This window comes from Eumetopias jubatus, unplaced genomic scaffold (genome assembly GCF_037043125.1).
Source record: "Eumetopias jubatus isolate StellerSeaLion01/CBP00866 unplaced genomic scaffold, mEumJub1_p1.0 scaffold_9, whole genome shotgun sequence".
Classification (NCBI taxonomy): Eukaryota; Metazoa; Chordata; class Mammalia; order Carnivora; family Otariidae; genus Eumetopias; species Eumetopias jubatus.
The window spans coordinates 72,017,716-72,161,894 of NW_028274815.1; the positions used below are offsets into that span (position 1 = coordinate 72,017,716).

At 37.9% G+C, this 144,179-nt stretch overlaps 2 protein-coding genes across 4 annotated transcripts; one reads left to right on the forward strand and one right to left on the reverse strand.

Annotated features, from left to right (window-relative positions):
- Positions 1–3,562: 3,562 nt before the first annotated feature.
- FOXN2 (forkhead box N2) lies at positions 3,563–67,120 on the reverse strand. Of its 3 annotated transcripts, none has more exons than XM_028103896.2 (6): positions 67,039–67,120; positions 33,916–34,466; positions 21,252–21,376; positions 18,796–18,860; positions 10,410–10,478; positions 3,563–7,943 (listed from the first exon to the last, which is right to left on the reverse strand). In XM_028103896.2, the coding sequence occupies exons 2-6, from the start codon at positions 34,450–34,452 to the stop codon at positions 7,420–7,422; spliced, it is 1,320 nt and encodes a 439-aa protein (XP_027959697.1). In that variant the 5' UTR covers positions 34,453–34,466; positions 67,039–67,120; the 3' UTR covers positions 3,563–7,419. The 3 variants fall into 3 exon arrangements, with proteins under 3 accessions (XP_027959697.1, XP_027959696.1, XP_027959698.1); XM_028103895.2 differs by lacking the exon at positions 67,039–67,120 and adding an exon at positions 66,715–66,874; XM_028103897.2 differs by lacking the exon at positions 67,039–67,120 and adding an exon at positions 55,757–55,917.
- LOC114209715 (U6 snRNA-associated Sm-like protein LSm3) lies at positions 34,823–35,277 on the forward strand (the record flags this gene model as incomplete). Its single annotated transcript, XM_088026627.1, has 1 exon — positions 34,823–35,277. A coding segment is annotated over one exon (312 nt), but the record flags the coding sequence as incomplete, so codon positions are not given.
- Positions 67,121–144,179: the final 77,059 nt, after the last annotated feature.

The window sequence follows — 144,179 nt, forward strand, 5'->3', positions numbered from 1 at the left end:
TGTTGGCTGTAAATAAAGGTCGTTTCTTCCTTGCTCCACCTATTCGTGTCTCCTCCCTCTGAAATCCCTGGCAACCACTGATCTTTTTACTGTCTCCATAATTTTGCTTTTTTACAGGATGTCATAGAGTTGGAATCACAGTATGTAGCTTTTTCAGATTGGCTTCTTTCACTTAGCAATATGCATTTAATATTCTTCCATGTCTTTTTGTGGCTTGATAGCTCATTTCTTTTTGTTGTTGTTGTTTGTTTCTAGTTGTGTTAAGTACAACCAATTGTGCAACAAATCTCTAGAACTCTTTCATCTTGCAAAACTCATACCCCATGCTCGTTAAAAAACAACTCCCCATTTCCCTCTTCCGAAAACCTCGACAACCACCCTTTCACTTTGTATCAATTAAATGACTCCAGGTACTTCACTAGAGTGGAATCATACAGTGTGTATCTTTTTGTGACTTGTTTATTTCACTTAACATAGTACCCTCAAGGTTCTTCTGTGTTATAACACGTGTCAAAATTTCCTTCTTTTTTAAGGCTGAATAATATTTCATTGTATATATAATACCACATTTTGTTTAGCCATTCATCCATCAATGGACACCTGAGTTGCTTCCATTTTTGCTATTGTGAATAATGCTGTGATGAACATGGGTATACAAATACTACTTTGAGACCTTGCTTTTACTTCTTTGGGGTATATGCCTAGAATTCCTGGATCATATATATTTTTTATTTCTTTAGGAACTCCCATATACTTTCCATAGGAGCTGTACCATTTAACATTTCCACCAACAGTGTACAAGGGTACTGGCTCTTTCACATCCTTGCCAACACTTGTTACTTTGTTTTTAGTTTTTTAAATACTAACCATCCTAATGTGATGTGATGTGGTATCTCATTCTGGTTTTGATTTACATTTTACCTAATAATTAGTGATGTTTAGTATCTTTTCACATGCTTGTTGTCCATTTGTATATCTTCGTTGGAGAGATGTTAATAGCTCATTTCTTTTTATGGCTGAATAATATTCCATTGTATGGATATTACTATAGTTTATATAGATATATGGATATATACTAGAGTTTGTTTACCCATTCACATATTGAAGGACATCTTGGTTGCTTCTAAGTTTTTAATAATTATGAATAAAATTTTTTTAAAAAAGATTTATTTACTTATTTGAGAGAGAGAAAGAAGACATGAGAGTTGGGGGAGAGGCAGAGGTAGAGACCGAGAGAGAGAAGCAGACTCCTTGCCAAGAATGGATCCTGATGTGGGGCTTGATCTCACGACCCTGAGATCATGACCTGTGCTGAAATCAAGTTGGATGCTTAACCAACTAAACTACCCAGGCGCCCCATGAATAAAGCTTCTATAAGAGTTGTGTGCAGGGGGGCGCCTGGGTGGCTCAGTTGGTTAAGCATCTGCCTTCAACTCAGGTCATGGTCCCAGGGTTCTGGGATCAAGCCCCATGTTGGGCTCCCAGCTCAGCGGGGGGCCTGCTTCTCCCTCTCCCCACTGCTTGTGCACTCTCTCTTTCGCTCTCTCTCAAATAAATAAATAAAATCTTAAAAAAAAAAAAAAGAATTGTGTGCAGGTTTTTGTGTGGACATATTTTCAACTCATTTGGGGAAATGCCACAGAGCATAACTGCTGGATAATACAGTAAGAATATGTTTATTTTGTAGGAAGCCACCAACCTTTCTTCCAAAGTGGCAGTATCTTGCATTCCCAGAAAAAATGCTCAGTTTACCAAGGGTGTGGAATTTTTTCTCAATTCCTTTCCTGATATACAAGATCATCATATAAATTTAGTTACACTGCAGAGTACTTTATGTGGCTGCAGTCTCCATTTAAGAATTCTCAACCACTGGGGTGCCTGTATGGCTCAGTCGGTTAAGCGTTGTACTCTTGGTTTTGGCTCAGGTCACGATCTCGGGGTTGTGGGATAGAGTCTCGCACTGAGCTGCTTTCAGCGTGGAGTGGGCTTTTTTCTCCCTCTACCCAGCTCCCCCACCCTGCACTCCCTCTCTCTCAAATTAATAAAATCTAAAAAAAAAAAAAAAACCTTAAAAAAAAAAAAAGAATCCTCAGCCATTAGGGGCGCCTGGGTGGCTCAGTTGGTTGACCTGACCAACTCTTGGTTTCACCTCAGGACCATAGTCTTGGGGTCCTAGGATCAAGCCCTGCCCGAGCCCTGCATGGAGCACCATGCCCCTCCCCCACCTCCTAAAATAAAAAAAAATCTTAAAAAAAAAAAAACCTCTTGGGTTCTAAAATCTCCCCTAAGTTAATATCCTCTACAATGTCTCCTTTCTGTCCAATTGCTAGTTTCTGCTTTTATTAAATTTTCCCCACAAGATTGATTTATAAGTATTTACTTGAACCAAAATCTCAAAGTTGAGGAAAATCTCTAATGGAAGTAAATCCATTTATACAAAAATTTTGTGTAAGAATCACTTTTAGTTAAAAAGGCATTGTTTATCCACTACATTATGAGGTAAATAAGGCTTCCTAACTTGCCTTGAGTTCAGTGAAAAATGCCTCTTCCAAGAATGCACTTGTAAACAAACTTTTGGAACACAAACTATCAAACACATGTGTAGCACTGGCTATTTCAATTTGCAGTTGACAGCTTCTAACAGTTCTCTATTTAAAGTTTCATGAAACATAGTAACACTAAGATTAATAATTGTTTTCCTTCTTAAAGATTTTCAACAGTTTAACATCTACATTTCTGAGCTTTATTTCCGGTTAAAAAAAAACAACTAGCAAATTAGCATGTCCCGAAATTCTTGAGGGAAAGACTAAATGTTTTAACCCATATTTTAGTAAGTTATTTCTCTAAAAATGGTATATATTTCTTCCCCCTTCAGAACTAGTATGAGCTAGATGAATGCAATAGTGAGAATAAAACTCTTAAGGAATAAATACATGAGTCCCAAATGCCTATGTTTGGTAAAATTTTTTCTATCAAAAAGGTACTTTGGAAGGAGTTAGGCCTTAGAGAACGTGGTAGTTTAAATCAATATGGCTGTCTCATTTGACTCATTTTAAATAAACAACTCTACATAACTAATACCATTTAAATTACTAGCACAGAATTTCAAAGGGAAGTGGGGGGTGGGGGATTAAAATTAAGATACTGGTTGTAGATTATTTCATTTTATAATGGATGCCCCAATTTTTAAACACATGGTATTACTGGGAATTGTTGAAGAAACAACTACTATATTTAGAAATAATCTTAATTTCATAATCTGCTCAATTTTTCTTATATTTCAAAATATCTTACATATGCACAGGAAAAGAAGTTCATCTTCAGGAAGAGAATAATGGAATTAACACTATTTTAGCTTTCAAAATGATTAAAATGGCTTGTAAAAACCAGGAAAAACAATACTTAAGAAAGACTTTTAAGAATTCTGAAATTGAAACTTTATTTTTCATTTGTATGACTTCAACTTTGTAACACCAAAATGGAAAGGGCGTGTGTATGTATAAGTATGAGCCACTTACATCTACACTACCCACCTCAAAAGGACAGAGAAAGTACACCAATGTTATAAAACAAGGTTTATTCTGCAATACTTTATCATAATGAATTGCATCTCTTTGGTAAAAATAAACTTTATAAACATTTTAATAATCAGAGATTAGATACAAAAACTAAATATCTGTTAGGTTGCTTTTAATATGAACAAAGACTGGCAACTGAGAAGTGGTTCACTTGTGACTGGTCATCTACTGGCAGTTATAACTCAAACTCAAGGCAATTTTTATGCTACATTAGAAAAGAGGATAAGGAAACCAGTTTAATAACTCAAATTTCTTGAATCAGAAAGCATTCTTACACTTTCATTTGAAAATAAATAGTTACAGTGAATTGGCAATTATACATTTTTATACACTATATGATGGCAACATAATACTTTAAAATGAAGCACTTAGTTTAATAAGAAATGTACAACAATGGCACTGGCAGTTAGATGCAGAAATAAATGTGCTTTAAGAAAAAATGGCAGGTATAACATTAAAATACTCTACTTTGTCTTTCAATAAATATTTTGAGTACATCATTAATATAGTGAAGTAAACTTTGTTTAAATCAAAGTTTACACATTTCAAACTAACAAAAAAAAAAACTGTAAAGTATATGTAAACCAGAAAGCCTTTAATTAAATGTGTGGTCTTCACAAATGGTTGTTAAGTTACTGTAGTATTTAAGACAAATCTTTACAGCTTTGTGAATTATTCACATCTGTTGATTAAATTGCTAGGAAAGGCCTCCTCGTCTACAAAGACACACACATTCCCTCAACACTTTCTCTACCTTTGAATTCGTGCTTACATATATTTAACTGACCACCTAATACGAACCTTTTACATAATGCCTCAGAAAGTAGCAAAAGAAAAAAAATATATATTCTAAGCCTTACTATATACAGGGGAATCTAAGTTAAGAGAAGTCATGCTGGCTATAGGGAAAGAAGGAAAGGCTCAAAGGTGGAAAAAAGGAGGCAATCCACCAATAATTAGATTTTCCATGAATACAAGTATGTTTTCTTTCTCTGAATTTGAAAGGTAAAATAAAATATTAATGAATTTAGTAATATATTGCACAAATAAACTTCAAAAATCTATATTCAAGAAACACTGATTCTATTTGGGATGGGAAAGATGAAGATTAATTGTGCTGAGTCAAAACTTCACTAGAAATCTACTATAAACTAGAATCGGTTGTAACAATTTATATTGATGTAAGGCAAATTATGTTAGCTTAAATCACAGTCTTAAAATATGCTGGAACATATATAACCTCTCTGGGATTGCCAAGCTGTTTCTATTACAGTGTAATTTATTAATATATTATTAGAAATACAATTTCCAGTCCATAGGACTTGAAACGACTTTCCTTAATTGGGTGGTTATTAGCCATGTTTTTATCTCAACACACCTGAGGAATGGGATCATAGTATCTATGAAAGTAATAATGGGGGAATCATAATTAAAAAGGTACTTCCCCTTAAAAATAACTGCCTCGGTAAATCAGCAAATGGAAAAAGTGATGCACTAAGTTCTGTATATTAAGTGTAAAATACCATATGACTTCTTCCCATTAGCTTTTAGTATGAAAGCGTTGTCTTTGCTAGTGATGCATTTAAACTTTTAAATTCGAAGAGGGAGAGAATATTAAGTTTAAAGAATTATTGTTATTTATATTAAGCCAAAATAATTTTGAAGATCCCTCTTAAAGGGGGAACAACTCTCCCCCTCTTTATCTTAAATCATCCTCCTCTGCTTATGAAGAGTAATTATCTAATGGACAGGAACCAGAGAGAACATCTGGGGTACAGAATTTCAGTAGAACAAAATAAACTGGAACCAGGTCACTGAAACACACTGGTACTAAGGTCTATCCAGAGGGCCACCATAAACAGCTTTAAGATATTGTTACTGAAATGATTTTTATAATCTGTGTACTACTTACACTGTGGTATAAGCATTTTTTGGTGTGTTATAGTCACTGTCTATGTAAAAGGTGTTAACTTGGATTAGCCATTTTCTGTAGTAGATATGACAAAAATGAAGAAAAAAACAACCCCAAATACCTCATCCTGCATACTTAAAAACTATTTTTCATTATCAACAAATTTAAAAATTACTGTATTTCAACAGCACCGATTCTATTAATGTGGCTATCCAAGTTCAATTACAATTAACATGGAAACAGGACAGATAATATTAATGTTGTTATCCCTGGCTCTGGCTTAAAGTTTTGCCAATTGAAAAAGATGTTTTCATTATGCTTCTCATTTGACAGTTTTGCCCAAATAAAATTTACAAGTTAAAATAAAAATACCTCTTTAAAAAAAAATCCAAGAAAATGCTTTAGTCATAGAAACAGCTGAAAGTAACCAACCAAAATCACGAGCCTATGTATGTATGTATGTACATGTATACAGAAATTATCAGAGAAATGAAAACAAGGTCATTGTTATAAAACAGAATGCACCATGAGATAAGACTGAATTTTGGAAAGTTGCTTCCACCACCGTAAAAAAATATATATAATGAGTAAGTTTGGTTTTATTAGTATCCTGTGTTCTTTCTAAATTAATATAGTCAAACTATAAAAATGATATGGAAAAATGTCTCATAAAGCAGATTTGTTCAAATACTTAAAAAAAAAGGTGCCTTGTCAATGCACCTTTGGAACAGCAATATAAAATCTTTTAGCATGGAATAAATGGCACATACGTTATTATATTGCCTCCCCCAAAGGGTGTACTGTATAAGATTTAATTTTATATGAATTTTGAAACTCATGAAGGTACTTGGTTTCTACAGTTTTGTTAAATCCTCTTAAATTTAATTAGGAATACAAACTTAATTCATACAAACCTTGGACAGAAGGTTTTTCCTAAATGATCTATCTTTATTTAAGAGGACATAAGTAATAAGTATTCAAAATGTTTATATTAGGTTACACTCCATTCCTACTACAAAATTCCCAGAATGTAGTCCATTTAACAAGTGAAAGATTCTCTTATTGCAAAAAGTGTGTCAAAATGAGTGTTAACTCCATAACATACTTTATGGCTATTTTTGGGTTATTTTTACTCAACAAAGACAGCTAGTGGCTAAAATGGTTGCAAAGCACTTTGGGAATGAACAAAAGGCCCCAATAAATGTTATGCAACATCTGGGAAGTAAAAAAAAATTCAAAGATAATATTATAATAGGAATTGGAGTGTTCTTATTTGAAATTTTACCACAAAACTGCCTTTTCTAAATTTCAAAACTCTTTGCTATACTTCCTGCCTATGTAGCCAAAAGGAGCTTTCTAGACATCTAGGACCTTTTCCAATTTATATTCAACTTTGTCCATGCTTCAACAAAAGATAATTAAAAACTAAAATTAAGACAAAATAAAAAAATCCAAATCTCATTCTACTGGATTGCATGAGTCCAGAGAGAAGTATGTGAGAAAGACATCAGCAACATTTTTAGCTGGATCAGCAACTACAGTTAATTACAAATGATTGGAAAAGAAAATGAAAAAAAGTTACAGAGTTGCCAATTCTTACACTTTAACACATTAACAGAATAAAAGATTTTTCCTACAAGTTTTAAGACAGGCTGTGGATTTTCTTATATAAAAATTTCCAAATCTTAGAGACACTTATCACAAAAATTATGCTTTTAGGACTTGGCAGCATAACTATGGTTGGGCATGATCCTAACAGCAATCATTTAATAAAAATCAAAACAGACATGTTGTGAAATAAACAAGTAATTAGCACCCCTCCCCCACCCTAAAACAAAAGAAGTCCATTATGGCTTTGATATCCCTGGTAAAGAATTAAGTAGAAGAGTATTGCCACACTTTAAAATAATTTCACACTAATAAGTATTTCTATTTTTTCCGCTGCCTTTGATTTTGTGTCTTTGCAGTACTTATTAGGGAACCCAGACATGTTCGGATTCCAGCAAGGTGGAGCAGAGATCCAGCCGCCTCTTTGAGCTCCTCATCAATTTCTTGACATAACTGTTTGCGCATCTTTTTGCCTGGCTGCCCTTTTTCAGAGGCATCTGCACAAGCCTGTGATGCATAGCCACTGTCTCCAAGAGGATCATCTTCATAATCAACATCTGTATCTTCTTCACTGTGAAATCCTTCGCTGCCATCACTTCCCACATGGCTACTCTTTGGGATAAATTCATATGCCTCATCCACAGAGGACAGAGAAGACACACTAGACCTGGACGCACAGCGCTGTGCGGCCATGCTGCTTGCACTGTAATTGTGGTCTTCTTTTGGATCAATGCTCGTGGCCAAAGAATCACTCTCTTGCAATCGCACACTACTGGGATGATTAAATGCATTGCTGTAACTCCTCTTTTTTTGCATTGCTGTTTTAAGAGGAAGAGGCTTCTCACCTGTGGAAAAGAAAACTTCCATCAATAGGTCAAATGCATCTGATTGCAAGAAAAGGCCATTTAAACTACTGTATCACTACTGAGTAGTGCTTTAGGGTTAGTAATGTTCTGTAGGTTTTTGTTCACTTGTTTCTTTTTTTACTTAGACCACATATCATCCTGTAGGTATTAACTTGAAATATTTTAAAATCACTTCATGATATGTCTTGACCTTTCCATGAAAAATGTAATTGTTTTGAGCTGTTCGTACAGAATGCCTCAATGGGAATGTGCCACTGTTGAGCTAACCATTTTCTTATTGATATTTAGGTTTTTCCAATTTTTCACTACTGTGAATAATATTGCAATGAAAATCATTCTAGACGCCTCTTCTTACACATATGCAAATATTCTTCTAGAATACCAAGAAACAGAATTATTAAGTAAAAGAATATATACATTTCAAATTATAATTTTTTTTAACTGAAGTATAGTTTATATACAATCTTATATTAGTTTTAGGAGTACAACATAGTGATTTGATAATTCTATATACATTATGTAATGCTCACCTTGTGTAGTCACCATATAAAGTTATTACAATATTATTGACTATATTCCCTATGCTGTACTTTTTAACTCCCTGTGATTTATTTTTTAACTGGAAATTTGTAACCTCTTAATTGCCTGCACTTATTTCACTCACCCCCCACCCTCCTTCCCCCTGGCAACCACCAGTTTGTTCTCTGTATTTGTAAGTCTGTTTGTTTGTTTTTTTAAGATTTTACTTATTTATTTGACAGAGAGAGCACACGTGTGCCATGTGCACAAACGGGGAGCGGCAGGCAGAGGGAGAAGCAGGCCCTAGGACTCTGGGATCATGACCTGAGCCAAAGGCAGATGCTTAACTGACTGAGCCACCCAGGTGTCTGTTTTTGTTTTTTTTTTTCCTAAGATTTTTATTTATTTGACAGAGAGAGAACAAGTGAGGAGAGGGGCAGATGGGGAGGGAGAGGGACAAGCACACTCCACACTGAACATGGAGCCTCATCTCAGGGCTCCATCTCACGACCCTGAGATCATGACCTGAGCCAAAATCAAGAGCCAGGCACTTAACAGACTGAGCCATCCAGGCATCCATTTGTTTTTGGTTTGTTCATTTGTTTTGCTTTTTAGATTCCATATGAGTGAAATCATACAGAATTTGTCTTTCTCTGGCTTATTTCACTTAGCATAAAACTCTCTAGGTCCATTTATGTTGTCAAGAATGTCAAGATTTCATTCTTTTTTTATGGCGGAGTAATATTCCATTGTGTATATATATCACATCTTCATCCACTCATCTACTGATGGACAGAGGTTGTTTGCTTCCACATCTTGGCTATGCAAATAATGCTGCAATAAACACAGGGGTGCATGTATCTTTTCGAATTAAGTGTCTTTCTTTTCCTCAGGTAAATATCCAGAGGTAGAATTACAGGATGGTATGGTATGGTACTTCTATTTTTAGTTTATTGAGGAACCTCCATACTGTTTTTCATAGTGGCTGCACCAATTCGCATTCCCACCAACAGCAGGTTCCCTTTTCTCTACATTCTCATCAACACTTGTCATTTCTTGTCTTTCTGATACTAGACATTCTGACTGGCATGAGATCTCACTGAGGTTTTGCTTTGCATTTGTAGCTGGTATTTTCAAATTGTGTTCCAAAATGGTTGTACTAATTTACATCTTACAGTGTATGACAATATCCAGTTCCCACAATTAACACCTAATATTATCAATCATTTTAATTTTTCATAATCTCATGGACAAAAAAAGGTAGTATCTCAATATTGTTTCATTTTGCATTTCCGTCTTCTAGAGAAGTTGCCTATCTTTTCAAATGTGTATTGTCCACTTTATTTCCTTCCCTGAGACCCACTAATTCATATATTTTCTTGGCTTTTCTGAACATTTTTCTTATTTCTTACTTGTAGCGTCCTTTTATATACATATACTCAATATTAGCCATTTGTTATATACATAGTAAAAAAATGTTCTCCTTGTGTGACTTTTCTTACATATATTTTTTGTTGTCAGAACTACAAAATGTTGATGTTTAATTAAATTTACCTATGTTTTCTTTTATGGATTTTGCAGTTTGTATCTGAAGGGTTTTCCAATTCCAAGGTTATAAATATACTTTCCTGTATTTTCTTATTTATGGCTTTCATTTTTACTTTTAAATTCTCAACCTTAATTTCTATACATGCTATTATTTCTTTGTTTCTTGGTCCATGTAAAGTATCTATCACAGTATTAACTTCAATCTCATAACTGCTCACATATATTAATGGAAATATAATAAAATAGAAACTAAGTAATTCAAAAGAAAACACAGAAAAAACAATTTTGCCTATAATATTTAAATATTTTGCATTCTAAATTACATTTCATAAAGCACTCACAAAAATGTATTTTAGGAAGAATGGGATGATTGCTTACATTCTAAAATGCCTTGTTCTATAGAAGTATTTAAAAGCATCATTGCAGTGGCAGCATCAATATCAGATTCTGAAAAAGGAAAAGAGTAACAATATTAATGTTCTTTATAAAAGAGAGGCTATTATAAGTATTTGCAAAGGTAACCAACGTTAAGAGTTGGTGTATATTCTTTTACTTAAATACATACACACACACATTAAACAAAATGAGACACATTATTCTGCAATCTGTTTTGGTTCACTTAAAATTATGAACAGTTTTGTAGATAGTATCGAATAAAGGAGAATTGAGAAGTACTGTAGATAATAAAATTTCTTATGATTTTCTTAATATCTAGCTTACTTTACTGTAAGAAGACAGTATGTTATTCATAAAGCATACAAAATATGTGTTCATCAACTGTGTATATCACTAAGGCTTCCAGTTAACAGTAGACTATTAGTAGTTAAGTTTTTGGGGAATCAAGTTATACATGGATATTTTTTAACTGCATAGGGGAAGGAAGCAGGGGTCAGCACCCCTAACCCTGGCATTGTTCAGGGGTCAACTGTAATTAACTAAAAATGTACACTAAGGCATTACTACTTTTTAGCATTTTTACCTTAAAAAAAAAGATTTATTTATCTGAGAGAGAATGAGAGAGACAGAAAGAGAGAGGGAGATAGCGCAAGCAGGGAGAGGGCCAGAGGGAGCAAATATTGAAGCGGACTCCCATGACCCATGAAATCAGGACCTGAGCCAAAACCAAGAGTTGGACACCCAACCAACTGAGCCACTCAGGCGCCCCTACCCTAGGCATTTAAAAAGTATCTTTATCTGTGCATATCTGCAGTTATGAAGTACTTCATTAATTACATACTAGTTACAGGAGTTAAAAATATGTGTATTTGGTCAGTCTAGATCATGTGAATTTACAGATGCTAAATAAATAATAATTGCTGGCACAAAAGTATTAGTAATGTTTTTAATCATAATTATATATGAGCCCACAAGTACTATAGCCTTCATAGGAGGTCAAACATAATTATGGATATTCCAGAAGGAAAATGAGCTTCAAAAGGATGGTAAAATCAGCAGGTTCTACTCCAGATAAAGTCATTATGCTCTCATATCTACTTTTCTGCTAGAAGTTCTTCTCCATCTTGGTGATCTATTATTCTGAATAACTGTAATTAAATAAAAGTAATATGGTATAATCTAATGTGAAGGAAAAGTTAGAAAATATTTAGAAATTTTAGGGGTGCCTGGGTGGCTCGGTTGTTAAGCATCTGCCTTCGGCTCAGGTCATGATCCCAGGGTCCTGGGATCGAGCCCCGCTTCGGGCTCCCTGCTCAGCGGGAAGCCTGCTTCTCCCTCTCCCATTCCCCCTGCTTGTGTTCCCTCTTTCGCTGTGTCTCTCTCTGTCAAATAAATAAAATCTTAAAAAAAAAAAAAGAAAAAAATATTTAGAAATTTTAGATTACAAAGGATGTTTAAAATAAGATTCAGATATGAAACTTCCCATTTCTATCTCAAAGCTAGAAAATTATTACCCTGTTTCCCATTTTATTTGTAATACCTAATTATAAAGTTATTTTAGATAATAAGGCCATAAGGATATTGACTTGTTTTCTCCCCAACTTGACCATAAACTCTGTGAAGACAGAAAAAGTTACTGACTTTACCAAACAGACGTAAGTAAATCAGAAGATGGTTGTTATGAAAGAGCATATCATACTACAACTCTTTCCCCTTCAATAAACTGTGACCTTGTGAAACAAGAGTCTCTATGAATGCCTTCCCAATTAAGATAGGAACCGGTCTCATCCCCTATGTTCCACAATGCCTGGAACAATAGTAGGTCCTAAATAAATGTGTCAATAATAAAGTATATGATCTCTTTGCCCTCCTTTCCTTAGATCAAGCTAATTATCACCAAATTACTAACGTTGGGTATCAATGGGCTTGGCATGTTCTGAGTATTTTTTTTTAAAGATTTTATTTATTTATTCATGAAAGACAGAGAGAGAGAGAGAGAGAGAGAGAGAGAGAGAGGCTGAGGGAGAAGCAGGCTCCCAAGGAGCAGGGAGCCCAACGTGGGACTCGATCCCAGGACCCCGGGATCATGACCTGAGCCGAAGGCAGACGCTTAACCATCTGAGCCACCCAGGCGCCCTGAGTATTATTAATTCATCTAATCCTCACAACTTTATGATGTGGGTACTATTAGTATTTCCATCTTAACAATGAAAAAAACAGACACAGACAGGTCTCTGGGGGGCGGGGTGGAACTTGAACTTCTCAGTAGTCTACTTCCAGAACCTAGGCCTTCTATTTGTACTCTATCAATCATCAATCATTAATACTCACTAAGTACCCATGACTAAAGTAGGAAATTCTGCAGGATTTACAGAATATACTGTAAATTCTCTATTCTGTTATTCACTCAATAAAATGAGTACCCTGTTATGAGCCAGACATCATTCCAGGCTGTGGGAATATAGCAAAAAACAAAACAGGAAAACCCCTACCCTCTCAGAACACAAAGGAATAATTAAAACACAGTATGTCACAAGGTGACAAACATGAGGGAGAGAAACTAAGTGTAAAGGGGGATAGAGAGTGTTGGGAAGGGTGACTGCACTTTAAATACAGAGGTTAGAGAAGGCTTCAAGAAGAAGCAAGCGTTGAGCAAAGATTCAGGGAGATGAGAAAAAGAAGATATCCGAAGGAAAAGTATTTCAAGGCAGAAAGAACAGTAAGTAAAAAGAGTATGAATCAGTGTTTCTCATGTCATAGCCAAGAAAAGATCTCTCCAGTTCTAGTCTTTTAGAATGAGACCTGACTATAATTTGATAGAGTTCAGTATTCTAACATGTCTTTGAAGAAGAAAAGGTTCAGACTCTAGCCCATATTGTATCTCTGTGTGAACTGGAAAAAAGCAAGTCAGCCTCCAGGTGAATGCTTCCCTGTACGAAGGCACACAGCTTGAAGACTGGAGCGTGGGCTGAATTTCAGACCCCACTCACTGCCTCAGCCAAGTGGCCCTGTGCAGGACAAATCTTGCATGGCATTATGCAAAAGCCCTGACAGACAGTTTCCTGTTCCATAAAATAATTTTTCTTTTAATAAAAGAAGGTCTACCTTGTTTCCAATTTCATTAAAAAAAAAAAAGGAGGTGATGGTGAGGGAGAATCTAACACTGAAAGCATAATGAGGAAAAACTTTCAGAAAATTTATAATCTTATAAATGAAGTACCTATACAATCTTATCAAAAAAGTTAGTGTATCTCTAGCTTAACTTCCTATAGTAAACTTTCATTAGAATTCAAGGAGTCATATTTCTTAAAAACAATACCTAAAACTAAAGAAAATTGGTGAGGCTTACCCTGACAACATAAGAAAGATGCATGGACACTTCTCTTCTTAGTTTCCAAATATTTAAAATGATAAAATTAGATACTATTTTTGTAACAGTAGAAGGGCAGGAAAAGTATACCTTAAACACATTTATTTCTTGTATAGATTTATTATAACCAAATTGATTTGAATTCTCCCACATGAAGTTAACTTTATGAAACCGAAAACCTCCCTGCAAAAGAATTTTATCTATATGTAATTTGTTTGGTTTCAAATATTTTAGGTATGCTTCCCATGATGCCTTGCCAATTAGCTCTAGAAAAATGTCTAACTGCAAGAGAAATGATCCCACTCAGTAATCAAGAATACCTGATTACCAATGATTTGACCAAGGTACAATCTTGAACTTCTTAGAACAAATACAACAGAAACTCTGTGTAGACTTTACAAACAATTTTTATTTAGAGTACCCAATCTGTTTTAGTATTAAAATTAAACTGAAGACTTACTTGTTTATTGTCACAACTGAAGACACTTCATGTTATTTTTTCACTGATAATACTTTAGCTCTTTAAAACGTAGCTGTGTTTTTAAAAACATACTATTAGCTAGGTAACCACTATATCCAGTTCATAAAGAATAAAAATTTTGTTCTTTTATAAAGTCTTTCGTATATATTTTCTCTGACACTATTTAGTTTAAGCAAATAATTCACTTCTAGTTGAAAGTCATTTGTCATTAAGAGTCATGAGATCCACCCAAATAGTGATTAAAAAAACCCACTTAGTTCAGTCATATTATTTCTCTTTTTTTCCTTCATAGTTCTGACTGGAGTTCAAAACATGCTACTGATTTAATAATTGATTCAAATAAATTTCTGTCATAAGTGTTAATTTGTATGTCCTGGTTTATATTTCCTTAGCCTTGATGCTGGGAAATCACTAACAATAATTGAGAAAAAAATTCTAAGACACTAGGTTCAGCTATGTGAAACTGAGAGTTATGACACAAACTGACACATTTGTTATCTGATTCTCAATCCATTTGCTTAAGGAATGATATGAGAACCATAGAGGTATAATTTAAATTGTTATAAGCTCAGTAATAACTATAAGGACTTATTACATCTATCAAAGCTAACATACACATTTACAGAGTATCCAAACACAGAAGCTGTCTCTTGTGATTCTCTAATAGAGGAGAGCAATTTTGATAAACTGCCAATACTTTAAGCTGCTTGGACCACTGGTTTAGTTTCATTTCTATTAAGATACAAATTATGCTAATTTGGAATCTTAAATTTGAACCTAGATTTGCACTTAGCCCCTAACATCATCATTAACTGTCCTAAAGTTTATATTTGCTTGTAGTATACTAGTGCTTCAGTATAAATACTGTAATTCAGTAACTAGAATGTGAGTTCCATTTTTGTCATTTTGTTCACTGATGTATCCTTGTGCCTAGCACACAAGTATGTTCAATAAATATTTCTTAAGCAGATGAATTTATTCTAAATCTATACCAAACCAAAATATTGACGAAAAAGATTTTGTTTTGCTATCTCAGTATGAGATTCCTGTGCCTCCTGCCCTCTGTTATACAATACTGTAACATATATATTGGCACAGAAAGTTAAGTCATTGTAAGGTGAGCAAGAGAGACAACTACAGTTTAAAACTGCTGCACCTACTTTGGGTGATAGTGACTATTTCTGGAATTTCTCCGCCTAAATAAGGTCTCCTATTGCTCTTATTGTGTTTGAAGGTAGCTCTATTATAATGATTAGTAAAGATGATTCTATGAAGTGATAGATGAATCTAATACTGGATTCTAATACTGGAACTCAATGACACCTAAGTGACCTTAATAAAACACAGAACTGACAATGTTGCCTCATTCTTTAAAGCCCTTCAGCAGCTCCCTCAATGCCTCATACCTAGCAGGAGTGCAGGTTCTGAAGTCAGAGTTTCTGAGTTCCTTGTATGCCTTTTACTAGTGATGTGGCCATGAGAAAGTTACTTAATCTCTCCAAATTTCAGTTTCCTTATTAGGTAAGAATACCTCAAAGAGTTGTAAGTATTAAATGAGATAATGCACTTACAGCACCGTAGTAAGGAACTCAATGCTAATGTTATAATTATAGGAGTTCAAACTCATTACACTAAATAAGTTCTCCTTGATTTGGCTAATGCTCGCTTAAACTTCTTCATTTGGCTTGCCCATACTAAATGATCACATCTACAGCTACTGGACCAAGGCTGCCGAATCCTCTTCTATAATCCTAGGCTTCAGCCATACTCATTGGCCTGCAGTTCCTAGCAGATACCCTCCAACAAGGTCAAGTATTTCTCCAACTTCTGAGGTCCAGCTCAAGCACCACTTTCTTTTCTAAGGGGACTTTTCTGATCTACCTCTAAGCTTACTTTGCCACTTACTTCCTTTTTCCCCAATGTACTCTGCATAATCTTCTCAACCTTCTTCAATTAAACTGTACAGTTTTTGAGAGCAGGTCCTGGATCTCTTTCATCTCTGCATATCCCAAAGCACCCATACATGACTTGGCACTATGTGGGAATTCAACAATTACTTGTAGAATAAACAGTTGAATGTTTAGTCCATTTAGTGCTGTGTTTTTTTCAAACTTTTCTCTAGAAATAATATCGAGAGAAGAAAAAGCAAATTTCCTCATAAGTCAATCAACAGGCCCTAAAGCAACCTGATTTAAATATAAATTTTCTTAGGTTTTTGTGTGGTCTTATGTTTTCCTCTAAAACTCATAAGAACTGTATATTCTATTCCAAGACAGGCCTGCATTTATTTTAACCTGGAACTCCAAAGCCCCTTGCCATCAAGCCTAAGACTCACCAGTACAGAGATGGAGGGAAGTAAGCTATTAGCAGCACTGGAGAGATGATGCACCATATGTCTACGTCATTAGACGAAGGAGAAGTGCTAAGCTCTAGTTATGAAAAACTGCGGCTAAAACTAGCAGGAGAGGGGCGCCTGGGTGGCTGAGTCAGTTAAGCATCTGCCTTTGGCTCAGATCTTGATCCTGGAGTCCCAGGATCAAGCCCCATGTCATGCTCCCTGCTCTGCAGGGGGTTGGCTTCTCCCTCTCCCTCTGCCCTACCCCCTGCAGCTTGCTCACTCTCTCTCAAATAAATAAATAAAATCTTTAAAAAAAAGTAAAACTAGCAGGAGAAGATTGTACAAGTGTCTGCTCCCCAAAAGAAGCAGCAGAATTAGGATAGAATGGAGTAAGAGCAAGAAGAGATTCTAAATAAACCCAGAATTCACAAGGAAAATGTTCTCAAAATCTGTGTATGAGCTGAGCCTGAAAGACTAAAGGTCAGAACTTATTGGGATAATAACAATATGCAGTTTCTGCAATGCCTAAATGCAAAGAGAAACCACATCTATCCATGTAGGAAGGAGAAAATGGATACTTGCATTACGTTAAGCCAGAACATTATCTGAACATACCCTCAATCCACTTAACTTCTTTGCAGAATTCTCTTCAGCTTTTTCACACCCTTTCCCTCCCTCATTTTTACAGACCATCATCACACTGCTTCCTAGCCTTGGCTTAGTGTAGTTTCAAAGAGCCAAAATGTGTCTGATACACAGAAAAGACTTCTGGTCTGCAGATTTCTGTTTTTAAAAGTCACAGAAATGTTTCTAAGCCTGAAAGCAACAATGCTAGAAAACCTTATGTTAATACATCACTAATTTATAATATTAACTATGAGTAGGGGGCAAAAACTACTAATTCAGAATTTTTATGTACTTTAGAAAAGTCATCTACAGAATTCTGAAAGTCATAACTTGCTGTCTTCTTAAAGTTCTTTACACTAAACCTATAAAAGAAATATTCTAAACTATATTCTAATCCAAACTTTCTCTGAAGAGGGCCAATAAGTATTTTAGGTTTTGCCAGAGAAGAGGCATAACTAAGGATACAATACAGAGATCTCTGTTGCAACTACCTAACTCTGTTCTTATAGTGAATTTTCACATGCCTTGAAATATTATTTTTATTATTTTTCAACTATTTATAAATATAAACTCACGGGCCACATAAAAACACATGGCAGGCCAGATATGGCCCAAGGCCTAGTTTGCCAATCTCTATTCTAGTCTAAGACTTGAAAAGTGAACTCTGTACTGACAGTATTACTAAGAAATATTTTCCTATTTTCAAGGAGAAATACACATAAAAGGAAATGAAAAAAAGGGATATACAACAATATACACAGTATGAGCCTAACATTTGGAGAAAAACTGTGTGTGTGTGTGTATGCATGCAGACACATCTACTCATGTGTAAGGTGTAAAAAGAACCAAAGTAATTAAAACAAAATGTTGACGATAATAAAGAATAAGTTTTAGGTTTTTTTTTTATTTAAATTCAAGTTAGTTAACATACAGTGTATCATTAATTTCAGGTTAGAATTTAGTGATTCATCACTTACATTTAACACCCAGTGCTCATCATATCAAGTGCACTCCTTAATATCCATCACTCCATTTCCCCAACCCCCACCTAACCTCCCCTCCAGCAACCCTCAGTTTGTTCTCTATAGCTAGGAGTCATTTAGGGCTTGTCTCGCTCTCTTTATCCTATTTTATTTTTCCATCCCTTCCCCTATGTTCATCAGTTTTGTTTCTTTTCTTTTTTCTTTTTTAAAGATTTTATATATTTATTTGACAGAGAGATAGAGAGAGAGCACAAGTAGGCAGAGAGGCAGCCAGAGGGATAGGGAGAAGCAGACTCTCCACTGAGCAGGGAGCCCGATGTGGGGCTTGATGCCAGGACCCTGGGATCATGACCTGAGCCAAAGGCAGCCGCTTAACCGACTGAGCCACCCAGGCGCCCCATCAGTTTTGTTTCTTAAAATTTAGTTTCTTTTTATAAATGTTTTTATTTTCCGAATCTTCTACAATGAACATGTAATACTTCTATAATTAGAAAAAAATTAAATAAACAAAAAATCCTGATATTTGACCTGAGCTGTTATGATTTAAAATAATGTTCTTACACACATACCTTTGAGGGTTCGCACCTGGTTTTGCTTGAGTACAGAGCTTAAGAAATGAGGTGATAAAGAGCCACTGAAAAATAAAGGTAAGATAAATATGCTTATAAAAACCTTCATTTCACTTTTTATAGAACTTAGTCACAAATACAACTAATTTATACAATAAAAAACACAAACTATTTTTACCTTGTTTTCTTTGCTAATACTATTCAGTTTAGAAGAGTCTGCCAAAGCAGAAAGAGCATTAGATCCAAGATTAAATCACAACTATTTGGACGTTCTTAGGCAAAATAATTAATTTCTTAGTTTCTTCATCTGTAAAATAGGAATAATTAAACCTCCCACATAGGGCTGCTGTGATGAATAATAATAATGCATTTAAAATGCCTGTAACAATAGACAATACATAATAGTTACTATTTGGTTTTGTATTGGATGCTTAAGTTTGATATGATATTCATATAGGTGTTACCACAGAAATGAAAGCGTTTATTGAAACAAATGTGTGAAGAGAACTATATGGTAATGATGCAAAACAGATAAGTTCCTGATTTTATTAAGAAATATTAATATCAAATTAAACTTGCTACAGTCATAAAGAGATTAGGAGTCCTGGCTTTTTTTTTTTTTTTAAAGATCTTATTTTTAAGCAATCTCTACACCCAGCATGGGGCCTGAATTTACAACCCCAAGATCAAGAGTTACATGCTCTTTTGACTGAGCCAGCCAGCATCCCAGTTTTGGCTTTTTTTTTTTAATTCCAAATATTAAATCATTTTTGGGACACACTACTTCTGTTCTTTGGAATTTGTGATACCATAAAAAAATCTGTTTTGCTAACTAAATTGTAAGTCTATTTCTCATTCATAGTTTTACATATATTTCATTTTTTTTCTCAACTTACCAATTATGATATGAAAAGGCTACACAAAGATCTATTAGATGGGACCATCATTTGCCAAACAATGAAAAAGAGAAAATGTTTCTAAAAATATTAAGGTAATGTTTTAAAGTGAAAAATTATCTTTATGCTGTCATTTATCTGTTTTTAAACCACAAAATCATTTTTATTTAACATATGATAAAGCTAAAAGATAAAAATCATGAAAATGCAACCCATCAAAGGCACAGTGAAGTGCATATTTGATGGTATACAACAGTGTCAATTCTCTCATTTAATCTTGAATTTAAAAAAAGCATAGCTAAATAAAACACATAAATGACCATAAACAGAACTTACCATTAGTTTCTAAATTGTTTTTTTTTTAAACTAGGATACCTCATAAGCACCAACATTAACTGATAAAGAAGATACCAAGTCCCAAACAATGAGGATATAAACTCTGATAACTTTTCTAGGTTTCATTTCATAAAGATAAACCACTCAATCGTTCTTGTGACAATAATCCTTCCAATCTTCTAGTAAACAAGCTTAAAATCTCAGTGAGAAGATATATATTACTAATTTCAACTTTAGCCTTACTAATATTTTATTGTATTTCAGCTACAACCACTCCACTTAAAGTTATTTAATAATAATTTAAGAAATTAAACATTGTATGGAAATATTGATAATTGTTGCAGCTGAAGAAGTTCATTATAGTTTTCTCCCTCCTTTTGTGTATGTTTGAAATTCTCCATCTAGCATTTTATTAAAAAGCTTTTTAAAATTTTCCAAAAAACAAATTAGCCATGATAAGGCTACCCTCAAAAGTATCTCAACAAAATCTGGCATTTTCAATTCAAACAAATGTACACAATAGAATTAAAAAAAAAATTCTGAAGGCTTCTTTAGGAAATGCAAACAAAATCAGATTTGAGGTGTCATATTCAGCTTCGACTTAAAATGGGAAAGCTGTAAGATCCATAAGAGTCACTGAGTTTGAAGACAAGAGCCAAGGAAATACATTACAATTATATTTACCAGCAGAAACAAAATAAAAAAGTCAAAGCATTATTTTGTCAGACATTTTAAAACTTGAGACTGTGAACATAATTTTCAAATATTAAATGTGTTGTGAAAGAAAACCAAACTTAAAATAGAAAAAGATACAACAAATACATCCATAAAAATGTTATAATGACAAACTGTTAAGCATCTTATTTTAAAAAGCTTAAATATACTTTTAATTTCCCATGTCTTTAGTCTGCATTAGTATTGCAGGCAATTAAAATAATTTAAACTTTTTGTACCTGAAATCATTATTATAACTTTCTGTAGGGTTTACTTACACTCAAGAGTGACTGTATTTTACAGAATTTATGTTCTCACCTATCAAATATCCTGTTTCCTAATAACACAAGTTAGACTATAAGTAAAAATGCCTTAGGCTAATGTCTTATCCATAAGTTATTCTCTAGGCAATTAAAAAAAACCCCGAAACCTTACAACTTTGTTAGGTTTTTCCATGTCATACAATGAAATCTTATGTCACCACTGACACTTATATGGAAGATCCTGTACCTTTGTGGAGATGCAGGAGGGGTGTAAAATGTTAATGCTGAGGGAAAAGGTTGCTTCTTCAGTGCCTGCATAAGGTTGGGTTTATACTCTGGATCAACACACCATAAGGAACCTTTTCCATTAACCTAAAATAAAATACACAAGAATTATTAATGTGCAAATTTAAGACATACACAATCAGTACCTGAATGTTTTCACTAAATGTGTGTGGGGGGAAAAAAATCCTACAGTATGCTTTTGAGTACAATGCAAAGGTTGAATTAAGCTTGCTGTAAGTGCATTGTATGGTCAAAAGCCCTGGAGGCAGGCTGCCTGGGTTCTTAGCTCCAGCTCTGCCATTTACCTGTTGTGTGATCTTAGGAAAAATAACCAACTTCTATCTCTCCAGGCCATTACTTCTTCATTTGGAAGGTAGGGATGATAACACTACCTATTTCATAGGGCTGTTATGTGGATTAAATTATGCATAAAGTACTCTGCATGTTGCCCGGCACACAGGGCCACAGGACATGACAATCACTTCATAGTCTGTGAGAATGGTACAATCCCAAGATGTACAGTGAACAGCATGGTGGGCTGTACAATGTGGTCCTCCACATGGTAAGATTTAACAAATATAAGCCATTATTGTTACTATTATAGAAAAACCAGAAAGAAAAGGAAAAATTAAGCTTTCTGTGCAGCATCATTTCCCCAAAAGTGATAAGCAATATGAGATCAGGTGATACAGCAAAAAATTTTTATTTTTTAATGGCATTAACAGTAATGCTTAAGTTCTCATTTAAAGTAAGTTTAAATTTAAAAAGCAAATGATTTCAGGGACTCCTGGGTGGTACAGTCAGTTAAGCAACCAACTCTTGATTTTAGCTTGGGTGTGATCTCAGGGTTGTGGATTGAGTCCAGCACTGGGCTCCACACTCAGCGCAGGTCTGCTTGAGATTCTCTCCCTTTCCCTCTGCCCCTCCCTGTGCTCACGTACGTGCTCTCTCTCTATATGAATAAGCAGAGTCTTTAAAAAAAAAAAAACAAAAGCAAATGGTTTCCTGAAAAGCATAGCAAAAGTTTCAAAGAGTGGTAAATCAACAACTGAGGTATGAAAAAGACTCCTGTAAAAGATAACAGAGAGGACGGAAGAATCAGCCCTTCCCTCAAGATGATTAAGTTACAACATTTGAGTGACTTTTAGATAACATGGCAATGAGCACAAACCCAGATTCCATTGAAATAATCAATAGAATCTAAAAATTATGGAATTTTTATGATTACTGGAAACCAGAGAAACCATTAACAAAAGTGCCTGCTAAGTTTCAAATGGGAGGTACCTGAAAGAAGGGCTTGTGTGATCCACAGTTCCCTCAATATGAAGGAACAGCTCAGAGGAAGGTAAGTGGACAAGATATATGAAAAACGTCACTAATATTATCTAACATGCAGGGAAGAAGGCCAGGCTATGAGATAATTCCTTCAAACAGGTTTGAAAAATGCTGTACATTTTACTTCCCTTTCTTAGAAGGTCACACTACATACCAGCAGGTTAAGGGATCTAAATAGTCTTGCTATCATTATACTTGTTTTATATGGTTTCCTAAAGTTACCTGACACAGAACCTCCTTCTCCCAGGTAGTATTTGAGGAATTTAGTGTTCTGTGGAACACTTATGAGAAAAACTGATGTAATTAATTCTTGTAGAATATAATTTCCAAATATTAATGGAAATAACTACATTGATCAGGCCAGGAGGAAAAATAAATTCCCTCTTAAAGTTCACAATTTTAAGACTGCAGTACAAAAAAAAAATATTAACAATCCCAACAACAAAATTCTGACCACTTGGAAATTTATAATACTCTTAGATTAAAAAGATATCCAAACCACAATTACAGACTATCTAGTAAATAAAGGGTATAAACACAGTTATATGAAAACTAAGAGAACGTGGCCAAAGGCAAATTTATATCCACTTTCATTCATTTTTTTAAAAAGATTTTATTTATTTATTTGACAGAGAGAGAGAGAGAGAGAGAGAGAGAGAGCATGAGCACAAGCAGGGGGAGCAGGAGAGGGAGAAACAGGCTCCCCGCTGAGCAGGGAGCCCTATGCGGGCTCCATCCCGGGACCCTGGGATCATGACTTGAGTTGAAGGCAGCCGTTTAACCAACTGAGCCACCCAGGTGCCCCTCATTCATTTTTTTAAAAAGACTATTTATTTGAGAGAGCGTATATGCACATGAGGTGGAGGGACAGAGGGCAAGAGAACCTCAAGCAGACTCCACACTGGGCATGGAGCCCTACTCTTAGCTCAATCTTACGACCCTGAGACCTTGACCTGAGACGAAACCAAGAATCAGACACTTAACCAACTGAGCCACCCAGGTGCCCCTATCCACTTTCATTCCTTTTTTTTTTTTTTAAGATTTTTATTTATTTTTTGACAGAGAGAGAGACAGCGAGAGAGGGAACACAAGCAGGGGGAGTGGGAGAGGGAGAAGCAGGCTTCCCTGCTGAGCAAGGAGCCCAATGTGGGGCTTGATCCCAGGACGCTGGGATCATGACCTCAGCCGAAGGAAGACCCTGAACGACTGAGCCACCCAGGTGCCCTATCCTCTTTCATTCTTAAACAACAATTGAAATATCTGAAATAAGCTTTTATCATATCTGGAGAAGGGGGGGGAGAGAAAATTACATGTTATATAATATAAATATATTATATGAAAATTGATAAATTGTTAAACTAGAAATCAGGGAAAGAATGGAACTGATAAATCAAGAGAGTATTCTAAAAAACCGTCAATATGCTACACACCCTAGTTGAGGTAGTCAAAGGAAATAACTGAAGAACTTTAGAAGCTGTGATTGTTTATCTATCACCTGCTAACTCTTCCTTCAGGATAAATCTCTTCTACTTCCTTAGCTGAACATCCCTAACTGCACATCTTGAACAGAAGCTGGACTACAAGTATATCCTTACACATGTACCACATCCATAGTCTACATACAGAACTCCATAGCCATGCAAGAAGGAGATATACAAATTCAATCTCATCTCACTTCCCCAGAGCTAAACACTACTTGTACAGTGGTTAAGAGTGTGAACCTTGGAGCCATTTTGTCTCCTTGGGAATCCTGACTCTGTCACTTAAGAGCTGTGTAATCTTCAGAAAAATGTGTATGTTTCCTGTATATTAGTATGCTCAAAATAGAACTATATAAAAAATAGTACCTACTTCACTTTAAGAATTACTGAATTAAAAGAGTTAATTCACATAAAGTGCTTAGAACACTGACAGACAATAAGCACTCAACAAACATTGGCTACTGCTGTTGATATATGTTCATTTTCTTTGTAGTTTCAAAAATTGTTCCTGTTTCCTCCAGTCTAATAGCACGCAAATTTGTTTTTCTGTTTCTATTACACCAGATATTGGCATTACATTAACAAATATTTTTGAAGATTTTTTTCTTTTTCTCTAGAAATACTGAAAACCGACTATAAGGTATAACCTTCCCCCTCTCCCACCACGTGATGTACAAAACTTCCTCAGAACTCATAAGATTAGTGAGATTCAAACTGGTAATTTTTGTTTTTATATTACACCTTTTCTATTTAAAAAACCCTTTCTTAAAATCTGAATTACACTTCACAATTACATTAAGAATTACTTGGACAACAATAAAATTTATGTGTGTTCTATTCCCCTGGTTCCTTTTTGTTTATATAAAATCCTCTATGATGGGGCGCCTGGGTGGCTCAATTGTTAAGCGTCTGCCTTCGACTCAGGTCATGATCGAGCCCTGCATTGGGCTCCCGGCTCTGCTGGAAGCCTGCTTCTCCCTCTCCCATTCCCCCTGCTTGCGTTCCCTCTCGCTGTGTGTGTGTGTCTCTCTGTCAAACAAATAAAATCTTAAAAAATAAATAAATAAATAAATAAAATCCTACATGATGTAAGCTATTATGATTGCTTAAGATTTAACGTGATGAATTCCAGAATGCTACCATTTCCCAAACTCTTTTTCAAGGTAATATTATTCTATTACTGAGGCTCTTTTATCTTCTGAACATCATGTCATAATTATTACAGCAGAATGGTATAATGTAAGAACAGTTCCACAGGTATAAAAACTGAGGTCCTAATCATTGCTTATGTTATTGCACAAATCATTTAATCTGTTAAGAGTCAGTGTTCTTATTCATATTTTATTCATAAAATTAAAAAAAAAACAGTCCACTTCACTGAGTTGTGATTAGATTCAAATAAGATAATTCAGGGGCACCTGGGTGGCTCAGTCATTAAGTGTCTGCCTTCGGCTCAGGTCATGATTCCAGGGTCCTGGGATCGAGCCCTGCGTCAGGCTTCTTGCTCAGCAGGGAGCCTGCTTCTCCCTCTCCCTGCTGCTCCCCCTGCTTGTGTGCTCTCTCTCTCTCTCTCTGTCAAATAAATAAATAAAATCTTTAAACAAAAAAAAAGGTAATTTATGTGTAAGTGATATAGAGCTGCAAAATAAATGAATACTTATTTCTGGGGGTTATTCTAAAATTGGCATAAAGTTAGTTTTTTTTTTTTTAAGATTTTATTTATTTATTTGACAGAGAGAGCGATCGAGAGAGAGAACACGAGCACGGAGAGAGGCAGAAGGAGAGAGAGAAGCAGACTCCCTATTGAACAGGCAGCCTGATGCAGGGCTCGATCCTGGGACCAATATTATGAACCTGAGCTGAAATCAAGCGTTGGCTGCTGAACCGACTGAGCCACCCAGGTGCCCCAAGTTTATATGGTTTAATAACAGCATATTCCTACTCCTTTACCTCTAAGAGTGAATCCTGAAAAAAATCAACCATAAGAACAAAATCAATTAATTCTGAGTAAGAGATAAAAGGTAATAAAGAACAAGGAATTAACTAAATTTAAAGGGAAAATAGACCTTGTTTTAGAAAAAGTATGCTATCAATGTAAGCAGTTTTTAACATCCTAGCAACCTAAATGTATAGGAAAAGAAAACCATAGCTGTCATATCATACTGTAATATAGAAAGAAACATATTATACTATTAGGTGAAACTTTTTTCTGGCCTTCAGTAACAAAATATCACATGAACTATATACCAAGTAAGTATCTGAAATTTTGATTTGTTTTTCAAAGGAAGTCAAATTTTACAAATGTATTTTTGGATGAAATTACTTAAATTAGATGTTTTCAGTCAGTTGGCCCAAGGGATAAATGTGTTTTTTAACGAAAGGGAAATAAAACTTTAAAACATTAGTGCCCACAACATCCTTTGCCCAACCCACTTCAGTTTCATACAGAAAAGATATGTATGAATTATTTTTCATATATTGATTAAGAATTATTTTAACGATTCTAGCCATGTTCTATCTTGGTATTCCCGAGATTACACACTCTTAGAAACTGGTTCAACAGTCTACTTTTTAAAATTCTATCGTGTGAATTACAAATTGTTTTGACCATAGCAGAATTGATATTTCCTTGAAATAGTAAATTGGAAGAACTGGTACTGAAAACCTGCCGTTCAGGACAGTTAAGTATTATCTTGAGTAAGGTCTCCAAATAACAGTCTGGTTATGTTACCATGGCAGCATTTCCTTTCACTGGGTCTGTTCACAAACTATCAGTAACAAGAGATAAAATTATATATTTGCTAACATTATGTTTTAGAGTCTTCAGCAAAGAGGAATTTATTTTAAACTAACTCTCACTTAAAAACCTTGCCCCTTTGTTATTGTGCTTAGATGACAGAACACAAATAATAAAGAGTTTCAGACGTTAAATATTGTTTTAAACTAAATTTGCCTATAACAAAATAAACCTGTGCAATGGAAACAGGAAATATGCACTCTCTCATTTATTTTGCATTTTGGAACTATAAGGCTTCTGGACTTAACTTGGTAGAGAACCACGGAAGGTTTTGAAGAAATAAGGAATATACTAAGAAATGAACTTTAAAAAGATCTTAATGTTGGGGCACCTGGGTGGCTCAGTCGTTAAGCGTCTGCCTTCGGGTCGGGTCATGATCCCGGGGTCCTGGGATCGAGCCCCGCATTAGGCTCCCTGCTCGGCGGGAAGCCTGCTTCTCCCTCTCCCACTCTCTCTGCTTGTGTTCCCTCTCTCACTGTGTCTCCCTCTCTCTCTGTCAAGTAAATAAATAAAATCTTAAAAAAAATAAAAAGAATACCTGAACATCATAACCAGTAAGGCAAATTAAAAAAAAAAAAAAGATCTTAATGTTAGTTATAAAGAATAGTTTGGGAGAAAAGGCAATGTTCACTATTCCTGAGATGTTTTTATGTACTTGCCCTGTACATTTTAATGGTTTCCTCCCCTGATTATCTTTTCTATGGTTTTTTAGAATGACTGAATTAAAAAGAATTTACTAATCAAAAAGGGCATTCATAAGTCCTGTTTATAGTTTAAAGCATGAACTTTTACAGTGGTTGGCATGACTTCTTTTCCTGGGATTTAGCTATTGCAGCGAGTCATCACTATGCAAACGTAAAGACTAAAACTGTACTAAACCAGGCAAAATTTCTAATTTTGTGTTTCCCAGCTCAAGTCAGTGTCTTAGTTTGGCTTTATAAAAATTTAGAGAAGTAGATACAAGACCTGGATGTTTAAATATTTAAAACATGAAACCCAAACCAAAACAAACCAAAAAAAGACCATGTCTAACTTTTATAATTTTTGGGGCACCTGGGTGGCTCAGTTGTTAAGTGTCTGCCTTCAGCTCAGGTCATGATCCCAGGGTCCTGGGATCGAGCCCCGCATCGGGCTCCCTGCTCTGCGGGAAGCCTGCTTCTCCCTTTCCCACTCCCCCTGCTTGTGTTCCCTCTCTTGCTGTGTCTCTCTCTGTCAAATAAATAAATAAAATCTTAAAAAAAAAAACATAATTTTAAAATACCGAGGCAGATAAATACCAAGCTAAAATTTTTAGACCTATCTATTGAGAGTATTAACTATGGTATGGATGATAGGGGGGAAAATCTAATCAGAAGCTATCCAGATGGCTGGGTATCATTATCACTTTGTAGTTTGACCCAGACCTTGCCATCTTGCCATTTTTTTGAGATTATCATCTAGAGATAAGAGATATTCATCAGAAAAGTGCTGGCAAAGCTGCCAAATTCAATTCCAACATTTATTGGATGTAAGTATAACTTACTTGCCTTCTGTAGATTACAAGAGAAGTACTGTTATTCTGAAACACTGATTCCAGAAGTATTTCATAAATTAAAAAAAAAAAAATCCACAAGCAACCCCAATCCTACCTGAATGTATCACTTTCTGTCCAAACTTCAGACATTTAAGCAGAGTGGCTATTGATTTTTGTGAAGACCATCACCTGCCAGTTTCTTTCCTCCTACCCTGACCTGTTGTAATAGCTTACTAATTTTTATCCCAATATATTACAATTTCTATATTTATCCTCATATTTTTTATTATCTCATAAGATGATTTCTTTCTCTTTATCACACTCTTCCCAGACTCTGGACTGTATGCTTTCTTGTTCGCTAGCTCTCACTTCCTTAACCTCTTTCTTTCTCTGAGCATTCAAAAATGCTCAGGTTAATTATGGAAATAACGCACACATTTAAAAATTAAGGATAAAAACAAATCCCTTTTGATCACTACCACAAATCCAACTATACTGGACATATTATTCTGCAATTTTTATTACAAACAATACCACAGTGGATATATATCTCCTTGTATGCAAGTATGAATCTTACTCTAGGGGAGAAATCAGAATCTAATCCACTAGATCAAAAGATATGTACATTTCTAATTTTAATAATTGTAGCCAAGTTGCCCTCAAAAATGGTTGTACTAATTTACATTCCTATTAGTGGTATGAAAATATTGGTATTATTTCCCCTATCCTTATCTAAATTGGTATTATCAAACATTTAAAATTTTTGCATTCTAATGGGGTACAACTATTTCTGTGGGTTCTTTTAGTTTGTATGTCCCTGATTACTAGTGAGGATAAACATCTCTGCATGCTTATTGGCTATTTGTATTTCCTCCTCTGTTAACTGCCTGTTCATATTCTTATCCATTTTTTAATTAGTTTTCTTTTTCTTATTGAATTAGATTAATTCTTTACACACAGTGGTGTACTGCTCATTATAAACATCTCCTATCAACTTCACATTTAATGACAGAATGCTGGTAGTTTGAAATTGGCCATGATGGAAATATTTATACCTTGAGAATTTACAAAAGCTATATCCCCATCCCAACACAATCCCCACCCCACATATACCAGCACACAATATTTTGAATTCTCATCTGTTGGCTGCTAGTTGTCTCAATCATTTCTTCTTAACCAATCATTTAAGATTTCTGCAACATTTGATACTGTTGCTCATTCACACTTAAATTTACCATCCTTTGCTTCCACTATAATATACTTTTCCTAGATTTTTCTACTGAAAATCAGTGCTGATGACTTCCAAATTTAGAGCTTTAATCCCACATTACCACTACTCCTGTACCATATTTCTAAGTACCTAACAGACAGTTCTCCTTTTATGTCCCACCATAAGCATAAACACAATAGGTCTTAAACTAGAAAATAATTAAGTGATATAATTCAAAATAAAATCCAACAATACATGTTGGAAAGAACATATCCAACATTCCTAAAACTTTCAGTCATCTGAAAGGAAAGTTTGAGGCTGGGGGAATCTGCTTCCAAGATGGCTTATTCACACAACTGTTGATAGAAGGCCACATTTCTTTGATACATAGGCCTCTCCATAAGGCTGCTTAAATGTCCTTATGATATGGCATCTGGCTTCCCCTACAGCTAGTTATCCAAGAGCCCAAGATGGAAGCTATAGTACCTTTTATGACCTAACCTCAAAAGGCATGATCCATCATTTCCACAATATCCTCTTGGTTACACAGGTCAGTCCTATTCATTACTGAAGGGAACTCTACAAGGGCAAGAATAGTGGAAGGTAGGGCTCATTTGGGGGCCTCTTGGAGGCTGTCTATGACAGAGACTGATCCTTTGAAATTATTGAGTTTTTTTTAATGGCCTAACACATAGTTGGTCTTCATAAATATTCCATGTGTAGTAGACAATGTGTTAGACAGCAATATGTTACAAAAGATAACTAATACAACCTCCTTAAGTTAGCTGTAAGATGATGATAGATGATGATATATCCTAATGTCTTGCTACTCATGGACTAATGGCACCAGGATCAATGGGGAGCCTGTTAGAAAAGAAAGCCTCAATCTCCACCATAGATTTGCTGAATCAGAATCTGCACTTTAACAAGATCCCCAGATATCAGTGAATACACTTAAGTTTGAACGGCACTATCTTAGAAAAATCCTTCAGTCACTTAAAAACATAATTACTTGCTCTTAATTTTTATTCAAAACAAGAATAAGAGAGTTCTTCTACCATTTGGGAGTAGAGGAAGCCATCAGAGAACACAGTTACCAGCCTAACAAGAAAAAAACCAAATAATCCACAAAATCATAATTTTTTATGAGCTCATCTGAGAGCTAAGGCCACAAGACAACTGAAAGAACTGAATTCTAAAGTGTGACAGGGACTTGTTAGGAGAGATGGAACATATGAACTGTTTTACCTTTGGGAGAGCACAGAAAAAGTGGCAGTCATAAAATAAGGTTAAAAAAAAAAAGACTCAAATTTTAACGAATTGTTAAAAGCAGGGGCACCTGGGTGGCTCAGTTAGTTAAGCGTCTGCCTTCAGCCCAGGGTCCTGGGATAGAGCCCAGAGTCAGGCTCCCTGCTCAGTGGGGAGCCTGCTTCTCCCTCTCCTTCCTGCTCGTGCTCTATCTCTGTCACTGTCTTTCACTCTCAAATAAATAAATAAAATGTTTAAACAACAACAAATTCTTAAAAGCCAAGTGTGAGCTAGCAAGATAATTTAAAATCCTTGGCATTTCCAGACAGAGGGTCTGAATCTACTAGCCAGCATTTTTCTACAGGCCTCCATCCAGTGCTCCACAGAACGACTTTAGACAGAGCAGGAGACCTAAGACAGACACCCTTGGAGATGGTGATGGATGTGCAGAACATACTAAGGCTTAAGGCTGGAACAAGGATATCAGGCAAAGCTCATCCATATTCCAGGCTTTAAAATGACCATAAGATGAGATCAGGTGTCATTGTGGGACAGTCACACAACCTGCGTACATGCTGGACAAAGCTCCGCTATGAAGCAAAAGCTGTCTGCCACTGAAAGACACCCTCCTCACTCCAGTCCTAGGTAAAGGATGGCTACTGCTGGAGAAAAATACAACACTCAACTATCCTCACACTTTACTAACACTAAGCAATGGCCATGTGTCATTAGGTAATAGGCAGGAAATCTGCTCATGACCAGATGATACAAAGCAGAGATCTGCTGCCCCTGAGAAAGGAAATGGTAACTTACTTGTACCCAGGACCTCCCACTGATGCTAGGCAGAATTTATCTATCTTGAAGGGAATAAGCAGGAAATTGGCCTGAGCTCTGGAGCAGTGCTGTCCAATAGGACTTTCTACAATGACAGAAATATCATATATCTGTACTGTCCAATATGCCAACCACTAGCCACATGTAGATAACTGGCTACTGATTACAGCTCTAGACTCCACTCTGAGTAGATGGAAGAGACTGTCTGCTCCATGGGAAGGTAAGGAAAGTCCTACTTTTGAGACAAAGGCATACAAAGTCTGCTTAATACTAAAACTAGAGCAGAAGAATCAAGAAACTCCTGCTCCCATCCCAAGAGCTTCATAGTAAGTAAAAAGCAATTGCTATGCGAGGGGCAAGAGTGCAGAGAGAAATATCTAACTCCCTTCCTGCCTCCAAATATATCACAAGTTGAAAGATAAAGGTAAAGCAGAAATGCTAAGAAAAATCATCTGACACTCCAGGACTCACATTAAGCACAAAGTAATAGCAGTCCATCTCTGTATGAATTTGAAGCCTGTGGTACTCAGAAGGTAATTATGACAAGCACAAAACCTAAACCTAGCCCAATTATTTCCTGGATTGACCAATACCTGTTTCACGCTAACAATCTGACAAAAGTAGAGGCATGTTTCTCTTACAAACAATGTTTGACATTTAATCCAAAATTAAGAAACACACACAAAAACAGGAGATAAAACAGTCAACAAAATCAGACACAAAGATGGACCAGAACATATACTGTATCTATAATTAATATGTTTATGGATCTGGTGGGAAATTTCAGGAAAAAGATGGAAACTACTTTTAAAAAGGCAAATGAAGGGCAACCCTCTTGAGTTCCCTCCCTCTTTGGGAGCTTTGTACTATCACTTTACTACTGCTCAATAAACCTTGCTTTGCTGCCAAAAAAAAAGGAGGGCGGGCAAATGAAAATGCGAGAAATGATAAATATGCAGAAGTCCTTTATCAGATTTATCGACAGAATGAACACAACAGAGGGAAGACTAAACCTATAAAAGATTGAAAGAAATGATCCAAACTGAAACAAAGAGAGAAAAGAGTAGAAACTAGGGAAGAGCAACTAAGAGGTGAGACAATAGCAAATGGTCTAACATATTTTTACTTGGAGTACCAGAAGCGGGAAGTGAGCCACAGAAATATTTGAAGAGATAATGAACAAAACTTTTCTAAATTTAATAAATGACAACAAATCACAGATCCAAGAACCTCTGAAAAACCAAAACAGAATAAAAATAAAGAAAAACACACCTAGGTGCACCACAGTCAACTGCTTAAAAGTAGTGATATAAAGAGAAAAGTCATGGAAGTCAGACAGGAAAAAGAGAAAAAAAAAAGAAAGAAAGAAAAGAAACATTACAGAGGAATAAAGATAAGAATGGCAGCAGACTTCTTATCAGACATTATATAAGCCAGAACACAAGAGAGAAACATCTTTAAAATCCTTCAAGAAAAAAAAAACCTTCTTAACCTCCACAAAAAGATTCTTATAAATTCATTGCCAGAATTGAACTATAAGAAATGTTAAATAAACTTATCCAAAAAAAAAGGAATTGATCCTGATAAGCATCATGATTAGTCAACTTTATCTGTGAAAAGCCATAATAAGTAGCGTAATAGTATAATGGTGATAAATTAAAGATATATACTCAAAAGTATAATAGCAACCTTCACCACCACCAGCAGCCCCCAAAAAGAGAACAGCTGATAAGCCAATAGTAGAGATAAAACTGAATCATAAAAAAGTACTCAATCCTTAAAAAGACAGGAGAAGTGGGAGAAAAGAATAGAGCAAATAGAAAATAGCATGATGATAGATTTATAGCCAACCATATCAATTAATGTAAATGGTCTACATTCCAATTATAAGACTGAGACTGTCATACTGAGTAAATAAGTAACACATATTGATACAGTGACAGAACACTACAGAAACTAAGAATAGAAAATTAGAATATTAGAAAACTAATTTATGTCCTATAGTAGACTGAAATTATTAGATTTATATCAATATTTAAGAAATTTAAAAACATCTCAATGAAAGCAAATGATGAATATAATTAAGCTAAAACTGAAGTAATTATGAGTTGACTACTTTTTGTCTTCCTTTAGTTTCCCCATATTTTAAGGTCTTGATGTTAATTCTCCCCCACCTCCCCAAATACAGCAATGTTCATAAACACTGACCTTGCCATGGCTTCTTTCCACTTTCTGAAAACATTTATTCAGGGACAGATTATGTCGAACAGAATTCTTCCAGCCTGTTGGTGCAGTAGCAAAATATGGGAAGCGGTCCAAAATCCAGCTATAAATTTCTTTGACAGGCAAACATTTATTTGGAGAGTGTTCAATAGCCATGTAAATGAGAAGACTAAAGGAATATGGGGGCTTTGCAGTTGCTGATTTTTTTTCTGGGTTCTGATAGCAAGATGGTCCTAAGGATGGCACATCATCTCCCTCTATGTCATACAATGGACTAACAATTGGAAGACCCTCACTTCCAAGGCTGAAGTGTGTTAGAAGATTAGTACTTTCATGAAGCCAGTTCAAGTTTGTGAGTTCATCATCTGCTGACTCACTGTCCACTAGAGTGGCCTTTGGCCTGGCAGCATCAACAGCTTCAGGCAAGCTTCCCATTTTGTAAATCTGGCTTAATCCTGCAACCTTTTCAGCTCCTGGAGTTTCAGCTCTCTTTTCTGGAGTCATTCCAATTACTGGACCCATTTACACTTACAGTTCTGCAATAAAGAAAACAACTGTCAATCAATATAATACTTAAGATTCGTAAGCTCATGGAAAAAGAAAATACATATTTAAATATCACCAAATCAGAAATTTTGCAATTATCCCACATAATATTTAAGCACAATATTTGTACAACAAAGACATTAAAGGTTACAAAACAAGGAAGAGAACTTATTTCATATTACTTGAAATGGCTGTAAATAAAATACAGAATTATAACACCATATGTATGAGTGATTTAATAAAAGTAAATAAATATATTTTGAATACTTAATAAAGTCCTGAGCCTACAGTTACAGCCTAATAAGTAATGGTTATTATTAAAAATGAGCAGACTTTCGGGGTTTGAAACCTGGCGGACGACGTGGACCAGCAACAAACTACCAACACTGTAGAAGAGCCCCTGGATCTCATCAGGCTCAGCCTGGATGAGCGAATTTATGTGAAAATGAGAAATGACAGAGAGCTTCGAGGCAGATTACATGCTTATGATCAGCATTTAAATATGATATTGGGAGATGTGGAAGAAACTGTGACTACTATAGAAATTGATGAGGAAACATACGAAGAGATATATAAATCAACAAAACGGAATATTCCAATGCTTTTTGTCCGGGGAGATGGTGTTGTACTAGTTGCCCCTCCTTTAAGAGTTGGCTGAAACAAAGAATTTATCATGTATGGAATATAGGAGCTTTTGTATGATTGCCTCTTTAAATGTAGAAGACATTCAAAAGAGAAACCTGCGTAAATTTTGATATTAAGAAATGACCAAGGATTCTTCCACTCCTGAAACGAGTTGATTTGCGGATAACTAAAAAATTCTTAAGCTAAAGGGCATTTTAATTTTTTTCCAACCCTTTCAATAAATGTGATCACCAAGATGCAGGGAAAAAAAAAAAAAGTGAGCAGACTTTCTTTGAATTATAAGACTTTATAATCCATGCATTTTAAGGACCTATGACCTTTCTTAGTAGAGAAAATAACCAAATTTAAATTTAATAAGTTTAAATTCAAATAAATATTTATTTAATAATTAAATTTAAATTCAACATTAAGCCAAATTTAAAATATTGCTTAAACAATAACTCTAAACAAACCCTTTCCTCAAATCTGAAATATTTACTATAGAGATAAATAATCTCTAACATTTTTATAGATTATACTAAATAACATTTCTTATTCACTAAATTCATTATCAGCAAAATTATTATTTACTGTAAATTTATTCTTATTACATGCAATATTTTAACTGAATTCTATATCATCTCATCAAGTACTGACACTGAAAGGCTGGCATTCTCTAAGTAAAATTTGAATTATCACTGTATTTTCAAGGAGAGTGGGAAAAAAAGCTATTTCTAAACTATCCATTTTTATTTCTATTTTCTCAAATGTCTTTTGTTTTACTTTTGAAACATACTTCAATGCAAAAAACTTATCATGGGAAAATAACTGACCAAAGAGAAAAGTGATATAAGTAATGTACTATATTAAATTCATTTGTAGTGGTTCATAAAAGTACCTCATTCATGAATTCAGTGAAAAACTTTGTCTTCCATTATCCTATTCAATCTACTTATGCTTATATAACTGAAATAAGAGAAGTACCCCTACAGTTTTATTTTACTTAGAACAAAGTTGGCAGTTTACTCCAAGAACTATGAAAACCAGTCAATATTACATGTAGAACAGTCTATCTGGATTCTGGTAGCTATTAATAGATGTAGTCTCAAAGCACTTAATTATCAACAGCATCAGCTAATATTTTTGGGACTAGGCATTGTGCTAAACACCACAAACTATATCTCAATTAACTATCAATTAAACCCTATAAAGTAAGCCTATTATTAACCCAGTTTTACAAATGAGGAAAATGACTCAGAGGTTAAGCATCCTGTTTTAGTTTACCTGGTTAGTAATGGGAAACAACAGAATTTAAACCTGGGCATACTGACTTCAGAACTACAACTCTAACTACTACATTATTCTGGTAAGATAAGAAGGCAAACTCATCACCAGTGAATACCAATGACCCAAATCCCATCTATTTTAAATCTTACTACCGTTCTCTCCATATCCAGTTACTATCTTTCTTACTTAGATCTGTATCTATAACTTGACATACCAAGACATTTTAAAAGAAGATCAAACTGAAAAAATTTGGTTTATATTTCAATCAATTATGAAAACCACATATTCATAAACATATGCACATGTGTGCATGCATATGTGCACGTAATATATTTCAGAGATGACACCCTGTCCTATGTGGCTGACCATATTCACTTTACCACCAAAGTTTCTTTACCCATAGAGAATTTCAAAAATGCGATCAATGAGAATTCACTGGTGGAAGAATATCTTGCTTCCTTTAAAAAAACAAAACACTCTTAGCAGTCAGTGTTCAAAGACAGGAATGACTCATTTCCAGTGTTCTGCTTCTGCCTCTCACCTATTATCTCCATTTATCTTCAATCATATAGAAATCAGAGAGTATCAAATATCAGTAGCTGACACTTACTGAAATTTTACTATATTATAGATACTATGCTATGGGCTTGAAAATCTCTACTTACTCCGCACTGCTACTTAGTTCTGTGTATGTTCCTTTCTTCATAGCCATGAATTCCATAATGTGTAAGTTTTTTACTTTTGTATTCCTAATGAATCTTAACAAAATGTTGGGCATGAGTTGGCATTCAAATTATAATAATTTCAAACTGAAATGAACTTACAATCAACATATATGTTTACTCTGTACCAAGTGCTGTGTCACCTGCCTTTAAGAATTATTGTATTTTAAGGGCGCCTCGGTGGCTCAGCCGAACGTCTGCCTTCGGCTCAGGTCATGATCCCAGGTCCTGGGATTGAGCCCCGCATCAGGCTCCCTGCTCGGTGGGGAGCCGGCTTCTCCCTCTCCCACTCCCCCTGCTTGTGTTCCCTCTCTCGCTGTGTCTCTCTGTCAAATAAATAAAATCTTAAAAAAAAAAAAATTATTTTATTTTAAAAGAAAATCCATGCTAGAAAACATTCTAACTGGTAACAATCAGAAAACTGAAATTCATTGTTATTAATAAGGAAATGGAAGCAAAGTAAGCCATTTGCCTAAAGTTCTAAAATTAATAGAGCCAAAATTATAAACCAGACTGAGTTCAATATTCAATTCTTTGTCCACTGGAGTATACTCAATCTCTTAAGTAACTTATATTTTTAGCAATACTAATTAAGACACATTGTTGACAGGTATGAGAATAACATATAGTCTCAAGAACTAATTCAGATGGTTACAAATATATGTTATTCCTCTGAATTAGAAGTTTAGAATAAAATCCCATTACTTTAATATGTAAAGCAATATTACGGCAGCATATATGCCAAAGATTACACAAAATGTAAAGCCAAGCAAAGTTAAAAAATCAAGTACTGACACTGAAAGGCTGACATTCTCTCAGGAAGCTTTGAACTGTGACTGTATTTTCAAGGAGAGGAAAAGAGCTGTTTCTAAACTATCCTTTTAGTATACTTTAGGATACCATCCACTTAGAATACTAAGTCCACCACAATAAACAGGCAAATGTATCTTTTCTCACAAATGAAGTAAGTATATAAATAGCAAACATATATTAGAAAATATCCAACTTCACTGATAATCAAAGAAACACAAAGCAAAACACAAATGTGATATTAAATATGACAATGTATGTGGCACAGTGCCTGGTATGCAGTAAGCATAAATATTAGTAATAAAAAAATCTACTTTTGCCCAAGTTAACAATGCTTTAAAAAAATATTATATTTAATACCTGATTTTGGGCAAGGAGCTAGTGCCATTTTGGAATGCTAACTGGCAATATGCACCAAGAATCATTAAAAATGTCATATTCTTTGACCCAATAATTCATAGGTCAATGGAACAGAATTGAGAACCCAGAAATAAACCCACACGTATATGGTCAATTAATCTACAACAAAGGAGACAAGAACATACAAATGGGGAAAGAGAGCTTCTTCGAAAAATGGTGCCGGGAAAACTGGACAGCTACATTCATTAAGAATGAAACTGTACCACCTTTTTTTTTTTTAAGATTTTATTTATTTATTTGACAGAGAGATAGTGAGAGCAGGAACACAAGCAGGGGGAGTGGGAGAGGGAGAAGCAGGCTTCCCAGAGAGCAGGGAGCCTGATGCGGGGCTCTCGATCCCAGGACCCTGGGATCATGACCCGAGCCAAAGGCAGATGCTTAATGACTGAACTACCCAGGCGCCTCAAAACTGTACCACTTTCTTAAACCATTCACAAAAATAAACTAAAATAGATTAAAGACCTAAATATAAGACCTAAAACCAGAAAACTCCTAAAAGAAAAGTCAGTAATCTCTCAGACATCAACTATAGCAATATTTTTCTGGATCTGTCTTCTTAGGCAAGGGAAACAAAAGCAAAAATAAACAATGGGACTATATCAAACTAAAAAGTTTCTGCAGAGCAAAGGAAACCATAAACAAGATAAAAAGTTTTCTCCACTGAATGGGAGAAAATTTTTGCAAATGATATATACATTAAGGGGTTAAATATCCAAAATATATAAAGAACTCATACAACACCACCAAAACCCCCCAAATAATCCAATTAAAAATGGGCAGAGGACCTGAATAGACATTTTTCCAAAGACATACAGATGGACAACAGACCCATAAAAAGATGCCCAACATCACAAACCATGAGGGAAATGCAAATCAGAACCAGAATGAGATATCACCTTATACCAGCCAGAATGGCTAGTATCAGAAAGATAAGAAATAGCAAGTATTGGTGAGGACATGGAGAAAAGAGAACTCTCATGAACTACTGGTGAGATATGAATTGGTACAGCCACTGTGGAAAACAGTACAGAGGTTCCTTGAAAAATTAAAAATAGAAGTACCATAGGATCTTATAATTCAACTTCTGAGTATTTACCCAAAGAAAACAAAAACACTAATACAGAAAGATAATAGCATCCCTATATTTACTGCAGCATTACTTATAATAGCCAAGGTATAGACATAACTTAAGTGTCCACTGTTAGATGAATGGATAAATAAGATATGGTATATACAAGTAATGGAATATTACTCAGCCATAAAAAGGAATGAAATCTTGCCACTTATGACAACATGGATGGACCCAGAGGATATTATGCTAAGTGAAATAAGTCAGACACAGAAAGACAAAAACCATATGATTTCACTTACATATGGAATCTAAAAAACAAAACAAAACAAACAATATCAATAAAGAGAGAAACAGACTCATAAATATGGAGAACTGGTGGTTACTAAAAGGAAGAGTATGGAGGGATGGGTGAAATGGGTGAAAGGGATTAAGAAATACAAACTTCCAGTTATAAAATAAGCAAGTCATGGGGATGAAAAGTATAGAACAGGGAATATAGTCAGTAATATTATAATATACTGGGGTGCCTGGGTGGCTCAGTCAGTTAAGCATCTGTTGATTTCGGCTCAGGTCATGATTTTGGAGGGTCTGCACTCAGTGGAGAGTCCACTTCAGGATTCTCTCCCCTCTAAAATAAATAAATAAATCTTAAAAAAATAATATTGTAATGTACTTATTGTAATGAGGATTTTTAATGTATTTAATTGTTGAATCACTATGTCACTTCAGTGAAATAATCCTACATAGGAAAAACAGATCCTCTTTCTTCCTCGTCTTTTATACACACACACACACACACACACACACACACACACACACACTCATCCAAGAATTATTAAAGACAATAGAAAAGTATAAACAACTTCTACATTTTATTATAGAGAAACAGCTAAACTGAAGTGCATCTATTCAATCTTTTAGTCATTAAAAATGATTCTCTTGAAGACTATGAAGTAAACAAAAAAGCTTATTAAAAATTGGTGAAAAAGTAAAAATATATAAAACACTGGTTTATATTAGCAACTCGATAATTTTTTTCTTTGTTCTCTTTACCAGTTTTTCTTTAATGTTTTTATTATTTTTATGGTAAAAAATTAAAATACACTCAAGGGGGAAAAAGTTGTGCTGGATTATTTTTTAGTATTTCCACTTCACAAAGAATCAGATCACAAAAAGGTCATGGACTTATCAAAGACCTCAAGTCAAAAACAGAAGCCACCTCAGGGGAAAAAAAAAAAGCCAAAACAAAAGAAAAAAAAAAAAACCCAAACAGAAGTCACCTCTTAAATTCAGTACAGCCTATTCTGCAACCAAGCTCTTCTGTAGCACAAATTAGCTCACTGGTAAATAGGGGAAAGATTTTAGTACAATGTGAAAATCACATTGGTTTGTAAGTGATTTTTACCAGCCTGTTTTTGCAATATTAAGTAATAAAGCTGAACCCAAAATAGGCCAACAGTGGAAAGCTGCGAGCTGCTGAAAATACAGTATTGTACACAATTCTCATTCAACCCATGTTCTTCCTCTTGGCACAGCTTGGCCACATGCATTTTCTTGGAAGTGTTAATGAGCTCTTCTCTCCAAATCTTTATGCCTTTTACCCTGGCCTCCATAACCCTGTAGCTTCAACCCTTCCATCAGGCTATTTTCATCTTTTTTTTTTTAAATCCTAAATTGTTTAGTATTTATTTGTAACAAATTTAATATATCTTTAAACTATTCTAATAGTCTTACATTAAAATTTATTTTTGTTGGTGTTCTGGGTACAAAGCTTCATACTTTTAGGTGAGTTGACCCATCAGCTAGCACAATATTTTAGTGTTTTCAGAAATATATAGTATAGAAAAGAAAGATCTGTATATTTCATACCAAAAAATTTTTTTAAAAGCTTTTACTTTTGTTTGGAAAATTCTAGTTTCACACACACACAAAAATCTAGTTTTATGAGAAACCGTTTCTTAAAATGAACTGAAACCACTCAGTAAGAGGTCATTAATAATGTGCAAGGAAGTTGGCTTCATAAAGCAGAACAAGTAAAGAAATAAAAGGAAATCTGGGCTAGTGATGTAACATTTCCTTTTATTAATCTTTTAAAAACAACACTTCAATAATTGTTACATGCATAATTGTTACACACGTATTATTGTTACACATAATAAATGTCACTCAAAATAAGCATAGGGTCAAGAGATTATGATGTGGGGTTTGAAAACTGTACTCTAATTTCTTAGGAGCGTAACTAGCATAACCCAAGTAATGAATACATCCACTAATAAAACAACTCCTAAAACCAAGATAATGCTACAAAAAAGTAGGTAAATGTACAAGACAATTTTGCAAAGTACACATTTGTGTTAAGACTCCAAGTCTTCTACATTTAAGGAAAAAAACTGAATTTCCTCAGACAAGAATAATTTAAAAGTAGAGAGTTCCAACAAGCCCAGTATAATCACTCTGCAACCCCTACCTAGAGATTCACTGTGTAAGGCCATGGCAGCATTTTGAGAGAGGGCTCAGGATTAAAATGTATCACTTTTTCACATTTGTGCAGCCCGTGCATCTCTCAAAGATATCTCACAGAGATTTGCGTATTTCCACACTATATTCAATATCACAGTGATATTCTATTCTAGGACAAGAAAAATTAAATTCCGTATTGGAATTCTTGGATCATTTCTCAAAAGGTCAGAGGAGAGCACTTTTGCTTAGGTCAGTATTAACAATGGTCTGAGAGGAAATGCTTAACAGAGCTCAGAGAAGGTAAACTAAGGTACAGAATTTTCAAATATTACCCTTTAGAGGTATTATAAGAGCTATTATTGATAGCTCTTTTGCCCAAAATAACTAAGAAACCTCCTAAACACAAAATGATGGTTATTACCACAGATTTTTTTGACTAATTTTATTTGTGCATTTTTTAATTGACTGTATCAAAGACTAGGCAAACAAAAACATTTTTTCTTTATAGTTTTACCATGTTAGGACCCCTAAACACTTTTTTAGCCCTCTATGTTTTATAAACATCATATAAAATTGAACTGCACTGAAACTTGCTTTTCCCCCCACCAAATTCATTAACATGATTGCAGCAATAATTCACTTTTACAGATGACTAGTATTCTACTCTATGATTATATACCAAAATTTATTATACTCTTGAGGACAATTATATATGTTTGAGGCTATTACAAGTAGCATTGTTATGGATATCCTTGTTCCCATCTCCTGGAATATAACTGCCAAGAACTTTATTGGGGTACACAACTAAAAGCAGAATATATTGGGTAGAATCACAGAGTATTCTTCTCTTCCACTTTAACTGGTCATGACAAACTGCTACCAGGAATATATGTGTATTCTCTCTACTCCATGTACTCATCAAAAAAATTTTTTTGCCAACCTGACGACTATGAAATTTCATCTCCTTGTGTTTTAATTTGCATTTCTGATTAGTAATGGGGGTTGAATATGCAGGTATCCTCCACTTTTCGAGGTCTCATTACATTACTTTGCTTCTACAAAAGACTTATAAATTATGAGTACCTGTCAAAGAGGATTTTCACTTTTAGGAAAAAGCACAAAGTGAAAATAACATTCAGGGTCTGTTCTGAAGTGTGCATTATGGAGACTGTATGAACCTTGAGCAGGGAGAGTGGCAGTGCCAAGCTCCTTCCCCAGGGGATCTATACTCAGCACCTCAACATCAAGCTGCCATAGCTTTGAACTGTACCTGTGAGATTCTGGGCTTTATCTTGATTTATTTTGTGCATTCCTTGGTAAGATGTGTCCTAAGGTATCAGAAAAGCCTATGAGAGGTTATTTTTTGGCTTTGGGAATGTTTCCATATAAATTAATGGTAACTCCTCCTTCACTTTACACAGTTGGGCTTCCTAAGGTTTTGCAGGAACACTCTACTTTGGGATACCAGGAGAAACCTGTATACAAGAAGTATCTTCTACTAATTGTCTATTTAAGTCATTTGTATTGTTTACTAATCCTTATACGTGATGCAAATATCTTTCCCTAGTAGGTGGTTTGTCTTTTTAGCCTTTCTATTAGTTGCCTATGAATGGAAAAGTTCTTAACTTTAATATGATGGAATTTATTAACCCTTTCCTTTATGGTTACTGTAGTTTGTTTCTCATGTAAAAATTCCTTCCTAGGGTGCCTGGGTGGCTCAGTTGGTTAAGCATCCCACTTGATTTCAGCTCAGGTCATGATCTCAGGGTCCTGGGATCGAGTTCTGCGTGGGCCTCCTCAATCAGCGGGGAAGTCTGCCCGGGGATTCTCTCTCTCCCTCTGCCCCCCTGCCCAGCTCCTGCTCCCTGTCTCTATGTCTAAAATAAAATAAATCTAAAAAATATGTATTTTTTATCCTTTCTGTTGTGGGAAACAATCTGCTATTGGCCGTTGGCATCCCTGAACATTCTTGCTGGATACGCCAAGAATGAAAAGCCTTTACTTGGGCCATTACTCAGGGTTGTGTTTGCTACAAGCAAACTTGAAGGATGACCTAATATCTCCCAAAGAGCAGTTTGAGCTCCATGAACATTTCTTCTTTCATTCATGAGTTATTTAAAAGAATGTTTCTTAACTGCCATGTGATTTTTTTTTTTTCTAACTAATTTCTAACTTAAATGGTCCATAGGCTGCTAATCCTTTGAAATGTGTTAAAACTTATTTGGTCCCAGTATGTGGTTGATTTTCATGATTCAGCTGATGTTTCCAGTGACTGGATGAAATAGATGTCCACTAAATTAAGCTTGTTAATTACACTGTTTAAATTTTCTATATTTGTACCAATTTGGGGGGGTGCTGTTTACTTTATTAAATACTGAGGCAGATATATTACAATCTCCCATTATGCTGGTGAAATCAGTCAATTTTTTCTGGTAGTTCTGTTAATTTTTGCTTCTTTTTTTGTGGTTATGGTTATTAGTTACATACAAATTTAAAGCTTCTATTATTCCTGGCAAAAATGAAACATCTACCATTATGTATCAATTCTTTTTCTCTAGTAATTCTACTAGTTTTAACATCTATTTCAAATGATATGCCAGCTTTCTTTGCACTAATATTTGCCTGGTATATTTTTTTTCCATCACTTTACTTTCAACATGTTTTCCTTTTGTTTCCTTCTAGTCTTGGCTTTAAACCCCATAGAGCTGAACATTTTAAATATAAGGTATAGATATATTTACTTCTAATACCTTATTTGGTGTTCTACTCCATATTTCTATTTTTTGCCTTCTTTAGGATTTTTTTTCCCTGATTCCATTTTTTTATCATTTATTAGTTTGGAAGTTATATATTTATTTCTATTACTAAAAATCTTAAAATTTTTATCATGCGTTCTTATCAAAATCCAAAGTTACCTTTAATCTAAGTAATAAAAAGATCTTTTCAATACTAGCTCCAATCACCTCCTCCTGGTTTATAAGATAATGGGTATTTAGTAAAGAACTATAATAACTGGCACCTTAGTTCTAGCTTTTATTATTCATAGTTAATATTAATAAGTAATATTGTTATAGTTAATTTTTATTAATTTACCCATATACTTACCACTCTGATTATTCCTTCTTGAATCTCATACTTGCTATGACCATTTTCTTTCTACATAAAACACAGTCTGCTTTTGAACTTTCAGATTTTATTTACCTGAGCATGTCTATTTTACCCTTTGTTTAGGAAAGACATTTTTGCTAGCTATAGAATTCTAGGTTGAACTAGAGTAGGTCATAGCTGTTAGATTCATTTCCACTGAGTATATCATTTCATGGTCTTCTACTTCCATTATTGTTATTGAAACCTGATATTCCTCTAAAGGTGTTCTGTTTTCTCCTAAAATTTTCCCCTTTATTAACCTATTTTATATTTTCCATTTTCTTGTCTGTGTTGCATTCTGGATTTCTTCAGATGTCTATCTTTCATTGTATCAATTTTTCTTCAGTGGGGTCTATTTACTTTTATCTATCTTTTGAATTTTAATTTCAATTACTATATATTATTTCTAGAACCTCTGATTCTTTACAAAATGTTTGCTCTTTTCCTCATTTTAAGTTGTCACTGAACATATTAAATGTACAAATTTTATATTTTACATCTGATAATTTCAAGATGTGAACTACTGGCAAGTCTGATTCTGCTGATTCTATTATGCCTTGTTTCCTTAGTTTGTAAATTTTTATTATAAGCTACTCATTTTCTTTTTTTTTAAGATTTTATTTATTTGACAGAGTGAGAGTGCAAGCACAAGTAGGGGGAGGGGCAGGGGAAGAAGCTGACTCCCTGCAGATCAGGGAGCCTGATGTGAGACATGACCTGAGCCAAGGACAGACGCTTAACCAACTGAGCCACCCAGGCGCCCCTAAGCTATTCATTTTCATTAGAACATTACTAAAACCAACTCCTTGATGATGATTTGTGTTGCTTCTGTCAGGTCCCCAGGAGTAGTAACAATGAAGGATCATTTTAAATTCTTAGCTTGAGGTTTAGTGTGAATTCAGGGAAACCTGTGTGAGGGCTAGTTTGTGGTTAATAAATTTTCAGTAGTGATTTTATTTTTCCTGTTAGCAGCAATATTCTTATAACTTTCTTTGTCCTCTGTAAGGACATGAAGGGTAAGAATATCTAGTTTACTCTTATGTCTAGAAGTTATAGCCCTTTAGGGCTCCACAGTAATGGGGAAGACTTATTTCCTCCTAGGTATTTTATCTTGGCTGGGTCTGGGCTTTGCTTCCTTATCCTGAGCCCCACAAGGCTAAGAAAACAGAAACTCAACTGATTTGATAACTACCCTCAAGGCAATAGCCAGCTTCAGTACTCAGCTTACTGCACTGGGTTCTCTCTGGGTTTCCAATTAGTGTTCGGTCTAACTATTCTTTATTTTGTGCCAGAGCACTGATGCATTTTATCAAGTATTTTAGGTTGTTTTCGGCAGAAAGGCTGGTCCAGGTATTTCTTTTGTCATGCTGCTGGAAACAGATGTTTATATTAGTACCTGATGGCACTATCATAACCTATGTTATCCTGTATCTGAAACCACTAGTTTCTTAAGTTTCTTCTGCTTCAACACACTTGAGGAATTTAACTCACTCCTCTACCAGTAAGAGTTGCTCATTATAACAGTGATTCCCAACTAGAAGTAGGTAGAGGACATTTCCCTGGAGGTGGAAGGTGGTGATCCAAAACTGTGCACATTTTTTAAAAAAGAGGTGGTTCTTCTCATTCCTTTTAAAAATCATATTCATTAAAGACAGGAAAGCTATTTTAATCCCTTTAACTATGATTCAGGCTTGTCATTATAAACACACTTGTAAAGAATATTTATACGGGTTATGCAAGTATATAGGACTATTTGCCACTTTATTAGTGTTTCTCAAATCAGGATGTCCCATGGATATACTCTGGCGGCCAAGAGTTTTGCAAATTTTCATTCTGTTGCCTTTATTTCAGTAACGGTATAAAAATGTATCTTACTATTTTCAAAGAGAAAAATGAAAGACTTATTAAAAAAATTACTTCAGGAACTAAAGTCAATGATTCTTAAAATGGGATTTATAATTTTTTTTCTTTAAAAGGGATCCATGTATCATGATCTCAGGGTCCTGGGATGGAGCCCCACGTCAGGATCTCTACTCGGCAGTGAGTTTGCTTCTCCCTCTCTGTCTGTGATCTCTCTTGCTCTCTCTCTCAAATAAATAAATCTTTATAAATAAATAAATAAATAAATAAATGAGATCCATGTATTATTCAAGTTGAGAAATATTGCTCCACGCTAAAAGGCTTCACCTTGCTATGCTTGAGTTACTGGATTAATCTTCTTAGTTCATTATATCCTAGTTTTCATTTGTACTGCACTCACTCTACCTGATTACACAGGTGTGTGATCCCTTATCTAAAATCCTTGAGAGCAGATATATTTGAGAATTCAGAATATTTTAGAATTTAGAAAGGAACTACAATGCAAAGATGATACGTTGTACGATGTGTCGGTGAGGTTTGAGGCAGTACCCCATAATAAACACGTCAGTATTTCTGTAGCAAAATGTAGATTCACACTAAGAGAGTAAATAAAGACCATCAATTGTCTTACATCAGTTCAGATCATGTTTTGCTACTAAATATGCTAAGAGAAAATTTTGGTTTTCAGAGCATTTTGGATTTCTAAATTATTAACATAGTATTATATTACCATTATCTGCTATAGACGAGAAAGCCAAAAAATTTTTATTAGAATTTCATATAAGATCACAGTAACATCGGGGCACCTGGGTGGCTCCGTCGTTAAGCGTCTGCCTTCAGCTCAGGTCATGGTCCCAGGGTCCTGGGATTGAACCCCACATCGGGCTCCCTGCTCAGCCAGGAGCCTGCTTCTCCCTCTCCCACTCCCCCTGCTTGTGTTCCCTCTCTCTCTGTGTCTCTGTCAAATAAATAAATAAAATCTTAAAACTTTGTAATTTCCCCCCCCAAATATTTAGAGTCCCTTTTTTGTCCATTTGTGGTTTAATAGTTGAGGATACAGAATAGGTAACTTCCTGATAAACAGGAAATATATATTATGAATTCTAAAATGTCAGAAGTACCTAAATGTATATAGAAATTTAAAATAAATCTCAAAGCTAATGTATTAGCTATATTGGATTATGATTACAGTATCACTACACCTTGCAATGTGGAGAAAAGGTAGAGAAAGAGAAGTTTAACATATATACTATTCAGAACAACCTCTCTTGGTCGTTTTCAAAGAAACAAACAAAAAACAAAACAAAAAACAAAAAACAAAAAAACCCAACCCTTTTACTCCTACTACCTTCATGGCTCTATTGCCATAATTGTATACTATTTTACCATAGAATCTAACAACTATGGCACAACTGCAAAATGAAAGGAATTAATACATGTCATACTAGGAGATACTTAACAGAAACTTGAGAGGACAGTGTATCTGAAGTTAAAATTGTGAAGGATAAGCAATTTCATATGATAAAAAATAGTAAAATCTAAATCACAATTCTTGATATTATAATCACATCTGGTGGCAGTAAAGCAGAGAGTTAAGAGCATGAGCTGTGAAAAGATATTGCCTGGGTTCAAATCCCAGCTCAGCCACTCAATAGGCTATAAGACCTAATTTAGTATTATTATAGCCTGACTTTCATAAACTGTTAATACAAATTAACATGAGAATATAAAGCAGTTAGAAAAGTGGTAGAGAGTAAGTGCACAATGAATACTAGCTACAGAAATGATAATTATTATTAGTTGTTAATTTTTAAATCATTATTAGTTTCCTTCCTAAAGTAGATTTATAAATGGTACATCTTTCAAATACAAAAATTAGGGTACAAAATCGGTAACAATACTTTATGTTTTGAAGTTTGGGAATTAAAAAAAAGAATCCTAACATTAAGGATGGGTCTCCTTTATGACCAATGACACTGGCAAGGCAGCCACCTGAAATTAGGACTTCTCAGAAGAGTGCTGCAATAACAATTTCATCATTTTCTCTATAATGCGACTTTCACTTCCTCATTCTATGTTTCCATGCACTTTATATGTTGTTATATCAGTATTTTACCAATCATGCTACATGACAGAACTCTTCTTCTAATCTTTCTAGTTTAAATAAGAGAAATCAAACCACATAAACCTTTAGAACTTTTTTTTAGTATTTTGTTATTAATGCCTCTAAAAACTCTTAAGTTCCTTTATTAACAGCTCTGCCTGATGCTAACATTCTCATAAACACACACAAAAATAATTTATAAAAAATGAATACACTACCTCTGAAGTAAAAAAAAAGTGTTGAGTTTTCACTAGTAATGACATTCTTAATGACAAAAAGAAAAAATATCTACATATATAGTACATTCATTTGTATCCAACTAATTCAGAATCTACTATCCTGTTACAGAATTTTTATGAAGTTAAAATATTCAAGATAATAATCTCCTCTTTGAAGATACTACTTATTGTTTTGTGATTTCAGCATATCTACAGTACTTTAAAAATATGGGTTCATAAAAAAATGGGTAAATGAATATAAAACTTACTTAAAACCCCCAAATCACGGGGTGCCTGGGTGGCTCAGTCGTTAAGTGTCTGCCATCAGCTCAGGTCATGATCCCAGGATCCTGGGATCGAGCCCCACATGGGGCTCCCTGCTCAGCGGGGAAGCCTGCTTCTCCCCCTCCCATTCCCCCTGCTTATGTTCCTTCTCTCGCTTTGTCTCTCCTTGTCAAATAAATAAAATCTTAAAAAAAAAAAAGCAGGCTCTCAGTCCAGCAATTCTCATGAATATGACTTTTTTAGTGTATACTTTATTAATATAAATCCATAGCAAATAAGGAATAATTGCAATTAACTCAGTTCTATTAATGATGTGTTTAATACTCCTAAAAAGTGCTTTTCAGTATCACTGAATCCCCTGATGTTACATTTTTCAATTTTAGTTAAGTTTTTAATCTTACCTATATTACAGTTCTTCAAGCCTAAATCTAAGATACTATTTGTAAAATAATTTATTTCACAAAAAATTTATTTTTAATCCATTATATTACCTAGGAATTCTCATTAAAAATTTTTAAAAAGCACCAAAAAATACGCAGATCAAAATAAGACAGTCTTGATATCCCAAAGCAAATTATTCCAATTTTTTTCTTTCACCTCCCCCCGCTAATCATTGAGTATTTCTTTTCCTAGCATATTTCCTAGATTAATTCAACAGCATAAGATTCTAATAAGCTCAACATAAAATATTTTAGCAGTTTTTAATTACTAATTATTTTCAAAATCTTAAGAGTTCTTCTTTAAAAAAAAAAAAAGGAAAACCCCAAAAAGGTAATGAGGAAAATCAATTTTGCTGTTAAAAGCTTTTTTACTACACTAGAGTGAAAAGGAACCATGCCATCTGCTATGTTTTACTAGAACTGGGAAGAAGATGAAACCAACACTTGAGCAATTGTACAGAGAAACCCCGACGACTTGCTGTCAGTCCTATGCTTAAAGCAAGAAATGATTAACCTTGAACAATATGGCAGCCTCTAACCTACAGGTAAAGTTCTCACCATTTTCACTCTTCTAGTCTAGCTTTCTACTTAATATGTCTCATTATAAATATTTTAAAACATGTAAATTCATGAAGCATGTGGCAAATGAATATTATTTTTTGTTATATTTAATTAAATGTATTTACAATTTCTAATTCTTTTTATGTGGCTTAAGACATTTGGAAACTTTATTTTTATTAATTTTCCTTCTTCCCTCCTACCAGTAACTTAATGTCATAGGTAAATCAAATATTCCTGCAAATGTAAAAGAACAACCAAAGAGTAGGCCCCATATTAGATTTGTGGCTTTCCCATCCAATCACTTTAAAGTAACTAATATAAAAAACTAGACTTGGGCTAAGACAACCCTAGCAAAGGTAAACAGTCTTTCACTTAGTTCAGGTCACTAAACAATGTTTGCCATAGAAAAAAGAAATCTACTACAGAGACATGGCATAGTAGAGAATTCTAAAATGTTTGTGATTTTATTAGCACAGCCTGGCAATTATCTCAATTCATTACCATAATTTAAGCTTTCTCTGATGAAGATAAATACATAAAAGAAATTTCCACTCAATTTCCCTCACCTCCATTCTCTGTGGGACTGAACTATTTTCATTGATTAATTATAATAAAATAACTTTTCTCAACCCTGGAAGCCACAGCATTATATTTCCAGGATTTATTCAACGGTATAAGAAGCTTATTATAAGTTCATTATAAAATATTTTAGCAGTTTACAGATACTAATTTTTTTAAATCCTAAGAGTTCTTCATTTTAAAAAAAAGGAAAACAATTTTATTCCTGTTAATTTACCACACTGAGAGCAAAAACAAAGTGTGACATTTATTGAGCACATACTATTTTGCAAGGCACTGTGTAACAAACCTAACACATACTAGAATTCTTATGATATTCCACTGACTCAAAATACCTGATAACGTTGGTAACCCTCAGGCAAGAAAAAATTTAGACATATAAAAGGAATGAACTCAATCTTTTCTACTGAATAACAATAAAATCTTCATTTTAAGAGTCTCTATTATAAATAATGTCCACCCCATAAAATCCAAGATTGAGATTAGTGGGTAGAGTCAAATACCAAATGTACTGCAAAAAGACGTGTGTTTGATTATAATGCTACATGATGTCATGTATCCAGGACAACTGAAGCATTATGGTCTCTTAGGGATAAAACTGCCTCTTGGTCATAGATTTAGGTGACACAGCATGTGATCCATTGTCTCTACACAAAAAATATGTGCAGCTGCATTTTCCAGTCAAGAAAGGGCGGGAAAAGGCGGGGGCTGGGGGGTGATGCAGAATACAAAAGGGTCAAAGATTTGTCTCATAGGGAAACTGTTTTTCAAATAGGGGTAAAAAAAGAAATTGAGTGAAGGAAAAGACCTTTCTCCAACTCATGCTAAAAGCGTAAAACACTAAAATCTGGGGGAACAAATTCTGTTGTAACCTTCCACTGAATCCATTTTTCTCCTCCCCTAACTTGCCCAGGTACACAGTGTAAACCACGATTTAAATGCCATTTCTATCTAAATAGTTTTGTGCTACTTGTACACAGTATATAGACTTCCCCTACACATTGTTGCAGCATTTTTCTCTTTAAAAAAGTGTTTCAGTTGTTCATCAGTTTCTTGAGGAAGTTAAAATGAAGCAATAGCTTTATAAGCAAAAAAATGAAACACATTTGCTTCTAACCAGTCAACAAACCTGGTATTTTCTGTTTAAGGACCAAATGCTTTTCTGCAAAATGAATGCTAGCAAATAACCCCACCTTTCACACACAGAAATACTGATTTAAAAAAACAGTACTACAAAAGATATAAATGCAGTGAAAACTGTTTTCTCTGATAAGGAAAATGGCTAGTTCTAATAAATGTTTAAAAAAAAGTTGATGACAAAATAACTTGAAAACTTCTATTACCATCTAAAACATAGCACTAATTTACTTTACCTGTTACTAAATATGATAGGGAAAAGAAGCACTACTAGCTCTTAGAAGTAAATCTAGCTTAGAAAACCCATCTTTTCTCAACCTTTGGGGCTGCAATCAATGTGGTGTACAAAGGAAAACATGTTAAAGGCTGGAAAACACTGACAACACAGAAAAAAAAAATCACTAATGGAGGGAAATATCCATGCCATCTAGAATTAGAAGTAATATCACCATGCCACAACCCATACAGTTAACCAACCAGAGCTTTGGTTCTTTGACAGTCCTATACCAACCACACCAGAAAAGCAATGTTGAAAGGAAAAAAGTTACAGAAACTTGAAAGTCAACAGATCTAATATCCTAAAGTACACAGGTAAATTTGGTTGGCATTTGAATACAAACAGGAAGTATTCTTTGTCATCAAAATTTATTTATGTAGAAATTATTTTTAATGCTTTGAAATAAGCCATGCAGTAAATCTCCTACAGCCAATTAAATTGTTCCACTGAAAATAAGCATCTTTTAAAAGAATATTCAAGATCAGGAATACATTTAATAAAGGCAGAAAACGATTCTTATCTTACTAATAGCTTTCTATACCAAATTTGGAAAGCAAAAGTAAAACTTAGGACTCTGTGTCAGTTGATTTAATATATAGATTTTACATGTAATTCTAAAAACAACACAAAAGTATGATTAATTAAAAGTATGACTAAAAGTAAGTACATTTTAAATAAGACTCAACTAACCCTCTATGTATAATTAGTGAAGTAAAATACATTTATGTGAAAAATTATTAAAGATATTTATGTTATTAAATAGACGATCTCCAGGGCATTGTAGAAAGTAACACTTAGGGGCACCTGGGTGGCTCAGATGGTTAAGCGTCTGCCTTCGGCTCAGGTCATGATCCCAGGGTCCTGGGATTGAGCCCCACATGGGGCTCCTGGCTCAGCAGGGAGTCTGCTTCTCCCTCTCCCTCTCCCCCTCCCCCTGCTCATGCTCTCTCTCTCTATCTCTGTGTCTCAAATGAATAAAAATCTTTAATAAAAAAAAGTAACATTTAACCTAATAAGCTAAGTTTCTAAATAAACTTACTCAGAATATAACCTAAATCCTAAACAGCCAAATCAACTGTAGCTATGTGTAGCTAAGAGGTCTAGTTGTCACTACCAGTAGATAGGATCAGCCACCAAATGGATGTTAGTTCCATTTGATAATACAGAGAATACTGATAGCAAAATGGCTGCTTTTCTTCTTGGAGGTAGATCAACGTTTGTGGTGGTGGTGATGGTGTGTATGGGTGTATATTTGTGTGTTTTGTTCTGATCTGTTGAATCTGGCTTGTGAGATATTCAAATAGAGTGGGTGTTTGGGATATATGTGATCTAAAGTTCAGAAGACATGTGTGGTCTGGGGATAGATTTTGGAGAAATAGTTAAATATGAAACCTGGCCATTTTTCTCCATTTTCACAGTTACAACAATAGTCCAGATCAATACCATTTCTCATCTAGACAGCTATAATAGTAGTCTACATAAATGGTACCCCTTATAATTGTGTTTTGCACAAACATACACAGAGGCTCGGACAATACCTTTTTAATTAGTCTCCCTGCATCTATGCCTGATCTTCTTTTATTCTCTACAATATAATCTTATAAATGCAAATCTGACAAGGTCCTTTTCTTTCTTAATCCATCAAGAGGACCCTGAGGTCCTTTACATGGTACATGAGACCTGGCATGACTTAGCCCCTGTCTGACTTCTCTGGCCACATCTTTTGCCACTCTTTCCCCACTTTAGATGTCTGAATAGGCCATGCTTTCTCCGCCCCCAGGGACTTTACCTTACTTCCTTTGCCCGACACACTCTTGATTTTACCCAGCTCTGGCTGCTATTTATCATTCACATCGCAGCTTTTAAAATTTTAAGGGAAATGTTCTCTACATCCCAGACTAGACACGGCCCTAAATTCTGTCCTTCCATAATATCCTATACTTTTTGATAACATTTATCATACCTGAGAAGGCTTAAGACATCTTTCCTGACTGAAAGCTGCACAATGGCAGAGCTTGTTGTCTGTTTTGTTCACTGCTCAAATAATTGTCTGTCACATCTTGGTTCTAGCTCTGCTACCACATAACTTGGACATCTATAAAATGAGATGGTTGGATTTTCATTCTATACTAATCTAAATGCCATCAAAAACTGAAATTCAAATATTACCAACTTTCCTGTAGATTTATACATGGTAAAACCTATATATCCTACCCATATGTATATTTCCTATGTGTGTGTATAAATCATGTACACATGATTTATGTAAATGAGAGGGCTAGTGCTTTCTTATATAAAAAATTCACTGAATGCTTATTGATACCAGGAATTAAGTGCCTTACCAGTATTAACTCTTTTAAAAATCTTCACAACAACTCTACCAGGCAGTTGCTATTTTTAGTGTCCATTTTATATATGGAAGGAGATACAGAGAGATTGAATGGTATGTTCATTATCACAAACTCTAAAGTGGCACAAATGGGATACAAGCTCAGGGAGTATGGCTCCAGAGCCCACACTCTTCACTACTACACTAGTTGCCACCCTGCTTAGATTGCTCCATAGTACAAAAGACTGAAAAAAGTACGTGCTATCATAAATATATCTGACTCAATATCTATATCTGACTCAATATCTATATCCTCAAGCTAATCCTCCTCTACTTGAAGTTAGTCCAAACTAGACTAATTCTGTACAGATACTTCTTGTGCATTTCTCTATTTATATTCTTGCTCCTGCTATTCTAACATCTGGATTACCTTCCCTATGACCATTCAGCCAAAACCCTAATGACAACTCCTCCATGCAATTACCACTTGAACTTCTTTTAGAGATGTTTATCTCTCCTACTATGTTCCCACTGCATTTATATGTCCTTTTCTTTTTACCGTGGTTATTTGTGTCAATAGCTCAAAGCAAACAATAGAAATGAAACCACTTTATAAACATTAAGGTTCTATACCTTAAAAAAAGACTTACTCCAGAATAAAAACAAAAACAAAAAAAACCTAGAAAACAATGGACACAACAACCCTAAGCAGAGTACTTAAGCAAGTAGTATTTGGAAAATAGTATCAGAAAACTTTTTAAGAATTATTTTAATTACATTTGAACAATATGCTATTTGGAAGTAGTAGTTAAAGGAAGTCTACAGTAAAACCATTTGTATGAAGCACTATTAATGGAAAAGTTTACAAAAACAAAGAGAAAATGAGTTTTTTAAAGGTAATGATACACCATTAGTAAACCTCTATTATAACTAAAAAATTCATCTTACCTAATCCTACTCCTTGGGGAAAGCTGGTTCCTACTTTCTGTGTTCCCACACTGCTCTTGAATCTGTGTCTAGAAGGGTTATGTATCACACTGCAATTATTTACTTACATGCATCTATTTCCTAACATATAAGCGTTTTCTATTTGTTATATAAGTATCTTTACCTTGATCAAATTATTTAAATCTTTGTTTTTCTAAACAAGAGACTATCCCATTAAGTTTTCTGATTGTTTCATATTTCTAAATTACTATCTTATATAAAGGAAAATCAACAAGTCCTCTAAGCTAACCAATTCTTTCTCCATAATTTAAGAATAGCCCTAGGTGTAAATAATGTAGGTTAGCTTTTAGATATTGGAAAGAGCTAAAGCATTAAATGTCAAAGCGCTAACACTTGCATATTTGCAAATGAAAGATAATCCCATGACCCCTTCAAAATTTCCCCAAGGATCTTTAATAGACTTTTAAATGCTCTCTCAACTAAGAATAAATAATCAGGGCAGAACAACAGGTTCAGAGTGCTGTGACATATAAAATCAATGAATAGAATAGCATTAAGTGCCAATAATATTAGAAGAAATAAGTTTTTTTTGCCAAGATTAGGGGGGGAGATATATAATCACTCCCCAAATTAAAATTATCAGGAAGAGGATTATGGAAAATGACAGCTGTGGTAGCAGCAAATTTTTGATTCCTTGTGAATCTTTACATAAAACAGAGCAATTGGAGAGCAAACCCAAAAACCCATGGGTAACTTTTACAACAAAACCATTTGACAGTCTCACCATATTTGACAGTCTCACCACAAACTCCATAATACAAAGGACGGAAACAAACCACCAACAGCCCCAACCTTTTTCCCCCACTCCTCCTCCAACCTGTTTTCTATTGGTGTCTAAGTGAGAGAAAGCAGGGGGGAAGCAATGAGGTGTATAAAGAATTTGAGAACAGAAGTACAAAATAGCCAAAAGGTATTCAGTAGAAAGCAGTGAGAGACAATTTGTGAGAGGCTAAAATTACTCCTGTAGTAAGTGCAAGCAGTTCACAATAAGGAATATAGGCCTGGAGCAGTCTGGTCTCCTTAGGTCGCTTGAAACTGGCACTTGGGGCTGTCTTCCAAGACAGAGGCTACACTTAAGAGAAGGTGCTGGGAATGAAAATAAAATTGAGCAGGTTATAGACAAACAAGATACAGGAAAGAGAAGGTCCAAATAGAAGTATCAGAGTAGAATAGAGCCAGGAAATCTCAGAAAGCCATCTACCATTTTTTTAATGATGCACAAAAACAACAAAAGAGAAATCTGTGAAGTTAGAAGAGCTATCTGAACTAAGCCTCCTCCTAGAAGTTCAAGAAAACTATTTTCATATAAAGAAACAAGTCAAAGTATTGAGGTTGAATATCATACAAAGTTACAATAAAAAAAAAAAGAAACGGGGTGCCTGGGTGGCTCAGTCGGTTAAGGCTCTGCTTTCAGCTCAGGTCATGATCCCGGGGTCCTGGGATGGAGTCCCACAGCGGGCTCCCTGCTCAGCAGGGAGTCTGCTTCTCCCTCTCCCTCTGCCTGCCGCTCCCCCTGCTTGTGCACTCTCTGTCAAATAAGTTAATAAAAAATCTTTAAAAAAAAAAAAAAGAAAAAAGAAACAGGAAGATAGTCAAACTCATAGAAGCAAGGGAGAGGGGGAAATAGAAGTTGTTCAATGGGTATAAAGTTTCCATTATGCTAGATGAGTAAGTTCTAGAGATCTGCTGCACAACACAGTGCCTACAGTTAACAATATTGTATTGTACACTTAAAACATTTTTTAACAGGGTAGGTCTCACGTCAAGTGTACTTATCCCCCCACTAATAAATTTAAAAAAAGGGGGAGTGGGATACAATAACATCCTATAGACGATTAAAGCATGCCAGAAAGGGATGCTCACAGAAGAGATAAAAATGAGCTTCTATTTCAAAATGAACTTAAAAAAATTACACAAGACATGAAAGAAAAACATATATCAAAACAAAAACTCAGAAATAAAGTGACAGAGTTCAGGAAAGAATCTGAAACAAAAGGGAAAAAAATTATTTCAGAAATGAAGACTTAAAAAATAGAAGAAAAAATAAACATTTAAGATAAAGCTTTAAGAAAAACAGAAGGTGAAAAGAAAACAAAAAGAAATGAGGAAGGAAGGGTGCAACCTTAAGTCTAGTGTCTGGGGATATATACTTGGTAATAAAACAAAAAAGAAAATCAAGTTACGTTTCTCACATGTAACACATACTTTAAAAAAAGTATCTGACATTGACTGATTCTTAGAATAAACTGCAACTACTTAAAATGCATAAAAGATTTTTTAAGATACTCTAAAACTGCCAAGAAAACTCATCTTTGTGACAAATATGGTGGTCTTCAAAATAAATATAATTAAATTCAACAAACATTTATCCAGGATATATTATGTATGAGTTATTTCCACTTCAGTTGAAGAAATAAGTAATACCTATAATAGAAAGCTATATATAGTGCATGCTTTGAGGAAGGTACAAGGTACTGCAGGTACCGAAGAAAAAAAAGGGCATTTCACCTGCCTTACTGCATTAAAATTCTAACCTTCTCATATTCCTCCAATCTATCCTCCCCAGTAATGGCAGAATGATCTTTCAAACACCAAAATCCCCTTTTAAAAACTCTTCACAAAGTACAGTACACAGGCAATTCAAATGCCTTACAAGGACAAGGTAGGCCATAAATGAGTGAAGCTGGTCTGGTGTAAGAAATAGAGAATGATGGAAACTGTCAAAGAGAAGGCAGCTCCTTATTATTAAGCTTTAGCCAACTACTGCCATGTAGGAACATGAAACCAATGTTGCTACAATGTTCAATTTTTCCAGAGATGACAGAACTCTAGTCATTTCATGTGAAATGTACCCATATTTACATGTTGGCAAATAATGCAAAATTTGAAGAAAAAAAATACAACCCAAACAAAAAACAGCTGTAGGCAAAATTTGTGAACTCTGCCTTCAGAAATGGGGTGTGACATTAATATTCCTATAGGTGGCCCCAGAGTGTCCGCAAAACTGCAAAAACGACTGTCTTCCTAATTCAAAGGAAAAGTGAACTTTCTCTCTTATAAAATTTCTCTTAAAATATTAGCACCTGCTACCATTAGCCTGCCAGCAATGGCTAAAAGATGCCAAAACACAAGAAAAAGTAAAAGAGGAACATTTATTTGAAAGTCATCTCAAAATTGCTTAACCAGTTTTTGGTTGTGATTGTTTTTATCAAGTTATATTCATGGGTACCATTTTATACTATATACGTGTTATATGGTCAAAATTTCTATTGCTATAACTGTTTCTAGATTATATGATACAATCAAATATATACCGGTATTTGTTCTTTAACAAAAGAACACCATGAAACTCCAGAAGACCATGGGCCTAATAAAATCTAAAATCTTTGGTACGGTAGCCTATGAACTCCTGGAAAAATCTGGCTCCTGTTTGCCACTATTTCATAACACTTTAAGTTTCCGTAATATACTGTGCTCTTTTACTCCTTCAGGCTTTTAGATGCATTTAAGGCTCTCTACCCTATTTGTTAGAACTACTTAAAGTCATCTTCCAGTCCTCCTCGAATTATTTGCTTTTTCCATCATGCTTCCTTAGCATTCTATATAGAACCCTATTACGGAACTTACTTGCTATTTATGACATTCTTATAGAGATCCATGATATACATTTGTAACTGAAACAAAATGAAACTACACTTTTACACTTAACACATACAATACACTGAAATTTTCTATTCGATTTTTTTTTAAGAAATGCTGATTACAGTTTACTACATTGGTTCTATCATCCACTTAAGAAATACTGCACTAGACTATAAATCCTTGCAGGCAGAACTCCATATATTAATTTTTATGCTCTAGTACAGACCATTTAGTAAGCAAATGTTTAAATAAATGAATAAATATAGCAGCATCCTGTACCAGAAAAGTCAAAGAGCAAGGCTTTGAGATCAAGCAGACCAATCAGCCAACAAGCTTACACAATCTGAGAAATGACTCAACCTCCTTGAGTCCCAAAGAGTTAACACCACTTAACTCATTATAATAATAAAGTAGTAGCACTGCTAGATGAGGCATTCTACTTCTTCCTGGAACAGATCAAGATGTGTCTCATCCTGGCAAATATCCCCTTTATAAAGGCTTCAGGTCACAGTACATAGATTATGCATTTTTTCAAAGATTTATTTATTTATCTTAGAGAGAGAGAGAAAGAAGGGGGAGGGAGGCAGAGGGAGAGAACCTTCAAGCAGACACCCCATGGAGCATGGGGCCCATATGGCTAGATCTCAGGACACATGAGATCATGACCTAAGCTAAAATCATGAGCCTGAAATTCAACCAACTGAGCCAGCCAGGCACCCCAGAATATGCATTTTTAAAGTCTGACAGACTTGGGGCGCCTGAGTGGCTCAGTTGTTAAGCATCTGCCTTTGGCTCAGGTCATGGTCCCAGGGTCCTGGGATCCAGCCCCGCATCAGGCTCCCTGCTCTGCAGGAAGCCTGCTTCTCCCTCTCCCACTCCCCCTGCTTGTGTTCCCTCTCTTGCTGTGTCTCTCTCTGTCAAATAAATAAATAAAATCTTAAAAAAAAAAAGTCTGACAGACTTGAATTCAAATACCCAGCACTGCATTTACATAATTTCTCATTATCTTTTTCTTTATCAATAAGAAAAATATACTTCCTGTAGGGTTGTTATGAGGAATTAATATATACTCTATATACTATATACTACGTGTCTAGTGTAATTCCATGTCAGACTACAGTAGGTGCTCAATAAAAGCTATCAATTGCTGCTATGATTATTAATAAATGTTCAATAACTATTTAAGAGGTAGCATTCAAACTGAACTTTTAAGGATGGAGGAGCTGGACAAAGACAAGGGGCAAACAAAAGGAACAGGAAAATCTTAATTTACAAGAAATCACTTCTTTTTCTGTATTTCCTCTTTTAAGGTAAACAAACCACAAGGATATATAAGTTTATCAATTTTCTCAATTCTCTACCTCCAAGGTTATGAATAAAACTCAAAAGTATTATATTAGCTCTGTGTCAAAATTCTAACTTAAATATTAAATTATGCTCAGTGGGCTGTACAATATAGTGTGAAGGATATAATGTATTAAAAACATTTTAGAAAGAACTTCAGTAAGAGTTCAAAGTAAGAGCACTTTGTAGTTAACTAGGAAAAAATTAACTTAAATCCTCATTCAATCGGCCTTTAATCAAATTTTATTGTCCAATAAAACCAGCAGTTTTATTGATAATATTCTCAATAACATTCCCAATATTAGAATGGCATTCCTCTTCCATTAAGTATACAGTGACTTCCCTCCAAAAGTTTATCACTTTCAAAACTTTAACTGTTATTTTCTTCAACTTCATTTTCTTTTCTAATCACAGTCTCTCATAAGAAGAGTGCAGGGTCTTTTCCCAGTGTTTTCCCCCCAACATACCTTTCAAACCACTTCTAAGTGGAAAACACCAAATACCTATGAAAATACAATCAAGAAACCAAGAATTTTCTTATATAACCTGCAAACTTTATAAGTTATGAGAATAATTAATGGTAATTAAACTATCCAATTCCTGTATTTAACAGGAATATATCTATTTGGGGAGAATCAAAGTAATTTTCCATTATCTGTGTTGGTACAAAAAGGCAGTTATTTTTATGGTACATATATTTAACCTTTATGATAAGCATATCTTCTAAGTGACTACCTAAGTAAAGAGATTTATTTAGCCTTTTAGGCCTTATAGTAATGCCACGTTTATAAATGATAGTGAAATCAACACCTATGTAAGAGAGGGGATAAATTCTATTTTATGTTTTATATCAGGCAGACTACAGAAAAGTAGAAATGACATCTCTTACTCACCACTATATTCTTAGCACTGAAATACAGTAGTGCTCAAAAAATATCTATCCAAGTTTAAATGTTTATTTATGGAAAAGAAAATGAGGTTGAGGGAAGTAAAAAATAAGTATGAATCAAAATTAGGTTAAGACCTTAAGCATGGGATATGCTTAACAACTTGCTTCTAAAAGAGTAAAACATGGAAGGGTGGGGGGTGAAACATGGCAAACAAAGACCTTCAAGAGTGATCAAGATTATCATCAATTTTGTCATATTGTTAGGATGTACCCTTGGAGTAAAGTGATGAGAATGGCACTTCATGTCTGTTGTCTTCCTCCCTAAAACCCATGACCCCAGTCTAATCTGGGAAACATTAGATAAATCTCAACTGAGGGACATTTTCTAAAATTTCTGACTAGTACTCCCCAAAACTGTCACAGTCATAAAAACAAGAAAAGTCTCAGAATTTGGAATTCTGGAACAGAAAAAGGACACTAGGGAAAAACTAGTGAAATCTGAATAAAGCATGTAGTTTAGTGATTAGAAATGTGGCAATAGTTTCCTTAGTTATGACAAATGTACCATAGTAATATAAGAAGTTAACAATGAAAATGAAATGTCTCTGAGTAAGGTATACTCACGTGTACTATCTTGCAACTTTTCTGTAAATGTAAAACTAATCTAAAGAAATTTATTTAAATAAAAACAGTCTGAGTAAGGGAAATAAGGAATGAATCAAAATCCCTTGGAAGCAAATGATGATAAACATTCTTTTGGTTCCTTTACGTTTGGTGATAAGACAAAGCATTCTACTATAATGGAAATAAAGTTATTAATAAAACACTACTGTAGGCATTGTATAAGTCTATAGTATTAGTTATAAAGTTACATATGACCAAATCAAATGCCCTCTGAATTTTAGTTTCCCAAAGTATCATTCTTAGTCCTCAACATTTCATTTCCTAACAATTCATAACATTAGCTGTCACTTCTGTATTGAATGGACTATCCCACATCTCTAATCTTTAGTCACTTAAAGGTCATATTCCCCTTGCTATTTCCCAGTCACCTTACACTCAACTAACCAAACTCACCGTCTTCTTGATAATGCTCTTCTTCCAAACCTCCCTCTCAAAGTTATTCATTTTTTCTTCAATTGATCTTTTTCCTATGCCTCTCCATGCCCACAGTTAATAATTAGTAGTACACACTGCTATCAAATGAACCTTCCTCAAATAAGGATTTTATCATATTCCCAGGCTCAAATGCCATTTTTTTTTACTAAACCATATTTACATTCAGAAATGATGCTTTTAAGGCCATCCATAATTGCTTATGCTTTTGTACCCTTCACTTGTAAAGATCCTTCCATCCATCTCTCTACCTCATACCATGTCCTGCCTTTCCTTTATTCAGTATCACATATACACAAGAAAGTTTCTTCTGGGTGGTCCAAGACTTTATAATCTCCTTGGAGTGATAAAACCTAAAAAGATGACAAACAAAGAACACAGGAATTTGTCTCATTCAAAGCTGTATCCTCAGCACCAATAACAGTGCCTGCCACATGGGAAGTGCTCAAAAAGTATTTATTAAGTGAAACAAGGCAGTACATAAAGCACAGCCGAAAGAATTATATGCTATCTGAGAAGGTAAAGAATTTTCAGTTGGAGAGGTGAAGGCAGGTATTTCTGTGATTCTAAGGCCCTCAGGGCAGCCAAGACTCAAGCTTAAATATTTCTTCAGTTGTTAAGAGGATGTGTGCAAGTGCATTTCCAACAGAAAAAAGTTACACCAGCATAGGTAAGAAGTAAAATTGTTAAACAACACTGAAGTAGTCAATAAAGAACAGTTCCTGAAGGTGAGTGGAAGATAAGATGGGAGAAGACTGGGACCAAAGTTTGAAGAGTCCTGAGAAGAAATTTGGTATTCATGCTTGACATAAAGGGTGATACAATTCATGCTCGACATAAAACTGATACAATTTCCAGGAAGATTAATCTAAGGGGAGTAACATGATTAGACTTTAGAAAGCAAGAGCCTTATTTCTTGAAGAAGCCTCCCTATCTAACCAAAACCCTTTAGGTTCCTTCTCCTTTTAAGCCTTACAGTACTTGCCTGCATTATACAATTTAACTCCTAACTACATCCTGTCACAATATAAATTCTTATTTTCATGGGTGTTAATCAAGTCTCTTCAACCAAAGAACAGGGATCACATCATAGACCTCAGCTTCTTATCTAAGAAATCAGCAAAGCATTGGGCCCTTGAAACTTTATTTCTGGAGGACTTTTTGCATTTGTGCAAAACCCAGTTACCAAAATGACAACAATCTAAAAGCAACACACAACACATATTGTGAGTAGCTAAGCTACCATAAGAACAAGAGTAAGTCCTGTCTGGATGGCACTTTTTAAGGTTTCATTCGATAGTCGGACCCCATAACTAATAATGTTGTTATCAGCATATGTTTTCAGTGCTTCCTGATTTGTATAAGTATTTCATCACCTCGTTTACTTTCTTTCTCAACTAAGCATTGCTTTTGGTGGTCAGCACATATACTAATTTCTCAATCACATTATCTTTTCTGCACTGAAGCCTCTTCAATCTTTTTATCTATTAACTTCATTGATTGAGAACTACTGTTATGGCATAATTAAATTCTAATAAATGGTGCTGCTGTAACTTCTCTACATTAATTCTTTTACACATTCTAAATGCTTCCTGTGGTTTAGCACCCTTCAAGTAAAACTGATTCAAATAAAATGACGTTACAGAAATAATTCAAATCCACCAAAGCATTTACAAAATGAAACATCATGCATTAGTATCCAGGGATTACACCTAAATTCTAAAATTTGCCAAACTCGGGCGCCTGGGTGGCTCAGTTGGTTAAGCGACTGCCTTCGGCTCAGGTCATGATCCTGGAGTCCCAGGATCGAGTCCCACATCAGGCTCCCTGCTCAGCAGGGAGTCTGCTTCTCCCTCTGACCCTCTTCCCTCTCGGGCTCTCTAGCTCTCATTCTTTCTCTAATAAATAAATAAAATTTTAAAATAAAATTTGCCAAACTCTCCAAAAGTTTGGATTTTTAAATCTTCAACCCTTGACCCTTTACTTCATATATTGTCAAAATTAAATTTCATTCCTTAAAATAAAATCTGTTCATGTTAACATTCATATTAACCATTAAAACTTTCCCAAAAAGAGCTTAAGAAAGTGCACACACACAAATCAAACGAGTGTTTATTTCATCCCTAAACAAGTATTTTCATCCATAATGTATTTTTTCAGGTCAGAATTTTTATGTAAGAAGAAAACACTAAGACTTTTATAAAAGTAAAAAACAAAAACAAACAAAAAACAACAAAAAAAACACTCCAGAACATGATTATTTCTTACTGCATTAGAACCTCTCACTAATGCTTTTGAAATACAAACGACTTTTTTCCAGAGTTGGGGAACTCCATAATATACTACTCTATTCCCCCACCACTCCTTAACGTACCTAACACTGCTGAGATTTTAGAGATGAATCATCAGAACAGCAGAGGAAGGCAAAACGTCAATATAAACCTTACAAGGACTGCAAGGTAACAGAGATAAGTCTTACAATTCGGATGAAACAGAGAGAGATATGAACTGTTCAGCTTTTTCCACTTCCTGATCTCTGAAAACACCAAAATGTGGATGCGAGGCTACAGCACCATTACAAAGCCCCTGGTACCAGTGAAGCCTCAGACCTAGTGGCGCTAGGGCACTCTATTACACTCAACCGGCCACGTGGCTGTCACAATCAGAAGGAAGACAGGAGAAACAGCACCAACTAACCTGGAAACAAATAACCTCTCACTTCCCTCCACCTCGGAGTTGGGGTAGAAAAAAAGACTGTGCTGTTTCTTTGCACGCTAAGACTGTTTTTCTCTTAAGGTGAAAACGAAGTACAGGGGCTGCTTTAAAGAGACAGAAATCAGGTCCAAGAAGATCCTGAGAGTGCACCCCACTGAATTCGCTACGCTCACTCCCGCGAGCTGAGGTGGGAACAGAGGCACTTTGCAAAGGGGTAAAAGAAGTGGAGTTGAGTAAGAGTGGAGGATGGAGGGCTACGCACAGGGGCCGGGTTTCCCCCGACTCCCACCGTCCTCCCGGGTTTCAGACTCGCTGCTGCTGCGGTGGGGCGAACCCAGCAGGCGGAGGGCCTCGCATGCGCCCTCACGACCTCTCACCCTCCTAGACACAAGACAGAAGGGCAGAAGTAACCACGGGCCCAAGAGAGGCGACGAACAGGAAGTGTCCATACTGCAGCGCAGAAAAACCCTAACTCGCACCCCACCAAGACAGCCACCCGGCGAGGCCCCCAGGGCGCCCGCTGGAGGAGGGGCCAGAGGGTGCCGGGGTCGGCCACCCCCACATCCGGACCCACCCCTGTCCCCCGGCATCGCCTGGCAGCCCCGCGGCTTGAAGTTCACTCCAGGCAGCCTTCGGTGCCTCCCCGGGCACTCCTTGGCGGGGCCCAGCCAGGCCGCCTGGGGCCGGACCAGGACTCCACACCCGGCACGTCTCGCTCCACTTCCAGGCGGGGGAGGGAGCGCTACACACACACACCCGAGGGGCTTGGGGCACTTCCTCTAACTGCAGATTCGCCCTGAGTCGAGCCCTAAGCGTCCTCCGGGCCACCCCCGAGCCTTAGCCGGAGAGCCGGCACCCCTCGCCGCGGATTACGCCGCGCGGCACCCGCTCTGGGGCAGTCATTACCTCTCACGAAAAACTCCTAACTCCTCACGGGACCACGCTCCCCTTAGTTCGACACCCCGCGGGAGCCCACTCAGGACCCAAGAAGCGCGCAGAGGAGACCCCAGTGCCGGCACCAATTCCTCACAGGACAAAAATGTCCGGGCGCGTCACGGGACAGCCGCCTCCGCGCCCCACGCCGGCCGCACGCGCTGCCTCCGCTCCCGGGACCTGCGCCGCGGGCCAGGGCGGAGAGCGCGGCCGCCCGGCGGCGCCGGCCCAGGAGGGCGCCACTCCGCACGGGACTCACCGTCGGCTCGGCCGCCTCAGCGGGGAGGCGAGGGACGGGCAGGGGAAGACACAATATGGCAGAGCACCACAGCTGCTCCCGGCGGCTTCCAGCAGCCGCCTCGGGGAAGACGCGGCAAAGAGCAGGCAGCGGCAGCTGCGGTGGCGGCCGCGGCAGCACCACATCCCCCTCTCGCTCGCTTCCTCCCCCTCCCTGCACCCTCCCTCGCTGTCATGGCAACGCGGCGCCAAAGATATTAGCCCCGCCCCTCCCTCTGGTCCCCGCCTCTCGGACCCCTTCGGAGGGGGCTCGGTCCGCCCCTCGGTGTCCCCTCCCACCTCCTACCTAAGGGCCGGCCAGGGACCGCGCCAGCTGCTCTGAACTGCTGGTGGGAAGGAAGGGAGAAGCAGTGTCCGGAAGGGCGGGGTTCGCACGGAAGGCAGGGCGGAGACGTTGTGGGCCAGTGCGGGTTTCGGGCTGAGGAGGGGCTGGGAAGGCGGGAAAAATGGAAAGTCCTCGCCTGTCCGGGAAGGACCTATAGGAGTGCAGCGGGGCGCGGCGCGGCCCCTGAGTGGCCGAGATGGCGGGGGGCGGGGCTAGGGCGGCCGCTGCTGGTCGGCCCGCGAATCCTGGTGCTGCGACTGCCGCGAAGACCCCCAACAGCCCGAGCTTCTGTGGGTTTCCTCAAGAGCTTTCCGCCATTGGCCAGTCTTTGAAAGCGCTGTAGGAACGGTAAAACATTAATATGAACTAAAAGTAGTATTACACTCACTTGACTGAAATTTTAAGTGAAAACTGAGCTCAGCGTGGTTGTGGTGAAAAAAAAAGGACTTTGGAAATCAGATACAGAATTTAATAAGCATCGCATTTATTGAGCCCTCACTAGGTGCTAGGGACTGAGCTAAATTTTTGACATGCATTGTAATAACCATAATGCTAAGATAGCATTGCCAGATAAGACGAGTGTCCAATTAAATCAGAATTTCAGATAAATGCAGAATCATTTTTTTAGTAAGAATGTTTCATTTGGGGTTACACTTCCTGGTTTGTTTTGGTTTTTGGTAAATCTGCAAACCCTATCCTAACTCTTACAAATTCCCACTTTACAGATAAGGAACCCGAGGCTTAGAAAAATAACCTGACAAATATAAGGTAAGTGACAGAACTAAGGCTCCATTTTACTAAAATTATGATCTTGACCACCAAATTTCTGAATATATCCACATCTTCAAAAACTAGAGTAGTGATACCTATCTCACAAATGTGCTGAATGGATTGAAGAAAAGGTAAAGAGACCTGCATAGTGACTGATGCATAGGAGTTTCACATTTTTCCCGAACAATGAATGTTAACTGAATATCCACTATGTGCCAGGCGGTGAGTATAAAGTTAGCTGATTATGAAACAGGCTGCCTACTGACAATAAAACAAGTCAAGCTGTGGGGATGACAGAGACACAGAAGAATTATAGGCAACAGAATGTATAAAAAAAATGGAAGTGTTCAACCCTCATTCCACAGAGGAGAATGCTGTGTCTATATGATTTGTCCAGAATCACCTGCCAGTTCCATTTGTTGCTCATTACACTGTCCTGAAAGGCCTCATGACTGCATTTAGAGTAAGAGGCCACAAGGCAAATATACAATAAGCTTCAGTTAAAGCAAGAGTTGTTTCATTTTCTCCCTTCAGAGCAATCACTGTTGCCCCCTCATGTGGACAAATGGAAAGAAGTTCCTGGAGGAAGAATGTAGTAGAAAGGGAGCAGAGGAAAGAAGGGAAAATTGAAAGGAGGTGGCTTCTCAAGAGCCACAGCCTTCTCATACCTTAGTTTTGTTTTATCTCTGCCGGCCATTAGTGATCACTAATATAATATAGGTCTTCATCTCCTTACAGATTATTGTAATAGCATCTTATTTGATATATTGAACTTCAATTCCTATTTTTCCTTCTAATCAATTTTAAACTCAGGTGACCAAACAGTCCTCCTCAACTCTAGAAGAATCACAGAATTTGAGATCCGGAATTAATATATACTTTAAAGATGTGTAATCAGGAGCCCAATTTATCATGGTTGCAAAAACAAATCCAGAACAGTTATGTAGCTTGTTCAAGGTCAAATAATGAATGTACTGCACTGGCATCCACTAAGATCTTTCTGCTGGTCCTCTCTACTGACTGATTCAGTAGAGAGGCTGGGAACATTTAAATAATCTCTGTGGATAAGACTCAGGTCCCTTAGGAAATCTGTCACACTTGGTTTAGAGTCTAGGGACACCTGTATACTTAAAGGCTATTTTAGAGGACTTTGAACACCTATCAAGGAAAAGCTCTGATTAAAACTAATGATGATTCAGAGTGAGTAGCTTTTCCTAGGAGTTTACAAGAGTAAAAAGGCTATGAAACCACAGTTTTAACTCTTTAGGAAAAAGAGGATCCTGGCATTTAAGATCTCTTGTGAAGTTTGTATTCTTCGTTCTCCAAAATACTTTAAAGGAACATATTCAATAATAAACTTCCCGGAAGACAAATGCATTAGAAATATATTGTTTGAAATGCCTTCATATTTAGGCTGAAAACTGATAGTAGCTCAAATATCCATGTTTACATTTTAAATGTATTTATCATTGTATTACATATATTTAACAAAGACTCTTTGATCATGACTTGGTGATTCTAAAAATGACCAGTTTACCAATAAGAAATGTAGGCTTCAAGCCCTTTGAGGTCATTGGCCATATCTTTTTCATTCTTATAGTCTAATTTCTTGAAACAGTTTTTGGGACAGAGGTGATAGTCAATAATGTTTGTTGATAAAAGAAGTAACTTTTCTCAAATTACAAGATACCGGGACTAGGATACAATAGTCCTAAGTACTGGTCTGCCACTTGGGCTAAAAAGATGGAATTGTGAGTGAAAGTCTATTTTTTTTTCCTTTGAGGATGTTTTTCAGTGTACTTCTAAGTGCAACTACCTGTACTTGATAGTACCTACATTTTTTTTAAATTTTATTTATTTATTTAATTTATTTATTTTTAAAGATTGATTTATTTGAGTGAGAGAGTGAGTGAGAGAGAGCACAAGCCAGGGGAGAGACAGAGGCAGAGGGAGAAGCAGACTCCCTGCTGAGCAGGGAGCCCGACTTGGGGCTCAATCCCAAGACCCTGGGATTATGACCTGAGCTGAAGGCAGATGCTTAACTGACTGAGCCACCCAGGTGCCCCAGTAACTACATTTCTATAGGCCCTGTTATTGGTGGTAATTTGGACCAATTCTCTTACTAAGGACACCAGAAAAACTTAGCAAAATATAAAAAATATCAGCTTGAAGGTGGTAGAGAGCTAACAAGATAGAAATTATAGTCTATGACCTGAGGGTTGATGGAGGCCCAGTGAATCACTTATCCATTCCATAGAAGGCTGCTGAGAGTATGGCCAGGAATGGGAGATAGTGATTAGAGTTCAAGATGCGCAAAGGGGGAAGGAGGATGACTCGGTTGAAGTCCCCTTGCTTTGGACAAGGAATCCGAATGGTTATATCCTAGAAGTAAAGGGGAGACATCTCCATTTCAAATCATCTCAACCCTGAGACTGGATTAGGGTAATTCCTTTAAGCTAATGCCCCCAAGCCTTTGGCAGAAGCAAACTGAAATTTTCTCTGGAGTAAAGTAATACCATTCTAGGCCTCAGATCATTTGTACCATTTTGCAAAAACTATGTCTAGTACACAATGAAAAATAATCAGTCACACAAAGAAACAAACAAACAAAAAACCCAACAGAAACAACAAAGAACAAAAACCAAGCAAAAGGGATTCAGATAGTGAAATGATCAGACTCAGATTTTAAAATAAGAATGCTTTCTATGTATAAATAAATAAAATGTAAGATTAAAAAATTTAGACACATAACTAGAAACTTGAACAAAAGCATCTGATGAAAATTTTAGAACCAAAAAATTCACTAACTGAAAATAAGAACTCAGGGTTGGGTATAATAGCATATTAGACACAAACAAAGAGAGAATTTGTGAACTAGAAGATAGTTGAGAAGAAACTATGCAGAATGAGGCATAAGAAAAAGGATGGAAAACACAGAACACAGGGAAAGCACATAGAAGATATAGTGATGAAGTTTAATATGCATGTAGTTGGAATTCTGGAAGGAAAGGAAAGATAGTATTGGGCAGAAATAATATCTGAATTAATGAATCCCCAGCAGGATATATAATATATATATTTCTAGTCCATACAGTTGACACATAGATACATCATGATAAAATGCTAAAAGACAAAGAGAAAAATCTTAAGAACTAGAGAAAATAAGAGTTTATCTTTAAAGAAACAATAGACTTAGAATTGACTTTTTAGTAGAATAGTCTGAAGCCAGAAAATGATGGCACAAAAACTTTAAAAGACTGAAAGCAAATATAAAAAGATAATTTTAGCGCGAGATGTTAACATATTCCGATGCTGATAAAATAGGCAGACAAAATATTCGGTGAGAACATAGTTTTGAACAACAATTAGCAAAGTTGATTATAAAGGCATATTGAGTACTTTTCCATAGTCCTTTACATATGAATAAGTTTATCAGTTTATATTATTTCTGTTTTGGCTCATGAAGCTGGAAGGGACAGCTGAGGATCTGGAGCCTTCAGGGTGGTTAGAACCTATGCTTATGTTATAGATTTATTGACCACTGGGTAACTTTACCTCTGTGTTAAGTTCTTACTAAGTACCAGGCCCTATACATAGCACAGAGATGAAAGTTGTAGTTATAACTACAGACAAACAAATCAGAAAATATAATGTGGCATTATAAGTGCACTGATAAAGCTTTACATAAGGAGCGGTGGGAACCAAGTCCTAATTCAGCCACAGGAGATAATGTCTGAGCAAAGTTTGCAGAAAGAAAAGAATATGGAGGAGAAGTGGCAATGTGGGACGGGGGAGTGGAACCACACTGAGCAAAGCCTCAGCTATGTGAGAGCATGACTGTTCAGGTCAGAGAACTGTCAGTCATTTGGAATTTCTGGAGTATAAAAGGTTGCTCGAGTTAGGGGTTATCTGGTTGCAAGAAACAGAAACTCATGCCAGCTGGCTAAAGTAAAGGAGGAACGAATATAAAAATAGGCAGGGATTATGTGAGACAAAACTGTGGGAAGCACAGCCAATATTACACAAACCCTCCTTTCCCCTTTCTCTCTCATCTTCTGGTCTCTAATCTGAGCTTTTCTTTGTATGTCTGCTTCACTTCCTCCGCAGATGGGCTTCTCTGCTTACTCATCTGCTTGAATGCTACTATGGCTGTCCCAAATAGTGGCCCCTGCTCTCCACCTCTGGCCTCCACCCAGTTTGCCCAACTTTCTTGCTTAGCAACCCACAATTATTACTTAACTCCATTTCCCAGTCCCAGTCCAAATTCCCAGGAGCTGTACAATCTGACTGGGCCAGTTTCAACATGCATGTAGATCAGGGGTCAACAAACTTATGGCTTATCAGGGGAGGGGAGAGGAGTTGGCAAATCTGGCCTGCCTTCTGCTTTTGTAAATAAAGTTTTAATGGAACACAGCCACACACATTCATTTACATGTTTTCTTTGGCTGCTTTGACATCACAAGAAAGAGTTGAGTAGTTGCAAAAGAGAACCTATAGACCACAGAGCTGAAAATATTTACTATCTAGACCTTTACAGAAAAAGATTGCTGACCCCTGCATCGGGTAGTGGGATGTGGAGACATAGGGCTGTGTAGAGGCTCAGGGGGAGACAGCTCCGGGAATCGAAGTTTTGAGAAGTGGATAACCTCTTTGCAGAAAAAGGATAATGTGGGGAAAAGGCAGCTGAGGAAGTATTTTGAGAAAGGAAATGTTTGAAGGCTCTAACAAGGAAAGAAAATAATCAGTCTCAAGTATGTGCTAAATTTTTCACACAAAGGCTGGAAGAGTGCAAGACAGTTACTCCTTAATCTGGGGAAGTTCATTAAGATGCTAAATTTAGAAGAGAGTGTCACCATAACTACCTTTAAATAACTCACTTGTGGCAAATTTCCCAGACCCTCCCTAGTTAGCTCTTGCTGAGATGAACTGGCTGAGGCACAATGTTCACGGTATGTAGAAAGATTTTTAAATGCATGTCCGAAAGGTTCAGTATTTACCTTTCAAAAGAGGAAGAGAAGAGAGGCATTGAGAGAATGAGACAGACAGTTAGAAAGACAAAGGCAGACAAAGACTTGGGGAGTAAGAGGAGCCGAAATCTAGCATTTACTGTTTTGGTAAACTTGAGATCATTCCGAGGAAAATTCCAAGGAAAGACTTTTTGGTTGAGTAGAAAACGATTAGAGTTTTTAAAGCTCTAGTGATCATTCTAGTGCTTGATATATTCAAAGTATTCTGAGCACATTCAGCAGCATTGACATCACCAGAAGTTTATTAGAAATGCAGAATCCCAGGCCCTACCCCAGAACCACTAAATAAGAATCTGCATTTTTAGAACGCCCACAGGTGATTCATATACACATTAAAGTATAAGGAGCACTTAATTAGAATGGCAGTTTTCAGATTATTCAAAGTAGAGCAATAGTGTTTTGTTTTCTTTGAATGAGACCTTACATGGAATCCAACTATAAAACAGAATAGAGTGGACCTGCCCTAGTTGAAAATGGGCTGATATTGAAAGGCTGGGAAAGCCCAGGCATTTTCATCCAGTGTTCCTCCAACACCACAGTTTGAAAACCACTGATCTAATGGATCAAGCAGAACTACTATCAGAATCTTTAGGGCCAGGATCTGTCAAGTTTCCAAGCACTCCCTCTCTCTCTTTTTTTAAAGATTTAAAAGAGAGAGAGAGAGAGAGAGTGGAGGTAGTGGGGGAGAGGCAGAGGGAAAGAGAATCTCGAGGATCTCAGGCAAACTCCTCACTGAGTGCAGAGCTCGTTGCCGGGCTCCATTTCATGACCGAGATCATGACCTGAGCTGGAGCCAGGAGTCAGAAGCTTAACTGACTGAGCCACTCAGGTGCCCCACCCAGGCTCTCCTTTACTTCTACCTCATTGAGAACTTCTACAATGAATCCCTAATAATGATAGGGTATGTCCTGCCTTGAGAGAGTTGAAATTTTTTTTTAAGATTTTATTTATTTATTAGAGAGAGAGAGAGAGAACACAAGCAGGGGGAGTGGCAGGCGGAGGGAGAAGCAGGCTCCCCACTAAGCAAGGAGCCCGATGCGGGACTTGATCCCAGGACCCTGGGATCATGACCTGAGCCGAAGGCAGATGCCCAACCAACCGAGCCACCCAAGAGTCCCGAGAGTTGAATATTAAAGACCTGGAAATCACCGATCTAGGCCCCTTCTCTCAAAGATGGGGAAACTAAGGCTTAGAATGTGACCAATGAAACTCAATTAAAACATAGGCACATTTAAAACTGTGGAAAGAGCCAAGATGTCCATCGACAGAAGATGTGGTATATATACACAATGGAATATTATACAGCCATCGAAAGGAATGAGATCTTGCCATTTGCAACGATGTGGATGGAACTGGAGGGTGTTATGCTGAGTGAAATAAGTCAATCAGAGAAAGAGATGTATCATATGACCTCACTGATATGAGGAATTCTTAATCTCAGGAAACAAACAGAGTTGCTGGAGTGGTGGGGGGTGGGAGGGATGGGGTGGCTGGGTGATAGACATTGGGGAGGGTATGTGCTATGGTGAGTGCTGTGAATTGTGCAAGACTGTTGAATCACAGATCTGTACCTCTGAAACAAATAATGCAACATATGTTAAAAAAAAGAAAAAAGAAGATAGCAGGAGGGGAAGAATGAAGGGGAGTAAGTTGGAGGGGGAGACGAACCATGAGAGACGATGGACTCTGAAAAACAAACTGAGGGTTCTAGAGGGGAGGAGGGTGGGGGGATGGGTTAGCCTGGTGATGGGTATTAAAGAGGGCACATTCTGCGTGGAGCACTGGGTGTTATGCATAAAGAATGAATCATGGAACACTACATGAAGAACTAATGATGTAATGTATGGTGATTAACATAACAATAAAAAATTTAAAAAAAACATAGGCACATTTAAAACTATACTGATCAATCACAAGAGGCTGCTATTGATTGAATATTGCCCCCCCAAATTCATATGTGATTAGGTCATAAGAGGGGAGACGGAATGGGATGAGTGCCTTCATGAAACAGACCCCATGGAACTCCTGTGCCCCTTCCATCATGGAAGGTTATAGTGAGATGACCAGCCATGAACTGGGAATTGGGTTCTCACCACACACCAAATGCTGGGACTTCCCAGCCTCTAGAATTGTGAGAAGTATACATATATGTTGTTTATAAGCCACCCAGTCATTGGTATTGTGTTATAGAAGCCCAAATAGACTGAGAGGGAAACCTAAAGCATCAATAATTCCTACGGACCAAAAAATGCTAAAATTCCATATCCCTTCCCTGGTCCCTCCCTCCTTAGCAGTCAAGTAGACAATTTGTACAGTTTTTAAAAGCTGTAGGTATAGGCTCAGGTTAGAATCCTGGCTCTGCTATTTACTAGCCCAGGCAAAATATTTCAACATTTTCTTAACCTCTTCCTGTCCAAAATGAAGATAGCAATCCCAGCCTCAGAGGAGTGCTATGAGGCCAACGTATGTGTAACAATGGAGCACATGACCAGGTGAATAATAAGTGCTCAGTAAATGCTAGCTGCTCATGTTATTTTTTAAATGAACAACTAAAGGGGCGCCTGGGTGGCTCAGTTGGTTAGGCGGCTGCCTTCGGCTCAGGTCATGATCCCGGAGTCCCGGGATCCAGTCCCACATCAGGCTCCCTGCTCAGCGGGGAGTCTGCTTCTCCCTCTGACCCTCCCCCCTCTCATGTGCACTCTCTCTCTCTCACTCTCTCTCTCTTTCAAATAAATAAATAAATAAATCTTTAAAAAAAATAAATGAACAACTAAAAAGTCAACCTACTTCAATTTTAGGAATTGCCCAAAAGGATTGCATAAGAGAAGCTAGAGAAGTTGGTTTCCTTTTCTACTGCTAGAAGAATAAAATCAAATTTTATCTATAGCAATTGGTTATCTCGTAAATAGAGTTTATTCAAAATTAAATACTGCAGTTGTGAAACTGACTTTTGATAAATGAGGTAATTATTTAGGAAGGCAGTATTAAAGAGATTCCAAATTATATTGTAGCAAATACAAATTTTTGTTCCCCAGTAGTGTTTCATTTAGAGTTAGGCACTTTTAGAAACTATGATCAATTGCTTCACTCTGTCTCTTTGATTGTGCAAGCCCCAAACCTTGAAGTCACCTTTGGCTCCTCTCTTTCTCTTTAAAATATGTCTAGAATCTGACCCCTTCTCCCCACCTCTACTGCCACCACCCTCCTCAAAGCCATAGTCCTCTCTCGCCTGAATGACTTTAATACTTCCTAATTCCCTGCTTCTCCTCTTGCGCCTAGGCAGTATTTCCTTACCACAGCAGCCAGAGTGATCCTCTTAAAATCTGTTTGTGTAACACCTCATCTCAAAACTACTCCATGGCTTCCTCATTTCACTCAGAATAATGCCAAAGTCCTTATAATAGCCCACCACGTTTTACATGATCTAACCCTACCAACACCATCATTGGCCTCCCTGCTCTTTCTTGACAGTGCCAGGCACGCCCAGCCCTATGACCTTTGCTTTCTGCCTGGAATGTTCTTCTTCCAGATATCTGCTTAGCTAACTCTCTCACTTCCTCTAAGTCTGTGCTTAAATTTTACTTTCACAATGAGGCTTCCCTTGGCCTCCTTATTTAATGCTGCAAATTATCCCCAACCATGTCCCAAGAATCCTAATCCCCTTTCCCTATTGTACCTTATCTTTTCGCATAGCAATCATCATCTTCACACATGCTACATAGCTTATTTATTATGTTTTCCTTAAGTCTGGCTCCCAGACTAGAATGTAAGCTTTACAGGGACACCAGTCTTTCTTCTGTCCTCTGATATATTCTAATTATCTAGAATACTGCTTGGCGTATATTATACACTCAAAAAAATTTTGTTGAATTCACTTATTAGTTTTGTGGTTATTAGTTTTATGTGTGTTTGTTGCACTGCCTTACTTGGACAAAGATTAAACAAATGGACAATAATTTAACAAAGCCAATGATTACATCGTTTGGGGGTTTTCCATTTTCTTTTGACTTCTCTTTGTTTTCAATTTCTTCTTCATGCTACGCTGAACCCCCCCAAAATGTCCTAAATACAACTTTAAGCTGATGTGCAGATTTCCTCACCTAAGAATCAGTGCTGCCCATGTTGCCCTTCTCATCCTCAGCCATACCCAACCTGCTGATAGAGCACAACTTTTATGTCTAAATAGCCATTATTTTTGGGACTGCCTGGTCGTACATATTGGCTCAGAGGCACTCATTCTCAAACCAATAGTTCAGGTTGGGACTAATGCAGTAAAGAAGGGAGAGAATAGTAGTGGTGCACAGAGAAAGATTTGGAAGTTGGCTCATCTAGGGGAAAATGATGAATTTTTGTTAATCCTCCCCCCATGGAACAAGAAAAAGAAGACAGATTGGAGGATGGCATTAATAAAGTTGTGTGCTATTCACTGTGGCTTATGAAATCCACCCCTGGCTCCTTTACAAAATCTTCAGCAGAATCTACATTGCCTATAAATATTTGATGGATGGATTTTCTTTTGAAGGGATCTGAATATGTTCTGGTTCCTACTTCAAGGTTGACAAAGGGGCAAAAGAGGAGGCTTTCCATGGCAGGGCTACACAAGGAACATTTTAGGTGTGGAGATTGGCAGTCTTCTGGGGTTGCCTCTCTGCCATGGGTTAGGGTAATGGGCCACGCGAAGGAAGGTTGACTTCCTGCCTCTGCCAGGGTACAGCGTGTAGGTCCCACAGCTTGGGAGGGGTGAAGCTCACAGCTGGGGGACAGTGAGTGCACACAGTCATGGGATGGAACCCTGAGGTGCCTACGAGCAGCTGCATTCATCCTGAAAGCATCCCTGTGCAAGACATTAAGTAACAAATTAAAAACACCAAGATGAGTTGAGAGAGAGGAGAAGAAGAAAGAAAAGTATTTGATATTTTAGTATCTTTAGCATTGCAGTGCATTGGCACTTTTTCTGCTTTTTGAACAAGATGCCATATTTTCACATTTCACTGGGCCCTACAAATAATGTGGTCAATCCTATCTGTAGGCATTCTACTTCTTTTTCCTTTCTAAGTAACAGACTATAACATCTGAGTGGTGATGTGTCTTCCATTAGTGAAAATAAGCCAATTTTTACAACATATACTATTATTAATCTTCAATTACCTTTGATGGATTTAGCAAAGGGGAAGCAATTTTTTCCTATACCCATAAGAATCACTCTATCATTAAATTCACTTTATTATATGATTTAAAATGAATAAGCAGGGAAGAAAATTTAGTACTTGTCAGTAAAATTCCATTTTAAATTGCAGTAATTTCTCTTCTGAATGTTCTTGATATCCAGCAATCATGATATAAAATGTTGCTTATGTATAGATATTATATTACATAGGAGAATTTATTTTCAGTTCTGTGGCAGTCGAGTCTTCTAAGAATAAAATAAGCATTAAAAATAATTGAAACTTTGAAATATGCATTTCTTACTGATATGATTGCTGTCTCTTGTGTTAGGGAAGTGGTATTGCTTGGTAGAAAGAATCCAAAATTCTGAAATAGAAGCAGAAAATGGGCAAATTATTTAATCTTTCTAGCTCTCAATTTTATCTTTGTTAAATAAAGACCTTCAACTAAGTGGCAAATCTCTCAGTTTTCTTCCAACCCTGGCGTTTAATGATACTTGAATCATGCTTTAAACACATACACACATACTCTATTTTCTTTAACAAGTACTGCTACTATTAAACTATCTTTAATAACTATGGTCTTAGAACATGTTTGCATGTAAGTAATAGAAACCTACTGAATTTGCTCAAGTAAAAATTCTTTTTTCCTTTTTTTTTTTTAAAGATTTTATTTATTTATTTGAGCGAGAGAGCATGGGCAGGGGGAGAAGGGCAGAGGGAGAGGTTCTCGAAGCAGACTCCCCACACTGAGCAGGGAGCCTGATATGGGGCTCAATCCTAGGACTCCAGGATTATGACCTGAGCCGAAGGCAGACACTTAACCGACTGAGCCACTCAGGCGCCCCAATATGTTATTTTAAAAGGAGTTGCATTATAAAAATACTTTCGTAGTCCACAAAGAAACAGAGGACGACTAAGCCACAGGAAAGACAGGAATCAATACATTTCAGTACTTTCAGTATCAAGATTTTAGAGCTCTTTGCTCTTGTGCTCTACCATGAATGTGCCTCAGCTACCAAAGTATTGAGATAGAAAACCTAATTTGCTGAAAAGGCTTGTTTCTCCTTGGTCAGATGTCTACCTTTGATCCAATCAGCCGTGGCTCAGGAGAATACAAATGTGATAGAAACAGGGCAGCCAGACTACTCAGTCAGGATTTATTCAAAGGTTACACACTGTTCAGGTAATAACTAGATACAGTGTATAATTCAGCTAATGATGGTGTCACTTTGAACAAGTCTGAACTACCAGTGGACTTATTTTTTCACAAGCAGATACTGCGTTTCATATTCTTTTGGAAAATATCTTCAGATCTGTAAGAGAAAAAAAAATACCAACCTAAATTCAGTTAATCTGGCAAATAAATTTTCCCCTTCTATTTACTTCAGTGTCTGTGTTGCCACTTGATAAGAGAAACGTATTGAACCTCACTCATTGCTCTTCTGGGTCCATAGAATCCTTTCCCAAACCAATTAAGAAGCTCAAATGCCACATGTTCAATAACAAACATGATAGAATGAATGCATTCTTTTTATATTTACCACATTATTTTATTGTTTTATTTTTTTAAAGATTTTATTTTTATTTGAGAGAGAGAGAGACAGAGAGAGCACGAGCAGGGGGAGCAGCAGAGGGAGAGGGAGAAGCAGACTCCCCACTGAGCAGCAGAGGGAGAGGGAGAAGCAAACTCCCCACTGAGCAGATGTGGGGTTTGATCCCAGGACCCTGAGATCATGATCTGAGCCAAATGCAGATGCTTAACCAACTGAGCCACCCAGGCGCCCCTTACCACATTATTTTAAACATAAATTGTGTGTCAAAGATGCAGATCATTGATTCCATCCATCCTCCCCTCTAGAAGATTCTGACTTGCCTCCATCACAACAGAGCCCTTCTGGCCTATTTGTACTATGTGACCTCACCCCTCCCCTGGATTCAGGCAAGTAAGTCATGGGTAGACACTTGGCTGGCCCAAGAGGCTGCACCCCATTGCACAGCTAAATCAATCAAATTTTCCTTTTTGAACATTTGAAAGAGGAAACACAGAAACCTAGGGAGTGGGTAGCTATATCGCTTTTATAGGGGAGCTGGAGGGAGTGACTGCCCTGTTCTCACCCTTGCCTTTCCTTGAATTCTGTAAGATTATTAATTCTTATAGTATAGATCAAGAGTATAATAAACACATGGACTAATTTGAGTAGGTTACATGAAATAAAACTTGCTCTAAAGCAAATAGAAAAAAAAATTTAAATACCATTAAGTATTTTTTCTTTAAAAAAAAAATTATTTCCTGAAACTTAATAGTTCTCAAACTTGAGCATGCATCAGAATCAGCTGGAGGCTTGTAAAGTGCAGATTGCTGGGTCCCATCCCAGACTTTCTGATTCAGTATGTCCAGGATGGGATGAGGGCATTATATTTCAAATTTCTTAACAAGCTCCCTGGTGATGCTGATCTTTCCGGTCCAAGGAACACTCCTTGAGAAACAATGCCCTAGAAATAATTATCTAAAATGACCATATCAATGGGGCACCTGGGTGGCTCAGTCGTTAAGCGTCTTGCCTTCAGCTCAGGTCATGATCCCAGGGTCCTGGGATCCAGCCCTCCATCGGGCTCCCTGCTCTGCGGGAAGCCTGTTTCTCCTCCTCCCACTCCCCCTGCTTGTGTTCCCTCTCTCCCTGTGTCTCTCTCTGTCAAATAAATAAATTTTAAAAATCTTTAAAAAAAATAAAATGACCGTATCAAGAAATAAAAATAAAATAACCATATCTAACATGACTTTTTTTAAAACCCCAAATTAAGATTCTTCAGAACATAAGAGTGTCTAAGAGTTCACGCCCTGGTTGAAGCCAGATAACCTAGATGCAGATCCTAGCTCAACCACCTACAAGTGGCTGAGCTTGGGCAAGATACTTAACATTTCTGTGCCTCTTCATCTATTGAGTAGAGAATGTAATAGACAACACCAACAAGCAGCCTAGCACTATATAATTACAGGCATTCATATAGACTCCAACATATGAATGGCAACCCCTAGAATTGTGCAAAGGGACCATCTTGTTAGGAATACCTACCTGAGGGAGTTGTGACAGTTAAGATCCTTATAAGGATTAAATAAAATGTAATGCATATGAAGCGTTTAGAATAATACCTGGCACATGGTAAGGGCTCATTAGATACTATGAGAAATTGGTCCCGATCTAAGCTATGCAAAGAAAATCTTGAAAACATAGTCATTGTGACTGCATTCTTAGTTAAGAATTAAAGGAATGCATGTACCACTATGCAGGCATAGTAGATTAAAAATGTTTTTTTCTAAGAGATAGATGCTTTGGAGAGCAAGGCAGTAGAAAAAGAAAATATGACCTTAATTCTCCCAGGACACAAAACTACCCTTTACCCCATACACATATCTAATATAAAATTAAGCAAATAACCACTTCTGTCACCAAATATTCTTTTAATATCCTGAAATATTAATACTCTATCAAGAAGTAGTTAGTGCTCTGTATAGTTTGGAACCTAATGATTTTTTAAATTAAGTCAATTTACTTCTCTAATATACTGTGTCCTGATTTAAAATACTACTGTAGGGCATAAGTGGTAGATTGTACAATTTTATTTGACAAGATAAGAAAGTGCTTTAAGTAGGGAAACAGTTAAAAAACCAATGTAGTAGTTGAAACTATAGGAGTAGTACAAGCCAAGTGAGCTTGGTGCCATAAGAGAAGTCCTTTGAGACATGTATGTGAATGTTCATAGCAATATTACATAAGAGCCCAAACCCAGAAACAATACAAATGTCCATCAACTAGTAAATGATTTAACAAAAATAAATGAAATATGATATATTAGCTATTACTATGCCCAAATCACTCCCAACATGTAGTGGCTAAAAACAACAAGTGTTGGGGCACCTGGGTGGCTCAGTTGGTTAAGTGGCTGCCTTTGGCTCAGGTCACGACCCCACGGTCCTGGGATTGAGCCCCACATCGGGCTCCATGCTCAGCAGGAAGCCTGCTTCTCCCTCTCCGACTCCCCCTATTTGTGTTCCCTCTCTTTCTGTCTCTCTGTCAAACAAATAAATCTTTAATAAAACAAAAAAAAACAAAAACAAGTGTTTTTATCACTGTTCCTGTGGGTCAGAAATCTGGACCTTGCTTAGTTGGGTAACTCTAGTCTCTCTCTCTTGTTGCAGTCAAGGTGTTGCTCAGGGTTGCGGTCTCATCTGAAGCCTAGACTGCAAGGAGGGGGCATCTGCTTCCATGCTTATTCACGTGGTGTTTGCAACCTTCAGATTCTCTTTAGTTATGGCCAGAAACATCAGTTCCTTTGCCATGGGGGATCTCTCCATAGGGCTGCTTACAACATGGCAGCTCAGAGGAAGGGATTCATGAAAGAGAGAGAGAGAGTAAGAGCCCCCAAGAGGGAATAGTCTTTTTATAACCTAATCTCAGGAATGACATCCCACCACATTCTATTCATTAGGAGCAAGTCACTAGGTCCAGCCCACTCTCAATGGGAAGGGACCACACAAGCGCATGAATACCAGGAAGCGGGGGTCATCTAAGACCATCTTAGAAGTTGCCCACCAGTGTGGTATATCCATACAACAGTACTGTTCAGCAATAAAGCAGGAACAAACTACCGAGATATGCTGCAAATGGGTAAACCTCAAAAACATTAGACTAAGTCAAAGAAGTCAGACTTAAAAGACCAGATACAGTACTGTATAATTCTATTACTTAACATTCTGAAAAGGCCAAACTATCAAGACAGAAAGAAAATCAGTTGTTACTTAGGGCTGGGGGTTTGAGTGGGGAAAGCAGAATTTGGGGGGATGATGGACATGTTCTAAACTGGATTATAGTGCATAGCTACACATCTCTATATATTTACCAGAAATCATTAAGTTGTACACTTACAAGAAAAATGGCATGGGATACAAAACAACTGGCCTGTTCTTTTCAAAAACTCTCAATTTCATGAAAGGCAGAAGAATCATGTCAGATTAAAAGAAATGAAAAAGGCATGACACCAACTGCAATGTGTGATCCTGGATTGGATCCTGAATTTGGGGGGAGGGAATGGTGGGATGCCATAAGAATATTATTGAAAGATTGGAGAAGTTACATATGGACTGTAGATTAGATAATACTATTGTACAATGTTAAATTTGCCAAATAATTGTCCTGTAGGTAGGAGAATGCCCTTGTTCTTCATAAATACATGTTCTTTAGTGGTAAAGTTGCATGTTTTCTGCAACTACCTCTCTAGTTCAGGAAAAAAAATTACATGTGTAAAGAGAATGTGGAGGAGTGATAGAGTAAATGTAGTTCATTGTTAACAACTGGTGAATCTGGGTGAAGGATGTATAGGAATTCTTTGTATTATTCTTACAACTTTCTTAAGTTTAAGATAATTTCGAAATAAAAAGTTTAAAAAAAATAAAACAAATCTTTGAATGAATTCTCTCTTAGCTTCCAGCTAGGATCAAACACAGCTATCAGCACAAATAGAAAAACCAACTACAGAAAAAAGGAAACAAATAATTTTGACCTACTACTTGTCAGGTACTGTTTTTCTTTGAACTAATTCGTGTAACACCATTTATAGCACTGGTTCTTGACTTCATCTGCCCATTACAACCACTTAGGGAGTTTTAAAATTCCCTATGCCCTTGCAACATCCACACAGGTAAATTTAGAAGCTCTGGGAGTGGGACCCAGGCAGCAGTGTTTCTAAAGTTCTCCAGGTGATTCCACTGTGCAGCCAAGGTTGGGACCACTGCCTTGGACCTAAAGCTTTATTACGTCCCTTTTACAGTTGTCAAAGTGGGGGGAGGCCCAGGGAGATTCTATAACTTGCCCATGGCTACACAGCTTGTGGAAGTGGCAGGGGGTAGAGCTGGACTTGGACATACAGAAAACGGAGTGTATGGGGATGTCTAGGTGACCCTATTTTCAGGCTCTTTCCACCACACTTCCTGGCCATTTGGGGACTTCCCCAGGCTTTCCCCAGCTTGGCCTACACAAGGAGCTGAGCTGCATGCTGCAAAATACAATCAGACTTGCTTTGGATTTTAAGGAACTTTAGAAAAACTCTATAAAGCACATAGCTGTTTTGTGACCAGGTGAAATCCGGTGATGGGAGTAGATTCAATCAAGAAAGTCTTCTTTGATAAGTAGTCAGAAAAGAGAAATTGACATCTCTAAACATTTTTTTCTCATGAAAACCTTTATCTCCTTTCAACATTTTTTTCTCCACTATTTTCCTCCTTGGCTTCTCCTGAAATTTCCTTCGACTAGACAAAACAGACCTAATTTTTTAAATTGTAAAACAAGGAATTTTGAAAAGACTTCACTCCAAATTTAGAATAATTAAATATGTTTCCTTGAAGCCATGTTTCCCATTAACTTGCAAATCATTAGGAAGAATTATGTCTCATTTTAGTTTAGTCCTATCTATTAATTTTTCATATTGCTGAACAGATAACGTTCATGTTATAAACCTTAATTGCTGCTGCTCCTAGGTTTTCCAAACATTTAGAAATAAGCCTTTTCAAGTGCTATTTAAGCTGAAGAAGGGGAAATTTGACCCACAGTTTATCACTTAGCTCATTAACATACTAATATGACTATAATTTGCATTTGACTAGGGGGTTGTGCTTTCACCCCTGTAATCTTGTTGGTGGAATATCACAGTTTTGGGTTGATTTTTAAGACAAATTGTATATCTACACTGGGGAAATAAGGTGGTGTTAATACAAGAAGCTTGGAAGTGAATTAATTGCTTTGAAACAATCCCATGTTGGTTTAGCCCCTTAGGTGGTGTTATTTGCACAGCTCTCACAAATGCTAATGATCAATTCACATTGGCATTTAAACAAAATCAACCCGAAGACATTTCTCACACTTCCTAATGAATGATTCCTTTTTTCTTAGTCTCAGACTTACCTAGGTCCTGGGGTCATCTAGAGTAGCTCCATTTTTATAAGAGAAATTGTGGCTGAGACTTCTAATAGCTTTTTCACATAACTAGTTCAGAATGACCCAGCTCTTTTCTAGCCACTGATGCAAAACTTTTACCTTGATGTGGATACCCATGGGAAGGAAATTAATATAGGGCTCTATTGATGGCAATCTTGCTGTAATTGAGATTTTTATTATTAAAAAAGTAATTAAATATTTTTAAGTAATAACATGTTATTCTAAAATATTCTGAAAATATGTTAGAAGGTCTGCAGTAAAAAGCACACTCACTGTATAGAGAGGCAGGATATTTCTGATACAATAACACCATTGTTTTCTGAATGTGCTATAGACTGAATGTTTGTGTTCCCCCAAAATTCATATGCTGAAACCTAATCCTCAGTGGGATGATATTTTGGAGGTGGGGGCTTTGGGAGGGGATTGGGTCATGAGGATTAATGACTTTATAAAAGAAACCCCAGGGGCACCCGGGTGGCCTGTTGGTTAAGCCTCAGACTCCTGGTTTCAGGTCAGGTCATGATCTCGGGGGGTTGTGGGATCAAGCCCTGTGGTTGGGCTCTGCACTGGGCACAGAGTCTGCTTGTCCATCTCCCTCTGCCCCTTCCTGCAGCGTGCACTTTCTCTCTCAAATAAATAAATAGATAAAATATTTTTAAAAATTAAAAAACAGAGTACATTGTAGAGACATGCTATATTGCAAGGGCCTAGAACAGTAACTGGCATATATTAAAATCTCAATAAATATTTACTGAATGAATGGATGGATGGATGGGGGAATAAATGAGACCTTAGCAATACAAACCAGCAGGGAGGAAAAGAAAGCTAGGATTGGTACAGGCAGGCTAGTGCCTGCAGCAGATAATCCAATATGGTACAATATACAGTGACCATATTCCTGTTTCTAAAGAGTAGAACAACTCAGGTATAATCAGACTCATTTTGGCAGGTGGGGTTAGATAGAGGCAGAAATGTTAACCTGATCACTATTCTCCACCCTCAGCTAATATATTCCTTCCTTCTCTGTCCTATCTATATGTGTTGCTAAGATTCCATCATTCCTAGCACCTAAGCCTGCCCATCACCATCTGTAGGACAAACAGAAATATCTATCTATCTATCTATCTATCTATCTATCTATCTATCTATCTCTCTGTCTATCTATAGCACCCATGATCTAAATAGCTAACCTAAGTAACCTGGGTTGTGTCTAGACGTGGCATAGATAAAAGCTAGTTATATGCACCAGTATTGTCTTAGTTCAGGCTGCTATAACAAAGTACCATAGACCAGATGGCTGATAAACAAAAGAAATTTATTTCTCACAGTTCTGGAGGCAGGAACTCCAAGATCAGGGTTTCAACATGGTTGGATTCAGGTGAGAGCCCACTTCTGGGTTGCAGACTGCTGACTTCTCATTGTGTCCTCACATCACAAAAAGAGGGTGAGAGATCTCTCTGGAGTCTCTTTTATAGGGGCACTAAACCTATTCATAAGGGCTCTACCCTTCTGACCTAATTATTTCCCAAGGGCCCTACCTCCTAATACCATCATACTAGGGGTTAAGATTTCAACATATGCATTTTGAGGGGACATAAACATTCAGTTCATCATAAGTATCAAACCCTAAAAACATCATCTCCAACATTTCAGAAAGCTAGGGCTGAGGCACCATAGGCCAATTACATAGATTCAGTAATAACATTCATTTGCTTCATATGAGTCCATATTTGTATTTATACCAAAGTTCTTATACGCGCAAGCAGAATTATATACCATTTGGTAAGATTCTGCTTATTAAACTGACTAACAAGGTAATTCTTTGGGCCTAGGCAATTTGAGAAAGATACAACAAGAATTTGCACAGAAAATAGCAGTAATCTTCTAAATACAGCCAAGTCAATTGTTTCTGTTGTGCACTAACAGAAAGACTCCTGGGCTTTAGTAGATAGCCCACTATGTAATCATCCTGGCTGAATAGCCTCAGATACTTTGTTTTGAAGGGAGTGCAGAAATCCTGCAGGTTTAATTGCCAATAAATCAGCATGACCTCCACTCCCTGGCAGTCCTTTTTTACAATGATCTTTTCAACCAGAAAATGAAGAGATGGATTTTACAGTGTGTGCGTACTGCCTAGGGTGAGAGAACAGAATTACACTTGCCGTGTTCTCCATTACAGCCCATGCTAGATAATGAAGGACTCTATTAATGACATGTTCTGTTTGCTTTTAGGTTATTTTCGTCCTGTATTATAGTTATTTCTTTTTGTTATTATGGAGAGCTGTCTTTCCTTTTTTTAAAAAAAATCCTTCTATCATTTGTTAATTCAATATTTTATCATCACCAGAGATTTTAGTCCCTAGTTAATTCACAAGAATTTGCATTAAGATATTCTGGCTCACTCAAAAAGCTATTCACAAACTGATTGAATTAGATGTTACTCTTAGCTGATTTTCAGGTTTGTCTTAAAAAGTAACTACTTTAAATTAATATTTCTTCTATGACTTAACTAATACAGAGATTTTAACACTCATCCACATGCAGGTGTAACATAACCTGCTGTTTGTACTTCTGAACTATTTGAATGTTCAAGTTTATTTTGAGTGAGCAGTATTTTGTGGCATATATTTATATATTTAGATTCTATTGTATGAACACTATAAGAAAACCATAAAATTTAAAACTACTAAACAACAGTACTTAATTCTCAAGTGCCACTGCTATCTGTTCTGAATTTAGGGTGTTGCTTTTCTTACCTGAAAACAGAGAACTGGTGCAGATGATTTCTTGAAGCTCTATCTAGCTTTAAGATCTCTGATGCAACCTGCCTGGTCAGGAGGTCATCTTCCTGTGGGCTGTGTGCTGGACCATACTGTTGTGCTGACAATATACATTTAAAAAAAAAATGTTTTAGGATTGAGAAGATTCTGGGATGATAGCAGCAGAACATAGTGTTTTAATCTCTCCAAATCCCTGCATAACAAAACATAGAGCCACTAGATAGCAAGACCAAAAACATTTACAATAAAATTAGGTGACAGAGTATCCTTAGAAAACCCACAATACAAGCAAATGAAAACAAGTCACCAAAATCCACAAGTCCTGCCATTTGTGTGGTAGAAAGCAGAGGAAAGCAATAGGACTTCTAAGTGAACCTGAAAACAGAGCAGAGAAAAATGGCCAAAGATATCTGCTGAAAAGTGCAAAAGACTGGAGAATAACAGCTAAAATTAGGAGGTAGTTCCCCCACTCCAGTGACAGATGAATGCAAGAGGTCTCCAGTAAGGATGGAAGGCACTAGAACAGTTTGGTCCCAATGAACTCATGCAGAAGCCCAGCCAGCACTCCTTTCAGTACAGAGCCTGACCCAGACTCCTGAAAGCAGAATCAAAATTGATCAGGATAAAGACAATAGAAACAAAAGAAAGAGAAGAGCCACAGCCAGGAAATCTCAGAAAGTAAAGAGTTAATTTTTTAAACACTTTATGGAAATAAAAGAGGGAGCTCTGTGAAGTTAGCCAAGCTATCCGGAACCATGCCACCTTCCAAAAATTCAGAAAAACTTTTTTCACATAAAAATGGGCAGCATATCAGTTACTATATGAAAAGAAAGATAATAAGGAGTACAATGACATCAGACAGTGAAGGCACATCAGAAACATGTTCACAGCATACATTAAGACTATAAGCTTTAATTTCTTTTTTTTTTTAAAGATTTTATTTATTTATTTGAGAGAGAGAGAATGAAAGATAGAGAACATGAGAGGGAAGAGGGTCAGAGGGAGAAGCAGACTCCCTGCTGAGCAGGGAGCCCGATGTGGGACTTGATCCTGGGACTCCAGGATCATGACCTGAGCCAAAGGCAGTCGCTTAACCAACTGAGCCACCCAGGCGCCCTATAAGCTTTAATTTCAAAATAATCTAAAAGATATCAAGATATGAAAAGAAAAACCGTAAGTCAGATTTTATTGTAAACTCAGAAACGAGATGATAGAACTCAGAGAATTAAAAATGAAAGAAAAATCACTTCAGAAATGAAGTCTTAAATAAAAAGAACACAAGAGAACATAAAAATAATATCTTTTTTTTCTTAAGTAAAATCTACACCCAGTGTGGGCCTTGAACTCATGATTCTGAGATTGAGAGTCACATGCTCTACTGACTGAGCCAGCCAGGTGCCCCTACAAATAATACATTAAGCAAGAGCTGAAAAGAATAAGAATTTTAAAAATGAAAAAGAAATTAACAAGGATAGACACAATTCAAGAGAAAGTGACAAATTAAAGGCAAAGAAGATCTAACATATAGATAATAGTCCTCAAAAAAGAGAAATCAAATTGAGGGAAAAAACAAACACTAAAAAACATTAATTCAAGAAAAGTTTCCTGAAACAAAAAGAAAAAAGAATTTAAATTACATATGGAAAGAGTACACCACGTATCTGAGAATATTCACCCAGAACAACCAACATCAAGACATAATTTAGTAAAATTATTGGACTTTATTTTTTTTAAGATTCCATTTATTTATTTGAGAGAGAGTGGGGGATAAGGGGCAAAGGGAAAGAGAGAGAGAGAGAGAGAGAGAGAATCCCAAGCGACTCCCTGCTGAATGTGGAGACTGACACTGGGCTCGATCTCATAACCCCAAAATGATGACCTGAGCCAAAAACAAGAGTCAGACACTTAACTGAGCCACCCAGGTGCCCCAAATTATTGGACTTTAAAGAAAAAGGGATAAAAAGTCTTTTAGACATCTAGGCAAAAGGAATATGTGATTTATATGATAAACACAATTATATTATCAGTCTTGTCAACACTTTAATGCCAGACATAAATGGAGTAACATATTTAAGCACTCAAAGAAATCAAATGTGAACCAAGGGTATATTTAGCAAAACTGACCATCATGTGTCAAAAGCACATATGTTTATCAACATGTAGGAACTCAGGGAATAGTGCTCTCATTTTTCTCTCTGAGGAGTCTACTGGAAATCAAGCTTTAGATAACTGAAATGACTAGAGAGACATTGACATAAGGCTTGCTCATGAGCATTAAACAAATAATTATGTATAGGACTCAGACTAAATAAGGACTAAAAGGGAGAGTATGGTATGTAATGGCTCTCTGACAATGGAGATACCATACAACTATTAAAACTGAGAGAAAAAACAAACTGAGAGGAGAATGGGAGAGGAATATGTGAAAAAATTCTGTCTGTCCTCAGTAATTGTATTTTCCTGCGCCTGTGATATATATAACGTGGGATAAAGTAAATGGCAATCCTGGGATATCCAAATTATCTATTACCCTTTGCCCTTGAAAACCTGGATTCTCCTGTGTGGAAGACTAAATGCAGAAGGACTTAAACACAAAACCTGTAGTTCTGAATTTGACTTGGAAATATCAATATTAACTCAGAGTATTTTATCTTTAAAATGTATATTTCTCTCTATCTGTGTGTTGTTTAATATAAAAAGGTTTTTACAAGAAGGTTTTCTTTTTCTTTTTTCTTTTTCTAAAGATTTATTTATTTGAGAGAAAGAAAGAGAGCAAGTGAGGGAGAGCAGGAGCAGCAGGGAGGGGCAGAAGCAGACTCCCCACTGATCAGGGAGCCTGACTTGGGGCTCATGACCTGAGCTGAAGGCAAACGCTTAGCCAACTGAGCCACCCAGGTGTCCCGAGGAGGTTTTCATTTAAAAATTTTATATCTCTGTCCACTGAAGAAGCCTAGAAACAATGACCAATCCTGTGGCCCAGGAGCATCCTTAGCCGCCAGACTGTGGTCTTGAAATACCATGATGCCATTTCTCTCTAAAAGAAATCTGAACTTTTTGAGAAAATGGCTGATTTCAGGTCTTGGGCAGTGTATTGGTTTGCTAGAGCTTCTGTAACAAAGTACCGCAAACTGGGTTGTGTAAATAGCAGAAATTTATTGTCTCACAGTTCTGGAGTCTAGAAATCCAAAATCAAGGTAATGGAAGGGTTGGCCCCTGAGGGTCATGAGGGAAGGCTCTATCCAGGCCTCTCTTCTTAGTTTATAGATGGCCATCTTTTCCTTATGTTTCTTCACAATGTCTTCTTTCTATATGTATCTTTGTATTCCATTTTCTTTATAAGGACATCAGTTAGATTAAGGACCACTGTAACTACCTCAGTTTAATTAATTACCTCTGTAAAGACCCTATCTCCAAATAAGGTCACATTCTGAGATACTGGGGGTTAAGACTTCAACATATGCATTTTGGGGGTATAATTCAACCCATAACAGATAATAAATATATAAAATGTACTTTAAACACCTTGTTATATTTATTAAGATTATCAGGGTCAGGTGTCTGGATGGCTCACTCGGTTAAGCATCTGCCTTCAGCTCAGGTCATGGTCCCAGGGTCCTGGTGTTGAGTCCCACATTGGGCTCCCTGCTCAGCGGGGAGTCTGCTTCCCCCTCTTCCTCTGCCCCTCCGCCCCTACTCATGTGCTCGCTCTCTCTCTCAAATAAATAAAATCTTAAAAAAAAAAAAGATTATTAGGTCATGTCCAAAGGCCAAGGATCCAACCTAAAGAGGCTCCCACTGGCCAAAGAAAAGGTAGGAAAATTACAATTTGAGCTCCAAAGCTGATTATGTGTGTGTGTGTGTGTGTGTGTGTGTGTATGTCTGTATGTATAATTTATGTTTCATATATTATTAGCATATTATATATTATTAATATGTTATATATTTATATATATAATAAATTGGTCTCCTTTACAGGATGGAAGGGAACTAATTCATTATCATGAGAACTGACAATATAAAAGAATCAACTATTTATTTTACCTTTTCTATATGAACAATGCCGTTGTGTTACTAAATAGTAAACCAGGGGAAGCATCTTTTTATAAAAGTATTCTAACTAATAATTGAAAAAGAAATGATGGGGTGCTTGACCAGCTCAGTTGGTAGAGCATGTGACTTGCTCTCAGGGTCATGAGGTTAAGCCCCACTTTGGGTATGGAGCCTTCTTAAAAAAAAAAAAAAAGAGGGCGCCTGGATGGCTGTCAGTTAAGGGTCCGACTCTTGGTTTTGGTTCAGGTCATAATCTTGGGATGGTGGGATTGAGCCCCCTGTTGGGCTCCATGCTCAGCTCGGAGTCTGCTGGAGATTCTCTCCTTCTCCCTCTGCACCTCTCTCTCTTTCTCTCTCTCTCAAAATAAATAAATAAAACATTCTTTTTTTTTAAAAAAAAAAGAAATGATAGAATTAGAGTAGCACGATTTTTCAGTCCTTAGCAAAGTAATGGATATAGGCACTGAGCATCAGCAATCTGCTGACATCACAAAAAGGGAGACCACCTAACATGTGCCTCCAGTGAAAGAAAACCATCTTTCCATTCAGGCTACTGTAACAAAATGCCACAGACTGGGTGGCTTAAAACAGCAAAAACATATTGCTCACAGCAGCGGAGGCTAGAAGTCTGAGATCAGGGTGCCAGCATAGTTGGGTGAGGGCCCTTTTCTGGGTCACAGACTTATTGTATCTTCATATGGTGGAAGGGTCTAGGGAGCTCTGGGGGATCTCTTTTATAAGAGCACTAATCCCATTCATGAGGGCTCCTCTCTCATGACCCAGTAATCTCCCAGAGGCCTCACCTCTTCATACCATCACCTTTGGGGGTTAGGATTTCAAAATATGAATTTAGAGGGGACACAAACATTCAGCCCATAGCACATAGTCTTCCCAAAGGAACCAAACATGAACCTGATCATGCCTCTGGGTCTAGCTGCCAATATGCAGGAAATGAAGAGGACAAAGAAACTTGTTGAACTACCCTATGGGTGCATAGTCAACAACATTTGGAGTGTAATTAAATAAGTAAAATAAAAATAAAGTTTTACGTCCAAACCCTAAAAAAAACAAAAAAAAATTAGAGTATAGGAAAGAATATGGGTTAAGTGGTCTGGGTTCTTCAACAGATAGATGTGAAGAAAAGAATTGAAGGAGAAACCTATACATTAAGAGATGTACAATAGACAACACTAAACAGTAGCCTAGGGTTGCACACTTGGATGTCTTATTATACTTGGGTAATGTAAACATAAAGCAAGGATTGCTTTAATCCTCAGAATAGCGGTTACTTTTGTCAAGATAGGCGTTATTGTTGGAAAGGGTATATGGAGAGGCTCCTGGGTAGAGGCTGAGGTTGGCAGAGTTCTATTTCCTGGCCTGGGTAGTGGTTATAAAGGTGTTTGCCTTATAATGACTCATTAAGCTCTATGTTTTGCGTGTTTTGTTTCTCAGTAAAAAAGTTTGTCTTCTTTGTGTTTTTGTTTTGTTTGTTTTGTTTTAAGAGCTGTGCAAAACAAAGAGCTTTAGAAAAGATTCATACCGTCTGCTGCTTTCCTTCCAGGATACTTGTCAGTGTCTTCCAAAAGTGCTACTGTGACCCCATTTCCCATTAAATTTAGCAAAGCCTGTTCTTGAGATAATAGGCAAACTCACTTCTGTCGACAACCTGACTTAAGGGCAGGGTAGGAAGAAAGCAAGTGAGAGATCAGCAAAGCAGAAAAGAAAAATGTTTTGCCATCCAAGCACATTCCTGCAAAAAATAATATTAGGCAAAACTGGGAAAGCACAGGTACAGATATGGCAGCATTTAGTATCATTAAACCTCCCTGAGAAACTCCCGAATCCCTCACCGTCTGTTGAGGTTTATACCTTCACTTCTTTCACATTAGATAAAGTGGCTTTCATCCATTTGATCCATTGATCTTTTTTTAAGCTGCAGATGGCTACCTGGAGATCAGTTTGCATCCCCAATCAATCTTTAAGTTATCAGCAAGATCTCTCTGAAAGCTAACTTTCCTGAAGTATTCATTAAAGCAAAGAACTGGAGTCCACTGTATGAGCAGTAACACGTTCCCTGCAATGAGTGAAGAGAGGGCCATGGGATCTGCATCAGACAATCTGCAAGTATTTATTGAGCACGGATTTTTCTATAAAGTCTCAATTTCAAATACAGGGTTGGAGCCCCAAATATATGGTCACCATACCTATTTTATAAAATCATTCTTTCTCTTTCTTCTTCCACTGTTAATGAAAACACTGCTGCACTTGAGGGTAGATCTGACAGATGGATTTAACTTTTTCTTCAGTTTTTAAATTATTAGAACCAGCCCAGGAGGTTCTGAGGATATGCCCAGAACCCCCAAGGTGCCACTTGGAGAAGGGGGTTAGTAAGCCGGCAGTTATTTAAATCCTGTCAATCATTTAAGGCCCAGCTCAGCATCATCTGTTTGCTCTCCAAGCCCCTTGAAAGCTTTTTAGACTGAACTGCATAACCTAACTTTTATTATTGCCACTATTGTATATCGTTCTCCAACTACTTTATAATTATTAACTTTGTGTCCTTATCTGGTTACAAAGCTTCCGGAAGGCAGCAGTTATGTCTTAGACTTTCTTGCATTCTTCATTGCATATAATAAACACTCAGTACTGGGGCACCTGGGTGGCTCAGTTGGTTAAGCATCTGCCTTTGACTGAGGTCATGATCTCAGGGTCCTGGGATTGAGCCCTGTGTTAAGCTCTCTTGCCCCTCCCCCTGCTTGTGCTTTCACGCTTTCTCTCTCTCAAATAAGTAAATAAAAATCTTTTTAAAAAAAGTTAAAAAAAAAAGTACTTACTGATCTCATTGATTGATCCTTTAATCCATCCATTTATTCAATCAACAGTATTTACCAAAGACCAACTATATGCTGGGGTTATATAGCTATGAGCAAGTGTGTGCTCTTGTGAAACTTCTATTTTAATAGTTGGAATAAGGGGAAAACCCCAGGATACATCTTTTCCCCCCAAACTATGTACTCTAAAATCACTAACTTTCCTGCAGTAGCAGGCACTAAACCACCCTTTGTCCAAAAAGAATTCTCAGCCCATTCTGCTGCTTAGTAGCAGGCAAATTAAAAGAAAAGAAAAAACAAAACAGGTTCAGCAGGTATGAATTCTTTCTGATTGCTCTCCCTTTCAGGGACGTGTATTCCTCAAAAAGTCAAGTAGAACCTTTCAAAATCCTGGGGTGGGAGGGGATTCACAGAGTTTCCCTTTGACTCCTTTACTTCTCCCCAGTCTTTTCCCCCAGACATACACTGTTATATATGTGTATGTATGTTTATGTCTATATATAGACATATACATGTGTGTATATGCATCTCTCTCTCTTCTAGGGAGATTGTTATTTTTAAATCAGTAGTCGCCTTAGTGCCGTTTGCCCTGTAGAGAGATTTCTCAAAGGCAGGGTGGTGCCAAAGCTGTAAACCTCTGCCTTTGTGATTCTCTTTTTGATGTTGGCGCTCTCTCACCACCTGCTCTTTTGGTCTAAGCAATTCCCAAGCTTCCACAAGCCTGGGAATTTGGCTACTTCTTAACCATGGTTATTTATTTCATCAATAGTGTCAAAGTGGCAAATTTTATAGTACTGTGACAACATTGATTCTCAAAGTAGGTGTTTTCCTGATTTTGTTTATTTTGAGAAAATAATCTTTGACAGACAAGAAAATGAAATACATTTGCACCAAACTGCCCCAGATTTATAATACATATAGTATAAAAATGATAAAATTCTGTTTTTAAAAAAATTATAGTGCAAATTGGTACAATGCTTCAGATAATATTAAAAATCAATTAGGGGGGCCTGGCTGGCTCAGTTGGTAGATTGTGTCAATCTTGATCTCAGGGTTGTGGGTTTGAGCTTCACGCTGGGTATAGAGGGTATATATAAAAAGAGAATCTTTAAAAAAAATCAATTGATAGATACATAGCTATAGGTACCTTCTGAGTGAGGAAAAAAGTGAAAAAATCACAGGGTCTGCTCTCAATAAACATAAAATCGCTCTTATAGGGGCGCCTGGGTGGCTCAGTTGGTTAAGCATCTGCTTTCAGCTCAGGTCATGATCCCAGTTCAGCTCAGGTCATGATACCAGGGTTCTGGGATTGAGTCCTGTGTTGGGCTCCTGCTCAAGAAGGAGCCTGCCTCTCCCTCTCCCTCTGCCACTCCCCCTGAGTGTGCTCTCTCACTCTCGCTCTCTCTCAAATAATAAATTAAAATCTTAAAAAAAAAAATCACCCTTGTATCCCAGTGCTGCTACCAGGCCAACAACATATAGTAAGCACAATAATACTTGTTGAATGAATGAATTAAGTTCACCGTTTATCCACCACTCCCAGATCCCTCATATCTAAAGAGTGGATTATCTATGAAGATAAGGAAACATGCTATTAATATAAATAATAGGATTATAACAAATCATGCATCGTTTAAAAATAATATTGCTATGGTCAAAATTTAGTGCTTTAAGCGGAGGCTTATAAATAATTGTTCACCCACTTTTTGTACATCGTTTGAGTAATCTGATTATAGACAGATGGGAAGATAAAAGTTTCCCAGAAAGGAATAAGAAGTCTTTTTCTTGTAGAAATGCACAAATATTCTAAGTACTTTAGAATAAGGGGAATTTGTTCTAGCTGATCCATTCTTAATACCCAAGGAATTGCTGCAAGAGATAGTATTGCTCCGAGGTGGGGCTGAGTGTCTTCGAGGTAATGTGAATTCACGGGTTTTCGTGTGGGGTGATTGTTTTTATTTGTCCAAGTAGAAAGGGCATGTGGGAAGCAGATGGCTGTTAATTTGGCACAGAATGGCTCCAGATGATTGTACTGTTCCCAAATTGAGCTCTGAGGAGGTTCAAATTAAGTTGGCTGTGGACAATTGGTGAAACTTGTGGGAAACTGTGGAAAGTGTTTCCTACGTGTACTCTGACCTGAACTTTATGCTGTAGGATCTCCTTGTCTAGATTTGTTTAACTCACAGGAGACTTTTGAAATGATACATAGTCTTCCAGGACTAAAGGATTCTAGTCAAACAAATACAGTCCATGTCTCTTTTCCATACCAGAAATGACAGAGGAAATATTGAAATTTCTTAGGTTTCCTCTTCATTCATACAAATAGAACAACAGTAATGCAGTGGCCCTGAAGAGCCTTAGGCTGAGTTAAACAGCTGATCTTACCAAAGCAGTTTCTCTAAGAGTCGATCATTTGGGTGGGAAGGCTGGGGACTATGGCATAAGTTAGACAACCAGTTGAGTATTTCTACCCCTTGAAGATATGATAGCTTACAACCCTCAGTGGAAATATAGGACAATTAATTCTGTGCTAATATGTTGCTACTGACCTGTGAATTCAAGCTATAATTTTCTCATATAGCATATTTGAAACAGCTAGCTGGCCCATTTCAACAATCCACAAAGCTATATAGTATTCTTTCTAACTTGTCTAACGAGTGAAGCTCAAAGTTTGAGGACAGGAAGAATTTGAAACCTGACCAAGTCTCCAGATGGGATGCATACTATTCATTGACTACTGAGATATATTGGAGATCAGTTAAAAAAAGTGTGTGAATCAAAAGTGTGTAACTTAAGAAATAAGTCTGTATGTATATTTAAATAATAGATCTTTATGTATCCCTACTTCTTGAGCTATGTTGAGTCACATCTTCATTCATTTACTTAACAAATATTTATGAAGTTCCTACTATATGCCAGGCTCTGAGAGGCACTGGAAACATGATAGTGACTGAAACAGATAAAAATTACAAAGCTTACACCCCAGCGTATTTAAGAATAATGATTTGGTGTATGAGCCACATTCACCAAATTAATTCCAAGATTTCTCTAACTGACCCATTTTATTTTAGACTGTCTCTGACCACTCTTGGCTCTTAAATGTTCTTCACTTTCTTTTCTGAAGAACACTTTAGTTTGGCACATTGATGAACAACATTTTACTTTGTTCTTCATATTCTTCACTTTGTTCTTTGTATTCCAAAACCTGTCTCCCCTGAGAAAAAATGACCTAGTGATAAGCTTCCTGGCTTGCAGCTCCCAGAGCCTACCACATATTTGTACAGCTCATATCAGAGATGGCCTAGGTCATGAACAGGTAATTCTATTACCTGTAGACCTGTGCTTTGTTATAAGCTGCAGAGTTTATGGTTGTGCACTGTAAGGAGTATTTCTGAGCATAGCTTCTGCTTGGCCCAGTGGAAGCTGAAAATAAACATGGGTAGTACCAAAGCAAAAGTAAGAAGCAGTTGAAGATCACTTCTACCACCCTAATCTCTTGTTTTCTTTCCCTCTCTCCACTTAACATTTTTTTATCTTTTTACATACTGCTTTAGTCATTTTAGAGGCTAGTGAAAGGGAATGTCTCTCCTCTGACCTATCCCTCCTGCTCTCATGGAAGGGAGCCCTGGCTACGGCAGCTAGAGGCCTGATCCCTAAAAGCTACTAGGAGTGGAAGAAAGTGCCTTAGGATTTCCTTCCCTGCCCCCTTAACTCTAAGTCTTCATTCACTATGCTATGCCCTAAGCCTCCCAGGTTCCAAAATGTAGAGCAACTACCCACAGGCCTGTGCTTCTGTATGATAGTGGTAACTAGCATTGGTTGAGTGCTTACTATGAGCTAGACTCATATTAAGTACTTTATGTATATTATCATGCTCAATCCTCCCAACCTAATGAGATAGGCACTCTCATTACCATACAGTAAGCTCTGAGTGGACATTTCTTTTAGTGCTGGGCAGGAATACGCACAGAGTTTTGTTTTTGGGGGCTGAGGTTCAAAAGAGAGAGCATTTTTTTTTAAAGATTTTATTTATTGATTTGACAGAGAGAGAGACAGTGAGAGAAGGAACACAAGCAGGGGGAGTGGGGGAGGGAGAAGCAGGCTTCCTGCTGAGCAGGGAGCCCAATGCGGGGCTCGATCCCAGGACCCTGAGATCATGACCTGAGCTGAAGGCAGACCCTTAACCGACTGAGCCACCCAGGTGCCCCGAGAGAAAGCATTTTTAATTGGTTATGTATTGCTGTGTACCCCCAAAGTTTACCCCAAATTTAGCAACTGAAAACAACAAACTGTTACTATCTCATAGTTTCTGAAGGTCAAGAACCTGGGAACAACTTAGCTGTATGGTTCTGACTCAGGGTCTCATGAGGTTGCAGTCTAGTGTCAGCCAGGGAGGCAGTCATCGGAAGGCTTGACTGGGACTATTGGATCTTTTTCCAAGATGGCTGACATACGTGGCTCTTGACAGAAGCCTCAGTTCCGTACTGGCTGTTGGCAGAAGACCTCAGTTCCTTGCATCATCAATCTCCTCACATGGCTGCCTCAAGTCATGGTAGCTGGCATCCTCCAGAAAGACTAATCCAAGAGAGAGCAAGGCAGAAGCCACAGTGTCTTTTATAACCTAGCCTCAGAAGTGACATTCTATCATGTCTATTCATCACATAGACCAGCAGTGATATACTGTAGGAGAGAACTCCACTAGGGCATGCCTTCTTGGAGGTATGGATCATTGGAAAACCACCACAGGGTCCATTTAGGGATTATTAAAACCAATTGGGGATTATTATATCAGTTGTTATTTTAGCAGAAATTAGGTTAGTACCATCAGTCTGGCCATGCCAAGGTTTTTTTGATTCTCATTTTATAGGTATTGGGAACTTAGACATTTGCTCAAGGTAATACTACCATTAGTAGAGGAGAGAAGGATTCTGATGCATGCTGTCAGATGGCAGAGGTCACTTTCCCAACCAGAACTCTATAGGGCCCTACCCTCAAAGGGCAGATCATACTCATAGTTCCTTCTAGCCACCAGTCCAAACCCAAGGAATAAGGGGAGGGGAAGCCAAGTCTGGAAATGGGGTACAGCCTGAGTGTACTCACAATTCTTGTGAGGATGTATATGACAGAGCATCCTAGAAAACTGGAAGATAAAAATATGGTTAGATCAGAAGAACACTCAGGACCAGAGATAGAATGAGACAGTTAAAGAAAGGGATCTCCTGCTTCCAATGGGCTGACTGAGGGTCTTCAGTTCCTAATATGTGTGAAAGTGATATAAGAAATCTGGTATTGGGGGTGCCTGGGTGGCTTAGTTGGTTAAGCGACTGCCTTCGGCTCAGGTCATGATCCTGGGGTCCCGGGATCGAGTCCCACTTCGGGCTCTCTGCTCAGCGGGGAGTCTGCTTCTCCCTCTGACCCTCTTCCCTCTCGTGCTCTCTATCTCTCATTCTCTCTCTCTCAGATAAATAAATAAAATCTTTAAAAAAAAACTGTTTCAATTCTTCAAAAAAAAATCTGGTATTAGTACAAAGTACTGCAAGGATGCTTTTCATTAATGCTGAATAATTAACCCGATAAAAGGAAAAGATACAGACACTTGGCAAGGTAAAAGGAACACAAATTACAGTCATTAATGTGAACTGTTTACCATTTGTGTCTGGCTAATATAATCACATCCAGGAATAAATGCAAGGAAATCATGGGCTCTGAAGTACAGGTAGCAGACTCTCACAAATTCTTTTACTGGATATTTCTCTTGCGACTGGCTCTGCCGTACCTTCTCCTTCCAAAAACTAAATAGAAAGTACCTATTCCTCTTGAAAAACGATGTTTGCCCTAGAGATCCCATGGAAGCTGACCCAGAAGGGTACAGTCATACAAAAATTCTGTTAGAGGGGTGCCTGGGTGGCACAGTTGATTAAGCATCTGCCTTCGGCTCAGGTCATGATCCCAGAGTCTTGGGATGGAGCCCCCTGTTGGACTCCCTGCTCAGTGGGAAGTCTGCTTCTCCCTCTGCCTCTCACCCCATTTGTGCTCTCTCTCTCAAATAAATAAATAAATAAATCTTTAAAAAAATAAATTCTGTTAGAGATGATGCCAAATTAAGAAGCTTATATGTGTCTTCCTCTTCTGCAAAGCCTTCCTCGATTTTGCCATGGTGGTCCAGGTACTGCCTATACCTCTTTTGCCCAAATGGGAGTTTGGATTAACTGTGAAGAAGGAAAAGTTAGTCATTTGAAACTATGGAACACTAGGGGAGGACAGGCACTGGGGGGAGGAAGGTTGCACTGCCCTCGGGGTTGTTGCGGAACTTTTTCCAGTTAGATTCTCAGTGACCTGACTCCTTAACCTCTTCCCTCCTTCCTACAGGTCTAAAAAATTCAGTTGTCTTTCTTTTTCTTTCTGACCTGTTAGTACCTACTATACTTCTTGGGTTTCATTTTCCTCCAAGAGTGTTTGTGGAGTGGGATGTATCCCCCTCTTGCTGTGCACCATAAAGTACATAGACCCTTTCAATTTTAAGGGCTTTTTGGGGGGCATCATGGGGAAACAGAAGGGGCTAAACAAATAACATGAAGAAGTTATGAAGTCTCTAAAAACCTTACACAGCATTTAACTTTATCCTTATCTAGTACCCAGAAGTGTAGATGGCTCCTTTTCTGCCTCTGAGGGTGGAGCTCTTGTCAGAGCTCCTCCTTTCTGCACCTCTTCCCTCCCTTATCTTGTTCCCACAGACCCCTTCCTCCTTCCCTGGTGGCCTCTCTTTCAAGACGTGTAAGTACAGTTTGTGTGTAGACATGTAAACAATCAAGTACTCCCAGACCCAAAGAATCATTTACTGTCACAGTCCCTCTAAGACATCTCTCTCAATGCTTCTCTCATGCCACCTCAAGAGCTAAGAGCATAAAAACTGCAGTTGAGGAGAAGGGGACATCGGGAGTGGCAAAGCTATAGAAGTTGGGAAGGTACCAAAAAATACATCATACTTACTTTGCCATTTTCCTTGGTAGCTGGTCTGAGTGCTTCTGGCTGTAATCTCTAGGTGAAGCATTTCATAGACTGCTCTAGGTGGGTGTTCTCTGTAAATGTGAATCTGAACACTGCAGATGCTGGAGCGTGAATCAGAGGAACCCAACCTGGCATAACCAGGAAGCCAGTGTTTTGTGGGACAGACCAGTTACCCAACACAACATGATAATATCACACACAAGGACAAAACTTGAAAGCCTTGGTTTGCTAAATGGGCATCAAGAATACTAGTCATTTTTGGGGGTGCCTGGATAGCTCAGTCTGTTAAGTGTCTGCCTTCAGCTCAAGTCCTGATCCCCCAATGCTCGAATCAAGCCCTGAGTTGGGCTGCCTGCTCAGCGGGGAGTATGCTTCTCCCTATCTCTCTGCCCCTCCCCCTGCTTGCGCTCTCTCACTCTCTCTCTCTCTCAAATAAATAAATAAAATCTTAAAAAAAATACTAGTCATTTTTTTATAGTGGAAGGGAGAGTACATCCAAAGTCAACTTTTAAAAATGTCTCCAGTTCTTGGTGTGCTTAATGCATTCAACAACAAGAGGTTCAACGAAGGGTAGAAATTGGAAACTGAATATTGATGTTATTTCAAAGGACTCAGAAGTAGTTAGGTAAGTCAGGTATAGCTTGTTAGTAGTTAAGGCTTTAGTGATATGAATACACTTTATGTGACAAACTTCTTGAAGGTCACTCATATAGCTTAATTTCTCATTTATATTTAAATAACGTGGTCCTAGTGCTGAGTGCCTCTCAGCATCATCAATGATAACTAAGACTGGCCTCCTTAGTACCCTTGATTTCTTGCCCCTCTCTGTGGGGGCAGTTATATTCTACATCCAGCCTCAGGAGAGAAAACAAAGGCAGGTTCAGGGACCAAAAGTATTCATGATAATAGATAAACTAATTGGAAGCATTATACATAAGTAATTATGTATCCTTTAAATTATTTAATACAGGGCATATTTTTATGAGATAAGATTTCTATATGGTATGTACACTTAAATTAAAAATTGATCTTAAATTTGAAAAACAAAAAACTCTACATTGGAAAAGGCAGCTGATAACACAATGGTTTGGAGAAGTTAAAAAAAAACAACACCAAAAAACAGGTCAAAAAAAGAAAACCCAGGGGTGCCTGGCTGGCTTAGTTGGTAAAGTATGCAACTCTTGATCTTGGGGTTGTGTGTTTGAGCCCCATTTTGGGTGTAGAGATTACTTAAAAATAAGATCTTAAAAAGAAAAGAAGAGAAAACCCACTGGAGAATTTTGAGAAACTCCAGATGGATTTGAACTTGTTGATGGAAGCAGGGAGCAATATGACAGATTAGGTCTGACTTGAGTATCTATAATTTTCAAAAGGAATTTTGAAATTCTCAGATAAGCTAAGTTTGCTGAAAGAAGGAAAAACCTCTAGAATTTATGATTCTCTGCCCATGAGTTTTGAAGAACTATTTACAAGTGTGGAACAACCCTAAGGGTAAAATGGGGGCAATGAACTTGTTGTCCTGTCCAAGATAGCTGACTTCCTCTTCTTATCCAGTCACATGGAAATGGTTATGGTTCCCTGAATACTCCATGTTGCGGATCCCCCCGCCCTCCCCACATCCCCATCCCACTGTTACCGACCCTGTTGGTTTCTCATAGCATTGTAGGAGCATTGTATACTTCTATGGTAGTTAACACCATTTGTAATTAATTTATTTATTTGGAAAATTTGATTGTCTCCATCATACTGCAAATTTCAAGAACAGGGACTATAACTATTTCATTTAGAATTGTATCTCCCATGCCTACCAAGTACTAGGTATCTGATAGTAATCAGTAAATATTTTTGAACAAATGAGCCTTGGCACATTTTTTTCTTTTCTTTTCTCTGATTTGGAATGTCTCTCCAGTTCCTTTTTGGCTGATGATCTCATATTTATGTTTTTCAAAACCCAGCTTATATCACCACTCCAAAATACTGCTCCTTTAGAGGAAATTATGGCCTCCTTTCTCTGTACATCTTCTAGGCATCTGTATTGCTGTACTCACAATACTGTCCTGCAACTGTTTGTTTACATGGCTCTCTTGACTGTGAGCTCCTTAAGTCCAGTGACTGGGTCTTACTCTTCTTTTTATTCCCAGTACCCAGTGGCATTAGTAGATGCTCATAGATATTTGGGAATTAAAGTAATAAGTGAAGCTTATGTTTTCTGGCCACCTCAACAAAGGAGAAGTCCTTTTAAGGGCAGTGGTGAGCTGTATGTCCACAGCTCAGTGAAGGTGCAGGACACCATTGATGCCCCCAGGTAACATAGGTGTTGTTTCCCCTTACTTTAGAAACTTGCTGCTTTTCTCCCTCACTCTTGTGGCCCAAATGGAGCTTCCCAGGCCACTGTCTATGATACAAGTCAAGAGAGTTAATGAATCTCTTGGGGGGGGGGCGACGGGGGTGGCGTGCCTGGGTGGCTCAGTCAGTTAAGCATCTGACTCTTGATTTCAGATCAGGTCATGATCTCAGGGTCCTGGGATCGAGCCCCATGTCAGGCTCCCTACTCAATGCGGAGTCTGCTTGAGATTCTTTCTCTCCCTCTCCCTTTGCCCCTCCCCCAACTCTCATGCTCTCTCTCTCTCTAAAATAAATTTTAAAAATCCTTTAAAAAAAAAATCTCTACTACTGGGTATTTACCACAAAGATACAAATGTAGGGATCCGAAGGGGTATGTGCACCCCAATGTTTACAGCAGCAATGTCCACAATAGCCAAACTGTGGAAAGAGCCAAGATGTCCATCAACAGATGAATGGATAAAGAAGATGTGGTATATATACACAATGGAATATTATGCAGCCATCAAAAGGAATGAGATCTTGCCATTTGCAATGACGTGGATGGAACTGGAGGGTGTTATGCTGAGTGAAATAAGTCAATCAGAGAAAGAGGTTTATCATATGACCTCAGTGATATGAGGAATTCTTAATCTCAGGAAACAAACTGAGTGTTGCTGAGTGGGGGGTGGAAGGGATGGGGTGGCTGGGTGATAGACATTGGGTAGGGTATGTGCTATGGTGAGCGCTGTGAATTGTGCAAGACTGTTGAATCACAGATCTGTACTTCTGAAACAAATAATGCAAGATATGTTAAGAAAAAAGAAAAAGAAGAAGATAGCAGGAGGGGAAGAATGAAGGGGAGTAAGTCGGAGGGGGAGACGAACCATGAGAGACTATGGACTCTGAAAAACAAACTGAGGGTTCTAGAGGGGAGGGGTGTGGGGGAATGGGTTAGCCTGGTGATGGGTATTAAAGAGGGCTTGTTCTGCGTGGAGCACTGGGTGTTATGCACAAACAATGAATCATGGAACACTACATCAAGAACTAATGATGTAATGTATGATGATTAACATAACAATAAAAAATTAAAAAAAAAGAATCTCTGTAGGTTTTTTCTTCCAATAGCTCAGTAATAGGTAGCAGTTCTTTCCTCTCTGTTGCTACTAATGTCAAGGTATGAGCACAAGTTATTCCCCACTACTTGGAGAACATAGCCATCTCTAAAGAGTCCTGAGAGGATCAAGTGTCTAGATCTAGTAAGATCCAGCCATCCCTGCCCTTTCAGTGTTTGGTTTTATAAGGAAGTATATTCCCTTTTGGACCAAACCAGTAAAGTTGTAAGACTTACTAGCAGGCAGAGCTCAGCTCTCTACCACTGTTGGTCTTCTTTCCCCATTCTTCTCCTAGCCTCTCCTCTAAAAACTTATTGAACAAATAATAAAGAATATCTGTGAGATAATAGAAAATATATGTGTTGGTCACTGCCCCCAGTTCCCAGTACAGAGTCCCTAAAACCTCTGTAATTTCCTAAGTGATAAGAGTAGTAGCAGCACCCTTTGTTCTAATATTTGGTCTTTGACGCCCCATTCTTGACAAAGAATTTCTAAATCCCTTGGAATTTCCTGGGTGACAGCAGTAACTCTTGCTGGGCTCCTGGATGGGAGCTGGCCACCAAAAAGACCAAGCCATGATTAGAAGCTGGAATCTTCAGCCCCACCTCCCATTCTCCAGAGAAGGGAGAGGGCCTGGAAAGGAGTTAATAATTGATCATGCCTACGTGATGAAGCCACTGTAAAAATCCCAAAAGTATGAGGTTCTGAAAGCTTCCAGGTCAGTGAACACCTCCATGTATTGCCAGTGACACACCCCGATTCCACAGGGATAGCAGTTCCTGCTCTGAGGACCCTCCTAGGCCTTGCCCTATGTATCTTGTCATCTGGCTGTTCATCTGTATCTTTTATTATATCTTAATAAACAGGTAAACCTAAGTAAGTGTTTTCCTGAGTTCTGTGAGCTGCTCTGGCAAATAACTGAATCCAATGGGAGGAGGCCATGGAATTCTCCAATTTGTAGCCAAGTCAGACAGAAGTTGTGGACAACCTAGGGACCTACTTATGGTTGGCATTTGAAGGGGACTGATCCCTCCATTTGCGGGATCTGAGGCTATCTCCAGGTAGATAGTGTCAGAACAGAGTTAAATTGTAGGGCACCCAGCTGGTGTCACAGAATTGCTTGGTGAGGGAAAATACATCAGAAGTGCTATGAGTATGGGAGGGTGCCTGGCTGGCTCAGTCAGTAGTGTGCAGCTCTTGATCTCAGGGTTGTACGTTTGAGCCCCATATTGGGTGTAGAGATTACTTAAAAATAAAATCTTAAAAAAAAAAAGAAGTGTTACTCTTGATCTAAGGGTTGTAGGTTTGAGCCCCACATTGGGTGTAGGTATTACTTAAAAATAAAATCTTAAAAAAAAAAAAGTGTTGTGAGTGTGGTAGTGGTGTGAGAATAAAGGAGAAACACAGGAAGAAAGACTTTTGTTTTGTTTTTTTTTAATACAATATCCATTTGGAAGACTTCTAGTTTTCAAATGACTGAATAAAGATGGTTCTGTGCCCCCCCACACAACACTCCCTTTTCTCTTAAAAATCGCCTTTAAACAACAAGAAAAACAAAAATAAGAAACACAGAGTTTAACTTTAATAAAACTAAGAGACAATTGTGACACTGAACCAAAGAGGAAGAAGGTCAAAGTGAAGTCTGGTTGCAGGGCCATGTTGATCAGAAGGAGCTGGTTCATTCCACCCAACTGCAGAAAGGCTCAGGAACTGGTGGCACCATGTATCTGGAAGACAGAAGTGAGGCCAGGGAGTGGAATGGGGGCTGTTTAAGAGTGTTTAAGGAACAGCGAGACCTGTAGGTTCCCATGCACTCTACAAAGGGGCTTTCCCCCGCCCTCAGAGATGAGAGTAGAATCTCTGGAGAAGCCAAACTAGAAAATCTCAGGAGGTCAGGTACAGAGGAGACAGGCAGTGAGGTACTAGAGTCTGAAAAGAGGGAGAGGACTTCAGTGCCGAGGTGAAATGGCACTTCCCCCCTCCTCCTCCCACAAGAGAAACTCAACACCCTTAGAAAATAGACCTACCTATACTAAAATTTAGGGACACCAAATGAGAAAGTTGGCTAGCCATCTGCTTGTATTACATTTCACACCTCCTTAAATAAATAGCTTCCAAACAGATTTTAAGTATCTCATTTTAAGTTACAAATGGGTAGACAAAGATCACTGGATATCTGAGGAAAACCTCCAAGATGGAAGCTAGAAACCAACAATAACAATAGCAACAACTCAGAGGGGGAAAAAACTTTTTGGAGAGAAAAAAATCATTCCACAGGGTTGGGAAAAAAACTAACACCAGATTTTTCAACAACACAGCTAGAAGCTAAAAGAGTAATGCTATTAAAAATCTGAGTAAAAGTTATGGGGCACCTGGCTGGTTCAGTAGGTGGAGCATGTGACTTTTGATCTTGAGGTTGTGAGTTTAAGCTGCATGTTGGGTATAGAGATTACTTAAAAATAAAATCTTAATTTAAAAAAAAAAGCCTGAGTTAAAGTTATTTTCAGCCTAGAAGTCTACACCCACCCACCCAAACAAACCACTGATTACGTGTGAGGATAGGATATACACATTTTCATACATGCAAAATCTCAAAAGGTTATTCTTTTCACATATCCTTTCTCAAGAAATCGCTAGATGATATGTTCCACCGAATGAAGACATAAGCCAAGAAAGAACACAGTGGATCCAGGGAAGAGGGGATCCAACACCAGAGTAAGGCAAAGAGCCTCTCCAGGATGATGGTAAAATGAAGTCTCAGAAGATCTCAGATAACGTAGGTGATGTGGGAGACCCAGAAGTCACTATGTCAGTTAAGTGGGATGGAGGGCTGCAGGAAGGATGCTGTCGGGGGGAACAAAACAGAGCTACTAGATTATCTAACAGGTTTGGTCATATGAGAATTTTTAGTGAGAAGCATTCTCTAGAACTGTCGGTGGGTATGGAAACACAAGTTGTTCAGTGAAATCTGAGCAAATGACAAAACAGAGGCAATTATCAACTTCAGGACAAACTAAAAGACATCCAAGAAAGAAAATGCAATCACCATTCTTGACTCATCGGCAAACAGTATTTACAGTCCTTTTAATTATCACTGAATATGGATTTAGCCAGAAAATATGGTACAACTATGTTGGAGGTAGGGGAAGGGGCAGAGGAAGAGCGCTAATCGCTTTGCCTGCAATGAAAAAAAAATCAATAGATAATATCTAACTCGATGACTAGAGAGGATCACATGCCGAGAAACTTGGAGGCAAATAGAAATAATTATAAAAGGTAAAAATGATTGTGTCTGTAAAATAGGATGGTGAGGGTGGGACAGAGCTGTGTGAAAATACTGTTGGTTTTTTGTTACAGGCTTTTGGGCACTACCTGACCTTTTAAATTATGTACATACATTGCTTTGATAAGTTAAAGTTAGTTTAAAAATATCAAGGGGCACCAAATTATTACACAGCTCACTTGCCCACATGTAGCATTACGGCTCTGCTTTTATGCTTGAAGGATTGAAGATGTGATCAGAGAGCTGGTCAGAGGACGGGTCATGAAGGGCCTTGTGTGCCAACCCAAAAAGCTTGAATTTTATTGTACAGGGAGTGGAGAGGCTTCAGGGATCTTAAACAATGGAATAATACAATCAGACACGCTCTCTGAGCATTAGCTTCCTAGACCATGTTGGCCTGGGAAGGACTATAATGCCACTTTTCCCCCGTCAACATTTTATTATGAACAATTTCAAATGTTTTAGTTACTAGCTTTAAATTTATATTGATTTATTTTACTATTTTTTATTCTACATTATTAAATAATTATAAATTAGTTAAATTTACTATGAAAATTTTTCAGAAAAATTGGCTTATGTGGTGAACATCCATTTGACTACCTAGATTCTACAATTAACATTTTACCATATTTGCCTTCTCACATAATGATCCATCTATCTATCCCTCTGTCCACCCATCAGTCCATCTGATATTTTTGATACATTGAGAGACATCAATATATTTCATCTCAACACTTCAAGGTGTATATCATTTATGAGAATTCTTTTTGCAGAAGGGGAAAGCATAGACTGTGGAATCAGACAGACCTGTTTCGATCTCAGATTATAATTTTGCTGTTAGATTATGCAACGTAACAGCACATTTGGGGGTCTTCATTTTAAAGAAAGAGTAGAATTATTGTTTATTCCTTGACTTTCACTAGCACAAAATTGTATCTACATTGGTATAACCTACTTTTTTTTTTAGTGTTCTTCAATAACTTAAACATCAATTTTTCCAGTTAAATAATTACCCCCGTGGTAATTACCAGTTTCCAATACTAGTGCTAGACTATTAGCCTTATATGTCAACCTAAGAGATCCTAGAACCTTGATCATTTTCTCTACCAAAGAGGAAGGAGTGCAGTCCTCTCAGTGAGACTCACCACCACTCTCCAACATACTGTCAGAGAGAATCTGCCTCATTTTCCTGTGAAATAAGCCTTAGATCTTAGAAGATGATAGCGTTTGCTCAGAACAGGAAATGAGCTCTTAGATGCCTTTGGGAACACTAATTGCAATAGGTTAATAATTTATCTTTAACAGTTTTCAACAAATATTCATTGAGGGAAATCTTATCAACATACTATAAACTTGCTTCTGGTTAACCCTGTCTACCACATGTTTAATAAATGGATTCAGCTTTAATAACTTCAGGAAATGGAAGCTTATTTATTCAACCACTATCTCTTGATTCTAGGATGCAGAGATGCAGGGAAATTGTCCTCAAGGTATACTCTGGGGACGCCTGGGTGGCCCAGATGGTTAAGCGTCTGCCTTCGGCTTAGGTCATGATCCCAGGATCCTGGGATCGAGCCCCACATCGGGCTCCTGGCTCAACAGGGAGCCTGCTTCTCCCTCTCCCTCTGCCTCTCCCCCTCCTCATGCTCTCTCTCTCCCTCTCTGTATCTGTGTCTCAAATGAATAAATAAAATCTTTAAAAAAAAAAAAGGTATACTCTGTCTAGTGGGGAATAATACAAGCAAGAAAACTTAAAAAATATATAGTAGAGAGTGATAAATAGCATAACAGATGCTTAAGATGTAATAGGATCAAGGCACAGAAGTGGGACCAGCCTTTGTGGAGAGGAGGTTGCTGTCAGGGATCAAGGAAGCCTTTTAGAGAATGGCATACTTGTGTTGTAAAGGAAAGGCCTTGAGAAACCTCACCTGACATAACTTGCATTTTCAAACTGTTTTGTGTAATGGAAATGTCTTTTTATGTCTTCTTTTCATTTATTCAACATCTACTGGGGACTGCTCTGTGCCAGGCCCTGGCCATGGTTCTGAGAATACAGCCGTGAACTGGGCAGATCTTTGCTCACAGTCTAGAGGTGAGACAGACACTGAGGAAATAAGTGTAAGTGTGAAGAACATTGCTTTTTTTTAATTAAAGATTTTACTTATTTATTTGACAGAGAAAGAGAGAGAGAGAGTTCACAAGCAGGGGGAGAGGCAGAGGAAGAGGGAGAAGCAGGCTCCCAGCTGAGCAGGGAGCCCGATGAGGGGCTCGATCCCAGGACCCTGGGATCATGACCTGAGCCGAAGGCAGCTGCTTAACCGACTGTGCCACCCAGGCGCCCCAGTGTGAAGAACATTGTGATAGACAAAGAGCAGGGTCTGTAGCAGAGGGGACAGCCCTAGCCCCGGGGGGAGGCATGAGCATACAGCTGAGCACTTAGATGTTTGCCTGGTCAGTGCGAGTTCTGTCTTCTCTTTGAAAGTGCGGTCATCCTCACGGTTATTCTGAATCCTCTACAGGGCCTACCCCAGGGACCAGGGATGTAGTTAGCAGCTCAGAACCACTGCCTGTTTGGGTCTTTCATGCTCGGGAAGGCACTTCTGGATCTTCACCATTCTGAAAATAATCTGTAGTTTCGTAGAGTGCCAGAGACAGAGTTCTGATTACATTCTTCCAAAGAGTTTTTACCGAGTGTTTAAAGTCTTGCCTGGTTAAGAAGGACATGAGACTATAGGTCCTGAAATCATTTAATTTCACATTGCAGAAGTTCTGTGCTTGAAACTCTAACTCTAGCCAGCAATCTTACAAATGCCCATCGTCGATCACTATAGGACAGATATTCACTGTAATTTTTATGGAAGGTGGGTAAGAGGTGCCATCACCAGCTGTCAAGGATGGTATATTATAGAAGCTCTTCAACTTACCAATTTTCACCTTACAAAATCAGACAGATATAACCAAAGTTGGCTTTCCAAAATCCCAGAGACAAAGATGTAGCAAGTAGATTTTAAAGCTTTATCCGGTAACTGTAACCAAGATATTAACAAAGATGAACCTCTTAGACTCTTGTCAGTGTCTCTGATTTTCCTGGAACCCCCATCAAGGAGTATAGCTGTGCTGATAGCCCCATGGCCATATTCCAACTTTACTTCTCAGGGATTCCAGTGTTAGCACTCAACCCAAACCTGCTCTTCCTCCAATCTTTCCATCCTGGTCAATGGCAGCTCGATGCTTCTAGTAGCTCAGGCCAACAATTTGGATGTGGTTTATGACTATTTTACTTTCTTCCACACTTGATACCCAGTCTGTCAGACAATCTTGTTGATTCCACCTTCAACATATATCTAGAATATGACTTCACCTGCTGTCATCCCAATCCAAGCCACCATCAATGTCTCCTGAATTATTACAATAGTCTCCTACTTTGAGACAGCATTTCTACCTTTGCCCCTTCCAGTCTTCTCAACAGAGCAGACAAAATGATTCCTTTAAAACCTCAGTCAGGTCATGTCATTCCTCTAATCAAAGCCCTTTGGTGGCTTCCATCTCACATAGTGTACATGTCAACTTCCTTACCATGGCCTCAAATGACCTGCATGATGGGAGCTCTTCCCCTCCCTCCACCTGCTCCCACGACATTGTCGTCCTAATGCATGTGGTACTTTCCCACCTCAAGAACTTGGCACTTGCTCTTCCCTTGGCCTCCATTTTTTCCTGCAGGGATCCTTCCCTCTCTGTCTTCAGTGCTCCGCTCAGATGCTGCTGTATCATTGAAGCCTTCCCTAGCCACCATATAAGAATTAATGACATCCTTTCCCTCATCCCAAACCTTTCTTTTTCCCCTACTCTGTTGTTCTGCAGAGCATTGACCACAATCCAATAGACTATGCTTTGCTTGTCTATGTATTTATTGATTATCTCCATCTAAACTTTATGACAGAGGGACTTTATCTTGTTCACCTCCATATTTCTAGCACATAGAACTCTGCCCATCACCTGTATTTAATAAGCATTTGTTAGATAAATAATACATAAATTGTAGCTTTATTGCTATAAATGTTATTTCTAATATTGTTATGATAATTCAGATTTTTCCTTTGTTAGCAGGCTAACTTCTATTCACCCTTCAAGACTCTACTTAGGAATTCCAAATTCCAAAAGGTTTTCCCTTCATCTTCAATACTGTGTTAGAAGTCTCTTTTCTGAGCTCCCACAGCAACACGAGCACGTCTCCATCAGAGCCCTCATCACGTGACAATGTCTGTTTACCTAGGGCACTTCCCTACCGCTGGCCTTTGAGTGGGGCATAGTATCTTTCATCTGAGCTTCCCAGGGCTTTGCACAATGTTTGGCACATGATAAGCCTATAGCTGTTCGAAGGAAGGAAGGAGAGAGGGATCAAGGAAAAAAGAGAAGGAAGGGATAAAAGGAAGAATGGATGGAAAATAGACTGTAATTTTCATTTCTAATTTTAAAAAAAAGAACCTGGGTGGCTCAGTCAGTTAAGCATCTGCCTTCGGTTCAGGTAATGATCTCGGGGTCCTGGGATCAAGTCCCACGTCAGGCTCCCTGCTCAGTGGGGAGCCTGCTTCTCCCTCTGCCTCTGCCCCTTCCCTCTGCCCATGCTGTCTGTCTCTCTCTCTCAAAAAAATAAATAAAATCTTTTTAAAACATTTAAAAGCAAGCAAAGAAATAAATAAAAGCATCCTTTACAAATTCAGTTCACACACTTGAGGAATAATGCAGACCTTTTTTTTTCATTAAGATTTTATTTATTTATTTGACAGAGAGAGACACAGCGAGAGAAGGGACGCAAGCAGGGGGAGTGGGAGAGGGAGAAGCAGGTGTCCTGCTGAGCAGAGAGCCCGATGTGGGACTCAATCCCAGGACCCTGGGATCATGACCTGAGCCAAAAGCAGACCCTTAACCGACTGAGCCACCAACGTGCCCCCAGGCCTCCTTTTAAAAAAAATTGTGCTAAAGTACACAGAACAAAAACCTTACCATCTTAACAGTTCAGTGGCATCAGTACATTCACATTCTTTTTGTTTTTAGTATATTCACGTTTTTGTGCGACCATTACCACCATTCATCGCCAGAATGCTTTCATCCTGTACCACTGAATCTCTGTACCTGTTAGACGCTAACTCCCCTTTTTGCCCCCTTCCCCCAGCCCTTGGCAACCACCATTCAATTTTCTGTCTCTAAGACTGTGACTACTCTAGGTACCTCATATAGGTGGAATCACACAGTACTTGTTCTTTTATGACTGGCTTATTTCACTTAGCATAAAGTCCTCATAATATCCACATTGCAGCATGTGTCAGAACTGAATTCCTTTTTAAGGTGGAATAATATTCTGTTGAATGTATATACCACATTTGTTTATCCATTCATCTGTCCTTGGGCACTTGGGTTGTTTCCACCTTTTGGCTATTGTGAGTAATATTGCTATGAGCATGGGTGTCCGAAAGTTCTTGCTTTCACTTCTTTTTCATATATACCCAGCAGTGGAGTTGCTGAATCATATGGTAATTCTAATTTTAAATTTGGGGGAACTGCCATCCATTTTCAATAGCAGCTGTACCTGTTTACATTCCCATAATAGGCACAAGAGTTATAATTTCTCCATATCTTCACTAACATTTTTTCGTTTCTTTCCTTCTCTTTTTTTCTTCCTGTCTTTCTTTCTTTCTTTTAATAGAAGCCATCCTAATGGGTGAGGTGCTGCAGAGTTCTTAAAATCTAAGTACATCTGCAAATACATTTAAGCTCCCAGTAGTGTGTCTTTAGCCTGCAAGGCAGCCCGTGGTACTGAGGTGAACTTCTGGAATTTGTTCAGCTGCATAGACACTTATTCCTCTCTCCCCATCTGCTTACTCCTAGCAGAGCCCTGCCAGCCACTTTTGAGTGGCTTCAGTGGTATAAATTCTCATGATTCCTCGTGCCCAGCTGCCCAGCAGCATTCAATATTTACTTCGAACCTTACTCTCCTCTCTTCACAAAAGGCGATCGAGGAGGAACTATACGTGGTTTACTTGCAGGAAAGAGATAGCATAAAGATAATAAGCAGGCTGGGTGAGTTATAAAGTAAGAGAGTGGGGCAGATTCTATAGAGCCCTTGTGTGCCAGCAGCAAAGCTGAGTGAAGGAACATCTGGAAAGCCCCTTCCCCCAGCCACATCCCACATCACCCCATCAGCCCATCACCCCTGGAGTCCAGCTCTGTTCTTAGGAAGCTTTGGTTAACACCGAACATCACTTCTCCCTTATTGCAGACAATTCTAAAATATTTCCAAAAACTTATGTTCAGGGAGCTATGATTCAAACATTTTAATTTCACAGTTTTTTAGAAGATTTTATTTATTTGAGAGAGAGAGAGCACAAGCAGGAGAGTGGCAAGCAGAGGGAGAGGGAGAAGCAGGCTTCCTGCCGAGCGGGGAATCCAGTGCGATGTGGGGCTTGATCCCAGGAACCCGGGATCATGACCAGAGCCGAAGGCAGATGCTTAACCAACTGAGCCACCCCAGGCCCCTCATTTCACAATTAACTGTTACTCTGGGCAAGTCAGTAAACCTTACTACACCTGTTTTCTCAGCTATGAAATGAAATTATTGGACAAGAAGTCTTTAAGGACCTTATCAGCTCAAAATAATTTTGATTCTAAAACTTCCAATGATCCAAAAAACATTTCCTTTTATTTTAGAAATGTTTCATATATATCAAAGCAGTTGTCTTATTCTGCCCTCAATGGCGACCTCATTTATATTGAGTAACTCTGAAAACTCAGAATCAGATGCTTGTTGCTATTTATTCGCTGCCAGAATATTGTAAATGTGTGTGTCTGCATTTGCAGAGAGCTGTAACTTCTCAGTCATTTGCCCTCTTGCCTGCCACCGCCTCCAAATGTTTCTTTTCTAAAAGCACACACAAAAATGTCACTGGATTAGATATAATTATAAAATGCTACCTAGAAGCAAACATTATATCAAGTGTGTGCTCGGTAGTACTCAAAAGCTGTAATTGCTCATGTATCACTCCCTTTTACTCACTCACTGTCAAATTCACTTTGCAAACAATGTAAAAAGAGACAAAATTCAGAAATGTCATCTCCCACAGTGTCACCATGGTAGAAAGGGATTGAGCCTGTTATTGTTATGATGTTTTTATGGGTTTTCCAGCCTGTTGAGAACCATTTCAGGATGTTGAGTCAAGCAATGTGAAATCTGGGATCACCCAGTTGTTTCTGACACACTTTCAGTTGATGTCGTCAGGCATTTCTTAGCGTAAGCCAGTGCCCACCTATTAGTCATGTTCATTTTCATCAATTTTTTTAAAAATAAAAATAGTTTATTGAAAATAACTCTTTATACCTGCTCATTCACTCATTCTGTATTCTGGATAAACTTTAAAAAAAAAGTTAAGGGGCACCTGGATGGCTCAGTCAGTTAAGCACCTGACCTTTGGTTTTGGCTCAGGTCATGATCTCATGGGTTGTGGGTGGGGGTGGGGGGGCTGGGGGGGTGAGGTGGGGTTCCATGCTCAGTGGGGAGTCTGCTTGAAAGATTCTCTCCCTCTGTCCTTCCCCCACTCGCTCTCTTGGGCTCTCTCTCTCTCAAATAAATTAATTAATTTAAAAAAAAAAGGTTAAACATGTTGCCCTTGAGTTGTTGTATATGCTCTGATTTATCAGTAGTTGTTACCACATGCAAAAGAGAATCTCATAGATAATTCTTAGTTTTTAAACCCCTTTAACACTTACTTTGGCAGCATACAGTGTACAGGATAGATACAAATCAAGTAACTTACTTTAATGATTCTGAAATGAGGTTTGCAGTTTCTCTATGTTAAAAGTCCATGCTATCAATTATATCATTTGAATTTCAGTTGCAGGAAACAAATCACCACCTATTTTAAGCAGAAGAGCGTTTAATTCAGTTGGGGAATTATTAGGGAGGCTGATAGGAGTGGGATAAGCTGGGTTCTTTTTTTCTTTTCTTTTCTTTCTTTCTTTCTTTCTTTCTTTCTTTCTTTCTTTCTTTCTTTCTTTCTTTCTTTCTTTCTTTCTTTCTTTCTTTTTTTAAGATTTTATTTATTTGTCAGAGAGAGAGCACAAGCAGGGGGAGCGGCAGGCCGAGGGAGAAGCAGGCTCCCCACTGAGCAAGGAGACCAATGCGGGACACAGTCCCAAGACCCCGAGATCATGATGTGAGCCCAAGGCAGACACTTAACCGATTGAGCCACCCAGGCGTCCCAAGCTGGGTTCTTTCTAATGACCCCCAGAACATCACCACTGAACAGTCGGGAAAGTAGGGTATGGGAGTTTGCTCTGGAAGGTTTAAGATGCACCAGTGAGGGCGCCTGGGTGGCTCCATCAGTTAAGTGACTGACTCTTGATTTCAGCTCAGGACACAATCTCAGGGTCCTGGGATCAAGCCTGAGTTGGGCTCTGTGCTTAGCAGGAAGTCTGCTTCAGGATTCTCTCTCTCCCTCTGCCCCTACCCTGCACTCGCACTCTCTCTCTCTCTCTCTCTCAAAATCAATCAATCAATCAATCTATCTATCTTAAAAAAAAAAAAGAAAGAAAGAAGAAGAATGCACTACTGACTGTGATCCAGGCAGGGGTCAGGAAGCTGCCCCTGCAACTGCCCTTTGACATTTATGAAGCTAGTCTCTCTGGACACCAGGATGCTGTTGCAGAAAACACAGTGATTCCATGACCATGACTGTCAGCAGCAACACCTAAGAACTCAAGAAGGTGGTACTGACCCCTTCTGCTTTCCAAATCTTGCATAATGCACTGAGTTGGTATGATCTATTTCACACCCAGAACCAGCTGCAAGGGAGTATGAGAAGTGTGAGATTTTTTTTTTAACACAGATAATCATTAATTGTTATTGTCATAAGTATTACAAAGGCAAAACGCAGAATATAAACAACACATAACAGGGTGGTCTGACTTCGTTTGCAAGGGCCAGAGACATTTTTTCTCCTGTATTTTTATAACAAATTACACATTCTCTTCTACACGTTATCTTTTTCATTTAATAGAGTATCTTGGATATTACTATGTATCAACACCTAATGAGCTTTTACATTCTTCTTTGTTTTATGACTGCAACGCATTCTACAGTATAAATGTACATAATTCATCTTACCATTCCTCTTTCCATGGACATTTGGGCAGTATCCAGTCATTTGCTATCACAAATAATGCTGCGATGAATGGCCTTGTTATTTACGTGATTTCCCATGTGTAGAAGAGTAGCCATAGGATGAATCCCTAAAAGTAGAACTGCTCAGTCAGTGGTCATATTGTTTGTCATTTCGTTGTTCTTGTTGTTATTTGTGATTTTTTAAAGAAAAAATATTTTATTTTATTAATTAGTTCATTTTTTGAACTAAAAAGCTAATACACACACAGGGTAAAAAGATAAATAAAAAGGAACAAAAAGGTAGATCGTGGAAAGCAGCTTTCCTTCATAATTCATCCAGAAATATTCTATGTATATATAAGCACATAGACACACGTGTATCCATATACACCCACACACAACATATGAACATATAAATTAATATGCAGAATTTCTCTTCTTTGGGCTGATTTTTTTTTCTGCATATGGTCTATGGGGGTCAGGGGAGTTTTGCTAAGACATAGAGACCCCAGGCTTCTGTGTAGCATTGGGTTAGAAACAAGCCTTCAATACTGTCTCATCATTTCCTCTTTAGTGTCCATGTGTGGTCTTTCCCTGTGCCTGTGCGGTCACTCTGCAGGCGAGGATGACTATGGATGTGGGCCTTCCACAGTCCATGGCCTCAGGTTTTCTAACAAGGTCTTCTATGCTTTGTGCAGAGTAGTCAACATGGGGTCCATCTTCTCCATAAACTGACAGATTCCCTCTGCCCCTCTCCTGGTTGAATCTTCTGTTTCGTGTGGCCCATATATTTTTTCTTGCTTTCCTCCCTTCATTTGATGGAGCATGTTTTGCAACAGTTTTCTGGAAAAGGGTCCATGGAGGGTAAATATTTTAAGATCTTGGGTGTCTGAAAATGTTTTTATTCTACCTTCCCACTTGATTGATACAGTAACTAGATACAGAATTCTGGATGAGGAATATTCTTCCTTCAGCTTTGAAGGCTTTGCTCCATTGACTTATGGTTTTAAGTGCTTGCTGTTGAGAAATCTGAAGTTCTTCATGTGATGGAAGGATTTCCTCTTTGTTCCCAGTGAAATTTCATGATGACGTGCCTCTGCGTGAGTCTCATTTTCATCCATTCTCTTAGGCATCCTGTGGGCCCTTTCTTCTGGAAACCCTGAGTATTCTCTTGAATTATTCATTGCTGCTTTCTTCTCCTCTGTTATTTAGATGTTGGATCTCCTCGTTGGGCTCCACTTATCATTTCTCTCCTATTTTCCTTCTTGTGATCTTTTTGCTCTGTTTTCTGGGAAATTTCCCCGACCTCTTCTAGAATTTCTTTTGCATTTTTTTCATTGCTGTTGTATCATGTTTTCAATTTTAAAGAGCTCTTTTGTTGTTGTTCTTTGAATTTTTTCATACCATTCGTTGTGCAGACTCTTCTCATTTCCCTAAGGATATTGATACAGTACTTTTAAAATATGTTTTGTTTTTCCTAAAAGGACTCTTTCTTCTAAGTTGCTTTTTTTCTATTTCTTTGCTTTGATCTTTATCTTCCATGTTAGAGTCTTTCCTTAGATGTCTGGTAATTAGTTGTCTGTTCCTGATTTTAAAGTGAGGGACTAGGGGGTGCCTGGCTGGCTCAATTGGTAAAGCATGCAACTCTTTTTTTTTTTTTTAAGATTTTATTTATTTATTCATGAGAGACAGAGGAGGAGAGAGAGAGAGAGGAGAGAGAGAGAGAGAGAGGAGAGAGAAAGAGAGAAGCAGAGGGAGAAGCAGGCTCCCAAGGAGCAGGGAGCCCGATGCGGGACTCGATCCCAGGACCCTGAGATCATGACCTGAGCCGAAGGCAGACGCTTAACCATCTGAGCCACCCAGGCGCCCGAGCATGCAACTCTTGATCTTAGGGTTGTGAGTTCAAGCCTCATGTTTGATGTAGAACTTACTTAAAAGAAAATTTTTTTTAATGGGGCACCTGGGTGGCTCAGTCAGTTAAGTGCCTGCCTTTGGCTTTCTAGAGTCCCTGGATTGAGCCTATATTGGGCTCCCTGCTCAGTGGGGAGTCAGCTTCTCCCTCTCCCTCTGCCCCTCCCCACACTTGTGTTTTCTCTCTCTCAACAAAATCTTAAAAAAAAATTCTTTTTAATAAATTTAAAAATAAAATAAAGGACTAATTTTCTGGGGTATTGGAATTTTTCCATGTGGTGTTAGGGGTGTGACCTACACAGATGTGTGCATTTCAATACTGTATATAAATTATAACCCAAAAAAATACCTATTAGAAAAACTAAAAACAAGTGAGAAATGAAAACACTAGAAGCTCTGATGGAAATTACCAAGCTACAGTTCTACCTTTGGGACATCTGGGTGGACTGTTTGTTGATATAGGACCCAGTCCTCAGTGGGATCTAGCATTCCTGTTCTGATACTCTTTTACCTTCATAGAGAATAAACCTGTAGACTTTGCTAGGATAAAGGAGGGCCATTACCCAGCAGTGTCAATGGGGAAGGAGTCCTAAGGATGAACCTGCTTCTTAAATATCTTTTACCCATTCCTCCTTATTTCAGCATGATGTCCCCTCGCTTCGACTGCAGTATTACTAATACAATGAGTTCTTGAACCTTTTGAGATGCTGCAGTGTAAATTATTTTTTCCTCTGCTTTCTCACTGCCAGTCTCTAGCTTCCAAAATATTATTGTTCTTGCCTCTTGTTTTCCCAGCCCCAGAAGGCTTTTGTCTTTTTTAAAAAAATAAATCTCTTTATTGTACTTTTTGTTGGGTTTCAAGAGGAAGCAAAGTTAGATGTATGTAGTAAATCAATTATCTTAACTCAGGAGTCAGGAAATCAGAAATGTACTTTTTAACCCTCCAGCTTCTGCTGTACATAACAAGTTTGTACTCTCCAGCTTCTGCTGTACATAACGAGTTTGTACAAAGGTGGCCATAACGAGTTTGGAGTAGATGCTAAAAGCAACTTCCCAAAGCTGTCATGGTCCACCCTTTTGGCCACTCAATGTCTACACATACTCTTCTTCTTTTTTTTTTTTTAATAAAGATTTTATTTATTTATTTGACAGAGAGAGTGAGAGAGCACAAGCAGGGGGAACAGTAGAGGGAGAGGGAGAAGCAGGCTCCCTTCCAAGCAGGGAGCCTGATGCGGGGCTCGATCCCAGGACCCTGGGATCACGACCTGAGCCTAAGGCAGACGCTTAACCATCTGAGCCACGCAGGTGCCCCTACACATACTCTTCTACTCCGACTTTAATTTCTAAGCAATAATAGCGATCCAAACATGCTTTCACTGAACAAAATGGAAAGATCTTTGTGGAAAGGAAAACATGCTCAGTATCTCTCTGAAAGGAAGAGTGAAAAGTCCCCTTCCTTGGACCTCTCTCTGGGTAATGTTCATTCATCCAGTTCTGGAGCCATCTCTCCTGGATATCCTGTAACTTAAGAACTAAATTATAAAATTAACAACCAACCATATGCCTTATAGGACATAGTAAGGGAGAGGGGGTACTGGTTATCTCTAATTATATGTGTGTTAGAAGGAAAATATGGGTGCCTGCCGTAGTCCTACTTTCTGCATCTAGTCACGAGGCCGCAGTTGGTATTTATAATTTCCTTCCTTTGTACCAGAAATTCATCTGTTTGGAGTTCATTTTGTCTGTTAATTCAATTAGTGGCAGGGTTAGACATTTCAGACTGCCAACAAAAAATTTTTAAATGGGTCCTCCCTTATCCTTTGTTATTTTCAAAATGCAAATCTCCAGCCTCTGGCTTTGCAGGGATAGTGTTGATATTACTGATTCCTGTGAAGAGAAAAAAGCAAATGGGTCATGTGTTGTACTTTTCTGTGTAGACGAGAGCCCTGGGTGAAAATCAGCTTGACAGCTGAGCACTTGTAAGAAGATAGGCAAAAATGGATTCATTTGCCAATGGAAGGAAGATGGACTTGCCTTGGATTGAAGGCTAGAAAGTTGTAAGATTCCCACTGTCATACAAATAGTGAAGATTGACCTTGTGTTCAGGAAAATCACCAGCCTCAATCAAGAGATGGTCAGCAGGGATAATGACAAGCACAATTAAGGTAGTCCTCAAAAAGCAGTTTGGGAAGGGTAATAAAATTTTTTGGTGTCCTCCTTCCTCCCTCATCAGCCTCAGCTTTCCCTGCTCTCCCTGGCCTGTATTGCATTTGTAACCAATCTCTGCTAAAACATTAACTATTTATAAATATGTCTTCTGATAAAAGATTGATATAACCCCTTCAAGAGATAGTTGCATTTCAATAGAGTATTCATCAAAATGGACATTTCACAATTAAAAAGAGTAGAACTTTACTGATAGAATAGATGATGGGATTAATCTACACCACACCCACTTCGATTTTGATTTTTTTTTTTTTTTAGAGAGAGAACGTGGGAGATGGGAGAGTAGGAGGGGCAGAGGGAGAGAAAAGAGAATCTTTTTTTTTTTAAAAGATTTTATTTATTTATTTGAGAGAGAGAGAGAATGAGAGATAGAAAGCACGAGAGGGAAGAGGGTCAGAGGGAGAAGCAGACTCCCTGCTGAGCAGGAAGCCCGATGCGGGACTCGATCCCGGAACTCCAGGATCATGACCTGAGCCGAAGGCAGTCGCTTAACCTACTGAGCCACCCAGGCGCCCAGAGAATCTTTTTTTTTTTTTAAGAAAAAGCTCTCAAGAGTAAAAGGAGTCCTGACAGCGTTGCCCATGAGGGCCTCTAGGGTTGGTCTTTTATAGAAAGCTAACCCAGCAACTTAAATCATTTTAACATTTCTACTGATAAATCACCATTGAGTAAGGACTAGTGATAACACCTTCAATGACTTACTTCCCTTTTAGGGTCTGGTTATTTCTTGTTGGTCACAGGTGATCATCATAAAGATACCCACGCCACAAGACCCACCCCACAGGCCTAAGGCAGTATGGTCCTCCACCCCACACGCCTAGGGTAGGGTGGTCCAATTTGTCCCTTATCTCTGGTTTCCCCACACCTCCACATTTTTGGGATTTCTGTGAGCCTGATCACATAGCCCCATATCTCTCTCTCCCTACCTAGCCCCGCCTGTCCCTTACTCAGTGACCTAAGCTGAAACCAAGATTTGGATGCCCAACCAACTGTGCCACCCAGGCATCCCAGAGGGAGAGAATCTTAAGCAGGCCCCATGCCCAGTGTGGAGCCTGATGTGGGGCTCCACCTCACAACCCTGAGACCATGACTTGAGCCAAAATCAAGAGTCAGAGGCTTAACTGACTAAGCCACCCAGGCACCCCATACCCACTTGATTTTGACAAAAGTATCCACTAGCTTATAAAACAATTTCACTGAATTGATCTGTAATATAGATTATAATTAGTGATGGGAAAAGGTTATATCCACGTCTCCTGACATCTGGACCACATTCAGACTCTATTGTCATTGAGCTCAAAGGTGGCTTTATTAATTTATAGTTCTGTTATTACCAAGCCCAGAATATGTGGGCAGTGGTTAACTTGGATGTTTAAGACATAGCACTCTAGTCTGTCAATGATGAAGGATAGCTGGAAGAAAGGCAGTCAGGAACAAGGGGCCTCCCCACCCTAAGAGGAAACCACCCTGAAAAGGATTTTACACCACCAGGGAAGGAGCCCTCCACCCTTTCTCATGTGAGATAGGTGACAAAAACCTGATTGGATGACAGGTGTAGGGAGGGTTAATCAAATTAAAACAGCCATCCAACAAGCCCATAAAACCCCCTTAGGGGTTTTTAAAAAACTTAAACTCCGGTGGCAGGGCGCCTGGGTGGCTCAGTCGTTAAGCATCTGCCTTCGGCTCAGGTCATGGGGATCGAGCCCCGCATTGGGCTCCCTGCTTGGTGGGGAGTCTGCTTCTCCCGCTCCCCCTGCTTATGTTCCCTCTCTCTCTGTCGAATAAATAAATAAATAAATAAATAATCTTTTAAAAAAAAAAAAACTCCGGTGGCAACCCTCTGGGGTCCCCTCCCTCTTCAGGAACTTTGTACTATCACTTTGCTATCGCTCAATAAACCTTTCTTTGCTGCCCACCACTCTGTCTGGTCTACCTCTTCGTTCTTTGAAGTGGTGTGACCAAGAACGGAAAGCACTTAGAGGGGAGGAAATCCTGTAACATCAGCACAGGTTATGACTCAAACCATCCAACCATCTTCCAAATTCATATCTGGTCACTAGGAGAATTGGCTCAGGAACCAATGGTAATGTTCCCTGGTCCCTTTTATCTAGCAATTTAAAAACACCTTTTGGTGCCATTTTCACATTGGGAAACTCTTCAGCAAGTTCAAGTTGAATGACCAGTGCATTTTAGGTATTACCAGGGGAGTAGGAATTACTGACCCCTTCAGGGTCCTTCTAGCTGGACTAAGAATCAAACTGAGATGAGACAGATTAATAGGAGAAAATAAAATTTAGTAGTGTGTGTACAGGGAATCCACACAGACGTGGATATTACAAAACAGTTAAGCAAAATGAGGTATATATGTCCTCCTGAACTGAGGAGAAGGAGCAGGGATCTAGGACTTCAGAGGAAAGGAATGCAATTTATAGGAATATGAAAAAGAGTAAGTATTTGGTAAACAAATGTTTGCTGGGCCATCCAGAAACAATAGGACATAGAGAGGACTTGGATCAAATAGCCGTGCTAGGTTCCTCCCTGTTTACCACACCTACTTCATATCATAATGTAGTTATTTATGGTGATAACTCTCTTCCTGGAGCAAGTGCTCTATCTAAATTCTTTTAGACAGTTGATGGGGAGATAAAGGGATCTAACTGAACCTGCTGGGTTTTTATTGCTTTTTAACTCAAAGTAGTCTTCATGTCAAAGTGGCCCACCTTGGTCAAATCAAAGAATGCCTCAGAGACAGAGCAGAGACTGGGCTCAGGTCCTCTCAATCCTGACCCTAAAATCTAGCATTCTTGGGCTGCCTCTAAAAAGAAAGAAAAGCTCAAACTCTATGCCTCTTGAGTAGCATACCTTGCAGGAATGCAGAGGGAGGGTGCTTACTGATAGGAAGATGCTTACTACAAAGACTGGCGAAGACTGGATCAAGCCAGTGCTGACCTTTCACTGACTGCCCCCCTCATTATAATACTAAAATCACCCAGGCGTGGAGATTTAACATGATAATTAGACATGCAACACATGAAGAAGCATGAACTTTAAGTGTGCAGGTGCTAATAAATCCCCGCCTCTAAATGCTTAGATGGGGCTCCCACCTGTCTTTTAAAAACTCTCCCTGACCTCTGCTCGGGGAGTCAGCCTGAGAATTTTCCCTCTGTGCTGTCTCCCTTGTACTGAGCAAAAGCCCTGATAAAGTCTTGCCTGGAACTCCCACTGGGCTTGTCAATTTCTACTGCTTGGAGAGCCTAAGGAGGACCCCAGTTGGGTCCTTCAGTCCTTAGATTCAGTATCTACTAATTTGGAATTTGTGATCTTTTGACTTTTCCTTTGTGCTATCTATGAGAATAAGATTTATTAAACAGTTGACTAAAAGGAGAAGTTTTCAGAAGGAAATAATAAAAGGATTTTAGAGAATGAATGCTTTTCATAGAAACAATTGATATGCTAATCGAAATGAATGCCACTTACCTGTTAATTGTAACAGTCTGCAAGGTCCTTCCCTTGAAATGCTTTATTAGCTTTAAATGTAGTTATTTTAAGTGCTCAGTTAATTATGTTACACCTCTATAGCTATGTTTATAATTCGTACCTGCCCCCCCCCCGCCCCTCCGTCCCCAAACAAGCAGTTCAAAAGGCGGGATTTTACCAAGAGCTAAGAAATGAGATCATGTGCCACAGAGCCCATAGTGAAGAAAACCTTGATCCTTGCTCAGGAAGAAAGGGGCTGGTAGCAGCAGTAAAAAGCTTTCAGTAGGAAGGAAGCAAATGACTTGGGTAAAGTATCTAGATCATCTGTCAAATAACAAACCAGAGGAAATTGTGGGGTGGGTCAGGAAAAAGGTTAGCTGAAAAGACCTTCAAAATAGATGTGAACAACCTAATAGGAGTGAGTGTGCTTGTGGGTTTGGGTTCCCGGGAGCTGGATGTCCGTTGAATGTGAGAAAATGGACCGTATAAGAATTTTAAAAACCAGGGAGATCCATGCTTTTGAAAGCTTCTGGCCATTTTGTAATCTTTAAACCTTGCAGAAAAGGTTGTTCCCAGAAAAACGGAATGCAGGAATCTGGAGCAGGTTTACTCTGAAACTGGCCTTTAGAATGGAGACATATTAACATGAGTCTAGTGGCAGAATGGGATGAGAACCCTGCTTTACTGTATGGAGATTCTACCAGTAAATACTGTCTGTCATCTTGATCTAGGTATTTTTTTTCAAAAAGCATTTGCTTTTTTCAACTTGAAAGTATACCTGTTGGCACCTTTTAAATAGAGGTTTTATTAAGAGGTGAAGTCAAAAGGCTGAGGGCCCCGGGCCAGCCTGGGGATGTTAGGAGTCTTCCTCAGCCGGGCAGGTAGAAGCTCTGGCTGAGGAATTGTAAAAAATAAGGATTAAATTTACAAAACACATATGAATTTATTTAAAATGTAGGTAGCTCAATCTACAGAAATAAAGTTTTAAAATTAAAAAACAAGAAAAGTCTAAACAAAAACCATTGTAATTGCTGTAGCTAGGTGCATGCTTTGCTCAGCGAATGTGCACATTGGCATTCAGTACCAGGCCCCATGCCAAGGAGTTGGGGAGGGGAGAGACTGAGGGAAACCAGGACACTTGCTTGTTAAAATGTTTACTAAAGAAATAAATTTAATAAATAAATTAGGGGAAGGAGAGACAGAGGATTCCTTCTGTTTTTCCTCACTGTTCAGGTCCAGGAGTTGCCACTCACTTCTGTTATAGAAACAACTATTGATAATACTAGAAATTAACTTAATTATGTTCACTGCATTTAAAAAATAGTTAAAATGTATGATTTTCCACTTGGGATGATTTGTTTGGCCCTGACATGTTACTGTTACCAATCTGCTTGCTTGTTCACAAATGTCTCTCCCCCTGCTCTACTGGAAGCTCCTCAGGGGGTAAATTTTCATCCTCACAACCCTCAAGATGCTTTGCTTTTTTTTCCATTCCCTATAAATCAGCCATAGATATCTTTGGATAGTCCTCTGATGTTGCCAGTCCTGGAGGCATTGTTTTAGTATTAGAAATTGCTGGAAGGTAGCCAATGTCCCAACTAGCAAAAATAAGCCAGCATTTGGAATGGCCACTTAGACATTATTTCTTGATACTCTTGAACTCTTGAACCACGAACAAGGAATTATAATGAAAATGCAAAGGTGACCACGTTTTCGGGGGAGTATGCCATGGTGTAGATGAAAAGAAGGCCTTCTTTGTTTATTGCCCCACCACCATTGCTTATGACATCTGCTAACAGATGCCAGAAACCTGGAGATCGGCAAGCCCATGCTTTTGGAAAGCATTCTATTAACACCACTGTCTCTAGAACATAAAGGAAATAATTGCATTTCAAAAACAGACCATGAATAAATACAATCATGTACTCTTTTCACTGCTTGAATCATTTTCAACTTGGAAATAGAGATAATGAATGCTGGTAGGGGAATTACACCCAGTTCTGAAATGGTGCAAATCAGATTGGGCACAAATCTGAAGGGTTTGAATGGCTTTCAGAACCTCCAACTGATTATCCTGGAGGAAGCAGGGCCATATGGAAGCCCAAAGACAATTTTATCAGGTAAATCAAATTGGTAGAGGAGTTAATTATAGCAGTAAATATTGCTCAGAGTACTGAGCTCTGGGAGCCATGCTGGATGGTACTTCATGTCTCTCACCCATGCCCAGCCAAAATGGCTGTGTGGGTCTTTCATTAAGAGTGATAGTAATTTGATTTTCTCCCTGTGTAGCTAGAGTGACTATTTAAACTACAATATTTGGAGGAGAACTGATAAAGTCAGCAAGCCCTTTCAGTATTTCCTTTTTAATTTCCCTTGGCTGCAAAGCTCCTTGCTTCCCAATACCACCACCTAATTATTTTGGTAAGAGCTTCACACTTGCTTCAAGTTTGATCCCTTCAGGCTTGCTGTTCCTTTGATGCATTATGAGTCATCTGAGAGCACTGTTCTCACATCACTCCCCCAACAGGAAACTATAGAACCATTGCCTGTTGCAGGGGTTTTCAAAGTCTGGTCCCTGAACCAGCAGTATCAATGTCACCTGGAACTACTTAGAAATGCAAATTCTGGGCGCCTGGGTGGCTCAGATGGTTGAGCGTCTGCCTTCAGCTCAGGTCATGATCCCAGGGTCCTGGGATCGAGTTCCGCATCGGGCTCCCTGCTCCTTGGGAGCCTGCTTCTCCCTCTGCTTCTCTCTCTCTCTCCCTCTCTCTCTCCCTCTGTCTCTCATGAATAAATAAATAAAATCTTAAAAAAAAAAAAAGAAATGCAAATTCTTTGTCTCCATCTTAGATTTACCAAACAAGAAACTATGAAGATGATGAAGATGGGCCCCAGCCCATTTTGGTTTAACAAGTCCTTTAAGTGATTCTGATTCATGCTAAGGGTTGAGAACCAGTGGCCTTTTGGATCAAGTGGAACCTCTTTTTCTATCCTTCTCTTCCATTCATCTATTTTGGCTTACAGGTTCAGTTCTGCTGCTATCTAGTAAGCACCTATTCTGCATTGGGGATTTACATTTGCTCTCTGGATAACTTGAAACCTAACTTGTCAGATTCCGTATTGCACAGTGGAGTGGAGGAGGTTCAGGACAGGTTTCCCCAAAATGTGCCACTTTGGCAGGTAGACTGTTTTGAGCTGAAGGCAATCAAGACACTTCAGGCTCAAGAGAAATTTTGCCCCTTCCTTAACTACCTAGAAGAATCTAAATTGGGTGTCTTTTCCAGAATCAGAGTTATTACCAGAAATAAGTTTTATCTGATTGACCCATCTGTTTGGCAGGACAAACATCTGATTACCAAACATCTGCTGTTTTTATTGACCTGTGAATAGCCTTCCTCCCCTTTGAAGCCCTAGGCTCCTATCCTATTCTTAGGTCATTATGGCATATATACCTCATTTCACCATTCTGTTTTCGAATCTCTCATGTATGTGAGGTTCCCATATGTATGAAATTAAGTTGGTTTTTCTTCTTTTAATCTTTCCCACGTCAATTTAATTCTCAGACCAGCCAGAAGAATCTTTGAAGGTTAGAGAAAAATTTTCCTCCCCAACAACTAAGTTTTTTATTTATTGGCAATATCAAGGAATAAGATGTTTCGTGTGTATGAAAGAAAGAAAATCCCATATGACCAAGCCATATTCTTTTATATGCCAAAATGTTAAAAACTGGTAAAGATTTTTGCATGAAGTATTCCTGTATTAATTAACTTCTGCTGGGTAACAAATTATATCCCACATTAGAGGTTTAAAACTACAAACATTTATTATCTCACAGGGTCTGTCAATCAGGAATCTGGGTTCAGCTTAGCTGAGTGCCTTGGTCTCAAGGTCTCTTACAAGAACCCATTCAAGGTGTCAGCAAAGCTGTTGACTTCCATATTCACTCATGGGTTATTGGCAGGATTCCTTGTGGGTGGTTGGCCTGAGGGCCTCAGTTCCTCACTGGATGTTGGCCAGAGGCCTCCCTCAGTTCCTTGCTCTTTGCCACAAGCAGCTCACAACATGGCAACAGGCTTCCCTCAGAACAAACAACAAGGGAAACTAGAGTGGGCAAGCAAGATAGAAGCCACAGTCTTTCTGTAACCTGATCTTGGATGTGACATCCCATCATCTTTGCTGTATTCCATTAGTTAGAAGCAAGTCACTAGGTCCACCTGGCTCATTCTTAAAGTACTTGGACTCTTCCCTACATGTCTATAACAAATCCTATACTCTAAGGTTGGTTTTTTATTTGTTTGTTTTACTAGAAAACATGATTTTGAATTCTCTGCCATCCATTCCTTATTTTTTAAAATTCCCAAAGGGACTCTATTGTAGCAGGTATGTGGACTAGCATTTGAGAAACACTAGTCTAGAGCTATGGTTCTTGAAATTTCAGTGTCTATAAGAATTACCTGGGAACATGTTAACTGTACATTCCCAGCCTTCAACCCAAGAAAGTCTGGTTCAGAAGGACTGGGTGGTGAACTGATGGCTTCGTGAGCACAACTTCACATCCTCACATCCTCCTCCAGCCACTGCCATGGAGACCAATTCTATGGCTTCCACAGTTTCATGCAGGTGTGACTTATGGCACCACTTATGGCACCATGCACTGGGCCTGTGTATCTGTACCTCTCACTTTTTGTTCCAGAGGTTCTCTGAACACCAGGGTGAGGGATGCCCAAAGGAACCACTCATCATTTTACTTGATGTACTCTCATGTATTCATCATAGCTGATTTTTTTATTTGGATAGTGAATTTTTATAAACATTTTTCACAGATTTTATACACATATTTAGATTGTTAGAATTCAGATGATAAGGGACACCCACAATTGTGGAACCCTTCGATAATCCCAAGGACTTCTGCATCCTTGTATTCCATTAGATTTTATTTTCTTGCTCTTCTCTTCAAACATGACCTCTTAGCTATTAATTTTATCATTGGTTTTGTTTGTTTATAAGTCTTCCTAAATCTTGTGTGGAAGGAAGAAAATAGAAAATCACTTCAGATACATGGAATGCTTGCATATTTACTCAAATCAAGCACTGGAGTTGATATTACAGGTGGACTTAACTTGTCAATAATAAAAGTAGAACTTAACCAAACAGATTCCTGAGACCTAGAGTTTGAAGAAGGGAATTGGAGATCATTTGTATGCCAAATAGTATTTGCTATATAAGAAGATTTGTGTCAAAATTTTCTTTTAGTAATGATTTTCCTTGGTAAATGTTTGTTCCACAGATGTTGAGAATCATATTTCTTAGTGAAGCTTCGTATATCCCTCTGACAGAGACACCTAGTTCTCTAGCCAATATTCCTCCGAACTCTGCTCTTTATTAACATAATCCTGATTTTGTCTAAGGTAGCCATGTGCCCAGCTGAAAAATTTAGGGGTGGTCCAGTCCCTGCTAATGAGTTGTAAGTGAGAATTGCTAGGTGAAGCTTCTGGGAAAACTTTAAAAGGAGGCAAAGTAAACTGGCAGTTACATTTTATCCTTTGACCTTTATCTTTTTTCTGCCTGCAACATGGTACAGTGTAGCAGGAGGAGTTTCCATCCGTCATTTTGTAACCATGAAACAACCAGCATGAGGAAGAAAGCCTATGGTAGAAATGACTAAGAGCAGCCTGACCTGAAAGCACTGTGGCACCGTACTAGCTTTGGAGCAACTGGATTTGGATTTCCTGATTCATGAAAAAAATAAATACTTTATTTTTTAAGCCACTACTATTTGATAGTTCTGACTGTTACATGTGGCCAAACCTAGTTCCTAAAATAATCCCCTAAATCCTTTTATTTGAGATTTTCTAAAGAGTCTCTTTCAGATTTTCTACAGTGAAAGTACTTCTTTCTATTTTTAAGAAGTACAAATTTATCTTCAGATATACCTTATATTAAATCAATTCAATAAGAAAAGAAAATAATTTATTACAAAAATGACCTCGTATTTTATAATTTTCAAGTGGAAGCAAACCTCAGAGATCACCTAGTTACTGAATATTTTATCACTACCTGAAAAAATTGTTTATTTTTTTTGTATTGTTTATAAGCTTATATTTTTTGTATTGTTTATAAGCTTATTTGCTCATTTATTACATGTCTCCCTTATTGAATAGAGCACCACAAAGAAAGGGACATTTTCATGTTCTTCGCTATATCATCATAAAACATAAAATAATCCCTGCCACATAATATGTATATGATAAATATTTAATCAGTGAATAAATGTAATTATCTAAATTCATCTAATGAAGAAGTAGGATCTCAGAGAGACCATTGTTTGTCCAGCTCACAAATCTATTCAACCATTTGTGACCTATAAAAATAGTTATATCATATGGTTCAATCTAAAAGGGGCAGAATGGAGATAAGAATTGAAGTCTTCTGATCGTTGACTCAGTGCTCTTTTCTTTGCCATATACTGACTACTGGTTATGATGCAGATTGCAAAATTATTCTTTATTATAAAATAGTTTGCCATACATTATAGCTTGTACTCCTGTATATTTAAAATATGGCCCATAGGGGCACCTGGGTGGCTCAATTTGTTAAGCATCTGCCTTCAGCTCAGGTCATGATCCCAGGGTCCTGGGATAGAGCCCCACCTCCATCTGGCTCCCTGCTCAGCGGGGAGTCTGTTTCTCCCTCTACCCTTCCCCACTGCTCATGATCTCTCTCTTTCACTCTCTCTCTCAAATAAATAAATTCTAAAAATAATAATAAAATAAAATAAAATACAGCCCAGTTAATAAAAATATCATTATACTCAACTTGCCAGGGAAACAGAGGAAATTAAAATTACTTGAGGAAGAGTTAAGTACTTAATATGTGTCATTACACTTCATTCTCACAGAAGTCCCATTTCACAGATGATAAAACTGAGCATCAGTTAAGCTAAGTAGGCTTGCCTGGAGTTTCCCAGCTACTAAGTGATGAAATGGATATGAGGCTGGGCCTGTGCCCTTCCTAGTGGACCAAATGTTATTTTACTGATTATAATCTATAAAGCCCTTGATAAATGTAAAGTATTAAATTATCTCCATCTTCCATTTAATTGACTTCATCAACCTCAGAAGCATAAAAATCACATAGTGATTTTTAGATTTTTAAAATGGATCCACATTTTTAACTGCAGACAGCTGCTTTTGGTTAGACAATTTTCAGTTAGAACACGAAACACTATAAGGCAGGACGTTTGACTTTTTTTTTTCCTCCAATTCTTGTTCATGTGTCTAATCTACAATTTCTTGACCACATAAAATTGGTACAGTCTGTACACTTGGGTTAGTTATCTAGTGGTTTAGAAAAAAAAAGAGAAGTGTGAATTCAGAAAAACAGCTGCTCCTAAATGGAATGATATCAGACAGTCTCAAAATAAGCTTGGTCCAAGATAGCTTATTCTCTGAATTGGTTGGTGCTTCTTGAAACTTCCTCACTTTGCAATGATTATATTAAATCACCTCTATTTCTGTAAGATTAGGCTATCAGTGGTTTTTAAACCTATTTGTAGAAATCACGCCTCTTCTTCAAATGGAATCTTATGTGGAACATGAATATGTAAATCAGGTAAGGAAGAAAAACTGGGGAAGGTTGAAATGGGAGCCCAGAGGCACATCAGCTGGGCTCCAGTTTGGGTCTGGAGAGGAGGCTGCGGATGCCCTCTGCAGACTCCTCATGTCAGACCATCTCTAAGGTCCCTTACAAGTTGAAAATCCTATGAACCAATGGCTTTGTTGGGTATGTGTTGGTTATCTTATCGCCATGAAAACCAGTTGTATTCAACAAGGGGAAAATAACAGTAACTGTCTTTCTCTGGGAACATCTGGTCTGGAAATTACAACATTTTAGTTCTAATCCCAGGTCTGCCACTATTTAGGTCTGTTACCTTGGATGCTGTTTGCCCATCTATGAAATGAGGATAAAACATTCCCTACCTACTTTATTTTAAAATACATTTTCTTGTGGGGTAGAAAATTCCCTTTGACAAAAATAAAATTAAAACAACTGTAAAGTTTTGACTTCGGGAAGATGTAGACAAAAGGCATGGATGTTGACTTTTCATTTGAAAGTCACAAACAGTAACTGCCTCTGTTAATAATTATAATAAAATTAAAAGCTTGAAATAGAAGTTCTATGAGTGCCTGGGTATAGGGGCAGGTATTCATTTTCATTTTTGCATAGTTATAAAACTTTTTTCCAGGAGAAAATGGAACAATTCCTTTGTTTTAAAAAAACAAACCTGATTTTTACAGGGTTGATATGTTTTATCAAACTAATACATGATGCTTATTAAAATACATAAACAAAAAAAAATTCCACCATTCGAACCTATCACAAATGACATTTGTTGAAGATCTTTCAAGGCATTCAATATGCAACTAAGATATAGACAAAAAATAGGTAGGTAGATAAATATAAGTTGAGTGACAAAGATATCAATAGACAAAAATGGAAATCATACTCTACATGCTATTTTAAAACAAAAAATAACTTTATACTTTCATTTAGTGAAGGTGAAGGAAATTGAAGTGAAACTGTACAAATTGCTGAATGTTAGATAAATGTTTCTTCACTATGAAAGTTATTATTATTTACTTGAGAGAGAGAAAGAGAGAAAGTGAGGTCATGGGGGCAAGTGAGGGGGAATTGTGGGCAGAGGGAGAAAGAGAGAGAGAAAAACCCAAGCAGACTCCCCACTGAGCATGGAGCCTGATGGAGGGCTTGATCTCATGACCCTGAGATCATGACCTGAACCAAAATCAAGAGTCAGACACTTAACCAACTGAGCCATCCAGGCGCCCCCCCCAATTCTTTTCAAAAACTTACAAAAAACACTAAGACGTCAGAATCATTATGTAAAAGGTTTTTTTAAAATTCCATTTTAGACTGTATCTGTGCATCCCATATGATGCAAGAGAAGAGCAGCATGTTCACTCTCTACCATACTTTTGATTTTTGTGTTATCATTTACTTTCTGTCTGGTAGTCATAGTTCGCACAGTTATTTAATATTAGTTTTATATTTAAGTGAATTAAAATTTCATCATTAATTCTTTTACAATGGCTTCCATATTCCCTGTTCATATATTTTGATTTAATTTTTGTTGGCTGTGTTTTATCATCTAATTTTCTTCCCAAGGTTGAGAAGTCCTGTCCCTTTTCTTTATATCTGAAGGACAGCTCCCTGGCATAATCATTTAGCATTAAGTTTGGCTAAATATAAAGAATCTTTCTCCCCTAACACATATACATGAGAGATTTTAACACAGAAGTTTATTGATTTTTCACATAATAGAATCCAGAACAGGCATGATGTCTACATGAATTCGTCAGGAACCTGCAGTCTTTCCAGCTCACTGTTCTACCATTTCTTAAAGAATGGTCCTTGTCCTCATGGATATTTTGTCTTTAAATATCATTCCTATCACATCTCTGTTTTCCAAGAGTTGAATCTCCTTTGTATACTTCTCTATATCATTTTTATATTTTTGTTCTTTTATTCTTTCTCTCTAGCCTGTTCCTCATGTCTTGACATGCTTTAATTATATTTTATCCCTACTTTTCATTGTTTCTAATATAGCATTCACTTCAGAGATGTTTTTATTTTCTCTTTACTTCTTTCTCTACCAATCTGCTTTTATCTTCTAATTTATTTTTTAAACCCTAGTAATATTCTTTGAGATATTTTTCAGAGCAATCAGTTATGTTTAATACATTTTGTTTTTGTGATAATTTATGTATTTGTTTATTTAGTTATTTTTATGGGTTTATTTTTTTAAAGATTATTTATTTATTTGAGAGAGAGAGACAGCATGAGCTGGGGGAGGGAGGAAAGAAGGAGAGGGAGAGAAGCCTGATGTGGAGTTCTATCTCACAAACCTGAGATCATGACCTGAGCTGAAATCAAGAGTCAGATGCTTAAACAACTGAGCCACCCGGGTGCCCCTGATTAGTTATTTTTAAACATAATAAATCCCTAAAAATCCAACATGAAAACTAGCTCCTTGACAATAATATATATCTAACTATATGTTTTCCTCATTGCATCCCAATGCCTTCTGCATCCAAAGTAAGCATCATCTTGAATCCTGTGTTTATCATTCCTTTGATTTCTTTTTATATTGTGTTACTGTATCAATATGTATTACTTAAAACCATCAACAAAACAAAAGGCAACCTACTGAATGGGAGGAAATGTTTGCAAATGATATCACTGATAAGGGGTTAATATACAAAATATATAAAGAATTCACACTGCTCAATATAAAAAAAACCAATCTTATTGAAAAAAATGGGCAGTGGAACTGAATAGACATTTCACCAAAAAGACATACAGACAGCCAACAGACACATGAAGAGATGCTCAGCATCACTAATCATCAGGGAACTGCATATCCAAACCACAGTGAGATATCATCTCACACTTGTCAGAATGGCTAATATCAAAAAGGCAAGAAATAACAAGTGTTGGCAAGGATGTGGAGAAAAGGGAACCCTTGTGCACTGTTGGTGGGAATGCAAACAGGTGCAGCCTCTGCAAAAATAGTGTGGAGTTTCCTAGAAAAATTAAAAGTAGAACTACCATACAATCCAGCAATTCCACTTCTGGGTATTTATATAAAGAAAACAAAAACACTAATTTGAAAAGACATATGAACCTGCATGTTCAATGTAGCATTATTTACAAAAGTCAACATGTAGAAGCAACCTAAGTGTTTATCCATAGATGAATGGATAAAAAAGATGTGGTACACACACACACACACACACACACACACAATATTACTCATCCATAAGTAAAAACGAAATCTTGTCATTTGCAGCAACATGGATGGACGTAGAGGGTATTAGGCTAAGTGAAATAAGTTGGGCAGAGAAAGACAAATACTGTATGATTTCATTTACATATGGGATCTAAAAAACAAAATAAATGGGCGAACAAAACAAAACAGAAACAGACTCTTAGATACAGAGTCTGGTGGTTGCCAGAGGGGAAGAGGATGGGTGGAATAGGGAAAAGAGATTAAAAGGTACAAACTTCCAGTCATAAAGTAAGTAAGACATACAGATGCAATGTACAGCACAGGGAATATAATTAATAATATTGTAACAACTTTGTATGGTGACAGATGGTAGCTAGATTTACTGTGGTGGTCACTTTGTAATATATATATAAATGTTGAATCACTATATTGTACACCTGAAACAATAATATCGTCTGTCAAATAGACTTCAATTAAAAAACAAAAACAATACATACACCAAACATGTGTTCCTTAGAAGGATTATACATGTGATTATGTGTATTATATATGTACACACATATAATTATGTTTATTCTTTATGTTGTTTTTGACTTTATTAATACAATGCCATGCTGAATATAAGAGACTTACTTTTTAATTTATATTGCTATTGTTTATATCAGAGTGTGTTCATCTGTTTTGGCTACCATATAATATTCTATGGCATGAATATATTACAATTTATTTATCTACTTTCCTGTTTATGGGCATTTTAATTATTTATAGGTTATTGTTTTGTGAACAATATTTCAATAAACATTCTTCCACATGTATTTTATCATACAGATCCAAGAGTTTCTTGGGATTAATGCCTAGGAGTGAAATTGTTGAGTTATAGAGTATGTCCAAAATAGAATTCATTATGTTATCTTCTAAACCAGCCTCCTCTGTACCTCCCTATTTCCGTTTAGTAACATCCCAATCACCAGCAACTTTGACTCCCCAGTCCTCCTTTGTTCCCTGTATCCAACTGATTGCCTGCCAAACCTAGAAAGCTCTTGCCTTCCCCTGATATTTCTCATCTCTCCTGTTCAAGCCTCATTAATTCTCCCCTTTACTCCCTATTCCTAAACATCATGGTCAATCAATTCCAATCACATCATTTCCTTGTTCCTATTCTTCAGTGGCTCCCTATTGTCTAAGAGATTAAGTGGACCTATAATCCAGCAAAGTCCTCCACAATAAGACTTCAGTCTACCTTTTCAGGCTTAATGTTACTCTTTTGGTAGCAGAGAATGTTTGAGTTGCAAGGGATCTTAGAGATGATCTGGTCTGACCCACTTACCTATAGATGAGGAAACAGAGGCCTGGGGAGGAAAAAGGCTTTTATCAAGGTCATATATGTGATCCATTTGAACAATCTTATGGTTATTGCAGGCACTGCAGGAAGAAGGCAAAGAGAGGCTTGTGATCTTCCATCTTGAGTTAAGGACAGTGGAGTGGAATAGTTGTAGATAGGGAGAAAGCGTGATTGTACCATGTCAAGAAAAATATTGTGGCTCTTGGGCTGGTAGAAAAGAACCATAAAGAATGGACCCTTGTGTTACTATGTTGAGCACAATTGTTGCACTATATTAAGATACAATTATTGTTTGAGACTGAAAGGGTGAAGCTGTGCTCTTGAAAATCGTCCATCAATAGTGTCTACACTCTATCCCCAGATAAAGATAGCAAAAAGTTTTAGGCATAAGTACTTGGGTTCTTGTTTCCTATTCCTCAAATGTCTAAAGCTGAAGGAGGGTGAGTAGTGAGCCCACTACTCACTCATTGATTATATGTCCTATATCCTCTCTTTGCCCGGGATAATAATAGTACCTACCTCATAAAGTTAATGTGAGGACTGAATGAGATAATCTAGGTAAAACAGTTAGCAAATGGAAAACACTCAGCAAATACTACTGATTATTATTTCACAAACAAGACTGACAGATGCAGAGTGGGGGGTGTTAGGGAGAGGGAAAAAGAGAGAAGGGTTTCAAGTTCAACCCTACTACTCAAACCTCCCATCTAGGGTCCCTCCATCTCCTCTTTGAAAGACATGCTTCTCAGGCACAATTACTATTGATGCCTTATGGAATAGGACAGGTCTTGAGCACCTTGGGATTGAGCTAATGTTAGAATGATTCAAAATTTAGAATATATGTAAATATATAACATAATATACTATGTATGTCTTTTAAATAAGTATCTATACATATGTATGTCTTTTAAATGTTTTTGTTTCTGTTTTCCTTTTGGCCTCCCTTAGTAACTAATAAAGCCTGTCCATTTAGTGCTAAGGTGACCCAAGAGAAGATCTTTTTTGTTTATTCACCTTGAGTCAGAGTGCTTAAGAGGCAGCAGCAGGCTAATGGAGAAGAACTCCCTTCACCTTGAAAATAAAGATGAAAGTCACGGAGAGAGCCATCCTACTGCTCTTCAGAGCTTTGCTGTCTCTCCTGGAGGGTACCCTTCCAGTGCTAAAACCTGGAATTCCAGGCAAGTTCTAACCAGAAAGAAGAGGTTGGCCTTCTGGAACTGGAATGATTCATGATAAAAAGCAAGTTAGGGAAGGTTATGGAGAAAGATGAAAGCAAGGGTTGTCATCTTTTAACTGTCAATCAGTTAAAATTAGTAAATATTTATTGTGAGTCCACTGTGTGCTAATCTAATAGCAGATATGATCCTTGCCCTCAAAGTCAAACATCCAAAGTGAAAAGGTCAATATGTACATGAGTGGAATGGAAAAACAAGTTCAAAAAACAAGGCCTGTCATAAAAAAACATACCAGATGAAGGGAACACAGAGTAGGCAGGTTCTGTAGGTGTAACACCGAGGGAGAGCTCACTGAGCTAAGTGCACTTTCATTGTGAAGAAGGAAGGACTGGTGCTAGATATTTTTGAAAATGTAAACATTGGATAGTGGAAAGGAAGAAGAAATGGCTGGAGTGGACATGAAGTATCAGGAGTATGTAAGATATTTAATAGGGGCAGTGAGATCTTTCTGGCTTGGATCACGAATTCCTTTAGGGGACTAGCCCCGATGGAGGACTTTGAATGCCAGGGTGAGGAGCTCAGCCTTACCCTGCAGAACATGAGATACTCCTTTAAAATGTTTGAGGCAGGCAGTGAAATAATGAATAACTTTCGAGGATAGCTGGACAGTAGGGAGACGGGTTAAGACACTTTGGTAGAAAAACCTCAACATTTCAACAGTACATGAGTCTTGGAGAGACTTCTAAATGTGTCAAATGTCTAGGAAATTCAAAAAAAAATTTTTATGCTAACCTGCTGACTTGTGTCAGGGAGAAAGGAAAGAAAAGAGCAGGCAGAATTTTATCTAATGTGGAAGACAGTTATTTTGCTAGCATTTACTTGCATGGCTGACATTTTGGGGCCAACTGTGGCAGAGGCCACTTCCCTGGAAAAAGTGGCACACAGTTCTCACTCCACAGACTGAATGTGGGAAGATAGACAACCTTCAAGACTGGAGACAACTAAAGACCTCAAAGGGCTTCATGATGTTTCTTTCTCTTTTAAAATAAGTTTCTACTTCATTAAAAACAAAATCCCACTTGGCTAAAATTCTCTCTTTATACTAATATGACCAGGAAATTTCATATATAAAGAACTGGTTCCCTCTTTTTAGCTAGAAGTTTTTGTAGGCCAAACTGTGTCAAGATTTTTTTTTTTTTAATTGAACACTTCACAGACAGTGGCCTCAGCTGATAAGGACACAGGCTGCTCACTCTCAGAGATCAAAGTGTTTCCAAGATTGTTAACGGTGATGGCATATGCTGGGAATGTTCTGTTACACCAAACAGACCTAAAGGGGCCAATGCTCCTGGTCATTAGAGTCAGGTGGCAGTTGGATGTAGTCCAGGTTCCTGGAACTAGGGATGCTGAATTGAAAGCAAGGTGGCTCCACTGGGCAAGATTTGGGATTGAGGTGGAGGTCACTGAAACAAGAGGCATAGAGAGGACTTAGGAGCAGTACTCAGGTCTACTGGGACCTTAGTCCAGGGGTCTGTCCATCAAGCTGCGTATACACCTATTATGAGGTTTAGAGCCTTCTGCCGCTCTCTTGACCCCTCCATGGCCACCTTGTGATTGCTTGCCTGAGTGAGAACCTTTGAGCCCACTCTCATACCCAACTTGCCTTGGCAAAGAGTGGTGTGGGGCAGATGTTGCTTCAGAGTCGGACTTACATCACAAGAGTCTGATTGTTTGACCTGGCGTATCCTTGATCGGTTCTAACCTCTGCCAGCTGTTATCCATTAACTTACTTATTCTCCTATTTTTCTGACATCTGATAACTAAGGCCCTATGCTTGTACCAGCTTAAGACCAGCCAGAAACTTTGCTCCATTGGTGTCCATTTAATTATGAATTAAACCTGTATCAATATGATTACTTACTTTTCATGTGGTTGCAGGTAGTTGTGTTAACAGACCAAGTCCTTACAGGCAGCGCTCCCATCTAACTTGTGATGTGACCAGGTTAGGAGGCCCCCATGGCGTTTGATTCCCGTTGGGGTAATAGTGCAGGCCTGGAGAGCTAGGAGGTGGGAGTCAGATCCGACCAGTGGAGGGCAAGTGTCAGTGGAGAACAGATGGCGGCTGCAGGTGCTAGGAGCAAGTTCTAGAAAGTGTATCCTGAGAGATTGGAAGTAGTTAATGATTGGTGGGAACAGGGGGCATCCAGAAGTTTAGACGGGTGGGCAGGCAAGCTCAGAGGAGTCTGGAGCTGGTTAGCAGAGGCCCACCTGCATGACTCAGTTCAGGGGTGTGTGTTGGTGATGGCAGAGGTTGCTTTGAAAGAGAAGGCAGAGCTTTGGTTCTGGAAGAACACGTGGTCTGAACTTGTTCTCGACTGTTTCCCAACCAGAGGCTCAGTTATTGGCTCCCTTTCAAAAGCTTCTTCAGTTCCCTCACCTTAGGGGACATCTTCCCTCTCTCAGAGGGTTCCTCTATCGTCTCTGTCCTCTGCTGTCAACACAAACCTTGGGCTCTGGTTTTGCTCCCTGCTCATTCCTTGGACTGACCATTGAGTTTTTCTCTCATCCCCGATGTCCAGATCAAGAGTAAGGAAGGAACTGTTGCCAGAACTGTGCATGTTTAGGTCAATCCTGGTTCCAGATACCCTGACCCAGTTCAATGGCCAAGGTCCCTTGCACACCAGAAAGAAGAGGTTAGACACAATGGAACTCCATAGTTTACTGAGTCAGAGGTGACGTCATAGGGGTAGGGAGCTAGTTATTAGAGCTGAGCTACTGGGACAGGGTAGGCTAGATTTGAGAAACAGGGCAAAATTCTAGCTGTTGGAACTGGGGCAGCAAATCTCAAAGTGCTTCTCAATTTTTTTCCTCCATAAGGTTAGTGCTTATCAAATGTCAGTAAGCTTCAGAACCCGTGCGTGCACACATTCTGCCTTGGTAGGTCTAGGGAAGGGATTATAGTCTAGAACTCTGTAATTTTTTTTATTTATCTTTCGAAGAAATATTTGCTTTATATGTATTAAGCAAAAATGACACATGTATCTTCCCCTTTTCATTCACATGGTAGCATACCATACCCACTGTTTTGAACCTTGGTTGTTTTTTTTTTTTCACTTAACAATGTTTATTTGAGATTGTACCATACCAGTATATAAAGTTTTCTCATTCTTTTTAATGACTAAGTAATATTCCACTGTGGGAACATATCGTAATTCATTTAACAGTATGCTGCTAATGGACATACAAGTTGCTTCTGATCCCTCTCAACTGAGAACAGCATAGCAACAAGTACCATGTGCACATGTCATTTCCCACATAAGTGATTATATCTGGATACATCCTGGGAAGTGGAATTATTGGGCCAAATGGTAAGAGATTTTGTGATTTGGGTAGATATTGCCAAATTGCCCTTCACAGAAGTTCTATTGATTTATCCTCCTACGAGCACGAGTACCATTTGTTCACAGGCTCTAGCCAACAAACTGTACTGTCAGACTTTTTTAACTTTGTCAACAGGATAGGTCAAAAAAGTATCTCATTGCTGCTTAAATTTATAATTCTTTTACCATGAGAGGAGGATGAGCCTACTGTATATGTTTGAGAGTCATTTGTATTTGTGTGTGTGTGAAGCCTGTTTGTTTCCTTTGACAATTTTTCTACTGGATCTTTTGATCTTTATTTTACTGGTTTGCAGGAACTCTTTATCTATTAGAGAAATTAAGCCTCTGCTTGGGATATAAGCTGCAAATATATTCCCCAGTTTGTCTTTTATCTTTTGGCTTCCCTTTTGGTGGTTTCTGCAGCATAGCTCTTAATAAAAATGTAACTGTTACTGAATTCATTAATGTTTTATGCAAGGGGCCCATAGGTGACTTCTGGATTTTATGTTATACTTAGAAAGGCCTTCCCCATTCTGAGATTATGAAAAATTACCCCATATATTCTTATAGTATCTTTATGGATTTTAAAAAATATATTTAAATCTTTAATCCAGATAGAACTTATTCTAGAAAAAGAATGTAGAATTTGGTTGCAACTTATTTTTTTTTCAGATGGCTATGCAGTTTCCCCAGTACCTTTTATTGAATAATCTATCCCTTACTTTTATCATTGCCCAGATTTGAATTGCTCCTTTTATCATATTCTAGATTCCATATGGATTTGGGTTTAACTCCAGACTTTCTCTTCTGTGACATGACTATATCTGTCTCTTCATGCACCAATACCACACTGTTTTAATTATACTAGCTTTATTTTTTTTAAAGATTTTATTTATTTATGTGTCAGAGAGAGAGAGGCAGGGGCAGAGGCAGAGGCAGAGGGAGAAGCAGGCTCCCTGCTGAGCAGGGAGCCCAATGCAGGGCTTGATCCAAGGACCCTGGATCATGACCTGAGCTGAAGGCAGATGCTTAACTGCCTGAGCCACGCAGGCACCCTATATTAGCTTTATAAGGTAGTTCTAATGCCGGTGATCCCTGGAGTGCACCTTGAGAAACACTGTCCTAGGGGCTAATACAGAACTAGCCCTTTGTAGAGTAGGATTATAAGTTGATTTCCACAATGAGGAGAGGAAGGCTTAACTAAAGAAGAGCATTTGGAAAAGATGAAGATTTCATAATTCAAGCTATATCCATCCGTATCACAAATTTGAGTGACTCCCACACCTTGACAGCAGCAAGAGATATATACAGATAATGGGTCATATCTGTCTTTGTGAATAATATTGACTCTTACACAGACCAGAACTATAGTTGAGGATATGACTATGGCAGTGGCTATGACACGTTACTGGCATGACTGATCAATTTTGACAATTTCAGAGAGAATATGGAGAAGAGAAGATAGACTGCTCCTTTTGAAAATCTTCCTATTTTCCTATTAACAAATATAACTTCATTTTGACTTTTTTTAATAGGAATTTTTGTCAGTTGTTAGTTTTGTTTATTTGTATGGCTCTTGAGTTAATATAAGAGTAACTTTATGTGGTATTTTTTTTTAGATTTTATTTATTTATTTGACAGAGAGAGACACAGCAAGAGAGGGAACACAAGCAGGGGGAGTGGGAGAGGGAGAAGCACGCTTCCTGCTGAGCAGGGAGCCCGATGTGGGGCTCAATCCCAGGACCCTGGGACGATGACCTGACCCAAAGGCAGAGGCTTAATGACTGAGCCACCCAGGCGCCCCTATGTGATAAGTATTATTTATTCAGTCTACATGCATGGATTCATGGGCTACTATTGCAAGGGGCCCATAGATCAGAAAGTATACTTTTATATAAGGATTATGCACATACATAATCAATTCACTCGTTCATTCCACATGTATGAAATGAGCTCCGATTATGTTGCCAAGAACTTTGATAAGGGCTGGGGATGCCATAGGTAGCAAAACCAGAAAAGAAAAAAAAAGATGAATGCATATGAAAGAACTTGTGTTAGTTTCCTAAGACTGCTATAACAAAGTATCACAGACTGGTGGCTTTAAAAAACCAAATTTATTCTCTCATATTCTGAAGGCTAGAAGTCCAAAACCAACCTGCCAGCAGAGACATGCTCCCTCGGAAGGCTCCAGGAAAATCCTTCCTTGCCTCTTCCTAGCTTCTAGTGGTTGTCTGCCATCCTTGGCACTTCTTGGTTTATAGTTGCATCACTCCAGTCTCTGCTTTC

What these genes read in the sequence shown, in the direction of transcription:
- FOXN2 (XM_028103896.2), bottom strand. Translation starts at nt 34,452, where the DNA reads ATGGGTCCAGTAATTGGAATGACTCCAGAAAAGAGAGCTGAAACTCCA. An exon ending in CCTCCTGCATCTCCACAAAG is followed by an intron (nt 18,861 to 21,251) that starts GTACAGGATCTT and finishes TTTATTTTTCAG; the next exon opens with TGGCTCTTTATCACCTCATT. An exon ending in AGAACAAGGCATTTTAGAAT is followed by an intron (nt 7,944 to 10,409) that starts GTAAGCAATCAT and finishes TCTTTTCCACAG; the next exon opens with GTGAGAAGCCTCTTCCTCTT.